A 107,917-nucleotide genomic window follows, 5' to 3' on the forward strand; every position below is an offset into this window, starting at 1 on the left:
GAGGGTCCCTATCCCGGTGCGGGATGCAGGCAGCCATCCCGGTGCAGGACGCGGGTCCCTATCCCGGCGCGGGCAGCCATCCCAGTGCGGGATGCGGGTCCCTATCCCGGTGCGGGACGCGGGTCCCTATCCCAGCACGGGACGCAGGCAGCCATCCCGGTGCGGGACGCGGGTCCCTATCCCGGTGCAGGCAGCCATCCCACTGCGGCATGCGGGTCCCTATCCCGGTGCGGGACGCAGGCAGCCATCCCGGTGCGGGACGTGGGTCCCTATCCCGGCGCAGGTGGCCATCCCGGTGCGGGATGCAGGTCCCTATCGCGGTGCAGGCAGCCACACCGGTGCGGCATGCGGGTCCCTATCCCGGTGCGGGACGCGGGCAGCCATCCCGGTGCGGGACGCGGGTCCCTATCCCAGCACAGGCGGCCATCCCTGCGCGGGATGCGGGTCCCTATCCTGGCACAGGACACGGGCAGCCATCCCGGCACGGGACATGGGTCCGTATCCCGGTGCGGGTGGCCATCCCGGTGCGGGACACGGGTCCCTATGCCAGCATGGGATGCGGGTCCCTATCCGGCTGCGGGACACGGGTCCCTATCCCTGTGTGGGATGCAGGCGGCCATCCCAGTGTGGGACACGGGTCCCTATGCCAGTATGGGATGCGGGTCCCTATCCCAGCACGGGATGCAGGCGGCCATCCCGGCTGCGGGACACGGGTCCCTATCCCTGTGTGGGATGCAGGCGGCCATCCCGGTGTGGGACACGGGTCCCTATGCCGGCATGGGATGCGGGTCCCTATCTGGCTGCGGGACACGGGTCCCCATCCCTGTGCGGGATGCAGGCGGCCATCCCGGTGCGGGACACGGGTCCGTATCCCTATGTGGGATGCAGGCGGCCATCCCGGCGTGGGACACGGGTCCGTATCCCTGTGTGGGATGCAGGCGGCCATCCTGGCGCGGGACACGGGTCCCCATCCCTGTGCGGGATGCAGGCGGCCATCCCGGTGCGGGACACGGGTCCCCATCCCTGTGTGGGATGCAGGCGGCCATCCCGGCGCGGGACACGGGTCCGTATCCCTGTGTGGGATGCAGGCGGCCATCCTGGCGCGGGACACGGGTCCCCATCCCTGTGCGGGATGCAGGGGGCCATCCCGGTGTGGGACACGGGTCCCTAAGCCGGCATGGGATGCGGGTCCCTATCCGGCTGCGGGACACGGGTCCCCATCCCTGTGCAGGATGCAGGCGGCCATCCCGGTGCGGGACACGGGTCCCTATGCCGGCATGGGATGCGGGTCCCTATCCGGCTGCGGGACACGGGTCCCCATCCCTGTGCAGGATGCAGGCGGCCATCCCGGTGTGGGACACGGGTCCGTATCCCTGTGTGGGATGCAGGCGGCCATCCCGGCGCGGGATCGCCAGTCCCCATCCCGGCGCGGGACACGGGTCCCCATCCCTGTGCGGGATGCAGGCGGCCATCCCAGTGTGGGACACGGGTCCCTATCCCTGTGCGGGATGCGGGTCCCTATCCGGCTGCGGGACACGGGTCCCCATCCCTGTGTGGGATGCAGGCGGCCATCCCGGTGCGGGACACGGGTCCCCATCCCTGTGCGGGATGCAGGCGGCCATCCCGGTGCGGGATCGCCGGTCCCCATCCCGGTGCGGGATCGCCGGTCCCCATCCCGGTGCGGGATCGCCGGTCCCCATCCCGGTGCGGGATGCAGGGGGCCATCCCGGTGCGGGATCGCCGGTCCCCATCCCGGTGCGGGATCGCCGGTCCCCATCCCGGTGCGGGATCGCCGGTCCCCATCCCGGCGCGGGATCGCCGGTCCCCATCCCGGCGCGGGATCGCCGGTCCCCATCCCGGCGCGGGTGGCCATCCCGGCGCGGGCCTCGACGCCCAGCCGCTACCGGGGGTCGTGGCCCAGGGACGGGCACCGGGAGCCTGGCGCGGCCCCGCCGAGGAGCAGCGGGGGCGAAGCCGGGCGGGGGGAGCCTCGGCCCCCGGGCTCAGGCCTGCGGAGCAACCGGCTGCCCCATCCCCACCCCCGGCGCAACCGGTGGACAGGGCCGCCGCGGCCCGGGCCCCACGCGCGGGTGGGAGGAAGGCGCACACGGCGCTGCCGCTCCCGCCGCCGCCGTCCCCGTGGCGGCCAAGGCCCGAGCAGGCCCGGGGCTGCCCCGGGGCCCGGCGGCGCCCGCCGCCACGTTACCGCTGCCCCCGACCGGGGCGGCCGGAGCGGGCTGGGCCGCTGCCACCCCCCGGGGGCCGCCCCCGCCGGGCCGCGGGCCCCCTCCCGCCGCCGCCGGCCCCGTCCCTCACCGTCCCCGGGAGCCGCCGCCGCCGCCGCCCGCTCTCCTCGGCCGCTCCGCCGACCGGAAGTCGGCGCCGCGCCACGCCGCACGGCCCGCCCCCGCCGCCCGCTCTCCGCCGCCGCCGCCCAATCGCAGCGCCGCGCCGCCTCCGCCGCCGGCCCGCTGGGCGCTCCCATTGGCCCGCCGCGCCGCCCGTCCGCCCGCGCGCCCGCCCCCCCCTCCCCGCTCCGCCACGCTGCCCGCCGCCTCCCCGCCCCTTCCCGCCCCGCCCCCTCCGCGCGCCGCGGCCCCGCCTCCTCCCGCCGCGCCCACCCCGGCGGCGCGGGCGCCGATTGGCTGGAAAGCGCCACGTCCTCAAGGCGCGCGCCGGCCCGGCGGCCCCGCCCACCCGCCGCGCCCCCGCCCCCCCTCGCCGCGCGGGGCGGTCACGTGCGGGCGGGCGCCGGCTGCTAAAGGGCGGGAAAAGGCGGGCGAGGGTGAGGGGCGGCGGGCGCCATTTTGAGAGGGGGGCGGTGAACGGCGCCGCCCGGCCCCTGCCTTCCCCGGCGCCTTCCCGGGCCCCTTCCCCGGCCCTCCCGGCAGCCAGGGACCTGCGTGCCCGGTGGGACCAGCCCCCCGCCCCCGGCACCTGCCCCTTCTGCAGCCCCGGGGACATCGCCGCCATCCACTGCCGTCTCCTCCCGAAACGCCCCTCGGCGAGGCGAGCCTTTCCCTCAGGGTGGCACCGGCCTGCTGCGCGGGGCGGCCGCCCTGTCGCAGGGGGACGTGTTGCGGTAGGGTCGTTGAGGAGGGGGCTGCTTGACGTGCCGAGGGCCGACGGGGTTGGTTCCCGCGTAATTTCTTCACGGAAAGAGTGGCCAAGCACTGGAACAGGCTGCCCAGAGAGGTGGGGGAGTCCCCAGCCCTGGGGGGGTTCAAAAAACGGGCAGAGGTGGCACTGGGGGCCATGGTTTAGTGGGCATGGGGGTGTTGGGGTGATGGTTGGACTGATGATCTTGGAGATCCTTTCCAGCCTTGGTGATTCCCAGTTTTAACTTTCATTAAAAATAATGCAGCCACCACGCCAGGAAACGTGGAATTATTCCTCTGCCCTTAACTGGTTTAGTGGTGGCCTTGGCAGTGTTGGGTCAACGGTTGGGCTGGGTGATCTTCAAGGTCTTTTCCCACCTAAACGGTTCCATGATTCTGTGATCCAAATCACAGAATCGTTTTGGTTGGAGAAGACCCTCAAGTCCAACCATTAACCAACGCTGCCAAGCCCACCACTAAACCATGTCCCCCAGTGCCACCTCTGCCCGTTTTTTGAACCCCTCCAGGGATGGGGACTTCCCCACCTCTCTGGGCAGCCTCTTCCAATGCTTGGCCACTCTTTCCGTGAAGAAATTTTTCCTAATATCCAACCTAAAACCTTCCCTGGCGCAGCTTGAGGCCGTTTCCTATTGTTCTATCTGACTGCATCAGTGGACGGGGGAAAAGCAATGGATGTCATCTGCCTGGACTGCTGTAAAGCCTTCGGCACAGTCCCCCGCAACACCCTTCTCTCTAAATTGGGGAGATATGGGTTTGATGGGTGGACTGTTCGGTGGAGAAGGAATCGGCTGGATGGTCGCGTCCAGAGGGTCGTGGACAACGGCTCGATGTCCACATGGAGACCGGTGACAAGTGGTGTCCCTCAGGGGTCCGTACTGGGACCAGTGCTGTTTAATATCTTCATCAGTGACATAGACAGTGGGATCAAGTGCACCCTCAGCAGGTTTGCAGATGACACCAAGCTGAGTGGTGCGGCTGACACACCAGGAGGACGAGATGTCACCCAGAGGGACCTGGACAAGCTGGAGAGGTGGGGCTGTGTGACCCTCATGAGGTTCAACGAGGCCAAGTGCAAGGTCCTGCACCTGGGACGGGGCAGCCCCCGATATCAGCACAGGCTGGGGGACGAAGGGATGGAGAGCAGCCCTGCGGAGAAGGACTTGGGGGTGCTGGACATGAGCCGGCAATGTGCGCTGGCAGCCCAGAAAGCCAACCCCATCCTGGGCTGCATCAAAAGCAGTGTGGCCAGCAGCTCGAGGGAGGGGATTCTGCCCCTCTGCTCTGCTCTGGTGAGACCCCACCTGCAGCCCTGCACCCAGCTCTGGAGCCCTCAGCACAAGAAGGACATGGAGCTGCTGGAGCGGGGCCAGAGGAGGCCACAAAAATGCCCCGAGGGCTGGAGCACCTCTGCTGCGGGGCCAGGCTGGGGGAGCTGGGGGTGTCCAGCCTGGAGAAGAGAAGGCTGCGGGGAGACCTGAGTGCGGCCTTTCAGTGCTTAAAGGGGATGATAGGAAGGGTGGGGGCAATCTTTTTAGCAAGGCCTGTTGTGACAGGACAAGGAGTAATGGATTTAAACTCAAGAAGAATAGATTTAGACTGGGTATAAGGAAGAAATTTTTTACAGTGAGGGTGGTGAAGCACTGGAAGGGGGTGCCCAGAGAGGTGGTCGATGCCCCATCCCTGGGAACATCCCAGGCCAGGTTGGATGGGGCTCTGAGCACCCTGGGCTGGTTAAAGCTGTCCCTGGCACTGCAGGGGCTGGGCTGGGTGGGCTCTAAAGGGCCCTTCCCACCCAAAGCATTCTGTGATTTTATGATTTTATCGCTGTTCCTTGGGAGAAGAGCCCGACCCCGCTCCCTGCCCCCTCCTGCCAGGAGCTGCAGAGCGATCAGGTCTCCCCTCAGCCTCCTCTTCTCCAGGCTGAACACCCCCAGTTCCCTCAGCCGCTCCCCGCCAGCCCTGTGCTCCAGACCCTTCCCCAGCTCCGTTGCCCTTCTCCGGACACGCTCCAGCCCCTCAATGTCTTTTTTGTCGTGAGGGTCCCTGCCGTGCTGCCAGACATGCCCCGAGCGAGCGCGTCGTGACCGCATCGATCCAAAAATAACTCGGAGGAGCGCAGGGATCCTATGCCGGTAAGTTGACAGCAAGTTTTATAAATATATTTAAATCTGGGCTTAGAATGCCACGTGGCATTTTAATTACTTACAATTAAAATTACCGCTTTGTAGCAAGACGTGACCCCATCGGGAGGGAACGTCTCGTCCCACCAAAAGCCCGTTTTACTAGCTCGCCCCTGAAGCAGCATCACGTTGCTATTTAATTTCATCCTGCCTCAGCGTACCGTGACACATCAGGTTGCCGCTATATCGCAGCCAAATGGCAGCGTGGCTGAGGTCAAGCCTTAATCGCGTTGGATGCGATTCATCTGATGAGGTGCGCACGTCCACATCTGTGCCGGCTGTCTAGACTCCCCTTATAGTCACTGGAAAGAAATAGGCACTTCCAGGGCATGATTCATCTCATCCTAAAGTAAATGCCTAAATTAGGTCAGATGAATTGTGCCCTAAGAGTTCGTTTCTCTCCGGTCTCTGAAGGGAGCCGAGCTGCGCCATCCATGGCAGATGTTCGCACCAGATATTTACAGTACGCTGAGATAATTCCCACCCTCTGTGTCACGGTAAACAATTTTAAAAGCCGCTTCAGCCAGCTGACATTTTAAAACTCGGCCCAACCATTAAGTCATGAACTGAAAAAACTTACGCGAAAGTTCCTTGAAAAACTAACGCTTCATCTTTCTTTTTTTATCTCTGTAGTTGCTGATACTGGAAGATCTCGAGAAAATAATCACACGTGTAAGGCCACGTCGCTGTCTCAAATGCGGACCCACGCTGGCGATAGATTGTGTGTGGTACAGCTGGCCCCCTATCAGAACATTGTGAGCTGACCTTAAAGTCAGGGGAGGGTTTGGTTTTGGTTTGTTTTTTTTTTTTAAATAAAAGATGGCTTGGGAGGGGTTGTCTTCATGATTTTTAAACTTTAATGTTTGTGTTTTCAAGCTTCTCTTTACACCCAGGGGGACTAGAAGCTTTCTTTTTTTCTTTTTCTTTACAAGGAAGCCCACGTTCTTACAAAACGTGATTTAAGGGCTCGAAGGAAAACTGGGAGCAGCCCGATTTCCCTGGCCGGACTTCTGCCCCCCGGCACCGGGACCCGCCTCCCTTCCCGAGGGGGCTGGTAGCTCATCCCAGGCACGGAAGGATCTGGACGTGGAGGGATCCCACGTGCGGATCTACAGGACGCGGTGTGATCTAGGCAGAGGGCTTGGAGAATGACGGAACGAGGGAGGCGTCGCTGGCCGGCTCACGAAACCAGGGGTCCAGGGGCTGATGCTGCCGCGCAAGCCGGAGTCGGACCGGTGACTCAGTTCAGCTTCTGGCCCGGGCTTCTGACTACGTTTAAAACAAACGTGGATCCAGCAAAGACCACAATAAGCAGGACTCAGTAGTAATTTGAGGCTCTTCTGAGTTATCAGCGACTCATCGGGAGAAGGTTAGCGGTGTGTCCTTCACTCTCTGCCCAGAAAGTTTTACTCGATTAAAATATCTCCACACTTACGGCCTCCTAAATCTAACTCGGCGCTAAATCCTGACCGAGCTGATCAGGCCTGCGAGCTTTAAAATCTCCAAGAAGGACAAGAGCAGAAGTCAGTCAGCCTTCCTCACGGCAGAGGCGGGTGATCTTCACCTCTTCCGCAGCAGCCTGGTCCAGTGGTCCCATCATCCTTGTGAAATCTCAATTCCCATTTGATCCGCCCAGCTTTTCAGGCTGCGGCCATCGTTTCTTATTGCGGCTTCTCATTCTGATACTCTCCGCTGCTTTTAAGATCGTTTTATTACCTTACATTTTCTTGCAGAAGCGCTCAAATGCAGAAACTAAATCATCTCTCCTCCTCCTTTTTGACGAGCTAAAGAAACCCTGAGCTCTAAGTACCTCATCAAAGACCTTTTCTCCAACTGTCAGACCGTTTTCATAGTTCCTTTTTGCGGTTCTTCCAGTTTTCCAGAATCTTTTTAAAACGTTGACGCATCGCAGCTGGATACTCTGCTCGCTCCCCAATATTTCGCATGAGCTAAAATCCTCTCCTGATCCTTATTTTCCTGCTTCAAGGTTCCCAGTCCCTCGGTGCCACTGGTTGGGTTTTGCCAACACTGCTCTGTCTGCTGTGACAGTGCTAACAAAAGATAACTTCCTTTCTGCACAGGTCTTGTCTGGCTCGTAACCTTAGCTAAGAACGGGTACAACCACAGATTGTCTGTAAAATCAGATCTTTGCACAGTCCCCATTTCGTACAGCGCCAAATAAAGCGTCCTGGCTTTTGAAAGTGCTGAGTACGTATTAATTATACCTTCAAACATTACCAAAAGCAGAGAATTAGGAGAACTTATTACTTATTAACTGGCTTTCCAGCTGTAGCCTTGTTTACCTCTTTGTCACATGCCCCGGGCAGCAGAGAAGTTTGGGGGAAGATGACCTTGGTATTTGGACAGGGAAGAGGGAATTTTATTAGTCTGTTGGCGTATCGGTCATCCCACCCACAGCTGCAGCCGCTGCCAAGTCACGGACACTGTTTAGGTGCTGGTTTTAACTTAAAACCTTTGTGAGTCCCTTGAGAAACACCCCTGGAAGAAAAGCCGTGATGGTCTGGAGAGCAACCAACGCCACGAGGGAGCTGGAGAGCAACCAATGCCATGAAGGAGCTGGAGAACAACCGACGCCACGAAGGAGCTGGAGAACAGCCGACACCACGAAGGAGCTGGAGAACAGCCGACGCCATGAAGGAGGTAGAGAACAGCCGACGCCATGAAGGAGCTGGAGAACAGCCGACGCCATGAAGGAGCTGGAGAACAGCCGACGCCATGAAGGAGCTGGAGAACAACTGACGCCATGAAGGAGCTGGAGAACAGCCGACGCCATGAAGGAGCTGGAGAACAGCCGACGCCATGAAGGAGCTGGAGAACAACCAACGCCACGAAGGAGGTAGAGAACAGCCGACGCCATGAAGGAGCTGGAGAAACCAATGCCACGAAGGAGCTGGAGAACAACTGACGCCATGAAGGAGCTGGAGAACAGCCGACGCCATGAAGGAGCTGGAGAACAGCCGATGCCATGAAGGAGGTAGAGAACAGCCGACGCCATGAAGGAGCTGGAGAACAACCGACGCCACGAAGGAGCTGGAGAACAGCCGACACCACGAAGGAGCTGGAGAACAGCCGATGCCATGAAGGAGGTAGAGAACAGCCGACGCCATGAAGGAGCTGGAGAACAGCCGACGCCATGAAGGAGCTGGAGAACAACTGACGCCATGAAGGAGCTGGAGAACAGCCGACGCCATGAAGGAGGTAGAGAACAGCCGACGCCACGAAGGAGCTGGAGAACAACCGACGCCATGAAGGAGCTGGAGAACAGCCGACGCCACGAAGGAGCTGGAGAACAGCCGATGCCACGAAGGAGCTGGAGAACAGCCGATGCCATGAAGGAGCTGGAGAACAGCCAACGCCACGAAGGAGCTGGAGTACTGAAAGACTGGAGGACCCTGTCCTCAAGTCATCTGCCTCATTCAGAGAGGCAAAGTCAGGTGGAAGGAATCTCGCTGGCCAGGACTGCGTGATTTTGCCACAGAATTGGATGTTTTTCCTAGGAGAGGCACTGAAAATATCTGAAGGGAATTCCTAACTCCAGCTTTGCCCCGAGATGCCAGCTTTGTTGTAGGGCAGTCGGATACGGGGCCGCTATCCATGCTATTACGAGTCCTTCTGGGAAAGCTGCTACGGAAAGACAGCGAGACTCAAACAGTCGTTGGGAGCACAACCTGCATCCCACCCGCTTTCCGAAAAGTGGTAACACCACCAGAAAAAAAAAACCCAAAACACCAAAGTGTAAACGCATGAACCCTAATCCTAAGTTCTGCGCTGGGCCGCCTGCAGAAAGCCCAAAGGAGGGCAGTGACAACAACCGGAGGTCTCAGAACCATGGTGTGGGAGGAGAGCACAGCAAAGCTGCGCTTGATTGGTGTGGAAAAAAAGAAAATATGGGAGATTTTTTAACAGTCTCCTGCTGGGAGCGGGGCAGCAGCCTTCCTTTGCACATCTGGGCCATGGATGAGGTTGTGGATGTGCCGGGTCTGGCACACAGACCTACAACGGGGTGATCCGGGCAGGAGGGATGGAGAAGCAGGGATGGAGAAGCAGGGATGGAGAAGCAGGTCAGACAAACCTCTCCCAGGAGCAACGTGAGTGGCAACGACTGCTCTGAGGGAGGACCGTGAGGTGGCCTGAGGTCCCTCGGGTGGAGCAACAGGTCCCGTGGGTGAAATTGGGGAAGCCCTTTGAGGTTGGGCTGCATCCCTGGTGGCATGCCGAAGGGCGGAGGACACGGAGCCGCGTGTGGGAGCGCAGGGAAGAGGGAGGCGCGGCGTCTCCAGCGCGAGGAATGATGTGGGAGGTTGGAAGAGCCCCAGCATGAGCGGCAAGAGCACGACTCCCTTTTTTTATGGGCAAGACGACCAGCCCTGACCTGACCATCGGCAGGCCGCTCTGAAGGTGTGACACTGAGTGTCCCAACGGGAAAGACCGACTCACGCCCTGCCTCAGTTTACCTCTGACCGTGGGAAGATGGCGTCAAGAAACCAGAACACCGAGCCTTTCCAAACTTACTCCAACAGCTCATTCCCGATTTTTTTCAGCGCTTCTGCGCCGTGTTCCGACCCCAGGCCGTGGCCCCGTTGGGACCCAAACGGGGGTACAGCCTGGTGGCTTCCCACACAACCCTGTTCCTACAGCCGCTCTCCCGAGCAGAGCCCCGCGGCAGGGCTGACCCCCCTTCCCGTGACGCCCGTCTGACAAAACCTAAACCCAGAGCCGGGCCCTCGGCTCCTCCTGTGAAACCACGTGGATATAACCGCGCACCGACCGGCCCCCGTCATCGGGCTGGCACGGAGAGTTCGCGAACCATTAGGCAGCAGCTCTTAACCTCGCCGGCCGGCTATAAATACCCTCGTGCTCCGCGAGCGGTGCCAGGAGGTGTCAAAAGGGAAAAAACACAAACCTCCCCTGCAAAAATCTGAGCGGAGCAAACCAAAACCGACTCGGCGCCCGCTCATCCCCGCCGCGTTGGAAAGCGCGGGGCGGAAGGGAGGAGCAGAAATCCCGACACCTGGAGCGAAGGACTTGTGAAGAGCAACCCCCCGTTGTGTGCAGGATTTAATATAGCGATGAGCAACGCGTCCCGGGGTCAGCGGCCGGGGGCAGAGGAATGCCCCCAGCTAATCCTCCAGCTCCGCAGCCGTCTATTTAGGGAAGCGATGGCCGCGCGGAGCCGAAGGAGGCCCTGCGCTCAGCGTCCTGGCATTCCTCCACGTCCCAGCTGGCTGTTTTCCCAGCCCTGCACCCACTCCTTCCCGGCCGCTCCGGGGCAGCCATCGGCAAAATCCCCCCTCCCCGGATTGTGGCGGAAAGGGCTGGGCAGAGCAGCAGGCACAGCACCTGCCCTTGAGGTCCCGTAGGGCTGGCTAAAAAAAAAAAAAAAACCAAAAAACGGGTTGCGAGCCAGGAGAAGCGTCTTGCCGCTCCTCCGCCCTCCCGTGCCGTGCGCGTTGAGCCGTGGGCTCAGCCGCTGCGCTCGGAGCGGAGGGATGAGCCGGAGGGAAAGCATTCGGGCCGGTGATCTAAGGGAGCAGCAATGCGAGGGAGCTGCCAGCCCGGGCTGCTGGCGAGCATAAGCCCCGTGAGCGCTGCCGCCGCCAGCCAACGCGGACGGGGAGAAACGTCCTTGTCCGAGCGCGACGCTGCAAGCGAGCACTGCCGCGAGTGCCCGCCGCCAGCCCGGCGCGGGGGGCACGGGGAAGGCGGATGAGGATGGGACGGCCGCTTCCAGACCCCGTCCCGGGCACGCGCGCGCGTTCCCGGGGGAAAGTGGGTCCGTGCCGGAGGGGCACTGCCCCGCTGCCCCCCAAAAGCAGCTCGTGCTGCCCACCCCTGCCCGTGTTTGGGGCTGCCTGCGGGCACGGTTGGGGAGAAGGCACCGACTGGGTGCGTTAAATGCAAGTAGCTCGGATTGGGGTTGGTTTGCTTGGTTTTTAAGGAAAGAAAGAGGTTTCTGCTCTGGATGAGCAGAGCGGCACCAAGGAGGGGGGCGCGTGGCCAGCAGGCCGGAGCTCCTGTTCACCCCTTTAGGCCCCAAAACTTAAAAAAAAAAAAAAAATCAGTGACTTCCTGCACCTTGGTCTCTTTGAGCTGCTGCTGCCCCAGACCGTGATGGTGTCTCATTTGCAAGACAAACTCCAACCGGCTGTTACGCGCTCGTCTGCGGCACCTGCAGAACTTGCAAATCCCCCACCCCGCAGCGACGGAGGGTCCCTGCCCCGGGGCGAGATGCTGTGCTGACGCCATTTAAAAGCATGACATAAGCTGCCTGTCCTCGCTCCTGGGTGTTGAATTTTCCCAACTCTCTCTGCCTCCTGGATCGCTGCTACTTTGGAAAGCTTTAGTCAAAAAAAAAAAAAAAACAAAACAAAAAACAAACTCAAAAAAACCCAAAGAAAAAAAGGGGAATTCCTGTTCCCGGAGCAGATTGATTTAATTAAAGCCATTTAAATCAGTAAAGCGAATCTTCAGCTAAATCAATGAAGCGAGAAACCTCAAATTAATTCCATCCTCTTAACCGTGGCTTGTGTTTGTTCATTTTAAACATTTCCTTGCAGAAAGCTCTGTTATCGGGGAGCGGTCGCTGGGACGTGCCCGTGCCCCGAGGCCAGGGCCTCGCGCGGGTCAAAACACCCCGAGGACAACCGTGTGTCCCCCCGGCGCGACCCGCGCGGTTAGGGTTAGGGTTAGGGTTAGGGTTAGGGTTAGGGTTAGGGTTAGGGTTAGGGTGGCTGCCCTGGCAGCGGTGGCTTTGCTGCAGGGCATCGCGGACCCATCAAAGCCACGAGGCCGGGTCGTGTCGCAACGCTGTCCTCCGGCTCCGGCGTTTTTAGCTGGGGAACAGCGGCAGAGCTGGTCTGGTCTCCCTCTCCTGGAAAACCAGCGCATTTCCCGCTGCCCGGAAGGTTTGGGCTCTTCTCCGGCTCTCAATCACACGCTGCCCTTGGTCACCCGACCGCGGAGAGCTCTCCTTGGCCTCACTGGCTTCCAGCTCGTCCCTTTGCCATCGCCGACGCCGCTCAGCGGCACCCGGGCAGCACGGCGAGGCCGGGCAAGGAGCGCGCCCGCCGCCGCGGCACGGCCGCCGCGGGGGACCCCTCGTCGCGGAGCTCGTTCGTTAAAGCTGCAGCCGGCCGGCTCAATCCTTCGGATGATCTTACACGCCGGGAAGCTGAAAACAAGCTGCTCCCTGCCCATAAAAAGCAAAGGGCTTTCGGCGTGGCATCATCAAGGCCAGAGGGAGCTCGCAGCGCACGCAAGCGGTGGGAAACGCTCCCGGCAGGACGTGCCGTTGGAGAGGGGAGGCTCACACGTGGCCGGCCTTTGCATCCGGGGTGCAGGCGTGCGCCCCGAAACGTGGCTTGGTCCCGGCCCCGATCCCCTCGAAGGTTTTACGAAATGCAGCCAAAGCGATTCAGACGCGCGCCCTGCGTGCGATTCCGCTCCGCCGGCCTCCCGATCCCTACGGGAATATGCTCTTGCTACCCAGAATGCATCCCACACCTAGTTTGTAGGAAGACAGAAGTGGTGGCATTCACTTTGTCCCCAAATTCCTGGCTATCCCGTGCCACCGGGACCGGCTACGGAGAGCTGCTCCGGTCAAGGCATAGAGCACGGCGAGGGTGCCGGCGAGCCGCTCGGCTCTCCAGAGCGAAGCCATCCCCTCCTGGCAGGGGCTGAGGAAATCAGGCTGCCCACCCCAAAACACCTCTGAAATCGGCAGCGGAGCCAACCAGAGGAGCCCGGCTGGCCCACGGCGAGCGGCTGCACGGGGATGTCCTTCCCAGTGGAAAGCCAAGTCTTCCAGGCAGGAAGAGGAAGACCACTTCGCTAGAGACGCAGTCCGAGATAGGAAATTGTAGTTGAACGGGTTGGTTAAGCTTGGTGTTTGCAAAAATAGGGCACGCAACCCCGATCCCATCGGCGCCGTGTACCCACCGCCCGCACAGAAACGTGCGGCTACACCGTTCTCCTCGCCTCCCTGTGCCGGAGACGGCCCCGCTCTTCCTCAATTTGTGTCGCTTTTGGAGAAATGGACGCTTCTCCCCTCCCCTTCCTCCTTCGCCACCTGCGACGCTGCCGACGTCCCCGAGGTCCGTCCTTCTGTCCGGCTGTAGGTTGATCGCCGCTCATCCGAGGGTCCGTCAGCTCCCGGGTGCCGCAGAGGACCTCGAGCGGGAACAGCAGCAGGGGTTGCAGGACGCTGTTGAACGCCATCGCCGAGAAGGGCTCCAGAAGGCGATCGCCGACGGCTCTCGGCAAACCCACCGCCAGCACCTGGAGGGGGGGAGGTGAATTTGGGTCAAAATGCGTGGTTTTGATGGATATTTGCCAGCACGTGGCATCCTGAGGTGTGGCGGGCGCCCTGTGAAGAGCAAGTTGCTCAGAAGGAACGCCCCGCTCCTCTTAGAGGCACCGAAAACGTGGCCGAGATGCAAAAAACTTCGCTGTGGGCGGAGAAGTTTGAGAGAGCGGAGAACCTGAAGTTTCTCCTCCCAGTACCGAAGAATTTTGATGTGGAAACACGCAGAGGAAGGGAAGCGGAAGGTTTATATTCAGGGTTGCCGGCATGTCTCATCGCCTCCTACAATTCCCTCTCCTTTTGCCTTGTCCCCCTCCAGCGACCGCGGCAGCAAACCCCAGACGGGGCAGGAAGGTTCCTGGTGGTGTATTTGGGGTGCGACCACGGGTTTCAGAGAGCAAACCTTCTGGGTAAGCATCGAACGCTCATATTGCTCATGCCACCCAACCTCCACCGCCAAACATCCAGCGTTTCTGACCTCGGGGCTCTCTTTTCTTTTGGAGGACAAGCCCGGCCTCCCCACAAACGCGTCCACCACTGGGGTGGGACCGGGCTTTAACAATGCAGAGCTCTTCAAGGTAAATGGGGATTGCAAAAAAAAAAAATCAGATGGAAAATTCTCAGAGATGGCTCGTACCATGTCTCCTCTCATAGAATCATAGGGTCATGGAATCGTTGAGGTCGGCAAAGACCTTGAAGATCACCCAGCCCAACCGTTGACCCAACACTGCCAAGGCCACCACTAAACCAATCAAGGGCAGAGTCATCATTTCATCTTGCCTGCCTTGGGGGCTGCATTATTCTTTAATGAAGGTAAGAACTGGGAATCACCAAGGTTGGGAAGGATCTCTAAGGTCATCAGGCCAGCCGTCACCCCAACACCCCCATGCCCACTAACCCATGGCCCCCAGTGCCACCTCTGCCCGTGTTTTGAACCCCTCCAGGGCTGGGGACTCCCCCACCTCTCTGGGCAGCCTGTTCCAGTGCTTGGCCACTCTTGCCATGAAGAAATTTCTCCCAATATCCAACCTAAACCTCCCCTGGCGCAGCTTGAGCCCATTCCCTCTCATCCCATCACTGTTCCTTGGGAGAAGAGCCCGACCCCGCTCCCTGCCCCCTCCTGCCAGGAGCTGCAGAGCGATCAGGTCTCCCCTCAGCCTCCTCTTCTCCAGGCTGAACACCCCCAGCTCCCTCAGCCGCTCCCCACCAGCCCTGTGCTCCAGACCCTGCCCCAGCTCCGCTGCCCTTCTCCGGACACGCTCCAGCACCCCGATGTCCTTCTTGCCGCGAGGGTCGCTGCCGGGGGCGAGCGCTGGAGCATCTCCCACCCGAGCTGGGTTTCGGTGCCGTCCCCGGTGCTGCAGGACTCGGCCGACAGCGGGAAGCCGAGCTGGGCTCCGGCCATGGAGGAAAACCCCTGGAAATGGGACAACCTTGTCCTATCTTTATCCCAGGCTGCCTGGGAGCGGGACGGACGGCTGGGTCCAGCACAGCTCCGGCACGGCTCCGGCACGGCTCCGGCACCCCATCCGGCTCCTCGCCAGCGCATCCCGCTTGTAGCAGAGCTGGCCACCAAATTAGGAAAAAAAAAAAAAGAGCTGGAGGTCCGCCTGCACCATCCAAGGGGCTGCCTTGCCCCGCCGTAATTAATTAATGACAAATAAATACGTGATTTGAGGCGGAGGCTCGGAGGTGGGAGCGCGGGTTGCCTGCCTGCCGTGTTTTCAGGCCGGTTCTCCCTCTACCTGTGGCCAAAACCTGGATGAAGGAGCCCAAAAATACACCAGGCCGGTATCCGGAGCAGGCAGCTGGCCGGGGGCCCGGGAAGCGATGACTCCGCGATGCTGACGGCCCAACTCCGGAAAATCCCGTCCAACATCGCCCCGGGAATCAGCATCGGCAGGGCTGAGTGCTCCCTCTCACGGCCACGGAGATCGAGGCAATCCTGGGGAGTTTTCGCCGGATTTCTCTTCGAGGAATTAAAAAAAAAATATATATATTGGGAGAGGGAAATCGGCGTCGGGGCGGGAACGCGGCGTCCCACCCAGAGAGCCGGCAAGAACGGTTTCGTTTCTCGGTGGAAAAAGCGAGTGGGAAAGTCCCCTCCTCCGCGACTTCATGCGTGATAACCCAAAAAAAACCACTTTTTATTTTAAATTTTTTTTTTTTTACCCCCCGGTTTGTCCTCGTGGGACACGTGGCAGGGAGCGGGGCTGGGGACGGCAAATCCCAAGGCTGCGGCGGAGACGGTGGCTGTTCAACGATGGCAAAAATTAAAATTAAAAATATAAAACAAGAGGCGAAGCCCCAGCGCTTCCCAAAAGCCGGAGGAGGAGGCGGTGGCGGAGGGGGAAGCGCACGGCCGTGCCGCTTCCTTCCCGTTTCCCCGAAATCTCTGCCGAAAAGCTCGACGCCGGCTCAGCGGCGGGGAGAGGATCCCTGAGGAAATATCCATGCGGCATCCCATAAATCGGCATTTTTTTGGGGGTGCCTTTTTCCAGCGTTTTTGCGGCCCAGCCGTGGTTTGCATGCCGGCTGCGGTTCGGGAAGGGAATTTGGATGGGCGGATGGGATGTGTAGGGAAGATGCTCCGAGGCCCGGAGCTCCTCTCCCCACGTCCTGCGGCAGAACCAGGACCGCGATTCCCAGCCCGAATTCACCATTCCCGGCTCGGGGGCCGGGATCGGGCCCCCACCGTGCTGTAGCCGATTCTTGGGATCGGCCGGGATGCTGGGAGGAGGACCGACGAGGCTGCACGGAAAAAACCCGCGCGGCACGGCATGGGAGAGGGGAAGGGAGCTGCTCACTGCCTCCACATCCGTGCAATAGCCGAGCTTTCCGTAGGGAAGCTCCGTAGGGAACTTGGTGAATCCGGACAAGATGCCGGATAGAGGATTCCGGGAGCCCATTCCTCCTTGCCCGGCCATCGGCACGGCACCGCTCGGGTGCCGACATCCCTCTGCCAGCACAGGCCCTCTGCTCCGGGAGCCGGGAATGCCGATCCCCAGGGATTGGTAGGTTGAACCTGAGCTGAAGGATGCGGGAATGGCTCCCACCGGCTCTTCAAAGGCTGCCGGGGTGCAGCGAGGAGCAGGAGACCCCAAAATCCCTCGGGAGGGCGGCCGGACTGGCGGGATGAGCCACGGAGCAGGGATCCTGGGTGGCTGATGCCACTGGGACCTGCTCCTCTCCCGCTGGGAATCCACCGGGAACTGATCCTCTCCTGCTGGGAATCCACCGGGACCTGATCCTCTCCCACAGGGAATTCACTGGGACCTGATAATGTCCCACTGGGAATTCACCGGGACCTGCTCCTCTCCCACGGGGAATTCACTGGGACCTGATAATGTCCCACTGGGAATTCACTGGGACCTGCTCCTCTCCCATGGGGAATCTACCGGGACCTGCTCCTCTCCCACAGGGAATCTACCGGGACCTGCTCCTCTCCCACAGGGAATTCACTGGGACCTGATCCTCTCCCACAGGGAATTCACTGGGACCTGCTCCTCTCCCACGGGGAATTCACTGGGACCTGATAATGTCCCACTGGGAATTCACTGGGACCTGCTCCTCTCCCATGGGGAATCTACCGGGACCTGTTCCTCTCCCACAGGGAATCTACCGGGACCTGCTCCTCTCCCACAGGGAATCTACTGGGACCTGCTCCTCTCCCACGGGGAATTCACTGGGACCCTGATAATGTCCCACTGGGAATTCACTGGGACCTGCTCCTCTCCCATGGGGAATCTACCGGGACCTGCTCCTCTCCCACAGGGAATTCACCGGGACCTGATCCTCTCCCACAGGGAATTCACTGGGACCTGCTCCTCTCCCACGGGGAATTCACTGGGACCTGCTCCTCTCCCACAGGGAATTCACCGGGACCTGATCCTCTCCCACAGGGAATCTACCGGGACCTGCTCCTCTCCCATGGGGAATCTACCGGGACCTGCTCCTCTCCCACAGGGAATCTACCGGGACCTGCTCCTCTCCCACAGGGAATTCATTGGGACCTGATCCTCTCCCACAGGAATTCACTGGGACCTGCTCCTCTCCCACGGGGAATTCACTGGGACCTGATAATGTCCCACTGGGAATTCACTGGGACCTGATCCTCTCCCACTGGGAATTCACTGGGACCTGCTCCTCTCCCATGGGGAATCTACCGGGACCTGTTCCTCTCCCACAGGGAATTCACCGGGACCTGCTCCTCTCCCACAGGGAATCTACTGGGACCTGCTCCTCTCCCACGGGGAATTCACTGGGACCTGATAATGTCCCACAGGGAATTCACTGGGACCTGCTCCTCTCCCACAGGGAATCTACCGGGACCTGCTCCTCTCCCACAGGGAATTCACCGGGACCTGTTCCTCTCCCACAGGGAATTCACCGGGACCTGCTCCTCTCCCACAGGGAATCTACCGGGACCTGCTCCTCTCCCACAGGGAATTCACCCGGGACCTGATCCTCTCCCACAGGGAATTCATTGGGACCTGCTCCTCTCCCATGGGGAATTCACCGGGACCTGATCCTCTCCCACAGGGAATTCACTGGGACCTGCTCCTCTCCCACAGGGAATTCATTGGGACCTGCTCCTCTCCCATGGGGAATTCACCGGGACCTGCTCCTCTCCCACAGGGAATTCACCGGGACCTGCTCCTCTCCCTCCCTCACACTGTGACCCCCGGGACACCCCACAGGAGGGTGACCCCGAGACCCCCAGGACACCCCATGGGAAGGGTCACACCAAGACCCCCCGGGACACCCCACGCACCATGCAGGGTGACACCGAGACCCCCGGGACACCCCACACCCCATGGGAGGGTCACACTGTGACCCCCCGGGACACCCCACGGGAGGGTGACACCAAGACCCCCGGGACACCCCACGGGGTCACACCGAGACCCCCGGGACACCCCACGGGAGGGTGACACCAAGACCCCCGGACACCCCACGGGGTCACCCCGAGACCCTCGGGACACCCCACGGGGTCACCCCGAGACCCCCGGACACCCCACGGCAGGGTGACCCCGAGACCCCCGGGACACCCCCACGGGGTCACCCCGAGACCCCCGGACACCCCACGGCAGGGTGACCCCGAGACCTCTGGGACACCCCCACGGGGTCACCCGAGACCCCCGGGACACCCCACGGCAGGGTGACCCCGAGACCCCCGGGACACCCCACGGGGTCACCCCGAGACCCCCGGACACCCCACGGCAGGGTGACCCCGAGACCCCCGGGACACCCCACGGGGTCACGCCGAGACCCCCGGGACACCCCACGGCAGGGTGACCCCGAGACCCCCGGACACCCCACGGGGTCACCCCCGAGACCCCCGGGACACCCCACGGCAGGGTGACCCCGAGACCCCCGGGACACCCCACGGGGTCACCCCGAGACCCCCGGGACACCCCACGGCAGGGTGACCCCGAGACCCCCGGACACCCCACGGGGTCACCCCGAGACCCTCGGGACACCCCACGGGGTCACCCCGAGACCCCCGGACACCCCACGGCAGGGTGACCCCGAGACCCCCGGGACACCCCACGGGGTCACGCGGAGACCCCCGGACACCCCACGGCAGGGTGACCCCGAGACCCCCGGACACCCCACGGGGGTCACGCGGAGACCCCCGGACACCCCACGGCAGGGTCACCCTGAGGACCCCCCGGACACCCCACGGCAGGGTCACCCTGAGACCCCCGGACACCCCACGGGGTCACCCCGAGACCCCCGGACACCCCACGGCAGGGTGACCCCGAGACCCTCGGGACACCCCCACGAGGTCACGCCGAGACCCCCGGGACACCCCACGGCAGGGTGACCCCGAGACCCCCGGACACCCCACGGGGTCACGCGGAGACCCCCGGACACCCCACGGCAGGGTCACCCCGAGACCCCCGGACACCCCACGGGGTCACCCCGAGACCCCCGGACACCCCACGGCAGGGTGACCCCGAGACCCTCGGGACACCCCACGAGGTCACGCCGAGACCCCCGGGACACCCCACGGCAGGGTGACCCCGAGACCCCCGGGACAACCCCACGGGGTCACCCCGAGACCCCCGGACACCCCACGGCAGGGTGACCCCGAGACCCCCGGGACACCCCACGGGGTCACGCGGAGACCCCCGGACACCCCCACGGCAGGGTGACCCCGAGACCCCCGGGACACCCCACGGGGTCACGCCGAGACCCCCGGGACACCCCACGGGAGGGTGACCCCGAGACCCCCGGGACACCCCACGGGGTCACCCCGAGACCCCCGGGACACCCCACGGAGGGTGACCCCGAGACCCCCCGGACACCCCACGGGGTCACCCCGAGACCCCCGGGACACCCCACGGCAGGGTGACCCCGAGACCCCCGGGACACCCCACGGGGTCACGCGGAGACCCCCGGACACCCCACGGCAGGGTGACCCCGAGACCCCCGGGACACCCCACGGGGTCACGCCGAGACCCCCCGGGACACCCCACGGGAGGGTGACCCCGAGACCCCCGGGACACCCCCACGGGGTCACCCCGAGACCCCGGGACACCCCACGGGAGGGTGACCCGAGACCCCCGGACACCCCACGGGGTCACCCCGAGACCCCCGGGACACCCCACGGGGTCACGAGACCCCCGGGGACACCCCACGGGGCGGGCTGCCAGCTCCCTCCCCCGCCGGTCTCTGATTGGCCGCCTGCCCTGTCACTCACCCGCGGGCCGGGCGTCGCTCCCGCCCCTCACCGCCGCCGTTGCCCGGCAACGCGGGGGCGGGGCCAGAGGGCGTGGCCAGGGGCGTGGAGGGAACGAGTGACAGGGCGGGCGGGCCAATCAGAGCCCGGCGGGGGGGGCGGGCGCCGGCAGCCCACTCCGGGGAAATCCCCCGCGCGTCACGTGGCGTGGGCATGCAAATGTTTGGAAAGCGTATGCTAATGAAGGGGGAGGGGGGGTCTGCTGTGGCTGCGGGTGGGCACCGGGGGGGGCACGGGGAGATGGGGGGGGTGGGACACGCGTGGGGAAACGGGGGGGGGCACGGACACGCGTGGGGGGGGGCACGGGGCGGGGCGGTCCCGGGGGGGGGCGGGCGGCGTGGTGGGTCCCGCCCCACGGCCACGCCCCCACGGCCACGCCCCACGGCCACGCCCCCACGGCCACGCCCACGCCCCACGGCCACGCCCCCACGGCCACGCCCACGCCCCACGGCCACGCCCCACCGTGCGGAAGCGCCGGGCGGCGGCGGCGGCCCCCGGAGCGCGGGTGAGTCCCGGGGGAGCGGTAACCGCGGCCGCCGTGGGGGGGGGGCACCATCGCGAGTGGGTGCTCTGGGTGGGTGCCGGGGGGGGGCGGTGGGCGCCATTGCGAGTGGGTGCCCGTGGGGGGGGGGTGCCCGGGGTGGGTGCCCGTGGGTGGGTGCTCCGCGGGTGGGTGCCCGTGGGGGGGGGGGGGGGGGGTGCCCGGGGTGGGTGCCCGTGGGGGGGTGCCCGTGGGGGGGTTGCCCAGGGTGGGTGCCCCGCGGGTGGGTGCTCCGCGGGTGGGTGCCCGTGGGGGGGGGGGTGGGGGGGGGGTGCCCGGGGTGGGTGCCCGTGGGGGGGTGCTCCGCGGGTGGGTGCCCGTGGGGGGGGGCGGTGGGCACCATTGCGAGTGGGTGCCCAGGGTGGGTGCCCCGCGGGTGGGTGCCCGCGGGGGGGGGGGGGGGGGTGGGGGGGGTGTGGGGGGTTGTGGGGGGGGGGTGTCTCTCCGTGGGCATCCCCGAGTGGGTGGCAGCACCCGGGCTCTGCCAGCACCCACGGCACCCACGGCACCCGGCGCGGAGGGGGCGATTTGAGGAGGTGGGCGGCCCCGCACGCGCACGTGGGCTGGCACACGCGTGGACCCGCCACGGGGGGGGGTGGGGGGGGGTGTGGGGGGGTGTTGTCTGTGACCCCCACCCACCCACGGGGGACCCCGGCCCCGCGGGGACCGTCACGCCGCTGTCCCCACCGGGCGCGGGATCCGGGCCCTGTCCCCGTCCCGGGGGGGCTGGGGGTGCCCCGCTGGGTGCGGCCCCCCCGGTGTCCCCCCCCGTGTGTCCCCCCCCGTGTCCCCCGTGTGTCTCCCCCGTGTGTCCCCCCCCGTGTGTCCCCCCCGTGTCCCCCCCCCCGTGTCCCCCCCGTGTGTCCCCCCCGTGTCCCCCCCCCCCGTGTCCCCCCCGTGTGTCCCCCCCGTGTGTCCCCCCCGTGTGTCCCCCCCCGTGTCCCCCCCCGTGTCCCCCGTGTGTCTCCCCCCGTGTCCCCCCCCGTCCCCGTGCCCCCCCGTGTCCCCCCCGTGTGTGTCCCTCCCTGCCCCCTGTGTGTCCCCCCACCCGTGTCCCCCGTATCCCCACGTCCCCCCTGTGTCCCCCCCGTGCCCCCCCGTGTCCCCCCGTGTCCCCCCGTGTCCCCCCCGTGTCCCCCCGTGTCCCCCCGTGCCCCCCCCCGTGTCCCCCGTGCCCCCCCCCGTGTCCCCCTGTGTCCCTCCCTGGCCCCTGTGTGTCCCCCCCCCCGTGTCCCCCCGTGTCCCCCCCACGCCCCCCCGTGTCCCCCCCATGTCCCCATGCCCCCCCCCGCCCCCCCCCGTGTCCCCCCCACGCCCCCCCCGTGTCCCCCCGTGTCCCCCCCGTGTCCCCATGCCCGCCCACGCCCCCCCGTGTCCCCCCGTGCCCCCCCGTGTCCCCCCGTGCCCCCCCCACGCCCCCCCGTGTCCCCCCGTGCCCCCCCCGTGTCCCCCCCGTGTCTCCCCCACGCCCCCCCATGTCCCCCCCCATGTCCCCATGTCCCCCCCGCCCCTCCCGTGCCCCCCCCGTGTCCCCCCCCGTGTCCCCCCCCACGCCCCCCCCATGTCCCCCCCGTGTCCCCCCCATGTCCCCATGCCCCCCCCGCCCCTCCCGTGCCCCCCCGTGTCCCCCCGTGCCCCCCCGTGTCCCCCCCCGTGTCCCCCCCACGCCCCCCCACGCCCCCCCATGTCCCCCCCGTGTCCCCCCCATGTCCCCATGCCCCCCCGCCCCTCCCGTGCCCCCCCGTGTCCCCCCCCCCCCCCGTGCCCCCCCGTGTCCCCCCCCTCCCGTGCCCCCCCGTGTCCCCCCCCCCCCCGTGCCCCCCCCGTGCCGGTTTTGTTTCCCCAACCCCGCCGCAGCTTCTGCTTTCGGGGCGCGGGGGCCACGCCCCGCACCCACGCAGGGCCGGGGGGGGGGACACGGGGGGGGGGACACGGGGACACCCCCACAGCCCCCCGGGACGGGCAGGGCCCCCCCACCGCCCCCCAGGGCCGGGGGACACCACGGGGGGGGGGGGGGACGACACACGGGTCCTGGTTGGGAGCCGGGGGCACCCATGGGTGCCCGGGCACAGCTGCACACGCGTGTGAGCAGCTGGCCGGGCCTTTGCACACGCGTGTGAGCAGCTGGCCGGACCTCAGGGCCTTCGCACACGCCTGTGACCAGCTGGCTGAGCCTTTGCACACGCGTGTGATGAGCTGACCGGGCCTTTGCACACGCGTGTGAGCCGCTGGCCGGGCCTCAGAGCCTTCACACACGCGTGTGACCAGCTGGACAGGTCTTTGCACACGCGTGTGACCAGCTGGACAGGCCTTCGCACACACGTGTGACCAGCTGGCCGGGCCTCAGGGCCTTCGCACACGCGTGTGACCAGCTGGCTGAGCCTTTGCACACGCGTGTGATGAGCTGGCTGGGCCTCAGCCCCTGTGTACACACAAGTGACCAGCTGGCCGAGCCTTTGCACACGTGTGTGATGAGCTGACCGGGCCTTTACACACGCGTGTGAGCAGCTGGCCGGGCCTCAGAGCCTTCACACATGCGTGTGATGAGCTGGACAGGTCTTTGCACACGCGTGTGACCAGCTGGCTGAGCCTTCACACACACGTGTGATGAGCTGGACAGGTCTTTGCACACGCGTGTGACCAGCTGGCTGAGCCTTCACACACACGTGTGATGAGCTGGACAGGTCTTTGCACACGCGTGTGACCAGCTGGACAGGCCTTCGCACACACGTGTGACCAGCTGGCCGGGCCTCAGGGCCTTCGCACACGCGTGTGACCAGCTGGCTGAGCCTTTGCACACGCGTGTGATGAGCTGGCTGGGCCTCAGCCCCTGTGTACACACAAGTGACCAGCTGGCCGAGCCTTTGCACACGTGTGTGATGAGCTGACCAGGCCTTTGCACACGCGTGTGAGCAGCTGGCCGGGCCTCAGAGCCTTCACACACGCGTGTGATGAGCTGGACAGGTCTTTGCACACGCGTGTGACCAGCTGGCTGAGCCTTCACACACACGTGTGATGAGCTGGACAGGTCTTTGCACACGCGTGTGACCAGCTGGACAGGCCTTCGCACACACGTGTGACCAGCTGGCCGGGCCTCAGGGCCTTCGCACATGCGTGTGACCAGCTGGCTGAGGCTTTGCACACGCGTGTGAAGAGCTGGCTGGGCCTCAGCCCCTGTGCACACACAAGTGACCAGCTGGCCGAGCCTTTGCACACGTGTGTGATGAGCTGACCGGGCCTTTGCACACGCGTGTGAGCAGCTGGCCGGGCCTCAGAGCCTTCACACACGCGTGTGACCAGCTGGACAGGTCTTTGCACACGCGTGTGACCAGCTGGCTGAGCCTTTGCACACGCGTGTGATGAGATGGCCGGGCCTCAGCCCCTGTGCACAGGCATGTGACCCGCTGACTGGGCCTTTGCACACGCATGTGACAAGCTGGCCAGGCCTTGGCCCCTGTGCACACATGTGTGACGAGCTGGCCAGACCTTTGCACACGTGTGTGACCAGCTGGCCAGGCCTCAGGGCCTTCGCACACGCATGTGCCGAGCTGGCCAGGCCCCTCAGCCCCTGAGCACACGCGTGTGATGAGCTGGCTGGGCCTTTGCACATGCGTGTAACGAGCTGGCCGGGCCTCAGCCCTGGCGCACACGCGTGTGACCAGCTGGCCAAGCCTTTGCACATGTGTGTGATGAGCTGGCTGGGCCTCAGGGCCTTTGCACACGCATGTGACGAGCTGGCCGAGCCTTTGCACATGTGTGTGATGAGCTGGCTGGGCCTCAGGGCCTTCGCACACGCATGTGACGAGCTGGCCAGGCCTTGGCCCCTGCACACACGTGTGACGAGCTGGCCAGACCTTTGCACACACGTGTGATGAGCTGGCCAGGCCTTTGCACACATATGTGATGAGCTGGCCAGGCCTCAGGGCCTTCGCACACGCATGTGACAAGCTGGCCGGGCCTTTGCACACACGTGTGAGCAGCTGGACAGGCCTTGGCCCCTGTGCACACTCGTGTGACAAGCTGGCCAGGCCCCTCAGCCCCTGTGCACACACGTGTGATGAGCCGGCCAGGCCTCAGGGCCTTCGCACACACCTGTGAGAAGCTGGCCAGGCCTTTGCACACGCGTGTGACGAGCTGGCCGGGCCTCAGCATGTTTGCACATGTGTGATGAGCTGACCGGGCCTCAGGGCCCTTGCACACGCATGTGACGAGCTGGCCAGGCCTCAGCCGCTTCGCACACATGTCACGAGCCGGCCAGGCCTCAGCCCCATTCCCACACGTGTCATGAGCCGGCCGGGCCTCAGCCCCGTTCCCACACGTGTCACGAGCCGGCCAGGCCTCAGCCCCGTTCCCACACGTGTCACGAGCCGGCCGGGCCTCAGCCCCGTTCCCACATGTGTCACGAGCTGTCCGGGCCTCAGCCCCGTTCCCACACGTGTCATGAGCCGGCCGGGTCTCAGCCCGTCCCCACACGTGTCCCGAGCTGGCCAGGCCTCAGCCCCGTTCCCACACGTGTCCCGAGCCGGCCGGGCCTCAGCCCCGTTCCCACACGTGTCAGGCCTCAGCCCCGTTCCCACACGTGTCCCAAGCCGGCCAGGCCTCAGCCCCGTTCCCACACGTGTCCCGAGCCGGCCAGGCCTCAGCCCCGTTCCCACACGTGTCCCAAGCCGGCCAGGCCTCAGCCCCGTTCCCACACGTGTCCCAAGCCGGCCGGGCCTCAGCCCCGTTCCCACACGTGTCCCGAGCCGGCCAGGCCTCAGCCCCGTTCCCACACATGTCACGAGCCGGCCGGGCCTCAGCCCCGTTCCCACACGTGTCACGAGCTGTCTGGGCCTCAGCCCCGTTCCCACACATGTCACGAGCCGGCCGGGCCTCAGCCCCATTCCCACACGTGTCACGAGCCGGCCCAGGCCTCAGCCCCGTTCCCACATGTGTCCCGAGCCGGCCAGGCCTCAGCCCCGTTCCCACACGTGTCCCGAGCCGGCCGGGCCTCAGCCCCGTTCCCACATGTGTCACGAGCCGGCCAGGCCTCAGCCCCGTTCCCACACGTGTCACGAGCTGTCCGGGCCTCAGCCCCTTTCCCACACGTGTCATGAGCCGGCCGGGTCTCAGCCCGTTCCCACACGTGTCCCGAGCCGGCCAGGCCTCAGCCCCGTTCCCACACGTGTCACGAGCCGGCCAGGCCTCAGCCCCATTCCCACACGTGTCCTGAGCCGGCCGGGCCTCAGCCCCGTTCCCACACGTGTCAGGCCTCAGCCCCGTTCCCACATGTGTCACGAGCCGGCCGGGCCTCAGCCCCGTTCCCACACGTGTCATGAGCCGGCCGGGCCTCAGCCCCGTTCCCACACGTGTCAGGCCTCAGCCCCGTTCCCACACGTGTCCCGAGCCGGCCGGGCCTCAGCCCCGTTCCCACACGTGTCCCGAGCCGGCCAGGCCTCAGCCCCGTTCCCACACGTGTCCCGAGCCGGCCGGGCCTCAGCCCCGTTCCCACACGTGTCCCGAGCCGGCCGGGCCTCAGCCCCGTTCCCACATGTGTCAGGCCTCAGCCCCGTTCCCACATGTGTCACGAGCCGGCCGGGCCTCAGCCCGTCCCCACACGTGTCCCGAGCTGGCCGGGCCTCGTGCGGGCGTCCCCGCCGCCCCATCCCCGCCGTCCCCCCGCAGGCGCCGCCATGAACCCCCCGCCGCGCCGCGTGCGGCTGAAGCCCTGGCTGGTGGCCCAGGTGAGCAGCCAGCGCTACCCCGGCCTGCGCTGGCTGGACCCCGAGCGGCGCCGCTTCGCCATCCCCTGGCGCCACGCCACCCGCCACCCCCCCGCCCCCCAGGACCACGACACCATCTTCAAGGTGACGGCGGTGACGGGGGGGGCACGGGGCGAGGGGGGGGACGAGGGGGACGGGGGTGACAAGAGGGACGCGGGATGGTGGCGATGGGGTGACAGGGGGGACAGTGGATGGGGGGACAGGGGGACAAGGGGGACAGGGTGACAAGAGGGACACGGGATGGAGTGATGGGGTGATGACGGGGACAGCAGATGGGGGGACCGGGTGACAGGGTGACAGGAGGGACACGGGATGCAGGTGATGGGGTGATGAGGGGGACAGCAGATGGGGGGACCGGGGTGACAGGGTGACAGGAGGGACACGGGATGGAGTGATGGGGTGATGAGGGGGACAGCAGATGGGGGGACCGGGTGACAGGGTGACAGGAGGGACACGGGATGGAGTGATGGGGTGATGAGGGGGACAGCAGATGGGGGGACCGGGTGACAGGGTGACAGGAGGGACACGGGATGGAGTGATGGGGTGATGAGGGGGACAGCAGATGGGGGGACCGGGTGACAGGGTGACAGGAGGGACACGGGATGGAGTGATGGGGTGATGAGGGGGACAGCAGATGGGGGGACCAGGTGACAGGGTGACAGGAGGGACACGGGATGCAGGTGATGGGGTGATGAGGGGGACAGCAGATGGGGGGACCGGGTGACAGGGTGACAGGAGGGACACGGGATGGAGTGATGGGGTGACAGGGGATGGGGGGACAAGGGGGACATGGAATGGGGGCGATGGGGTGGCAAGGGGGTCGGGTGATGGGTGGCAAGGGGGACGGGATGGGGCGATGGGGTGACGAGGGGGACGGGGTGACAAGAGGGACACGGGATGGTGGCGATGGGGGTGACGAGGGGCACGGGGTGATTAGGTGACAAGGGGGACAGGGTGACAAGAGGGACATAGAATGGGGGCAATGGGGTGACAAGGGGGACAGCGGATGGGGGGACAGGGTGACGGGGGGACAGGGGACAGGGTGACAAGAGGGACACGGGATGGAGTGATGGGGTGACAGGGGACAGGGGGACAGGGGGACATGGGATGGGGGCGATGGGGTGACGAGGGGGACGGGGGACAAGAGGGACATGGGATGGTGGTGATTGGGTGACAAGGGGGACATGGACGGGGGACAGGGTGACAAGGGTGACAGGGGGACAGGGTGACAAGAGGGACACGGGATGGGGTGATGGGGTGACAGGAGGGACATGGGATGGGGGTGACGGGGTGACGAGGGGGACAGGGTGACAAGGGGGATGGGGACAGGGGACAGGGCGATGGGGTGACAGGAGGGACACAGGATGGGGTGACAAGGGGGAGAGGGGACGGGGGGACAGGGGCGATGGGGTGACAAGGGGGACATGGGTCGGGGGACAGGGTGACAAGGGGGACGGGGCGATGGGGTGACAAGGGAGACATGGGATGGGAGGGACAGGGTGTCAAGGGGGACGGGGGACAGGCAATGGGTGCCCTGAGATGGGGGTGATGGGGTGAGAAAGGGGGCACGGGGGATGGGGGGACAGGGTGCCGGGGGGGCAGGGACGATGGGTGCCAGGGGTCAGGGGGGATGGGTGCCAATTTGGGGGGCAGGGACATTGGGTGCCAAGGGGGATGGGGATGATGGGTGCCAAGGATGATGGGTGCCAAGGATGATGGGTGCCAAGGATGATGGGTGCCAAGGAGGATGAGGTCAATGGGTGCCAAGGATGATGGGTGCCTATGGGGATGGGGACGATGGGTGCCAAGGATGAGGGGTGCCAAGGGGGATGGGGACGATGGGTGCCAGGGATGATGGGTGCCAGGGATGATGGGTGCCAAGGAGGATGAGGTCAATGGGTGCCAAGGATGATGGGTGCCTATGGGGATGGGGACGATGGGTGCCAGGGATGATGGGTGCCAGGGATGATGGGTGCCAAGGGGGATGACGACGATGGGTGCCAAGGATGATGGGTGCCAAGGTGGGGGGCAGGGACAATGGGTGCCAAGGATGATGGGTGCCAAGGGGGATGAGGTCAATGGGTGCCAAGGATGGGTGCCAAGGATGATGGGTGCCAAGGGGGATGAGGTCGATGGGTGCCAAGGATGATGTGTGCCAAGGGGGATGAGGTCAATGGGTGCCAAGGATGGGTGCCAAGGATGATGGGTGCCAAGGGGGATGAGGACAATGGGTGCCAAGGATGATGGGTGCCAAGGGGGATGGGTGCCAAGGGGGATGAGGTCAATGGGTGCCAAGGATGATGGGTGCCAAGGTGGGGGGCAGGGACAATGGGTGCCAAGGATGATGGGTGCCAAGGGGGATGAGGTTGATGGGGGCCAAGGATGATGGGTGCCAAGGGGGATGAGGATGATGGGTGCCAAGGATGATGGGTGCCAAGGGGGATGAGGTCGATGGGTGCTAAGGGGAATGAGGACAATGGGTGCCAAAGATGATGGGTGCCAAGGGGGATGGGGACGATGGGTGCCAAGGATGATGGGTGCCAAGGCGGGGGGCAGGGACAATGGGTGCCAAGGATGATGGGTGCCAAGGGGGATGGGGTCGATGGGTGCCAAGGGGGATGGGGATGCTGGGTTCCAAGGGGGCCGGGGACGATGGGTGCCAGGGGTGCCACAGGGCAGGGGAGGGGTGCCGGGTGCTGACCCCCCACCCCACCCCGGCCCCCAGGCATGGGCGCAGGAGACAGGGAAGTTCACGGAGGGGGTGGACGAGCCGGACCCGGCCAAGTGGAAGGCCAACCTGCGCTGCGCCCTCAACAAGAGCCGGGAGTTCCGCCTGCTCTTCGATGGCACCAAGGCCACCCCACTCCAGCCCTACAAGGTCTACGAGCTCTGCCAGGGCCCCGCCGAGGGCGCAGGTACCGCCGGGCGCCCAGCCGGGCTGGAGAAGGGTGCTGGGGGCACCCCGTGGGGCTCCTGCACCCCAGGGAGCTCCTGCACCCCACAAGGACCCCACACTCCATGAGGTCCCAGCACCCCAGAAGGTCCCAGCACTCCACCAGGTCCCAGCACCCTGTGGAGCTCCAGCACCCCACCAGGTCCCAGCACCCCAGGGAGCTCCTGCACCCCACAAGGACCCCACACTCCATGAGGTCCCAGCACCCCAGAAGGTCCCAGCACTCCACCAGGTCCCAGCACCCTGTGGAGCTCCAGCACCCCACCAGGTCCCAGCACCCCAGGGAGCTCCTGCACCCCACAAGGACCCCACACTCCATGAGGTCCCAGCACCCCACCAAGTCCCAGCGCCCTGTGGAGCTCCAGCACCCCATGGAGCTCCTGCACCCCATGGAGCTCCAGCACCCCACAAGGTCCCAGCACCCCATGAGGTCCCAGCACCCCAGGGAGCTCCTGCACCCCACAAGGACCCCACACTCCATGAGGTCCCAGCACCCAAGAAGGTCCCAGCACCCCACCAGGTCCCAGCACCCCATGGAGCTCCTGCACCCCACAAGGAACCCACACTCCATAAGATCCCAGCGCCCCAGAAGGTCCCAGCACCCCATGGAGCTCCTGCATCCCATGGAGCTCCAGCACCCCACCAGGTCCCAGCACCCCACGAGTCCCCAGCACCTCACAAGGACCCAGCACCCCATGGAGCTCCAGCACCCCACAAGGACCCCACACTCCATAAGGTCCCAGCACCCCACAAGGCCCAAGCAACCCCGTGGAGCTCCAGCACCCCACAAGTCCCCAGCACCCCATGGAGCTCCAGCACCCCGTGAGGTCCCAGCATCCCACTGGGTCCTGGCACCCCATGGAGCTCCAGCACCCCAGGGAGCTCCTGCACCCCACTAGGACCCCACACTCCATCAGGTCCCAGCACCCCATGGAGCTCCAGCACCCCATGAAGTCCCAGCACCCCATCAGGTCCCAGCACCCTGTGGAGCTCCAGCACCCCACAAGTCCCCAGCACCCCATGGAGCTCCAGCACCCCATGAGGTCCCAGCATCCCACTGGGTCCTGGCACCCCATGGAGCTCCAGCACCCCAGGGAGCTCCAGCACCCCACAAGGACCCCACACTCCATGAGGTCCCAGCACCCCACCAGCTCCCAGCACCCCATGGAGCTCCAGCACCCCATGAAGTCCCAGCACCCCACCAGGTCCCAGCACCCCACAAGTCCCCAGCACCCCATGGAGCCCCAGCCCATCTCTCCCTTGCAGATGGGGATGACTATGGCTGCGGCGGGGAGGAGGACGTCAGCCAGGTACCCGGGGGGGGGGGGTCAGGGTGGGGGACCCCCAAACCGGGGACCCCTCATGGGGGCCGGGAGGGGATCCCTGCACCCCAACCCCATAACCGCCCCGCTCTCCTCCCCACAGCTCCAGAAGATGACGTCTCTCAGCATTGAGGGTGAGCGGGGGGTATCAGGCAGATTGGGGTGCGCGGGGTGCACCCACCCGGCATTTTTGGGGGGCGTTTGGGGGTCCTGACCGCCCTCCGACCCCACGCTGTGCCTCCCCAGACCCCCAGCACGGGGGGGGACCTGCTGCCCTCCTACTCCTGGCCCAAGGAGGAGCCCCACTTCGGCAGCGGCTGCCTCCCGGGGCCCTTCATGCCGGGCCCCCCACCACTGCTCCCCGGGGAGGTGGGGGGCACCCATGGGACCCCCGAGCTGCCCCCCGCCACCCTCGCCGAGACAGGGCCCCCCTTGGGCACCCTGGGGCCCCCGGCTGCCTGCCCGATGGCACCCATGGAGCACGTCATCCCCAACCTGCTCATCAGCCCCCACATGCTGCCGCGTAAGGACGGGGGGCTGTGGGGTGGCCAGAGGTGGCCATGGGTGTGGGGTGGCCATGGGGTGGTGGTGGCCATGGGTGTGGGGTGGCCATGGGGTGGTGGTGGCCATGGGTGTGGGGTGGTCATGGATGGCCATGGGTGTGGGGTGGCCATGGGGTGGTGGTGGCCATGGGTGTGGGGTGGCCATGGGGTGGTGGTGGCCATGGGTGTGGGGTGGCCATGGGGTGGTGGTGGCCATGGGTGTGGGGTGGCCATGGGGTGGTGGTGGCCATGGGTGTGGGGTGGCCATGGGGTGGCCATGGGTGTGGGGTGGCCATGGGGTGGTGGTGGCCATGGGTGTGGGGTGGCCATGGGTGTGGGGTGGCCATGGGGTGGTGGTGGCCATGGGTGTGGGGTGGCCATGGGGTGGTGGTGGCCATGGGTGTGGGGTGGTCATGGATGGCCATGGGTGTGGGGTGGCCATGGGGTGGCCATGGGGTGGTGGTGGCCATGGGTGTGGGGTGGCCATGGGGTGGCCATGGGTGTGGGGTGGCCATGGGGTGGTGGTGGCCATGGGTGTGGGGTGGCCATGGGTGGCTGGATGGGGTGGCCATGGGGTGGGGTGGCCAGACAGGGGTGGCCATGGGTGTGCGGTGTCCTTCAGGTGGCTGGGTGGGGGTGGCCATGGGGTGGGGTGGCCATGAGGTGGTTGGACAGGGATGGCCATGGGGTGGCTGAGTGGTGGTGGCCATGGGTGTGGGTGGCCAGACAGGGCTGGCCATGGGGTGGCCATGGGTGTGGGGTGGCTTTGGGGTGGCGGTGGCCATGGGGTGGTTGGATGTGGTGGCCATGGGTGTGGAGTGGCCAGACAGGGATGGCCATGGGGTGGGGTGGCCATGGGGTGGCTGGGTGGTGGTGGCCATGGGTGTGGGGTGGCCATGAGGTGGTTGGACAGAGGTGGCCATGGGGTGGCTGGCTGGTGGTGGTCATGGAGTGGGGTGGCCATGGGGTGCGGTGGCTGGGTGGTGGTGGCCATGGGATGGCCAGGCAAGGGTGGTTGTGGGGTGGTTGGCTGGTGGTGGCCATGGGTTGGGTGGATGGTGGTGTCCATGGGGTGGCCATGGGGTGGTTGGATGGTGGTGGCCATGGGGTGGGGTGGCCATGGGGTGGGGTGGCCATGGGGTGTTTGGATGGTGGTGGCCATGGGGTGGCCATGGGGTGGTTGGATGGTGGTGGCCATGGGGTGGGGTGGCCATGGGGTGGGGTGGCCATGGGGTGGTTGGATGGTGGTGGCCATGGGGTGGCCATGGGGTGGTTGGATGATAGTGGCCATGGGGTGGTTGGATGATGGTGGCCATGGGGTGGGGTGGCCATGGGGTGGTTGGATGGTGGTGGCCATGGGGTGGCCATGGGGTGGTTGGATGATAGTGGCCATGGGGTGGTTGGATGATGGTGGCCATGGGGTGGGGTGGCCATGGGGTGGCCATGGGGTGGGGTGGCCATGGGGTGGTTGGATGGTGGTGGCCATGGGGTGGGGTGGCCATGGGGTGGCCATGGGGTGGGGTGGCCATGGGGTAGCCATGGGGTGGGGTGGCCATGGGGTGGTTGGATGGTGGTGGCCATGGGGTGGTTGGATGGTGGTGGCCATGGGGTGGCCATGGGGTGGTTGGATGGTGGTGGCCATGGGGTGGCCATGGGGTGGTTGGATGGTGGTGGCCATGGGGTGGCCATGGGGTGGTTGGATGATAGTGGCCATGGGGTGGTTGGATGATGGTGGCCATGGGGTGGGGTGGCCATGGGGTGGCCATGGGGTGGGGTGGCCATGGGGTGGTTGGATGGTGGTGGCCATGGGGTGGTTGGATGGTGGTGGCCATGGGGCAGGGTGGCCATGGGGTAGCCATGGGGTGGGGTGGCCATGGGGTGGTTGGCCGGTGGTGGCCATGGGGTGGCCATGGGGTGGCTGGGTGGTGGTGGCCATGGGTTGGTTGGCTGGTGGTGGCCATGGGGTGTTCCCCGGCGGGCAGCTCACATCCGCATCCCTTCGGCAGTGACCGACCTGGAGATCAAGTTCCAGTACCGGGGCCGTCAGGTCTGCGTCCTCACCATCAGCAACCCCCACGGCTGCCGCCTCTTCCACAGCAGCCTGGAGCCCACGCAGGAGCAGGTGGAGCTCTTCGGGCCGCTGACGCTGGAGCAGGTCCGCTTCCCCGCCACCGACGCCATCCCCAACGAGAAGCAACGTTTCTACACCCACCAGCTCCTGGACGTGCTGGACCGCGGGCTCATCCTGGAGCTGCAGGGCCAGGACATCTACGCCATCCGCCTCTGCCAGTGCAAGGTCTTCTGGACGGGGCCCTGCGCCGCCCACCACGTCGGCCCCAACCCCATCGAGAGGGAGAAGAAGACCAAGCTCTTCAGCCTCGAGGGCTTTCTCAACGGTGAGAGGAGGGTGGGGTGGTTGTCCCCACTGGAGGGGACGGAGGGGTCAGCTGGGATGGGGGGGACACCAGGCGGCACGTGGGGACCTGATGGCATGGGGGGACCAAGCTGGGACATGGAGATGAGCTGGGATGGGGGGACACCAGGCAGCCCATGGGGACCTGGTGGCATGGGGGGACCGAGCTGGGACAGGTGGGACAAGCTGGAATGAAGAGATCCAAGCTGGGATGGGGGGACACCAGGGAGCCCATGGGGCAACCAAGCTGGGATGGGGGGACCGAGCTGGGACACGGAGATGAGCTGGGATGGGGGGACACCAGGCAGCCCATGGGGACCTGGTGGCATAGGGGGGACCAAGCTGGGATGAAGACATCCAAGCTGGCATGGGGGGACACCAGGGGGTATACAGGGACCTGGTGGCATGGGGGAACCAAGCTGGGATGGGGGGACACCAGGCAGCCCATGGGGACCTGGTGGCATGGGGGGACCAAGCTGGGACATGGAGATGAGCTGGGATGGGGGGACACCAGGCAGCCCATGGGGACCTGGTGGCATGGGGGGACCGAGCTGGGACGGGTGGGACAAGCTGGAATGAAGAGATCCAAGCTGGGATGGGGGGACACCAGGCAGCCCATGGGGACCTGGTGGCATGGGGCAACCAAGCTGGGACGCGGAGATGAGCCGGGATGGGGGGACACCAGGCAGTCCACGCGCTCCCACCTGGTGTGGGGGACACCAGCTGGGCCCCATCCTGCCCCTCACCGCGGCATCCGGCCCCGCAGGCCTCATCCTGTTCCAAAAGGGTCAAACCACCACCCCCCCGCCCTTCGAAATCTTCTTCTGCTTCGGCGAGGAGTGGCCGGACCAGAAGCCCAAGGAGAAAAAGCTCATCACGGTGCAGGTGAGGGGGCTGCCGGGGCCGGGGACCCCGGGGCTGGGCATCCCGGTGCCGTGGCGGCTGACGCGGTGGGAAGAGGGGGCTGAGGGGAGACCTTATGGCTCTACAACCACCTGACAGGAGGGGGCAGGGAGCGGGGTCGGGCTCTTCTCCCAAGGAAGAAGTGATGGGACAAGAGGGAATGGGCTCAAGCTGCGCCAGGGGAGGTTTAGGTTGGATATTGGGAGAAATTTCTTCATGGAAAGAGTGGCCAAGCGTTGGAACAGGCTGCCCAGAGAGGTGGGGGAGTCCCCAGCCCTGGAGGGGTTCAAAAAATGGGCAGAGGTGGCACTGGGGGCCATGGTTTAGCGGGCATGGGGGTGTTGGGGTGATGGTTGGACTGATGATCTTAGAGATCCTTCCCAACCTCAGTGATTCCCAGTTTTTACTTTCATTAAAAATAATGCAGCCCCCAAGCCAGGAAAGATGAAATGATGACTCTGCCCTTGACTGGTTTGGAGGTGGCCTTGGCAGCGTTGGGTCAATGGTTGGGCTGGGTGATCTTCAAGGGCTTGGCCAACCTCAACACCTCCATGATTCTACGGCTTTGGCAGGTGGTGCCGGTAGCGGCACGGTTGCTGCTGGAGATGTTTTCGGGAGAGTTGTCTTGGTCGGCCGACAGCATCCCCCTGCAGATCTCCCACCCCGACCTGAAGGACAAGATGGTGGAACAGTTCAAGGAGCTTCACCAGCTCTGGCAGAACCAGCAGCGGTTGCCGCCACCGGAGCCCGGCCCCGACGCCGGAGCCTGGGTGCTGCCGCCGGGCTCCCTGCCCCAGTGAGGAGGGGACGCGGGGGAGACCCCCGGCACTGCCACCCCCGAACGCGGCGGGGTGACCCCCACGCCGGCGCCCAAGGCTTTAACGGGGCTGGACCGGAGGAGAAGCCGCACCCAGCTCCCCGGAGCACCTGTGATGCCAAATGCTCAATTTTTAGGGGGAAAACGGGAAGAAAATGGGGTGAGAAATGCGCCGGACCCCCCACCCAGGGATGGGGGCACCCCGCAGCGCCGGGGCCGACCGTGGCACCCAAAATACAACGCGGGGGAAGAAGCAGGCTGGGACTTGGGTGGGTTTTGGTTTTTTTTTTTTTTTAATTTATTTTTTCAGGTTTTTTCTTTTTTTTTCTTGTTTTTATTGTTCTCGAGATGGCTACACACCCCTCCCCGGAAGGGAACAGCATGCGCTCCAGCCGTGCCCGCGGGCCCCGCGCCGGCCTTCTCCCAGCCCCGTCCCCTGCAAATCGCTCGAGCCGTCTCCTTCCCCGCGCGGTGCGACCCTAAAAGAAATCAAATAAAACCGAACGGAAAAAAAAAAAAAAACAACCCACAAAACAAAAAAAAAAACCCAAAAAACCAACCAAAACCAACCAACGCCCAAACAAAAAAACAAACTAAAAAAGAAGAAGGAAAAAAAAAAAAAAAAATGTATTTTAAAGAGTCCGTCCCGCCTGCGCCTTCGCCGGGAGGTCGTCACCAGGCAGGACGCGGTGGGCTCGGGGAGGGCCGAGCCCCGGCGTTCCCCCCAATCCTGCCCGGGACAGACCCTGCAGCCACTGTTTTTTACTAAATCTATTTTAAACCCCCATCTTTTCTGACATAATTTTTATTGTTTGTGGTTTGGTTTGTTTTTTTTTTTTTTTTCCTTTTTTTATTTTTTCTTCCATTTCACAGAAAGTTTTCTACTTCGCGCTCTGATAGTTTTGCTGCCGGGCAAATCCGTTTTCTTCCGGTGTTCGGTGATGGTTTTCTGGTTTTTGTTTTGGTTTTTGTTTTTTTTTTTTTTTTTTTTTTTTTCCTTCCCCCCGTTGGTTTGTTTTCTTGTTTCGGTAGCCGATGTTCGGGAAGCGAATCCGCCGGGAAAGCGGGATCCTCGAGCCGTCCTCCCGCGCGCGCAGGCGGCGCCGGCTCTCCCGGCTGGCGGGACGCGCTGGAGCGAGTGAAAGCCCTCGGCCACGATGAACTTTGCTGATTGTGGGACACATTCTTGGTTTTCTTCGTTTCCTGTCTTCTAATTCAAAGACATTCCTGGCAGCGGGCAGAGGAGAGCGAGGGGTCAGTTTTATTTCCCGCTTGCCTCTCCCGGGCCGGCGCGGGCGCGGCGCCCGTGGTCCCACCGAAACCGCCGTGGCGCGGGGTCCCGGTCCCGGTGACCGCTCGCGGTCCCACGATGGGTGCTTACCTGGGAGACGGGCGCCGTGCCGGAGCAGGAGCTATCGGAACAAGCGGGTGAAGTCCCTCAGAGCCCAGCAGACTTGTTTACATTCCTCAGCGCTGCAAGACGAGGGGTGACGTTACGGGGTGACGTGACGTTACGGGGTGACGTTACGGGGGTGACGTGACGGGGTGACGTGACGGGGTGACGTTACGGGGTGACGTGACGTGATGGGGTGACGTTACAGGGTGACGTTACGGGGTGACGTGACGTGATGGGGTGACGTTACGGGGTGACGTGACGTTACGGGGTGACGTGACAGGGTGACATTACGGGGTGACGTGACAGGGTGACGTTACGGGGTGACGTGACAGGGTGACGTTACGGGGTGATGTGACAGGGTGATGTTACGGGGTGACGTGACGTTACGGGGTGAGGTGACGTTACGGGGTGAGGTGACAGGGTGAGGGGACATTACGGGGTGACGTGACAGGGTGACGTGACGTGACGTTACGGGGGTGACGTGACGTTACGGGGTGACGTTACGGGGTGACGTTACGTTAAGGGGTGACGTTACGGGGTGACGTGACGTGATGGGGTGACGTTACGGGGTGACGTGACGTTATGGGGTGACGTGACAGGGTGACATTACGGGGTGACGTGACAGGGTGATGTTATGGGGTGACGTTACGGGGTGACGTGACGTTACGGGGTGACGTGACGTTACGGGGTGAGGTGATGGGGTGAGGTGACGTGATGGGGTGAGGTGACGTTACGGGGTGAGGTGACAGGGTGAGGGGACATTACGGGGTGACGTGACGTTACGGGGTGACGTGACGGGGTGACGTGACGTGACGTTACGGGGTGACGTGACGTTACGGGGTGACGTGACGTGACGTTACGGGGTGACGTGACGGGGTGACGTGACGTGACGTTACGGGGTGACGTGACGTTACGGGGTGACGTGACGGGGTGACGTGACGGGACGATGTCCAGGGGATGTTCGGGAAGCGGGGAAAGGCGTCCTCCGCCCAGCGCCGGCGGCAAGCGGGAGGCAGGAGCACGCCAGCTCGGCTCCGAGATTTCGGGGAGGACGTAGCGGCAACCGTCGGAGCAAAACGGGCTCCGGGACCGTCCCCGGAGGGGACCCACGTGCCACGACGGCGGCGGCTGGATGACAGGAGCCAGCCACCCCCAGGGACGAGCCCAGCAGGAGATTTGGGCTCTGGGATTTTTTTTTCCGGGGCTGGCTGCTTGCTGACACGGGGCAGAGGGAGCGTTTTGGGATTGAGCGGCCGAGGGACCCCGCTCCCGGCTGCAGGAGAAGGACCGCGGGCACCGGCTCGCAACCGGCTGCCCGGAGCAGGTGGCAGCTCGCCGGGTTGATCCTGCTCTCGCCGCGGGAGCGGACACAGCCCGCAGCGGCAGGCCCGGGCAGGATGCGGCCGTCGGAGCAGCGCGGCCGGCCGGGAGCCGGTGACTCAGAGGGACGAGGAGATGGAGGGCGGGCGGCAGGGCGGCTTGCGAAAGGGCAAGGGAAGGGATGCCGGCTCCGCAGGGCTCGGGCAAGAGCAGAAAAACCTGTTCCGTGATGGAAAAGGCGACACGTGCCCTCCGAAGCAAGGCTTTCCGCAGCCCGCGTCGTACTGGGAACACGCCGGATGAGATATCCGAGCGGATTCAGGGGCGGGGGGGGTGACGTCCCGCCAGCGCGCTCAGCTTTTGCGGAGCTGCTTTGGGGTTGCCGGGAGGACGAGCCGTGGCGAGCGGCGGGCAGGACCGAGCCTCGTAGGACACCAGGGTGCAAAAAGCCGCGTCCCAGAGGCGAGCTTGCCAGGGAAACGGGCAGAGGTGGCACTTGGGGACATGGTTTAGTCTACTCTACCCTTGACTGGTTTAGTGTGGACTTGGTAGTGTAGGTTAATGGTTGGACTGGGTGATCTTAAACATCTTTTCCAACCTAAACGATTCCATGATTCTATGAAAAGCCGGAGCTGTGGCCGTCCTGCTCGGCATCGCACCCTGCCCCGCTCCGGCACGCTCACCTCGTGACCTGCTTGTGGAAGTCCGTCAGCTGTTTGTGCGTGACTTGGATGGCTCCTCCCGTCGTTTCCTTTGGTAAACCCTTCAGCGAGTTCTCCAGCCAGCGACAAAACGTCTGTGCAGGAAGGAAAGAGAAAAAAAAAAAAGGGAGAAGCTCAGGATGCGGAGCCAAAACCGCGTCCTGGCTTGGGGAAAAGGCTTTGGGATTCGGCTTTGCCCGGCGTGCACGCCGGGACGGCTCAGGGCTGAAGCCCGGCCCGCCCCCCGCGCCGTTTCGGGGTACACCCCGTCCCTCTCACCGGCCGGTCGATCTGCATGATCTCCCAGAGCACCTCGGCGACGTCGGGCAGGGTGTACGGCGGCAGGCAGAAGCAGCATGTGTGCAGCAGCTGGTTGACGAGCTGCTGGCCCAGTTGGTTCATCACCTGGCTGATGAGCTCCTTCCGCACTTCAAAGTCTTCCTCGTGCTGCGGGAGGAAGAAGAGCGAGGGGTGAGCGGGGCCCTAGGGAGGGGGACGCGCGGCTCCTCGCCTCCGGGAGCGACTCTGGCAGCGGTGGGAGTAACCGCAGCGGTTTGGCTACGGCAGCGGGACAGCCCTCAACGGGAGACCACGGCGACAAACGCCGATGAGGATGGAGTCCCCCAACTCGGTGGAGGAAGATTAGGTTGGATATTAGGAAAAACTTCTTCACGGAAAGGGTGGTCAAGCATTGGAACAGGCTGCCCAGAGAGGTGGGGGAGTCCCCATCCCTGAAAGCGTTCAAAAAACAGGCAGAGGTGGCACTTGGGGACATGGTTTAGTCTACTCTACCCTTAACTGGTTTAGTGTGGACTTGGTAGTGTTGGGTTAATGGTTGGACTGGATGATCTTCAAGGTCTTTTCCAACCTCAACGATTCCATGATTCCATGATTCTAAGATTCCCCCCCGTGACGAGGAACGGCCCCGCGGGTCACTCACGTCGTTGGCCACGCCGGTGTGGATGAGATCGCGCAGGAACTTCATGACGCTGCAGTTGGCGTCCCGGTGATCCAGGGTGGTGGCGGCGATGGCCCATTGCAGGATGGGGATCATCACTTGGCTGCGTAGCAAGGTGACGGGGCTGCGCTGGATAAACCTGGCCAGGCAGAGGACGGGCAGACATTACCGGTGCTTGTCTGGCTTCCCCACACCCTGCCTCCTCCCACCCGCCCGCAGGGACAGGAGCAGCTCCCACGGGCACGCGGGGACCCCTCCACGAGGAGAGAGGGGTTGGGGTGTCCTCGCGCAGCAGGAGAAGGCGGTGTGTTCAAAAAACGGGCAGAGGTGGCACTTGGGGCCATGGTTTAGTGGGCATGGGGGTGTTGGGGTGATGGTTGATCTGATGATCTTGGAGATCCCTTCCAACCTTAACGATTCCTAGTTTTTACTTTCATTAAAAAATAATCCAGACACCAAGCCAGGAAAAATGAAATTACAACTCAACCCTTAACTGGTTTAGTGGTGGGCTTGGCAATGTTGGGTTAATGGTTGGACTGGATGACCTTAAAGGTCTTTTCCAACCTCAACGATTCCACGATTCGATGATTCTGTGAATCTAGGAGAGCGTGGGTACCTGGCTGCTAGTCGGAAGAGGTCGTCCACGGTGTCCGGGTGGTTCTGAAGGCCACTGGGCTGCTCTAGGAGTTGGAAGGTGGGTATGCATAGTGCCTAGGAGAAAAGGCGTGAGGATCCGTTAGCAATTAGCTCTGATTACACCTCAAATTGCCCTTCTCTCTGCGGGGAGATTTCCAGCACGGACCCCACGGGAGTGGATCAGAGCCTGGCTTCTCCTCCCGACAGCCACGGTCACAGCCGAAAGGGCAGGTTAGGATCTCTCCTCCCCGAGGCAGCAACGCCTTCCTCACCACATCGGCTCCTCCAACGAGAAGCCACTCACCAGGTTCTGCTTTAACCAAAAGCTTCTCATCCTTGGTTTTGCTCACCCAGCCACCAACTTAAGGTGAGAGCAGAGAGGGGCTGGGACCAGCCCAGGTTTGCGTGGGACCTGCTCTGCTTCATGGAAACCCTCCCGGCGCCCGAAGCCTTCCCCATGGGCACAGAGGGGTGGTTACTGCGCCGGCACGTGGAAATAAGAAAAGCAACGGAGCTGGGGAAGGGTCTGGAGCACAGGGCTGGTGGGGAGCGGCTGAGGGAGCTGGGGGTGTTCAGCCTGGAGAAGAGGAGGCTGAGGGGAGACCTGATCGCTCTCTGCAGCTGCCTGACACGAGGGTGTAGTGAGGTGGGTGTTGGTCTCTTCTCCCAAGTAGTTAGCGATAGGACGAGAGGAAATGGGCTCAAGCTGCGCCAGGGGAGGTTTAGGTTGGAAATTAGGAGAAATTTCTTTACGGAAAGGGTGGTCAAGCATTGGAACAGGCTGCCCAGAGAGGTGGTGGAGTCACCATCCCTGGAAGCGTTCAAAAAACGGGCAGAGGTGGCACTTTGGGACATGGTTTAGTGGGCACGGGGGTGTTGGGTTGATGGTTGGGCTGATGACCTTAGAGATCCTTCCCAACCTTAGTGATTCCCAGTTTTTACTTTCATTAAAAAATAATCCAGCCACCAAGTCAGGAAAGATGAAATTATTTCTCTCCCCTTAACTGGTTTAGTGGTGGACTTGGTAGTGTTAGGTTAATGGTTGGACTGGGTGATCTTGAAGGGCTTGGCCAACCCCAACGACCCGACAATTTAGACACGTGGGAACCGAACCCGTCGGCTCTCGGCACCCACCTGCAGCATGTCGAGCAGTCCCTGCCGGCAGCCCTCCTCCATGCCGTACTCATCCACCAAGATGCTGCCCAGGTAGAGGAAGCAGGAGTGCTGGTGTGCCCGGTAGACGTTCACCATCTGCGGGGAGACACGCGCTGCCTGGCACCGCCAACGCCGCAGGCACCGGGCGGGTCCGGCACAGAAACCGGCTTTTTCCATCAGAGAAATCCCCGCGTGCTGCTCGCTGCAGGATCCGGCTGGGAATTTGGCAGCTCCCCGGATTTTCTCAGCCAGCCCCACGCTTTCCCCAAGCGCCGGACCTCCCGCAGAGACCCCCAACCAGCTGCGCCCCACGGGCACGGGTCTCCCGGCTTCCTGACGGCGAGGGGCTGTAGCCCCCAGCTCCGATCGGCGGGCGAGCCGTGGAAGGGTGAAGCCGTACGCTCGTTACCTCCCGTCATCCCGGCCAGGGACGCTGCCCACCGGATCTGCCGGGCAGTCCCACCTTCTCCCTAAGAAAGGGCCGCTCTCGTTGCATGCCGAGACGACGTCCCAGCCTGCTAGACCTTCCCCCAGCCCCATGGCGGGCTTAAAGTACTCGCTCGAGCCTGATCTTGCTCCTCGGAGCATTTCCGTGCCCGCGGCTTGCAGAGCCAACGCGGTTTCCATCCTTCCGTAGCCCAGCGGAAGCACCGTGCAGAGCAGGGGAAGCATCGGGCTGAGGGTTACCTCTTCAAGGAACAGCAGGACGCGGAGTTTTGCGCGTGCTTTTCGAATTACAGATACAACTGCAGGGCTCCCACGGCCTACAGAGCATCCATCGGGAAGAGCTTAGCTCTTCCCTGCAGTTCCAACCCCTCGCTCTGCTCCCCACGGGCTTACGCAGGAACTCCCGAAACTGCCCGGCGTTCACCGCAGCGCTTCCCAGCGCCGGTCGCTGCCCGCTGGCGAGACGCGCCCGCCCGCCGACGCGAAGCGAGGCGTTTTCCGACGCCGGCTCCGAGCCCCGGGATCGCGGCGTCCCCAAGAAAATCGCCGAGCGCGGGGTTTTTTCGGCGGCGGCCTCCGTACCTGGGTGACGAGCGGTTGCAGCAGGGCGGCGGAGCCTTTGCCCACGCAGCGGACGGCGAAGCGCAGGCACCGGCAGCACCGCTCCACGATGCGGTTATCGGCACTGTGTTTGTTCAGGGTCTCCGACAGCACGGGCCAGATCTGAGCGCGGAAAGAGAGAGGGGTTTAAAGCTGAAGCCGGGACGCGGCGTCCCCCGCCGCGACGCTGCCCTTCTAGCCGAAAAACACCCGAATCCTTGTAGGGTCAGGCAAACACCGCTCAGGTCCCAAAAACGAGAGGCGCCTGCATTACGGGGTGGGTAAATCGGCTTTACGTGGGCTGAACACCTCCGGCGCAGCGCTGCGAACGTGAAGTGGCGGGGGAAATGAAAGCGCCTGCGACGTTTCCAAAGCCGGGGCCCCTTCCAAAGGGTTTGAAGACCCAAATCTCACCCCCGGCACCCGATCCCTGCTTCCAGGAGGGAAGGAAACAGTTGGATCTGCCTCGGGGCAACCGGCGATTGCGACCGAACCGCCTGGTACGACCCCCCCACCAACCCGCCCCCGCAGAAATTCCTTCCCCGAATCCGGCACGTACTTCCTGAATGACTTTTTGGCACGGATGGATCTGTCCATTTTCTACAATGGGGTTGGTGTGTCTGTGAAAAGCAGCAAAGGGTTAATTTTTTTTTTTTCTTCCCCCCTTAAACTGGCGTTTAAAAGCCAAGAAAAATGGGTCGGAGCCTCAAGCACTCGCCGAGGCTGCGGGAAGAGGATCGGAAACGGGCTTAGAGGGGCTGGGGAGCCTTGAACTTGGTGAAGAAGCAGCTTCCAGGCCGTTCCTCTTGCGGCCAGGGGGAGAGGAACCGTCACGAATTTGGTTTTAAGGTGAGCAGCTTGGACTCGCGTGCTCATGAACCCCCCGCACGGGGCGGCCCCGGCCCCTCCTTCCTTACCTAAATATGACGGCGAGTCGATCCAGGGGCACGGTAGGGTCTGAGGAGAGGCCGTTGCTTGGCTCCTGAGAGAGCAGCTAAGAAAACAAGGGAAAACGATGGGATTTCAGGAGCGCGGGCAGCCCCGTTTCCCTGCCAAGACTGAATAAACACCGCCTGGACACCAGACCCCCCCACCAGCAAACGCTTTCGCATCCCCTCCGGGCCAAAGCAGAGAAGACATCTCCTCAAACCTTGCCTAGGACCCCAGGCAGCTCCTAGCCTCAGGAGGGTTCCTCGGAAACACGTAGGGTTCCTCGGGAAGCTCAGAGCGGCTTCGCTTTTTGTCTCCTCCGCACTCAGAGCCCGCTCAAAGGGGTCTCTGAAGGAGAAGGGAGCAGGGTCAGGGGTGGAAGAGACGCCTGCCAACGGGTGAGAGCTGCTAGGAGCTCTCGAGAACCGCTCTTGGGCAGCTGGAGCTCATCCCGAAGAGACAAGAGGACGTGCACGTCCCTTTCTCGAGGCTTCCCTCCCTCTTCCTGCCATCCTCTGAGATTTCTGCTCTCCGTTATCCCGCATCTGCATGGAAAAGGTCACTAGGGCCACCAGGTTTTTGGGACGGCCAGAACGTGACCTTCCGGGGCCACGTGCCCCACAGGGAAGACAAGTTCCCACGTTCTCCATCCCGGAGACGCGGGGTGAAAGCTGCCTGCTGCATCTGAGGTGGGTTCGGGAAGGCTCTTTGGCTCCTGGCACGTAAACTGATTTCTAGGGAATGTTTTCTTCCCCATTTAACCCATTCCACGCTCTACCAGCTCGGTATTTCTCAGCCAGGAGAGACTTAGGGACAAGTAGGGTCTTGGTCCCGGACTCCTCGTACACCTCTGGCTTTGAGGACGCACAATTACGGCAGCGGATCAAGCCACGGCAGCTCGACGGCCTCCGATCCGTCCCATCCAAACCGGTGACGGACAAGGAGGGCGTCAACGCGGCTCCGAGCGGGACGTACCTTCTTCAGCGCCATCACTTGTACGGCACAGAGCTCACTGAGGCATTCTGCTATCTTCTCCAAGGGGAGCCTGGCGAGGACCAAGGCTGTCCCTGCAAGGCGAGAAGGAGACAGGCTCAGGAGCAGGAATGCAGCGTCGGAGCGCGGGGGGTAAAACGCAAACACGAGCCAGGTTCCCAAACAGGCCCTGCCTGCGCGCAGGCAGGGAGCGGGCACGGCTCCGAGGCGAAGGGACTGCTTCCCAAGGCTGGGAGACGGTTCTCCGCAGCTTGAACCCGACTCCTTTGGTTAAACCAGACACCACAATAACTTTCTGCGGGGCGGGAAGGGGGAAGGAATGCCGGCATGCGGGAGCACGGGGAGGATCCGAAGGCGGAGGGCCGTCACGAGGAGACCCGGGCACGCCGGCGCGTCCTCGCCCGCGCCCGGCAGCATCACGAGGCTCCGAGGAAAGCTTCTTTCGGCCCGCGGCTCAGGCGTTTCAGGGCTGCCACAAAAACGACGCAGGAGGGCGAGCGCTCGAGCCGCTGCCCCACCGCCACATCGCGGCACCCGGCTCAAAGGCAGGAGAGCAACCAGCCCGCGTCGGCCGTGCCGGGAGGGAACCCGGGAGGGAAAAAAAAAAAAATTTCTCCCCAGCTCACGTATTCGTCGCGTCGTTGCAAAGGAGGAGGAGAAATACTTTGCGGCAGGGAGAGGAGCTGCTCAGAAGCGGGGCTAACGCTGCCTGCGTCGATACGCGAGCGCAAACAAGTGAAAAACCGTGAGTTTTGCCTCTTGCGTCGCGCGGCGCGGCCGCAGGAAGGCTCCCTTTGCGCAAGCTCCAGAGCTGCTCCTTTTTTTAAAGGTTTCGGAAGCGCTCGAATCCGTCGGGAATCCCTGAGGCCCGGCCAGGAGTCCTGCACCTCCCCGAAACCAGCCGTGGTTGAAGAGGCACACGGTGCCCGACAGCCGAAGGCCTGGCGAGAAGCGAGCGCCCCGACCACAGGCTGGAGTTGAAAAACTACATTCTTGTGCCCAAACTGCCTCTAAAATGACAAATACTCGCGATTTTTCCCTCCCCGTGCGTACAGCAGCCGATTTCCAAGCGTTCGGATGTAGCTGTAACCCACTGCTAGCTTGGCTGCGGGCATTTCAAATGTTTTTCTTCCCGCATTTCAAGTCCAGAGCAGGGACGGAGATAGTTTATAAACCCAGAAAGGATCTCTTTCTACCTCCCGCCCCAAGCGAGCTCTCGAGACGACTCGAAACGCGGACACGGGGAGCGCCTCGGGGCAAAGCGAGACGCTCTCGCCTAAGAAAAACCACGCGAAAATGGGGTTGGCGGCATCCGCGGTGAGGGACGTCCCCCCAGAAAAAAACCAAACCCAAAAACGCCGACAGGTTTTCCGTACGCACCCTTCAGGAGCCCCACAGCAGCCTCTGGAGAGAGCGTGAAGGAGTCGAGGGAACGGGCTATCTCCAGCAGCCCGTTAAAGTGCTGAGCCATGTGGTCCCGGCATACCGAGCAGATATTGTGGATGGCCTTGGCCGCCGCCGAGGCCAGCCGCCTGTCGCACAGACCCTTCATCAAATAACCCAGCACGGGATCTGCGGAGGAGAAAGACGTGGGGTGAGGAAGGGGTCCTGGGCTCGCCGCAGGGCAGAGCGCTGGCGTGTCCCGCGCCGGCGCGGCAGGAAGGACTCCTGACGGGAGGGGGTAGGGAGGGGGGTGTTGGGCTCTTCTCCCAAGGAACAGCGATGGGACGAGAGGGAATGGGCTCAAGCTGTGCCACGGGAGGTTTAGGTTGGATATTGGGAGAAATTTCTTCATGGAAAGAGTGGCCAAGCGTTGGAACAGGCTGCCCAGAGAGGTGGGGGAGTCACCAGCCCTGGAAATGTTCAACAAACGGGCAGAGGTGGCACTGGGGGCCATGGTTTAGTGGGCATGGGGGTGTTGGGGTGATGGTTGGGCTGATGATCTTAGAGATCCTTCCCAACCTTAGTGATTCCCAGTTTTAACTTTCATTAAAAATAATGCAGCCACCACGCCAGGAAACGTGGAATTACTCCTCTCCCCTGAACTGGTTTGGTGGTGGCCTTGGCAGTGTTGGGTCAATGGTTGGACTGGGTGATCTTCAAGGTCTTTTCCAACCTCAGCGATTCCAGGATTCGATGACTCACCCAGGAACTGCGGGTTTCTGTCCACCACCTCGCTCATCTCTCCCACCAGCTCGATGCTCGTGTAGCGGACGGCGGTGTGCACCGTTTCAGGGAGGCGAACCACCCCCTCCAGCACCTCTACCAGGGTTGGGTTGTTCTCCCTGCGGGGAAAAAAGCAGCCAAGCTTAGCCCCGAGGCAGCTCCCAGAGCGTTTCTACGGAGCAGCCGGTTTTACTGAAGCTGGTCGACTCCCATCTCGCTGAGAATCGGCCTGGCAAAGCCTGCAGCCGTGGCGTGCTGGATTATCCGAGATGTGGGCTCGCAGGGGGCTCAGGGCTCTTGGGGCTGGGACGCGGATGCACAGCAGCCTCCAGCTTTACCAAACGCAGCGGAAGAAACTAAATACCTCCCAGTAAGAGCGCTGGTGGCACAAGAACAAAGCTAATTAATCCTCCGGGGAGCGTAGAAAGCCAGAGGAGCCTGTTCCCAGTGTGGCAGGGTGCTACCGGGCGAGTCCCGGGCTCCCCGCAGCCCACGTCGGTGGCAGAGCTCCGGCTCGCGCGCCCGGCACCGTCTGCTCTCTCGTGGCAAGAGCGGAGCCGAGCTCGGTGAAGCCACGGGGCGAGCAAGAACGTCGAGGGGCACGCCGGTGCGGAGCGGACTCCGTGCTCCGGCAGTGCAAGGCCACGAGAGGCTGGCGCTCTCGGAAACAAAGCAGAAATCAAAAGTGAAGATGAAAAGCAGCAAGAGCAGCCTCGACGTCGGTAACGGGAGCCAAGGGAGCGTACAGCGAAGGCGGCGACCGCCGCAGCCTCCCGGGGAAGGGAGGCACGGCGCTCCCAGCCCGGCGGAGGCCGGCCGGGCTGTCCCACCGCACCAGGAGGACTCACCGCCTTCTCACCGCCCTGGACATTAGCTGTCGACGCTTCCGCTGCTAACCGGGCAGGGAAAGCGATTCCAGAAAGTGATTTAACCTTCCCTAAAGGTATTTGGGACAATTCACTACCTGGAAGTGGCTCTCCTGGCTCTGGATGCGGAAGGAACCCAACCAACCAACCCAGGCAAAAATCCTTTGCTTTCAAGAGAGAAACTACGGGGAAAGAAACCCGTATCCTATTTTCCCAGGGCTGAACTCAAGCGTGTGGCATTAAAGTCCCCAGGCAGGCAGAGAGGAGACCTGAGAAGGTCCGACCGCTTCACGCGGTCCCAGCTCCGTCCTGGACCCGTATTCCTGGCCAGGAAGCGGAGACCTCAATCCTTGGGCTACAGGACTGCTCTACCAGCAAGGGAAAGCACGTTCCCGGGAGAACCTTCGGGGTATTCGCGGCATCTCTGCGACACTCACTTGGAGGCAACTCCTGACCCCACAGCCCTTTACAGACGCGAGCAGGATGGTCAACACTCACTGGTCAACGCTCTTAGCTATGGAGGCCATGATGAAGAGGACAGCTTCTGTCACCTCCCAGGGCGGATTCCCGTCCTTCAGAGTCGCATAAAGCTGCAAGAAAGAAAACCAGTCGCAAAAGGAGCTACAAACACAGCTCGTGGGCACGGGGTCACGAATCCCACCCTGTGAGATCGATCGCCAGCCGCTCCTCGCCTCCTCCCGCCCACCTGAAACATCAGGCTCCGGGCGTGGACCTGCATGAACCCTCATCCTCCACACATCACCCTGCTATTTTGGGACCAGAGTACCGTTCCGCTTCTCCCAGAACGGTCCCCACCACTTACTTCGAGACGCGGTCGCTTCCTCGTGCACGAGGAGATAACGCGCGCGACCTCCTCCCCACCCCGCAGAGCGGTGGATGCAAGCGTGCCTCATGAGGTTCATGCAAGCCCACCTGAGCAAAACATTCCACCGATCCCACCAGGAAGATCAGGTCTTTCACTAGGTCCGAGACTCGCATCCGGAACTCCCCAAAATCATCGGTCTCCTCTGGGACACCCTCCTAAGAGAGATGAGGGAGAGCAAAAGGGTGAGAGCAGCGCAGAGAAATCGGGGTTCCCGTTCGCCCACAGCTAGAACGAGACGAGCGATTCCGTTTTAGAGGAGATATCCATGGTTTCTGCCCTCCTCTCTCCGGTAGATGAAGCTACCGAAGGGGATCTGAAGGAGAACCGCACGCAAAGAAAACGCCCACAGCCTGAGCACGCGTTGCGTGTTCCTGCTCTGACACGGGGGTGGAGGGATGGAAATCAAGGGGCTGAGGAGCACAGGCAGAGATGGAAGAAGGATAAAGCACCCCAGACTTCAAGGAGGAAGACGACAGCGCTGCGGCGAGCGAGCTGTGCGAGCTTTATTCCAACAAAAACGCCCCCGAGCAGGGGACAACGCATCTCGCCGCAGCTCTCAAACCGGGAACCACCCGGGGGAAAGGCGGGAGAGGGTTATCCCGCAGCGACTCGACGCCAGAAAGCTCTGTTAGAACACGAACCGACTTAACGAAAAGAGCTTTAATGCGGCAATTTGAATTACTCTCAGCCCTCTCTGCAATTACCGCAGCTGCAGAACTAGTACCTGCAGAGCCCGATAGCTACGGAGAGCCATCGGCATGCAGCAGCGAGGACGGACGCATCCTACCACCCCGCCGCCTCCAGACGAAAGCAAGCAAACGCAGCCTTACGTGGTCGGAGTCGAGCTGGCAGTGTCTGGCCAGAGCGTGGAGAAGGCGCTGGATGTAGGCTTTGAAGATGCTGTGGATGACCGCATCGTCCGTCTTGTACAGGTGCTCCCCCAGTCTGTACCAGAAGTTAAATGAAATTTCTACCACCTGTTTAGAAAGACAAAAACAAAAAAAAATTCAGCGCGTCTTGGTATCAACAGAACTTTTTTTTTTTTTTTTCTCTCCGCTCTGCTGGTGCTCCCGACAAGAGAAATCTGGGGGTGCCTGCAGCGTGGTGGGGTACCAGAGATTTCCATCGCCGCTGCTTCACCACGCGAGGATGAAACGTGGGCTGCCTCCTCCAGCTTCACCGATCTCCTCCGCTGCTTGTCGCTTCGTAAGGGATTTTAAACCCACTGAGTTAAGCTGAACACCTGTCAGCAGCCCTCAGAAGCCAAGCCTCTTCTCCGCAAAATCACCGCCGAAGCCTAAGAACTGCCTCTCGCTTCAAAGCCTGGACATTGCCTCGTTTCCCATCAAACCGCCCGCGATACATTTCTACCTCCCCGACGCTGACACGATTCGTGCGCGTGCTCTGGCCCTGCCGACGCAGCAGGAGCTGCGTTAACACCCAGCCGGCCCCAACAAGCTCGGGGAGATTTTGCTGCTTGCCGGTAACGCCGTCGTTACCAGAGAGCCACAGCGGTGGAAGGGTTTGCCCACCTAGAGCCGATCCTCGCCGCCTGTGCCCGGGTTTTTAATGGCCTAACCATCCTGATGGCCAAGCACACGGGCTTGGGCTAAGGCTCAGGCTGGAAGGGGACGGTGCTTCAAAGCCTACAGCTTCTTTATAAGCGCGGTTATTGCAGAAAAAAACAAGAAAAATGAGCGCAGGTTGTTCTTCAGGAGCAGCTGCAGAGCTTCAATTCCTCCTAAGCGTTGCTAGCACAGGACAAGGTCGTGCCTCGAAGGAGACTGAGCTTCACGCACCTGGAAAGGGGACTGAAAGAGGCACCGAGCCCCAAGCGAGCACCGCAGAGACCCGATGCCGCTCCGACGCTCCGCGATTTCCACGGCAAACAAGCCCCGAAGGGTCGCGTCGCCGCTACCTCACTGCTTAGCTCACTCGCCTGCCGGCTCTCAGGTCCGAATTTTTTCAGGCTGTGAAAACTTCTGGAAAACCCAGGCCTGGAGAGGGCACCAGCTCATTCCATACCCACCTCCCATCCGTCGCTTCAGCCCTCCCCGAGTGTTTAGACACGGAGGAAAGGGTGGGAGCGCAGCCCAGCAAATCCCAGCCGGCACCTCCCTGCTCCCCGCGTCCCATTTAGCAGGGCAATCCCTCTGCGAAAGGACCTCTGCCCGCCGAACACAGCGGGCGATCGGCTACTGGGATTTCATTGACGGGTTTGGAAGAATAAAAAGCGGGGCTAAAAGGAGAGCGCCCGCGTCTTAAATACAGCGTTCTGTGTTTAAGGGAGGACGGTCGGGGAGCTTTCACGCTAAACAGTGGGTAACTTACTTGGAGGACAAAGTTACCGCGAGCGGCACTGCAATCCCCGCAAAGCTTAACTGAAGTCAAAGGCGTGGAAAGAAAATAACGGGAGGTTTTCGGAGCCGGACTCGCAGTCCTGCTCACCCAGGCGGCTGGGAAAGGGAAGCTAAGCCAGATTTCTGCACCACGAGCGCAGAGCGGGCGTTTCAAGGCCAGCGGCTCGCAGGAACCGAAGCCTCCCAACCACGCGGCAATATTAAGAGAAAGGTTTTTCCGCTGATTCTACGCTGGATGAGTGGGATTTGGCAAGAGGGGCGAGGGGAGGATGACGGGGAAAACCTCACTCACCTCGTACTGCGGGTGACCTGCACATATCAGCAGCAGCTCCAGCGTCCGCAGGTCACCCAGCCCTTGGCCTGGCGTACAAACGATTTTATCTAGGAACGTCTCGCACAGCTCGGTGAACACACGGCAATAATTGAGCACCCTGGCGAAGGAAAAACAGGACACAAGTCAGAAAGATCTTCCGCACGGGACCAGGTACCCCAGCACAGGAGGGATGCGCAGGTACCGTGCCTCGGAGCCTTATCTCAGACCAAGAAATACCCGCTTCTGCTTTAGCTTTCCATCAGCAGTTGGGAAACGCTTAAATAGGGGAACTTGGCTTCGTTCAGAAGTAGGTGAAAACGCTGGGTTCCAATAAGCAAATGTGACGAAATTTTCGTGTTGCCCGCAACATCTGAGAAAACGTCTCCAAAACCACAGCAGCGGGCGACAAGGCACAGGACATCTGCTACAAAACAGCTGGAGTCTTAATCCAGCAGCCGGAAAGCGCCGCATTTCAGAAGACAAATATACAAACCGAGGTTAAAAATAAACCCGTCGCCTAACAGAGGGGACGGCGCTGCGTAAAAACGCAGCTGCTCTTGAGACGGCAGCCGAGCGGCTGAGTGGAACCGACAGCTTTAAGATGGCAGAACCGCGGAGAGGAGAGGGAACAGCCTGGAGCCGCAGCGCGGTGCGACGGAGCAAGCACGGCATCAAACCAAGGAGCGCTCCTCACCCAGAACATGAGGAGAACGTGAGCCAGCAGCGTGCCCAGGTGGCCAAGAAGGCCAACAGCATCCTGGCTTGTGTCAGGAACAGTGTGGCCAGCAGGAGCAGGGAGGTGATTGTGCCCCCGTGCTCGGCGCTGGTGGGGCTGCACCTGGAATGCTGTGTCCAGTTTTGGGCCCCTCAGCACAAGAAGGACATTGGGGTGCTGGAGTGTGTCCAGAGAAGGGCAACGGAGCTGGGGAAGGGTCTGGAGCACAGGGCTGGTGGGGAGCGGCTGAGGGAGCTGGGGGTGTTCAGCCTGGAGAAGAGGAGGCTGAGGGGAGACCTCATTGCTCTGCAGCTCCTGTAGTAGTGTAGTGAGGTGGGTGTTGGTCTTTTCTCCCAAGGAACAAGCGATAGGATGAGAGGAAATGGGCTCAAGCTGCACCAAGGGAGGTTTAGGTTGGATATTGGGAGAAATTTCTTCACGGAAAGGGCAGTCAAGCATTGGAACAGGCTGCCCAGAGAGGTGGGGGAGTCCCCATCCCTGGAAACGTTCAAAAAACGGGCAGAGGTGGCACTTGGGGACATGGTTCAGTCTGGTCTACCCTTGACTGGTTTAGTGTGGACTTGGTAGGGTTAGGTTAATGGCTGGACTGGATGATCTTAAAGGTCTTTTCCAACCTAAATGATTCTATGAAGTTTGAGGATTAACTCCTCATTTCGCTTGTGGCAATCTCATTTAACATGGCAGAGGCTTGTAATTTCCTTAAGTCAAAGGCACAGACGTTATCTGGGCATCAGCACCCCAAGCTGAAACGAGGGGAGGGGGATGCTGATTGAGTTTTTGCGCCTAAGTCATCGGAAAAGCCTCAGCGGTGAACCAAGGGCCTCCAAGCAGCTGAAGGGCTGTCAGGGAGGAGGACCGAAAAGCAGACAGCTGGATTCCGGAATGGCGAGATGAGCAGAGAGCAAGCGAGAATTGCCAGAAGCCAAACCAGTTGCCAGAACCTGCCAAGGATAGTCACAAAAAAGAACAAAAAAAAAGCACAGGGTTTTTCAGCTGTAATAAACAGCCAGTGGAATTGCTGGTGGAATTGCGGTGAAGAATTGCTGGTGGAATTGTGTTGAAGACGCTGGCACAATGAAAGATTTATGGCACAGCTAAAATTATGTGAATACGCATCCGTTTTCTATACTGTGGCTGAACAGGAGGGACGAAGGCAGGAGGAGCGAGGAGGCTCTTGAGACACAAGGATCTGCATACTTCCAGGTGGAAGGAGTAGGGGACTGGCTAACCGCCATCCCAGGAGTCAAAAATCAGACACCAGACATCCGTCCTACAGCTTCACTGCTGGTCTTGAGGTTTCCGTCAGTGGCAACAGCTTGCGCAGCCACGAAACGCGCTTGTAGGTGGCAATGGGGACAGAGGGTCTGGCAACTATGGGCCAATTAATCTGCCCTCAGTAGCATGAGCAAGTTATAGAGTCATAGAATCATAGAATCGTTGAGGTTGGAAAAGACCTTGAAGATCATCCAGTCCAACCATTAACCCAACACTGCCAAGGCCACCACTAAACCAATCAAGGGCAGAGTCATCATTTCATCTTTCCTGGCTTGGGGGCTGCATTATTCTTTAATGCAAGTAAAACTGGGAATCACTGAGGTTGGGAAGGATCTCTAAGATCATCAGCCCAACTGTCACCCCAACACCCCCATGCCCACTAAACCATGTCCCCCAGTGCCACCTCTGCCCGTGTTTTGAAGCCCTCCAGGGCTGGGGACTCCCCCACCTCTCTGGGCAGCCCGTCCCAACGCTTGAAGTTCCTACATAATTTTCCAAATACGTGGAAGTTGGAGGGAAATGGGCTAAACGCAACAGGGGTTTACCAAAAATCGGTTGGACCCACCTTATTCTTAGAATCATAGAATCGTTTAGGTTGGAAAAGACCTTTAAGATCATCCAGTCCAACCATTAACGTACAATTACCAAGTCTGCACTAAACCAGTTAAGGGTAGACTAGACTAAACCATGTCCCACTGTTTTAAAAACAGGAGAAATGGAGCAGAGGGCCAGATCGCGGTGTCACACAGAAGCTGGTTAAACTGGATAAAAGCACAGTCGAGGGAAGAGGTGAGCAGTTGGCTAGCGGGGTGGTTAGCAGGCTGCGCTGAAGAGGAAATACCAGTTTGGTGCTAGGGAGGTTCCAGATCAATCTCCCAACTGATCTTGTCTGTGTTCATTAGCGACAGCCACAGAAAAAAGGAAGAGCGAGCGCTAATGGTGTTCGCCGATAAAGCTGAGATGTATCTGTGCACAAGGAGAAGGAAAACCAGCTGAATTTGAGCAAGGAAAGTTGTCCGCTTCCGACAACTTGTGGATGGACTCATCCGTCACAGGATGACCAAAAACACCGACACCACAAAGTCACGAAAAAAGGCAAGAGACGCTAGGCAAGGCGTTGCCTGCACACGGGGCTGCCACGATGCCAATGCGCGGGAGCGAGATCCCTCCTGGTGCGGCGCGTACCTCTCAGGCCCCTGTGCTCAAGGAAGCCGAATTCGGAATGGGAGCACTGAAGATGACGCAGGGAAAAGAAAGGCATCTCACAGGACTGAAAGAGCTGGGCTCGTTTACACAAACTCGAGGCTGGTTGCTTCCTACCTACAAATGCGTCCGGGAGTAAGCCCCAGCTCGGGAGCTATTCGAGTTAAGAGAACGTTGGCAAAGAGGATAGGCACGAACTGGCCTAGGATCAACTGAAGCTGGAGATCAGAGGGGTTTCCAGTCAGAGCAGCAACGTTTCGTAGCAGCCGACGTGCGTGAAGCGCTGTTCTCAACGTGCTTGATCAAGGTACAAAGCCTACGGGTTCTTTACGCCAAGAATGAGGGGCTGATGACCCAGCCGGCACATCCAGTCCTCTTTCCATGGGGAACAGCCGAGCCAGGTAGAATCATCGAATCATCAAATCATTTAGGTTGGAAAAGACCTTTAAGATCATCAAGTCCAACCGTTAACCCAGCACTACCAAGTCCCCACTAAACCACGTCCCTAAGCGCCACGTCTACACGTCTTTTAAATACCTCCAGGGATGAACCCTTCACTTCCAGAGCTTCTCAATCTACCAATGAAAATGTCAGGAACCTAGCTGGCGTGGTAAGGCAAACTTCAATTTTAGCGGTAGCGTCTCCAAACGCGCAGACAAACACGTAGACAAGAAGGTACGGACATTTGCAGGCAGCAGGAGCAACAGGTCGCTTGTAAACTCTATTTTAAGGCTGGCAACGCATCAGCCGCACCTCAGGATACTTCCCTCGCGCTTTGCCCGCCGCAAGGAATACCAAGCATCCCAGCAAGCCGAGTCTGGCGGGAGTCTGGCGGCAGTCTAGCTCTCGGCCAAAGCCTGAGCCGAGCGCACACGCCTGGAGCACAAACCGGTTGCACCAAGGGCGAGGAAGTCATTTGCTCAGTCGTCTTTGTTCAATAAATACTTATTTGCATAAGAGACTTCAGAGCGCCGCACGCAAACGCCACGGATTCCAAAAATAACCGCGGACAGACACCGTGACGCTTAATTACCGTACCTCTCCTTCCTTTCCGGCCACGGCCACGGCTGCAAGTTGACTTACTTGTCTAGGTCCTCGCGTGCTACAGCCATGTGATAGGCGCTCTCAAGAGTGAGGACGCCCTGGAAAAGCTGCAAGGCCAGGGGAAGGTTCGTCTCCACGTTCTCGATGGCGTAGAGGGCTGAGCACACGCAGTCCGAAGCGGCTTCGTGGAGGTTTGACGACGTCTTGTCTTGTTGCTGCAAGAAACAAGAAGTGGAAGAGCCCGGTGATTATACATGAAATGAGACGCTAATGGAAAAACTAGTCTTTCGTTGTTCCCGAAATACTTTGTAGAGCTTCTGCGCAGCCACAGCTCCCCACAACCCGCTCCGAGCAGCCCTGCAAAGCCTGTGCTGCTTTATCACCCCAAACGCTTGAGGTCAAAACTGACCCTCCCCGACGGGACCCCACCGAGTCTCCCTTGGGAGAGGCAAACACAGGAGGAAAGAATCATAGAATCATCGAATCGTTGAGGTTGGAAAAGACCTTGAAGATCATCCAGTCCAACCATTAACCCAACACTGCCAAGGCCACACTAAACCAGTTAAGGGGAGAGCAGCAATTTCATGTTTCCTGGCTTGGTGGCTGGATTATTTTTTAATGAAAGTAAAAACTGGGAATCACTGAGGTTGGGAAGGATCTCTAAGATCATCAGCCCAACCATCACCCCAACACCCCCATGCCCACTAAACCATGGCCCCCAGTGCCACCTCTGCCCGTTTGTTGAACACTTCCAGGGATGGGGACTCCCCCACCTCTCTGGGCAGCCTGTTCCAATGCTTGGCCACTCTTTCCATGAAGAAATTTTTCCTAATATCCAACCTAAACCTCCCCTGGCGCAGCTTGAGCCCAAAAACGCCAACCGAAATCCCTGGCAGTTCAGAAGGACATAAAACACTGCGCTGCTCATTACCCCGGGTCAGAGCATCACAGAATATCTCAAGTTGGAAGGGACCCGTAAGAATCATCGAGTCCTCGGTGAGGATGGAGATGAGGTTTCTCGCAAACACGTGTGAAATATTTATCATTGTGATGTTCCAGGGGGGAACGAGTGGATTTCAGGCCCCGGCTGGTAGATGTTTATCATGGTTGCGCGAGGCTGATTTAACGGGTGTTTTAATGGCTCCCGCGGAGCCCTGAGCAATTAAGGAGGGAGACGAAGCCGACATACTAAGGAGGAGAGAGCAAACAAAGGAGCAGTAACTCTGCCCGCGCCTCCGTTGTGTCCTTTCACACGAGATCCCAACACATTTGGAAAACAATTCGCGCTCCCACGTGAAGGTGGAAGAGGGGCGGGGAGGAGAAATGCCTGATTTAAAAGTGATCTTAACACGATAAAAAGGCCGGCGAGCCAAACGCCCTGTCCTGGAGGAGACGGGTTTCCGCCGCAGCACGGCTCGGGAGCTGGGTCCCTGCACGAATATTGAGTAATCAATATTGAATATTGACTATTCCTTCTCCCGCTACATGGGAGCCCTCCCCTGCATTTGTCATTAATTGAATCGGCACCTCGGAACAGATGCAAACGAGGGCTCCTGTTTAACAACAGGACGAGGAATAGGCAATTCCTGCGCTGGGTCGCAGGTCCGGGCAGCGCGGCAGCAGAAATCTCTGTCCTCTGGGATTTCCTCCTTTCTGTTTGTTCAGTTCATTGCCCCTCCCTGTGGCAGCGATGCGGGATTCTCCTCACCTCCCTGTGTCACTGGCCTCTTCAGCTCTCCCACGTTCAGATAAGACCAAAAAAAAAAAAAAACAAAAAAACAAAAAAACAAACCAACCCCAAACACCTTCAGTTGTTAATTTTAATTTTCCAAGGCCAAAGTGTCAGAAAAGGGATAAAATATTATTTTATTGAAAATCTGGAAACAAAACAAAACAAAACAAAAAAAATACTGATTTTTAGTCTTAAGCAAATGCAGTTCCTTGAACAACAGGCAACTTTTAAAGCCAAAACGAATCAATGCTTAAACCCACGAGGATGGCAAGCTTACTTCAACAACGCACCGAACAAACGTATGCTGCTCAGAGCCCCATAAGACAATTTGGCTTGGAGCGAGGACCAACCGCAATGTGTTTCAGACCAAAATTATCTCTTTTTTTAAGGTCTAAGTGTGCTCAAAAGTACACCTGGCACCTACTTCGGCAGCAGTGGCAACCCACAGTAATGGCTAGAAACGGCCATTTCTCAGATGTTAAATCTTTGATTCTGCTCGGAATGTTTTGCAGCCATCACAGAAAAATGGAACCTGGCTCCCGCTTGAGCTAGACGAGCTATCCGCTTAATACAGGCTCCAAAACTGATGATTAGTACAGTGGGAATAAGGAGAATGGAGAGAAATAGAAGATTAAATCGTCTCAGAACGTTTTTGTCTGCCGGCGGGTGTAGCGATGAGTTTAAGGAGATGAAAGGATCACTCACGGCAACGCAGCAGGAAGGTTCCTGCGACCCAACACCTCGCTCTGCGGCAGCCCGGCCGTAGCCCGACACGCTGCAGAGAGCAGCGACCTCCGCTTTGCCCCACTGCCGTCTGTCCGGCCAGCTCCTCGGGGAAGAGCGGCTGGAAGCTGCCCGGGGGAACAGGACCTGGGGGTGTTGGTAGACAGCCGGCTGAACATGAGCCAGCAGTGTGCCCAGGTGGCCAAGAAGGCCAACAGCATCCTGGCTTGTGTCAGGAACAGTGTGGCCAGCAGGAGCAGGGAGGTGATTGTGCCCCCGTGCTCGGCGCTGGTGAGGCCGCACCTGGAATGCTGTGTCCAGTTTTGGGCCCCTCACTACAAGGAGGACATCGGGGTGCTGGAGCGTGTCCAGAGAAGGGCAACGGAGCTGGGGCAGGGTCTGGAGCACAGGGCTGGTGGGGAGCGGCTGAGGGAGCTGGGGGTGTTCAGCCTGGAGAAGAGGAGGCTGAGGGGAGACCTGATCGCTCTGCAGCTCCTGGCAGGAGGGGGCAGGGAGCAGGGTCGGGCTCTTCTCCCAAGGAACAGCGATGGGACGAGAAGGAATGGGCTCAAGCTGCGCCAGGGGAGGTTTAGGTTGGATATTGGGAGAAATTTCTTCATGGGAAGAGTGGCCAAGCGTTGGAACAGGCTGCCCAGAGAGGTGGGGGAGTCCCCAGCCCTGGAGGGGTTCAAAAAATGGGCAGAGGTGGCACTGGGGGCCATGGTTTAGTGGGCGTGGGGGTGTTGGGGTGATGGTTGGACTGATGATCTTAGAGATCCTTCCCAACCTTAGTGATTGTATTCTAGTTTTACTTTCATTAAAAAATAATCCAGCCACCAAGCCAGGAAACACAAAATTAATTATGACCCTCCCCTTAATTGGTTTAGTGTGGACTTGGTAGTGTTAGGTTAACGGTTGGACTGGGTGATCTTAAAGGTCTTTTCCAACTTCAACGATTCGATGATTCTATGAAAAGCCGTGATTCCCAAGCGGTGTGGGGAGAAGGCGCGTCACAGGCACCACTTAGCAGGAACGCTCTCGTGGGGGTGGCTGAGAAGGGCTTCAGTAAAACAGGGCAAGGGCACCTGCTCAGGAGAGATTTTGGGGTCTTTCATGCCTGCCCAAGAAGAGGGAATGGTGCTCAGCTCCGAACACGTATTCTCTGGGTCAAAACAGAAGGTGGGCAGGAAAGAATAACCCTGAAGGAGATGCAGTCTCTGTCCTCCACGCAAAAAGCCAAACACACACACGTGCTTTTTCCTTTGCGTCTCAAGGCGCTGCCAATACTTTCTGTCCATCGGTCTTGCCCCCACATCACAAATCCTGAACTACGGACCAAGCACGCAGGCAGAGGAAACCCTTAAGCGTACTTCTGGTTTCACCCTTGAGAGATTAGCCCATATTAGGTGTTACTTATGCGCCGTCTTCTAAGCCTCCCAGGGCTAACAGGAGGCGGGGAAGACATGTAGGAGCTCGCAGTGGCAGCCAGAAGAGGACTTTTGCTCCGTGCTGCTGCTCTCAGACTGTCCTCCAAGGTGGACAACCCGTATGAAAGGAAGATCATCATTTTGGGCAACACAGATCTGTTACTAGGCACAGAGAGCTTGCTCGTCCTCGCCTGCCAGCAGAGAGGGACGGCCCGCTCTAAGGAGCTGATCAAGGTAAAGACCAGAGGGTTCCTACTCAAGGCAGGAGGGACGAAACTCACCTTCCGCACCCGCACAGCGCACGTGGAAAAGCAGCGTCACTTCTCAGACGCTCTTGGATTTAAAAGTGACGCCATCCTGGTACCCAAGGCCCACCACCACCTCATTTCCCAAAAGAAATACTCACCAGCACCTCGAAGAGGAGTGACAGTAACTTGCTGTTTGCCATGAAGGTGCTGTCCAGGACACCCAGGTTGAACCAGCTCCCCAAGCACCGGAAGATTTTGATGAGCATCTTCTCATCATTGCCTGCTTTCTCCACGCACGTCATCTATGGCAGGACAAGGAAGAACTGATTAGGACTCCAACGCCAACATGTTATTTCACAAAGAAAGTAGTAAATAATTTTTGGAAAGCCATCCTGGAGTCTCCACAGTGAGCATCCAGAAGTCCCTCATGAATCTTAGCAAGATACAGAGGGCCCGGGCCAGTCAGCAGCGATCCCTCCAAGAGGCGCGCGCAACTTTCCGCAATCAAGCGGCAGCGTTGTACCTACGTGGAAGCAGCGCTCTGACCAGAACCACCTGAGGATGCCCACGCCAGCGGAGAGGACTTCTGCATCTACCTAGGGTGACCATGTCCCCATGCTGGTTTTGTATTCGGGAACGTGACGGTTCTGCAAACGTCCTCTCAAGGGCATGCGGACTTTGAGCGTCCTCTCGAAGCCCGCATGAAGCGCGTTCAAGAAAGCAGGCTGCTTCCAACATCCCCGTCCCCGAGTAAAGTAGCCCTGGGCTCGGTGAGGCGTAGGGGCAGAGCCAAAAACCTTTCAGCCAACTTCAGCTGCTGTTACAGAAGCAAGAAAAGCAGTTTGAGCGTTTTCATTCTGTCCTGGTTTCAGCTGGGATAGAGTTAATTTTCTTCCTAGGAGCAGGCACAGTGCTGTGTTTTGGATTTAGCAGGAGAAGAATGTTGATAACACGCTGATGGTTTAGTTGTTGCTGAGTACTGCTCATGCCAGGCAAGGACTTTTCAGCTTCCCATGCTCTGCCAGGGGCACAAGAAACTGGGAGGGGGCACAGCCAGAACAGTTGATCCCAACTGCCCCAAGGGCCATTCCATACCATACGGCGTCATGGGCAGTATGGAAACTGGGGGGGTTGGCTGGGGAGCAGCGATTGCTGCTCGGGAACTGGCTGGGCATCGGTCGGCGGGTGGTGAGCAACTGCATTGGGCACCACTTGCTTTGTATATTATTATTATTATTATTATTATTATTATTATTATTATTATTATTATTATTATTATTTTATTGTTACTATTATCATTACTATTTTACTTTATTTCAATTATTAAACTGTTCTTATCTCAACCCAGGAGTGTTTCTCACTCTTACTCCTCCGATTCTCTCCCCCATCCCATCGGGGCAGGGGGAATGAGCGAGCGGCTGCGTGGTGCTGAGCTGGGGCTGGGGCTAAACCACGACACATTCATTCCCAGCCCATCAGTTTTCTGCAGGATCCCGTCTCAGACTGGCGGAGCACAAACACGAATGAGTTTCATACGAGAGAAATCCCCAAACTCACTCAAATCTCAATTTAATATTCCTCACCACAAAACAACGGCTGCCATAGAGAGGATCGGTCCTGAGGGTCAGTCCTACCCCAAAGGCCCACCCGAGGACGGCCTGAACACCATCGCAGCGTCAGAGACGGGATGCGGGTCCAGACCCTCGTTTCCAGCGATGGCCAACACTTCTGCCGCATGACAGCACCTAACAGCAACCCTTAACAGAACCTAACACCAAAGGAAGCCCTGACCTCGCCAGGCTGAGGGAAAGGAAGAATAGGTGGACAGGCAAACCTGGAGAAGGATCCCCGATTCCCTTCTCCCCAGAAGAGAGCCTAGACTGGCCGAGCAATCCTGCACGTGAGATCTTCCAGAGATCCTCACTCCTCGCTTGACGCTTCAATCCTGAAGGCGGAATGTCGTACTTCATCGCAGGCCCCGTACAATTTTTTAAAACCCCATTTTCTAACTCAAGAAAGTGAATTTAGCATTTAAATCCTAGGCAGAAAATCTAATTTTGCCCTTCAGACGGGTGGTTGAAATGCCTGTGCTGGGATTTACCACGAAAGCTCCAGGCAGATGCAGGGGAAGTCTGAACAGAAAGTCTTCCGACAGGGCTACGACCCTTGGCGATCCAACACCGGCGCCTCGCATCGTCTCCGGTAAGGCTGCGAGGAGCCGGAGCGAGGTGATGTTGCCGGTCTCACCGATGTGACAGCCAGGCTTCTCCCAAATGTCCTAGGAGGAGAGCCGAGGGCTGGAGATGGCTCAGAGGGACGGCACGGCGCAGGGATTTAAGGAAGGCAAAAAGAGTTTCAGAACTGAGTGAGGACTCGTTAAAGACAACTAAGCCGACGGAAGAAGTGGAAGTGGGCTCCCCTAATGGCTGTGGTGGTAATGGCAGGGACCTCTGCTGTGATAAATACAGCTCACGCGGGGAAGAGAGTCTTCTCAAGCAAGACCCGAGCTGCTCTTGAGCAGAGGACATAGCTCAACTCTGTGTCCTGATACATAGGATGAGAAGAAACGGCCTCAAGTTGCGCCAAGGGAGGTTTAGAATGGGTAGTAGAAAAAATTTCTTCACAGAAAGGGTCATCAAGCATTGGAAGAGGCTGTCCAGGGAAGTGGTGGAGTCCCCATCCCTGCAGGTATTTAAAAGCCATGTAGACGTGGTGCTTAGGGACATGGTTTAGCGGTGGGCTTGGCAGTGTTAGGTTAACGGTTGGACTGGATGATCTTAAAGGTCTTTTCCAACCTCAACGATTCGATGATCCTTGATCATCACGATCCCCCTTCCTTCGGAGTTACTGGAGTAACTCCGGAAAATGAATCCTCCTTCCCAGGCCTCCATGGGAAGAGCCAAAGCCAGACGTTGCACAAACATGAAACATCCCCCCGAAGCATCTGCCACGCTTGCATCTCTATTCCAGATACTCTCTGTGGCTTTCTTAACCACAGACCCACAAAAAGCAGTGTGGAAACAGAACGGGGACCTTCTGCAAAGGTTTCAGGCCAGGTGCAAATTTAAACCGAGCCCTCCGTACCTCTCTGCTCCACCCTTTTCTCCAAATTAAGCAAAAGGAAAACTGCTGGGGGTTGAGTTTGTGTCGGGTCCCATCAGAGAAGGGGATTCAGAGAGGGAAGGGATATCGGGGAGGGAGCACAGGTAACATCTGAGGGGCAGGAGGGGATAACGAAATGGCAGGTTATGGGAGTCTGGAGGAAGATGAAGAGGTGCACTGCAAGAGGCTTCTCTGGGCAGAAAATCAAATCCCAGGGAGGGCATCCCCCTTCTTTCTGGCTCCTGAGAGCAAGCCCAGAGCTCTCCGCCTATTTCTGTGTGGCACCGTACTGGGGACGTGCAAAGACGCTGCACACTAGAGCAAGAGAAGAAGTATTAATTGAGGAGAAGAGAGCGTGGTTGCACGTAAAACTAAAGCCCTACCGTTTTGCTCATCAACGAGAAGGACATCTAAACGACAGGCTCACAGCAAAGGGTAGGCACGTATCAAAGGGAGACCAAAATGCTGTCATTTGGAGAAATGGTGTAAAAATAAAAAAAAAAAGCCTGGCAAACCACGTGTCGTTTCACATGGATAAAGTATTGGGGATCCTACGGTTCCTTCAACAGCTACAATTCCATTAACGAGGGAACACGGACCAGCAGGCTAGCAGGGCAAGAGGGAAGCGGCTCGGAGACAGGGAGACCACAGACCCCCGGGCAGCCAAGCGCGGAAAGACGGGGCTGCAGAGCAGAGAGACGGCTGCTGACGAGGCACCGCGATTAACGCGCCAAACCTCGGCTCCGTCCGGAGCGCGGTGACATTAACCGGCTGCTTGGTGGAATTACAGGCTTGACAGGCGCTGCCGAGAGTACGTTATCCTTCCTTCTCTAGATAAGCACCGTGAAATGGTAGACGTTTACGGGAAGCTCTAGAGGCTCCGTTCGAAGCCCGAGTCAGGGATCATGTTGGCTACTCATTCACCGAGCTCAAACAACGCTGGAGACCATGAGAAGTCTCTCTGGAAAGGAAGGAGCCAGCAAAGAGCATTTCTTTTCAGTCCCTGAAGCAATTCACCTCAACGCTTATTCACCGCTCTCCAAACTCGCCATTTTGGGGCCCACAACAGTCTCGCTCTCGGACAGCGTGAATGCTCCCTGGATGAGGAAACCTTTGAAGAAGAACCAGGAGATTCAGCTCCAGTCTCCTGTTTGGCTGATACTAAATGTGACCTGCAGCTCAATGCATAACCTCAGCTTATGATGCGATGGTCAGAAATCGGGCATTTGCAGACGGCACCAAGCTGAGGGGTGCCGTTGACACGCCAGAAGGATGAGATGACGTCCCAAGGGACCTGGGCAAGCTGGAGAGGTGGGCCTGTGTGAACCTCATGAGGTTCAACAAGGCCAAGTGCAAGGTCCTGCACCTGGGACAGGGCAACCCCCGGTATCAGCACAGGCTGGGGGATGAAGGGATGGAGAGCAGCCCTGCGGAGAAGGACTTGGGGGTGCTGGTAGATGAAAAGCTGGACATGAGCCGGCAATGTGCGCTTGCAGCCCAGAAAGCCAACCCCATCCTGGGCTGCATCCCCAGCAGCGTGGGCAGCGGGGCGAGGGAGGGGATTCTGCCCCTCTGCTCTGCTCTGGTGAGACCCCACCTGCAGCCCTGCGCCCAGCTCTGGGCCCTCAGCACCAGAAGGACATGGAGCTGCTGGAGCGGGGCCAGAGGAGGCTACAAAAATGATCCGAGGGCTGGAGCACCTCTGCTGCGGGGCCAGGCTGGGGGAGCTGGGGGTGCTCAGCCTGGAGAGGAGGGGGCTGCGGGGAGACCTGAGTGCGGCCTTTCAGTACTGAAAGGGGGCCTACAGGAAGGGTGGGGCAATCTTTTTAGCAAGGCCTGTTGTGACAGGACAAGGAGTAATGGATTTAAACTCAAGAATAGATTTAGACTAGACATAAGGAAGAAATGTTTTACAGTGAGGGTGGTGAAGCACCGGCACAGGTTGCCCAGAGAGGCGGTGGAGGCCCCATCCCTGGCAACATCCCAGGCCAGGCTGGACGGGGCTCTGAGCACCCTGGGCTGGTTAAAGCTGTCCCTGGCACTGCAGGGGGTTGGGCTGGGTGGGCTCTAAAGGGCCCTTCCCACCCAAAGCATTCTGTGATTCTGCGTACTTATGTTTGAAAGGAACATGAGAAGAGAGAGAAAGCAGAGTTCTAAGTACCTAAATGACCCTCTTCTAACACATAGAGAGAGACGTGTGTGGGTCTAGAGAGGCTCTAGAGAGGATCTAGAGAGGGTCTAGAGATCTACATACAAGCACCCGCAATGGGCTGAAGTAATTTCTTGCTTAACCATCAAATAACCCAAAACTACCACAGCCTGCAGAGGAATCCAGTCCTAGCCAACTGCTAAACTGATGGTCCAGGAGACCAAAGACCTTTTCCTGAACTTAGAGTGCCAGAAGACACACCACATTCCATACCGCCAGCTAAAACAACGCAGTCCTCACACGGAGAGTCCAGCTGAGAGGGTGAGAAAGTGATTAGGTTTGCATAACTAGCTCCATTTGCAATCCAGTGCTGACAACAGAAACCGGACTGTGATTTTGATCCAGTTGGGACATGGTTTAGCGGACATGGGGGTGTTGGGTTGATGGTTGGACTGATGATCTTTGAGGTCCTTTCCAACCTTAATGATTCCCAGTTTTTACTTTCATTAAAAAGTAATCCAGCCACCAAGCCAGGATACACAAAATTGCTACTCTCCCCTTAACTGGTTTAGTGGTGGACTTGGTAATGTTAGGTTAATGGTTGGACTGGGTGATCTTCAAGGTCTTTTCCAACCTCAACGATTTGATGATTCTACATAAAATCAGCTTGTTTCACCCAGACAAGCTTTTTGATCCCATCCAACCTGGAATAATCTGGATCAGTGATGCGGACAGGGAGAAGAAGCCGTATGAATTTCTTTAGCAGTTGACCAGCGCTCGGCCGCTGCTCGGTCTCCTTACCAGCAGAGAGATGACCGTGCTGGAATAGTACGCCAGATCTTCTATAATTTCGGTACGGCGGTTGGCTCCGATGCGCAAGGATCGGCTGTGAACCTCTTCTGGCAGCACCGTGAGGATTTCCAGCAGGAAGGGCAGCGATGTAACATCATTGCTGTACCTGAAACGACGGGGAGGAAGGACAGCGCGTGAAGGCAGGCGAGAGCCAAGTGCACGCAGAAAACCGAAATACCGGCAAGTAGGTTAACAGCACGCTGAGAGGAGGGGCATTTCAAAGTTTCTGGGGCATTTCAAAGAGTTTTGGGGGCATTTCAAAGAGTTTTGGGGGCATTTCAAAGAGTTTCAGGGCCAGCATTATGGCAAACACACTCCAATGTCCAGCTGTGAGGGCAGAGCGCTGTTGAGCGGAGTCTCTGTCAGTGGTTTAAGCTCCAGATTTTCAACAGGAAAATGGCAAAAGCCCAGCCCACGAGCACATCATGTCCAAGTGCCCAGGCAAATCAAGTTCCCTCCCACTACAGAAATACCATGGGACCACCTCAGCATGGTGATCTGCCCCAACAAGACCATCTCAGCACATGGCATCCCACGTTGGCGAACGGCGAAAAGCGCCGTCAGACAGAAATTGGGCGTTACTGCACCAGCCGAGCGAGCGCCTCGGGACACCCAACAGCAGCAGCGAACGATTCGACCTCCCCGTTCAATCCCGCGCTACGGCTGAAGCTGGGAGGGGAGGAGGGTTCATCACGTAACAAAAACAGGGAGGAAGAAAATCGCTGAGGAAGCGCGCACGGCCTCCCCGTTACGTGGGGAATCGCTGAAAATCCACGGAAGCGCGCACGGCCTCCCTGTTACACGGGGCCACAGACGGACCCACCTCTCCCTCCAGCCCATCTCCCTGCCACGATCCAAAAATCTTTAAATTATTAATCAAGAAAGAAAAACTTTCCTATTGTCGGGCCGTTTGCTGCTGTGTTGCTTTTTTGGACCATGCAGGTCCACCCACTCAACATTTACTCAAGGAACCATTTTAGAGTTTAACGATATAAACAATTACTTACTTTTCAACCAGTGTTTGTACACAGCCTTTCCAAGAAGCCATTTGCAGGGCAAGGTCTGCTATTGCTAAAGCAAGCTGAAAGGGCAAGAGGAAAAAAAGAAAAAAAAAACAAAAACACAGCTAAGTGTGGGGACTGATGAAATCTGCCCAACAGCACGGGAGAAAGGGTGCTGTGACCATCAGACCCGAGCTCGGCAGGGCTGGCAGGTAACTCCGAGCCTTAATTTATTCACAATATCCCCGTCGTGTGCGCAATCCCTGCGGTTAACTGCAGAACGCCCACCGCAGAGCCGTGTCGATAAGGTGTAGGGATAACGGGAATGTCACATAGAGAGCAAAGGGATTTCTAAAAACGTGCCGCTGCCTCGGGAGAAATCCCCCCCGGTCACCCAGGGCGCTGCTGGGCAGATCAACGTTTTGTCTCCATTGCAGAGCAGAGGGAAAAGCCCAGGAAAAGCTGTTCCTCCTCCTCTCACCCTCTCCAAACAGCAAACAACAGGATTAAGTAATTGATTTAACTAAAGGAACCAAAAAATGAAGGATGGCAAACAATCCTGTGCTGGGAGGCACGAGCGGGCTGGCTGCAGGCATCGACCGTCTCTGTTCTCCGTGCCGGAGCAAAAGCAACCGAGGGAGACCAAGGGCATGGTGACCAAGGGCGTTGTCTCAGAAAAAGTGAGAATTGACAAAAAACGGAGCTGGCCACCGTCGGTGTGACCTGCGGCAAGCAATTACCGTACGGAAGGGCTCTAGCAGGGCTGTGACACAAGCCCGGCTACCAGTCTGCTCTCAACAGCAAGTTAGGACTGACCGGTGCAGGTTTTCCTGCCAAAAGCAGCCTCAGACCTCTCTCGCTCCCGGGTATTTACAGAGCAGCTCCTTCCACCCCTCTGCTCAGCACCTACCTGGGTTACGATGACCGGTGACAGGTCTTTCAAGTTCTGGATGTGGGACAGCAAAGAATCCCGTAACGAAGCGTGGGAGTCCGTGGGGAGTTCGTAGAAGGACGTCTGTATCTTCATCTTCATGGTCTGCGCCGCGAAGTAGCACGACTCCACATCCTGACGGATCTGCAGCAACTGGTCGGAGATCTCCCAGGCGTGGACCTGGAGGTAAAGCACGGCATCGTCAGCGAGCAGGCAGGGCAACGCGGAGCGAACGGAGCGAGTACCAGCAGGCCTGAGGTGGGCTTCAGAGAAAGCCCAAAAAACGCATCCTCTCCATCACAAGAACCCCATCATTTTCACCAGGAGAGCCTACACCGCGTTGCTGTCACAAGCTCAGGCCCTGGCTAACGAAGGTGCCGGCTAACAAGGGTGCCGGGGCAGGGACACGCACCGGATGAGCTGAACGAGCAGATCGGCTTCCAGCGCACACCCCACATCGGCGGAGACGCTCACGGCCTCAGCTACCACAATCCCTCCGGGAGGGCAGCTTAAAAAGCAGATTTGATGCCCGTCCTTGCGGTAAAGAGCAACAAAAAGAGGCTTTTTTCAGGCTAAGGCGGGTAATCGCTGCATCTATTACACGGCAATAAAACCGGAGAGAGCCTGGCAAGAGACAAATGGGAAGAAGAGGCTTGGATAAAGGTCTCCCCACATCAAAATAATGATACGTAACGGCAAGACTGAAGCCTCCGGGCCCATCTAAGAGCACGCGCTGGGACCGGCGACTCCGCAGCAGACTACGGCTGCGCTGAAGGGCTTGGAGGAGAGGCAGCAACGAGGGAAATCATCGTCTGCCCGGCCTCAGAGAGGCGACGAACGGCCGCCTGGTTGGCACGAGACCGAAGGCTTTGCCCCTTGCGCGGGTCCAGAAGCTCCTCGCTGAGGTGGGGGAACGGGCGGCCACGGGGACAAGCCCTTCACACCCCCGGCACCGTTTAGACCTGCTGAAGCATCTGCCACATGGCATTTGGTGGGAAAACGAAGCTAGTCAGGGAAGGAAAGCTTGGCTGGGCCATCAACATCACCAAACCCCACCAAGGGACAGCGGGGCCACCACCAGAGCACGTCGGCACAGCTTGGGAAGAAACCCTTGGATCTGGGGCCTCCTCTTAAGGAAGAAGATCTTCAAAGGACTCGGACGGTCAGTAGAATACTCTTCCTTTCCCGAAACATAGAATCGTTGAGGTTGGAAAAGACCTTGAAGATCACCCAGCCCAACCATTAACCCAACACTGCCAAGGCCACCACTAAACCAGTTAAGGGGAGAGGAATAATTCCATGTTTCCTGGCTTGGGGGCTGCATTATTTTTAATGAAAGTAAAAACTGGGAATCACTAAGGTTGGGAAGGATCTCTAAGGTCATCAGCCCAACCATCACCCCAACACCCCCATGCCCACTAAACCATGGCCCCCAGTGCCACCTCTGCCCATTGTTTGAACCCCTCCAGGGCTGGGGACTCCCCCACCTCTCTGGGCAGCCTGTTCCAACGCTTGGCCACTCTTCCCATGAAGAAATTTCTCCTAATTTCCAACCTAAACCTCCCCTGGCGCAGCTTGAGCCCATTCCCTCTCGTCCTATCGCTGTTCCTTGGGAGAAGAGACCAACACCCACCTCCCTGCCCCCTCCTGCCAGGAGCTGCAGAGCGATCAGGTCTCCCCTCAGCCTCCTCTTCTCCAGGCTGAACACCCCCAGCTCCCTCAGCCGCTCCCCACCAGCCCTGTGCTCCAGACCCTGCCCCAGCTCCGCTGCCCTTCCCTGGACACGCTCCAGCACCCCAATGTCCTTCTTGTGCTGAGGGGCCCAAAACTGGGCACAGCATTCCAGGTGCAGCCCCACCAATCTGCCTCAGATTTTAGTTTTGGTAAGATCACTTGTTTTTTCTTAAAAATTAATGTTTTATTTTTCCAAAACACTCGGAAGCTGAACTTCTGTGGATCCTTAAGCTCGAACTAATCAATTCACGCGATTCACCCCACACGTGCGACGACCGTAACTGCCCCACCCCGCTCCGACCTGCACCCCAAAAGCTGCTACACGCCAGCCACGGGCACTCGGAAGGAACAGGCTGACCACATCCAACAGACTCTATTTTCTAGCACTATAATCACTACAAAACAAAAAAATCACTCTATCGAGTCTCCAAAAGAGATCTCCGATAGAAAATAAGGTGAACGGGTCATGAGACTGGAGGATGGTGGATATTTCTAATTTTTTTTTTTTTTGCTTTGGGGGAGATAAAAGATAGTTCCAACCAACATTACAGATGCACAAATATCGCAGCCCAAAAGGAGGAGTTCCCTAAAAGCTTCGTGTTAACTGCCAGCAAGGCAGGACCCCACAACCACCACAGAAGAGGACTTTATGGGGTTTTTTTTAATATATATATATATATATATATATATATATATATATAAAGTCTATCCAGGTCCAACAGCAGTGAAGGGAACAATTAAATAAATTAAATACATTAAAATCGTCTACGGTACAAAGGATTCTGACTGTTTGCCTTTTAAAAAACACTTTAGAAGCAAAAATCCAGGTGGTGGTTGATACCGGCCGCTGCTGGACGTAGACGTTCCCATTCTTCATGCGCTTGAAGCTGCCAGGATGAAGAGAAATCCAAGGGGAAAAAGCCATTCCCTTAACTCTACCTGGAGGAAACATCCACGTGGAAAAGCAGATCCCGGCTGTCGCCTTCCCTAGTCCTTCACAGTCACAAACTTCTCCTCCTAAGCTCACTTTTAGGCATTCTGGGGAAGGAAAAAAAAAGCTTTTTGGGATGCGCCCGCTGCTCACCCCCGGTGATCTACAAGGGAAGCAGAGCGTTGCATCGCATCGGGCTGCCCAGCACAGCAGGAGTCGGCGATTCAGCCAAGCAACAACAGCAGCTGATACCCTGTTATGGAAATAAGGGTTGGTTTTTTTTTTGTTGAAAATCCGATTCAGGTTCATGAGGTCCAGGAGATTATGCAGGTTACCTGCATGAAAATCCCTGGAAATCAAAGGAGAGCTCGGTCAGGCATCCCCGGTGCGTCAGGGCTGACACAAAACCCACAGCGTGGTCTCGGATATTTTTATTTTTCAATCTTCAAGCACCCTCCGCACCAGGGCACCTGGGCATTACCCTCGCCCCATCCCCAGCCGGAGCACCGAAAGATAAAATGAGAGAGGATGACGTCTTATTTTACTGAACTTAAACACCGAGAATTTTTTGCACTTCAGGAACCTAAGGCGGCGTTAGAAACGAGCTGACGTCTATATAACGGAGCAGGATTACCGCTCTTAAGGTTTAGTCGAAAAATGCAAAATTCAACGGACGTAGAAACCTGGAAGCAGACTTGGTATGAGCGTTTCTGAGCCTGAACCGTGCGATGAGGCCACGGCTTCGCAGCCCTCATCTCCCACATCTTTTAAGCCACAGGAATCCAGCATGCAATAAAACCTCTGTATTTTTTAAAAACAACCCTTCTAGTCCTCGTTTCAGCCTTGTTAGCAAAGGAGATTCGATCACGACCTTTAGCCGCTTGTTCCAATGGCTAAATACCCTTTTTTTTTTTTTAAAATGCAGCCTGTCTAGCCTTGTCTTCCCACTTAACATCTTCAAAGAGCCATGTCTGTTATTGAGAATTCCATCCTGCATCGGCAAAAACGGGTACGGAACACACAGCCAAAAAGAAATAACAGGCGCAGCGGTTACGCCGATAAATCCCAACTCGGTGGTTCAGCGAGCTCCCCCCGCGAGCGCTCCCGTGCCCCAGCTTATTGGATTCAGTAATTCAAACCCTTCGGTTTCTTTCACGCCTTCACTATTACGCCAGATAGAATTGCGTTACGCGACTTTATTGCCTGGATTTTCCCAAATGTAAGAGGAATTTGGCGCTTCTCTTCCTCCCCGGGGCAGGAGCACGCATCCCACCGTCCCCATCCGGAGAGCAACACCAGCATTCAAATTTTTGCTTTTAATACGCTTGAGAAGCCTCCTTGCGTTTCCCCCATCAATCTTCTGCCGTCCGGAGACCGAACGAATTCATCTTGATAGTAAAAATAATCATGTTTCCCAATTTATCTGTCCCTTGCAGGAAGGTGAGTGCCCAAAACCAGCGGTGGTCACCAGCCGATGCCGGAGAAACCAGATGTCCTGGGTCAGCGACCGGGCACGTGCCCAGCATCACGCGGCGGGGGAAGAGACGGGGCCACGAGCGGTTTGCCAGGTTGTTCCAAGACTTCAGGTCAAGGTCAGGACGATCCCAGTCTTATTCCCAGTGAAAAACCAGTCTTTTTTGCATACGGCGAAGTAAAACGCCGATTTCTTTATAGTCAATATTAGCATGGGGGCTCAGCTCCTGAATGAACGCCCTGAAATTTTGTTGGAAGATATTTCTACAGCCATTTTAGCCCGTACCACATTACCCGAGCTGACTGTCAAATCCAAGAGTACGCAGACACGGGACTAAGGTACGTCAGGGACCCTCAGACCACCCCAAGACGCTCAGCACTCCGGGGTTCTCCCGTCTGCTCTCCCCTTCTCCATTTAGAATCATAGAATCATCGAATCGTTGAGGTTGGCAAAGATCTTGAAGATCATCCAGTCCAACCATTGACCCAACGCTGCCAAGGCCACCTCCAAACCAATTAAGGGCAGAGTCATCATTTCATCTTTCCTGCCTTGGGGGCTGCATTATTTTTAATGAAAGTAAAAACCGGGAATCACTAAGGTTGGAAAGGATCTCTAAGCTCATCAGCCCAACCATCACCCCAACACCCCCACGCCCACTAAACCATGGCCCCCAGTGCCACCTCTGCCCGTTGTTTGAACCCCTCCAGGGATGGGGACTCCCCCACCTCTCTGGGCAGCCTGTTCCAATGCTTAGCCACTCTTCCCATGAAGAAATTTCTCCCAATATCCAACCTAAACCTCCCCTGGCGCAGCTTGAGCCCATTTCCTCTCGTCCCGTCGCTGTTCCTTGGGAGAAGAGCCCGACCCCGCTCCCTGCCCCCTCCTGCCAGGAGCTGCAGAGCGATCAGGTCTCCCCTCAGCCTCCTCTTCTCCAGGCTGAACACCCCCAGCTCCCTCAGCCGCTCCCCACCAGCCCTGTGCTCCAGACCCTTCCCCAGCTCCGCTGCCCTTCTCTGGACACGCTCCAGCACCCCAATGTCCTTCTTGCATTGAGGGGCCCAAAACTGGACACAGCATTCCAGGTGCGGCCTCACCAGCGCCGAGCACAGGGGCACAATCACCTCCCTGCTCCTGCTGGCCGCACTGTTCCTGATACAGGCCAGGATGCTGTTGGCCTTCTTGGCCACCTGGGCACACTGCTGGCTCACGTTCAGCCGCTGTCGACTCAACTCAGCAAAAATTCTAGCAAACAACTGCATCCAAACACCACGGCAAGAGCCCAAAAAGACGCGTCATAATCGCCTTAACGCTCCACCTCAGCGGCGGGAGGATCCGTCCCGGCCACAATCTGCTGCCACATCCAGACGGGAGCAGGAGAGCTTCGCTCTTCGCAGCTTTCAGCGGGACACAGCACATTTTCTCCGCGGGACCATAACCTCACTGTAAATGCCGGTCCCCGTCACGTCCCGGCCACGCGTGAGGTTGTGTCCTCATCTCCAACCTCAAGCTGCTGCTGATGCTGTGAATCACTTCTACCTTTGAATTTTGCTGCGGCAACAGGCTGGGGGGTGGATGGACGAGACTGCCCACGGACACACGGCCGGCCGGGCTCGCTTCAGCGGGTGCTCACCAGCCTTTGAAGCCATCGCTCGCGACGTTCAAGGAGAGAGTCTTTCCGGAGCTGCCTCCTTTCAGACGAGTTCCTTTGCTGTTACCAGGCTTTGATCCTTCCTTTCCAGCTGCCTCTGTGACCACGGTCTGTTAAATAAGCTTTCTCCAATAACTCCAGCTATTACTGGTGTATAACTCGCCTGTAAAAACTTCAAAACGGGTAGTAAGAAAAATTTGGACGTGTTTCTGAGGGAAACGTCCCTACGGATTTATTTATACTCACCAGGTAACCCCCAAGCTAGTAATAAATAAAAAGCCCTTCTGAAGAAACTAAATAACTACAACAGCTAGAATCACACCAGACCCTCCGCGACTCGTATTAAAAAGTTTCTCCACTGCATTAATGGGCACATATTTTCCACGGCGTTTAGAACTGAACAACTGACGGACACGGCGGCAGAAAGGGGGACTCGGCAGTAAGCGTGTAAGGAGATCCTACCAAAAAGCACGCAGAAATCAAAGCCAGAGCGCCCCAGCTCTGCTATACCAGCGACAATCTAACCGTCTGGAAGTCACCGGTTCAACAGAGACGGCAAAATTATTAATGAGCTTGTGATCACTGACGACTGAGGGTGGTAAAAGCAGCTATTTGCACGCCCAAAATTTACCGCAGTGTATTCAGAAATTACAGAAACCCTTCAAGAGCTGAAATCAGTTGGCTTGTGCGCCCGCAGACAGCCCCAGCGATGACTACTTGGACCGTCAATCAATATATAGGGAAAAAAAACCCAAACCTGAAGTAGTTATTTAGCAAGAATAGATGTATGCGGCAGCAGAACAGGTGAGGAAGACCTTAAAGAAATGTCAGGTTGGGAAATAAATAAATTCTTAGTCTTTGGCTGCAGCTATCAAATACCCAACCTGTATCTCACCGTGAAGAAGAACGCATCTCGCCGACAACCAGAGAGCAGCAGAGTACTTCAGGAGATTAACGTTATCTGGGGAATTTTTTCTGGGCACGTGACAACAAAGTCTTTCCAAGATGTTGGAAGAGAATGATTTTAGATTCTAGCGTTGACCAGCAGATCGCTAAAAAAAAAAAAAAGGGGGGGGGGGGGGGTAAAGAGCATCCTCCAGATTACAAATGCTTGTGGGAAGGAAGACAACGTACCATCGCCATCAGATTGCGCAAGGAAGATGCTCGCAAACCACCCCGACTCGGATCAAACTAAAACAGTCTTCGCTTTCCAACCCCAACTATTTCTCATTTTTTGTTGCGCGACGCCTCCTACGTCCTACCATGTAGAGTACGCCTTCTAGAGCAAAGGCATTTGCCTGTGGACTGCTGTACTTGAGGGCTAAGACCAATCTTATTATAAACGGCTCATAAATGATGTTGCCATTACTTTATGGAAGGATTTTTATATAAAAACAAGGCTGCCTTACAGTCAGAAGCAAAGGTGCTCTTGCAGAGACGTACCAGGGCTCCCGGGGAGGAAGGAGCCGAGTGCCGTTGCGATGTTATAAAGAAATCACGAGCTGCCATTCCCATCCATACGTAATCCGCAGGCTTAAAGTTCAGCTTCTTCCAGTCCCCTAAGATCTGTCTGCGCATAGTCTTGCTCGCATGAGAAAGATTTTCTTTTACCGTCTATCTCACTTCCTACCGGGGTTCAAAATTTACTTTTGACGTAAAAAAATCGAGCCATAAAAGAACGAGCATGAAGCAGGAAGACAGCTCAAGCCCTTACCACCGAGCTCTGAAGATCACCACCCAAAGGGCTTCGCCTTGAGGCACCCGGCTTCTAGAGGCGGATAAAACCCAAAACCCTACGCTAAAGAGCGGAACATTTGCAGCCTGACATTTAATGCTGGGATGAAATATGAGCCGGGTATTTACACGGCTGTAACAGCAAGAGACAAAGATGTAAACAAGGTGAGCCTAGGGACTTTCTTCACACAAAGAAAAAAAAACTCCTCACAAAAAAAAGCAGTATTTCTTTCCGTTTTAACCAACGGGTAGATGAGAAGGCATTCGTTTAGAGACGACTTGCAGCGTTAGAACCCCCGAAAATTATAATTGAAAACATTTGCCAAAAAAAACCCCAACCCAACCGCAAATGTATTTTTCATCATTTTACTGTTCACTTTCTGCAGTTCCATCACTTTTCTGCAAGGAAAGAGAATCTCAGAATGCTTTGGGTTGGAAGGGCCCTTCAGAGCCCCCCCAGCCCAGCCCCTGCAGTGCCAGGGACAGCTTTAACCAGCCCAGGGTGCTCAGAGCCCCGTCCAACCTGGCCTGGGATGGTGCCAGGGATGGGGCATCTACCACCTCTTTGGGCAACCCCTTCCAGTGCTTCACCACCCTCACTGTAAAAAATTTCTTCCTTATATCCAGTCTAAATCTATTCTTGTTTAGTTTAAATCCATTATTCCTTGTCTTGTCACAACAGGTCTTGCTAAAAAGATTCTCCCCATCTTTCCTATAGGCCCCCTTTCAGCACCGAAAGGCCACAATAAGGTCTGCCCGCAACCTTCTCTTCTCCAGGCTGGACAACCCCAGCTCTCTCAGCCTGGCCTCATAGCAGAGGGGCTCCAGCCCTCGGATCAGCGAGTTTCACCGTGCTGGTGGCATCCAGAGGGCAGAAATCATCACCTGGAGGACAGGAGCCTGCTACAGAAGCATTCAGATTCACAAAGCATCAGACCAGCAAGTTTTAAATAAATAAAAACCTTCTACCAAAGGAGGGGCGAGAAAAATGCAGTTGAGCAGAACGAGTACTCCACGCTCAAACCACCCACACCTACATCAAGCCTCCCAGCCCCATCCTCACAAAGCCTGTCCACAAAAGCAGCCACATGCCCCGGCGTTAAGGCTGCTCTTCGGCAGTCACGATGATGTCAGCCAAGCTCTTACACAAACGCAGCCTTGATGCAAGAACCTTGATGCAAAGAGCCTCAGCCCTGGAGTTGGGCGGAAACGGAGCTGGCAAGGTGTGTTGCTCCTGGAGAGAAGAGCTGGGCGGTTTGCAGCTAGAAGGAAATTCAAGAAGGACCTCAAATGGGAGGTTGGAAACCATAAGCGGCTCTCAAAGCTGAGTAACGTTGCCTCCTCTGCTCCGAAGAAGATGCACCGCCCGAGAGGCAGAAGGATTTTACGTAGGAGGACACGTCTACCAGCCTTGACGCAGAACCGCCTCCCCAGCTCCAGTCACGGGCCTGGTGTGCCCACACCAGAAATCTCCAGGAGAAAAGGGACCATCACCTTCCCCATGGATACCTTGGCCGCTCTCCAGCCCACACAGAAGGACCTCTTGCTGGCACCGCATCACCTTCTGGCCCCAGTACTATCAAGCGACCGTCAATGAGGGAATGACCTTACGGCAGCAACGTTACGGCTCCCGAGGGACGTTCCCACCACCTACTCCTCCAGGCCCACCAACCACCAGAAGCGACTTCAGTTCATCTGATGAGACCCTGGAGACAGCGGAGATGGAGCGAGGGCAGCGAAATGGGCGCCACGTATTTTGAAGGATGATGGCTGGACAAAGAGGCAAAGAATTGCGTAGATGTCTCAAGAGCTGCCGTCGTTCGATGGAGCGTGGCAGGAAGCATCCCTGAAAATCTGCACTTGGCTTTGACCAGCCCGAGCCTGAAGACAGACGAGCATCCTGCAGAAACACTCATTGCATCCCTTTGGTGCAGAACGTCAGGCATCAAAAGACTCGAGATGTGAATTTAAGAAAATTCATGGAGTTTGGCTATGCACGTCTAACCAAAGGACGTGCAAAGGGCTCTAGGCAGCTGTGGAGGCCCTAGCTGCTCCCTCAGCCCCAAAGCCAGTTTAGAACTAGATGGTGACCAGAAACAAGCAAGTTCCACCTGAATTTAATCTCCTAGTAGAGAGCAGGAGACCATGAGTAAGATGGAGGGATTCACTGCTGTACCACATTAGGTGCTAACGTCGGAGAGAGCTTATATCGGCTCAGCTTCGCTCATTCCAGCCAGAAATCTTCAATGACAAGTAAGTCCTTCTGGAGAAGCCAACTTGGGAAAAAGGAGCATCCAGTCCGTTTGATCCCAGCGAGCAGAAGAGTTACTCGCAGAACAAATCTCCCGGCTATACGGGAGCTGAAACACCAGCCAGAGGAGCTCCTAACCCGGCCTTAAATTTTAGGGATCCTTTTTAGACAAAGGCTGGCTTGAGCCATAAAGCTGTGAAAACAGGGGAGGCTTCATGCTTGAAAGGCAGCCACAAAGTGTTTTTCTTACACCCCGGCCTTCCGACAAAGAGCTGTCTGTTTCCATTCTTCGGTCAAGTGGTACCTCCAAAGTATGATATGCCCAAGGTCGTCATTGCCAAGCCAAGCCAAGCCAGCTGGCAAACCCTCTCAGCTATCGAGCAGCCTCTCCCCAGGGTCTCGTCCAGGCTTTTGAAGGACGGCTCTAATGGGCATCACCACACGGAGCTCAAGCAAGCTTTGGGCAAAGACAGTGCATTCAAAGTCAAGTCTTCCGCTCGACAAGACTTTGGAAGTGACTTAAGAGGGCCAGTAAGGGTAGGCATCTTCCAGTGGACAGCCTGCCAGCCAGACTTACGTTTGTTAATGCAGAAAACAGACGGCAGCGTGTGTGCTGGAGACGTGGTTTCACCACGAGGCCGGGATTGGTGACGGAAGCCCAGCAAAGATCCCTGAAATTTCTCTCCTTTCCACACACCAAATGGAAGGAAGGAACGGGCCTGTTCAATGCCAGTCTAAGAGACAGATACCAAAACAGCACAAAGACGAATTATGAGTTGGAGGTGCTGTGAGAAGCAAGAGCTTCCAGCTCAAAAGGAAAGTAGGTGGTGGACCTTTTGGTAAAACCTTGCCACAGAGGCAGCATTTCCTTCTGAACTTCCACCAACATGTTTAACTTGCATTTTTTTTTTCTTTTCCCCAAATTACAACCTCACGCCCCTTCCTTGAAAGGATTCAACTGCTACCGTAGGCAATCTTTACTGCAGATGATTTACATCGTAGCAAGGAAGACTTGGAGAAGACAGCAGAAAAAACTAAAAGTTAGAACCACAGAATAACTGGGGTTGGAAGCAGCAGACCTGGAGGGCTCAGGTCAAACCCTCTGCTCAAAGCAGAAGCAACTTAAGTCAAGCTCATTCAGGGCAGTTGTGAATGTCTCCAAGGACGGAGACCTCCTCAACCCCGGTCTTTGTTCCAGCATTTATCCATCCCAATGGGGCAACTTGGTCTCCTAAACCCCAAACCACAACCTTGCTTTCCAGCTGGTTGTCCCAGGCTGACCTGCTGCACGAGGTTTTCGCATCCTGGGGAAAGGGCTTTGAATCAGCCTTTGCTGAACTGCCCGAGGTCCCTGTGAGCCCGTTCCTCCACCCATCGAGGTCTCTCGGAAAAGCAGCCCTGCCTCCAGAGCATCAACCGCTTCTCCAACTTGGTATCGTCCGTGAACGTGCCGACGGTGCGTCTGTCTTATCATCCAGGTGATTAACGAAGACGTTCGGCAGTATCCACGCAACTAGCGACCCCTGAGGAATGCCACTCATAACTGGCCACTAGCTGGACTTCAGGTCGAAGACCACTACTGCTTAAGCCCAGTGATTGGGAGAGTTTCCCAACCATCAGGTCCATCTCTCTCCAGCTGGGTTACAGAAACACCGTAGGACATTGCGTTGAAAGCCTTGTTAAATGTCAAGGAACAGGACATCAATTGCTCTCCCCATCCACCATGCTGGCCATCTTATCATAGGAGGCCACTCAGTTGGTCAGGAAACTTGTTGTCTTCACTGATAGTCCAGAATATACATCGTCCTCTCTTTCGCAGCCTTTTCTACCCATTGTTTTTGGCCACATATGGGCAAATTTCTTGGTATATAGCATTTCATGCTTCAAAAACCCAAGATGTAGATGTAGAGGACTTGGGCTGAATACCACCCTGCAGTCTGGAGCATCTCAGTGACCGGGGAATGAACACAGCCCCTCGTACAGAGGGTCAGGAAGGTCTCCTCCCCGCATGCTGGCACGCAGACCCTCTTCCAAAGCTCTGTCAAGACGCCATCCCCTCTCAAAAATCCATCGAGGGCTCAGCAGCCTGCAGGAGGCAAGGTTATCTCCAGCTCTGGCGAGGGCGGCCACGCTGTAAGCAATCCTAAATGAGCAGCTCACCTCCAGAAACGGCGCTTTTAATCCCGTGCTTCCTTCGGATGTGCCAAAACAGACCTCTGGACGTCCCTCCGCAGCATCTACTCATGCGTTTGTGCCTGGTACAACCGGCCAAGTGCCCCAATAGACAAAAAAACCCACCAGATTAAGGCCAGTAACCCCATCCTTGGGTATTTGGTTATTGAGGTAATCAGCGACAAGCATTCTTGTGAATCTGGGGATTTCTCATTTATACCGCTTTGCTGGTAACCTGAATCGTGCATTTTGGGTCAACCTTGTTGACCAGGACGGTTCAAGCGATGGCCCCACCATTATTGCCACAAGACCAGATCTAAGCTCAAAGCCAGCCCTGCTCCGAGCAGCGGGGTGGACTGGAGACCCTCAAAGGTGCCTTTTCCCGTGATGCTGTGATGTTATTTCAGGTAGGGAAGGGGGAAAATTACTCTGACATTAAGAAGAGCGACGAGCTTGACGCACGTGGCCTGCGAGCGGCAAAAACGCATCTCCCACACCGTGCCCGTGCCACACAGCAGCAGGAGGGAGCGCGGAGCAGGGCAAAGCGGTGCAGGACTGCCAGGGCCACAGGCAGGTTTTGGCAGGCAGCGCTCTGATTTGGGATGAAGGGTCCCTGCGGGTCGGACAACCCCAACCCACGCCAGCCTCAAAGCGACAGGCAGCACCAAGCCACAAGCATATACAAAGGAAGAGCGATGCGACACCATCAAACAAATTTAAGCTGTCGGAGACGCTAAAATGAATCTGTAACACCCGCTTTTACACCTTTGAGGAACTCAGGAGGAGATGGTAAGAGCTGGCCGTGTCGGATGCCACAGCCGACCGGCACCCAAAGGCTCCCTCGACCACGCGGCTGCAGGCGACACGGGGATTTTACATTGACTTCTCTCAACATCGCCCTAAAATGAAAAAGCTTTCAACAGTGTTTGTAAAGAAGAGAGAAGCCCACGAGTGCCCGCCTTTGTTCGCCTCCCGGGTTCTCCTCGCAGAGACGATCTGTTTCTCACGCGTTTCGCGGGCCCTCTCCACACACGCACCGATGGCGGGGTGCAAGGGCAGTGAGATTTTATTTCCCTTGAAATCGTTTGGGAAAGGATTCCAAAATCATTCCCAGCAGGCTTCAATTGGTAAAAGTTTGTTGTTTCAGTTCTGTTTTGGTTTTCTTTTTTTTAAATTTAATTAGGGGTTATACTTCTACCCAATATTATCAATAAATTAATTTTACAGACAGATCAAAGGAAACCCATATCAGAATTAGTCACTTCCACGAACCCCGTCTGGCTACGAGCCACGTACAATTTCCGCCTCCTAGAAAGCACTTTATGAATCAACATTAAATCACAAACCAACCTACACTTAACCCACACCAAAAAAAAAAAAACCCAACACACCAGCTCGCAGCTGCTTATCTGCGCCGCACATTTTACGCACGCTCCGCTCTGACGACAAGCTAACGAAGAAAACACTTGAGAAATCGGGATCAGAAAGCTGAGCACATCTGAAACAAGTTTAATCCCTACATTTGGCACGCCTCTTCCGCATTAAACTCCAACTAGTCTGGAATTAGCCTTTTACGAAACTCCAAACGTACAGCGTAGTTTTGCTGGTTGAATGACCCTCCAATTCCATGGTTTAGGTGAACTTGTACCTACAGCCGACCTCTTCAGCGCCACGCGAGACGCAGGCAAGCTCACAACCGCTCTTCGAGATACTCCGTCATGGCACGCCTCGTTCTTCTGAAATAATTAGCAGTTAAAAGGCAAGAAACGATGTCGCAGGGGGAGCAGATGGACAAACTGGAGCCACCCAAGCCGATCACCACCAGCGACCTTACCGGCGCCTCTCAGCAGCGCCCCGTCAGCGCCACGGAGCGATACAGGCGCACGCAAACTAACGTTTAAGCTTTAGCTTCTGGCCCCTACGACGATGACCATCCCGGCAAACAGCGAGATCTTAAGACAATATCACGACTACGGAAATGAAAAAAAAAAAGAAATAGCAGCAACCCGATCCCAACAGACCATCCGAGCTGAGGCAAATGGTACAGAAGCAACCAAGACGGAACCGCTCAAATATCAAATGGGCAACAAATTGCTCACGTGCATCTAATCAAGCACTATCGCAGCTGATAGTAATCAAGCTGATAATGAATATTTAAGAACTAATCAACGTGGGCGTCGTTTGCACAGAGATGGTTCGTCAGAAGAGAGTCCAAAGAAAGGACCTTCAGGTTGTTAAATCCAAGTGACTCGATCCAGCTCGAGATACAAGGAGGCCTTATTTACGAAGCAGTAATGATACGCAGACGTGGCACTTTGGGACATGGTTTAGTCTAGTCTACCCTTGATTGGTTTAGTGTGGACTTGGTAGAGTAGGTTAATGGTTGGACTGGGTGATCTTAAAGGTCTTTTCCAACCTCAATGATTCCATGATTCTATTCCATGATTCTATAAGTGAGCGCTTGGTCAGCGCAGCCACTGCTTTGAGGCTCAGTAGATGATGTTCCCCACCTTCAGCTCGTCACTGTTGACGGTCAGCAAAGAGTTTATAGAATCATCGAATCGTTTAGGTTGGAAAAGACCTTTAAGATCATCCAGTCCAACCATTAGCCTAACACTGCCAAGTCTACACTACAAGTTGAAGTGGAGAATCAATTATTTTCCCTGTTGACCCACCTAGAGAAGTCGGGCACCAAAACCCACCGCACTCTCTGCTTTTACATTTTTACGTCAACCACCGGACACAAAATCCTCCCTTGAAGCTCGTCACCCGAGGTCCTACCTCCAACAAAGCCGATGCCCTGCACACCGCACCTCAGGAACACGTTGTGAAAGAGAGAGAAGAAGGGATGGACGGGACAGAAAGACAGCAAAGGCGTTTTGATTTTCAACCTTCCCCGAAAAGCTACAGCCCGACGCGCGCGTCCCACGAGCGGGCTTCTCCCCCACCACGGGCAGGACGCTTGCCCGCTGCTGCCTCAGCTCAGGGAGGGAGGACACGGAGCTCTAAGGATGGAGGGTGGCAGAATCACCTCCGTATTACACATTTATAAACTCTACCTGTGTAGAAACGTATAAAATAGAGGTATCGTAAGAGTACTTGCATCTTCAATGGTGCCTGCTGCAAGGGCTAAGGAGTTGTGTCAGGAGGAAAGGCCTTGACTTCAGGAATGGCCTTCCAACCTGAAAGCAAGCCGAGAGGTTCCTGCTGCAGCTAAGGCTGCAATTTACGTTTGCCTTCATGAGTACAGAGGAACACAGCTATTTAAAAATCTAAGTTTTGTCTCTCTGCACACAAAAAAAAAAGCAGCAGCAAAGACCTTTACTTCATGGAATCATGGAATCGTTGAGGTTGGAAAAGACCTTGAAGATCACCCAGTCCAACCATTGACCTAACACTACCAAGGCCACCACTAAACCAGTTAAGGGCAGAGTCATCATTTCATCTTTCCTGCCTTGGGGGCTGCATTATTTTTAATGAAAGTAAAACTGGGAATCATTAAGGTTGGAAAGGATCTCTAAGATCATCAGCCCAACCATCACCCCAACACCCCCACGCCCACTAAACCATGGCCCCCAGTGCCACCTCTGCCCGTTTTTTGAACCCCTCCAGGGCTGGGGACTCCCCCACCTCTCTGGGCAGCCTGGTCCAGTGCTTGGCCACTCTTCCCATGAAGAAATTTCTCCCAATATCCAACCTAAACCTCCCCTGCAACAGCTTGAGCCCATTCCCTCTCGTCCCGTCGCTGTTCCTTGGGAGAAGAGCCCGACCCCGCTCCCTGCCCCCTCCTGCCAGGAGCTGCAGAGCGATCAGGTCTCCCCTCAGCCTCCTCTTCTCCAGGCTGAACACCCCCAGCTCCCTCAGCTGCTCCCCATCAGACTTGTGCTCTAGACCCCAAAAATAAAAAAGAAAATACAAAAAAATTCCTCGACACTCTTGCCTGTTCCTCTCCACAGAAATCTTTAGCAAAAGGCGAAAGATTTATAAGATCTGAAGAGAAACCAGGGTTTCCCAACATAGCTCCCAGGCACTCACTCCAGCGAATGTCCTGCGACCATCAATCAGCAAACTTCTCGCCGGCGCGTCCCAAATCCCCTTGCCATACCCCACAACGCGTGCAAGAGGAGTTCTTTGCTTTCAAACTCTGCCTCGCCACAGGCAGCACTAACCCCACAGCACGGCGCCGGCGACGGGCACGGAGCTAGCACCGCTGGTTAAGCACAACTCCCGCAGCCCGGCTCGTAAAGAAGCAGCCGACGGCTGTGTTATCTTCTTCTTTAGGAAAAAATTTATGTGAGAGACCTAGCCATCAGCTACCTGCAGCTTTACACCCTCGGTTACGCACAATACTTGTATCACGAGCTTGCATTTAGGTACAGGGATCAAACAACCTCGTCCCTGCGGGGAGAAGTCGCTAAGAAGCAGCACATCATCATCCTCGGTACCCAGGCGGTTTTACCACGGCCGGGACGTGCTCGTACCCCGCGGCGGCTGCGGGTTCCCACTTACCACGGGGTTAAGATCACGCACGCCGGCGCCGAGCGGCGGCATCGGCTCGCTCCAAGCCGCCTCGTTAACCATCGCCGCGGAGCTCGCAACGTCACCTCTCCGAAGGAGTCGTTATCTTCTCGTAAACGAGAAACGGGGGAGCCGGGCAGCCCCCAGGCCTCGGGCAAGTCAAATGTTATCCGTTATGACGTTAACGCTATCAAAAGCGCTCACCTTCCTCCGGCTTGCGCCTGAAAGTTGAAATAAACTCAGTAAAGAGTTGTTTAAACAAGCTGAACGCGCTGAATGAAATCAAGCTGCGCCCCGGAGCACCCAAAGGTCTGGAAAATAACCGGAATCAATCCTTAGAACCGGCAAAGAAATCTCGGGAAGGATCAGGCCAAATAAGCACAAATAAAAAGCGAGCAGGAGAAATGCTGTTAACCCGGAGTCAAGCTAGCTCGCCGCTTGTGTTCAAACACCGTTGTACATACGACGGAGTCAGCCCGGGGCTGGAAAGGGATTTCTGAAGGCGTTTCTCTTGAGAAGAGACAGCAGAGAGATTCCTCGCTGAAAAGCAAAGGGATCCCCTCTGTTTTCGGGTACAAAAGCCGAGGTGCTTTGCGCACGCTTATCTGCGGGGCAGGACAAAAGGAGCCGCGCAGAGAAAGCGCCTGTTCGGCCACGGGAGACTGCGTGCACGGCAGCCGGGCGAGAGGAGCGGCGCGGAGAGACACCTCGAAGGAACGCGAAGGCTAAAACCACGTAAGGGAACCTGTGACAGGTACAAAAAACAACCGGACGACGCAGATAAGAGCCCAAAGAAACCACAGCGCAGCTGAACAAACCCCAAGATTTTCCGTAGGCAGAGAGATTCCCCTCTTTACGGGTGGCTGGGGTATTAAAAAATAAAAATAAGCCCCGAATACTCGAAGCTCTCCTTTTGCTGGGGCAGTTCGCGCCAAGCGCAGGCAGCCAGAGCGCAGCCCGCAGATCTCCAACGTAGAGGAACTACCTTCGGCCTCCCGTCCCGTCTCGGGGTATGCGTAAATTCCATCTTCTTCATCCCGTTGCATCCCTCGCCCATCCCTGATTCTCCACTCTGCCCCAAAAGCTGACCGGGAAGTCCTCCAAGGACATCGCAAAGCGGTTCTCTGCCCCGCGAACGGATCCGCGTTAATTGTGGCGGTGTTAACTCGCCATGTACTCTACCGCAGCACCGAAGTCGGGGTCCTCGGACTGCTCTTGGCCCCCTCAAGCAGGGCCTCGGCATTCCAACAAACGCCGAGTGCCCGCTGCTGAGACCACAGATTTGGGTTGTTTCTGGAATGGGAATCATTGCTGAAATAATAATCTCGCTCTTTCAACTAAAAGGAGATCTTCGTACGGGCATAACCGCGGCCAGTGGTGCTCAGACCCACCGGAGAACCGCTGCCGATCGGCGTCGAGCCCCTTCCCAGAACCCAAATTCTCCCCAAACGCTTTCTGAACAGTGAAGCCGCCTTCCCAGGTGGTAGCAAAGGAGGGAAGTGGCCGTCTAAATACGCGCACACCCGACCGCCGGGTTTTTCCTCGCGATAGCTGCGGAAACAAACGCCGCTGCAAACTCTCATGGTAACCGGGGATGTAACTCTGCACACTCGTGTGAATTTAAAAAAAATAACCAAAAGGCAGGGGGGAAGAGGATTTTGGGGTAACAAATGGTTTAAAGATTTACCAGCCGGTGGGAAGTTGATGGAGCTGAAACGGAGCCCGCTCGGGAGGGCACCGAGGAGGGGAACTCTCTGCTCCGCGGGATTCAGGCTTTGAGATAAAAAGAGTAACGAGGGGGACGGGAGATTCGCTCCTCCAAAAGTCACGGCGGGCGAGATAAAACTAATTCGATTTCTCCTAGGAAAGCATCGGCAGCTACGGAAGATTTTGAGGGAAGAGCGGAGGAGGGGAAAAAAAACCACGGAGCCGCGCAGGGAGCGACGCACCGGATGGCGAGGGAGAAAGAAGAGGGTTTGGAGAGGGGAGAAAACGAAGTCGCCTCTGGTTTTATGACGGGGAGGGGTCAAGTTTGGTTCTGCCGGGGCAACGTGAGGCCTGAAGAGACAGGTCGACTCGTGAATTTAGTCGGAAGGGTGGAGTTTGGGGAGAAAAAGCGCGCCGTAGGCCGCTTACGGACTTCGGAAAGGAGGAACGGGGCTTCAGCCCCGTTCCTCCTTTCCGAAGTCCGTAAGTGGCGTGCCCCATTCCTTCTTTTTGAAGTGTGTAAGCGGCGTACGGCGTGGTTTTTCTCTTTTCCTACGATGCTTTCGGCCTCTCCCACCAGCACCAGGCCGGGGTGAGACCCCCCAAATTCTTCCCGCAGCCCTCACCTCCCTCCTCAGGCAGCGTGAGGGCCGTGCCAAACACGTCAGCCCGTCTTTCCTGTTATTAAAAAGGGAAAAAAATATAAAAAAAGCCGCCGAAGGAGCTGGTAAAAGGCCTCTCCGGAGCTTTGGAGGGTGGTGTTACCGGATAAACCCCCTTCTCCGCTCCGGATGGAACCCCGGGGAGCGGCCCGCGGTGCAGCCAGGCCGGTCACCGGGCACCGAGGGAGGCCTGACCGGATTCCCAGCGAGCAGCGTGCCGCGGAAAAGGGGGAAAAATAAAAAAAAAAAAAAAACCCGCCACCCGGCGTTGCGGCAAGCCCCGAGGGCCGCCTCCCCAGCCCGGCCCCGCCGCCCAGCAGGCCTCACCGATCGCTGGAGCTCGCCCAGCCAGCAGCTCGCCCGCTCCTTGCCGCTGGGGTCGGGGTCGTGGTAAAGCGCCTGCACGGCCTGGTAAACCACCTGCAAGCTGGGTTTGCCCCCGCCGCCCTCCATGGCCGCTCCGCCGCCGTCCCTCAGAGCCGCCCCGCAGAGCCGCCCGCCGCCATCTCCTCTCCCTGCGCCCTCCGGTACCGGGACGGGGCGGTGCAACCGCTCAGCGCGTCCCCCTCCGGAAACACGCGCCCGCCGCCACGCACGTTCCGCTTCCTTCCGTTCCGCTTCCTTCCCTTCCGCTTCCTTCCCTTCCGCTTCCTTCCCTTCCGCTTCTTTCCCTTCTTCTTCCTTCCCCTCCCCGTCCCGCCCCGGTTCGGCTCCGTCCCCGCCGCCCGGAGCCAAGCGCTCCCCGCCCGGAACGGTCCCGCCGGGTGTCCCCCCCCCCCCACCCGCCGGGCTGCCGGGGTCCGTCGGGGAAAGGGGTCCGGGTGCGCCCGGCCCCACGCGGAAGGGACGCGCCCGCCGCGGCGGGAAGGAGCCCGGGGGGGCCCGCGGAGACAGCGGCCGGGGGGCATCGCCCCGGGCCCGGCAGCCCCCGCCCACGGGAGCCCCCCCGCCCCGCCCACGGGGGTCCCATCGCCCACGGGGGTCCCAGTGCCTCCCACGGGGGTCCCATCGCCCCCCCAGCCCCTCCCACGGGGGTCCCATTGCCCCCCCCCCAGTGCCTCCCACGGGGGTCCCATCGCCCCCCCCAGTGCCTCCCACGGGGGTCCCATTGCTCCGCCAGGGCCTCCCACGGGGGTCCCATTGCCCCCCAGTTCCCCCAGCCCCTCCCACGGGGGTTCCATCGCCCCCCCAGCCCCTCCCACGGGGGTCCCATCGCCCCCCAGTGCCTCCCACGGGGGTCCCATCGCCCCCCCAGTGCCTCCCACGGGGGTCCCATTGCCCCCCAGTCCCTCCCACGGGGGTCCCATCGCCCCCCCCAGTGCCTCCCACGGGGGTCCCATCGCCCCCCCCCCAGTGCCCCCAGCCCCTCCCACGGGGGTCCCATCGCCCCCCCCAGTGCCCCCAGCCCCTCCCACGGGGGTCCCATCGCCCCCCCCAGTGCCTCCCACGGGGGTCCCATTGCTCCGCCAGTGCCTCCCACGGGGGTCCCATTGCCCCCCAGTTCCCCCAGTCCCTCCCACGGGGGTCCCATCGCCCCCCCCAGTGCCCCCAGCCCCTCCCACGGGGGTTCCATCGCCCCCCCAGCCCCTCCCACGGGGGTCCCATTGCCCCCCAGTTCCCCCAGTGCCTCCCACGGGGGTCCCATCGCCCCCCCCAGTGCCTCCCACGGGGGTCCCATCGCCCCCCAGTCCCTCCCACGGGGGTCCCATTGCCCCCCAGTTCCCCCAGTCCCTCCCACGGGGGTCCCATCGCCCCCCCAGTTCCCCCAGTCCCTCCCACGGGGGTCCCATCGCCCCCCAGTGCCCCCAGCCCCTCCCACGGGGGTCCCATCGCCTCCCAGTGCCTCCCACGGGGGTCCCAGTGCCCCCAGTGCCTCCCACGGGTGTCCCATCGCCCCCCAGCCCCTCCCACGGGGGTCCCATTGCCCCCCCAGTGTCCCCACTCCCTCCCACGGGGGTCCCATTGCCCCCCCAGTGCCCCCAGCCCCTCCGACGGGGGTCCCATTGCCCCCCCAGTGTCCCCAGCCCCTCCCACGGGGGTCCCTCCACCCCCCAGTGCCTCCCACGGGGGTCCCATTGCCCCCCACTGCCATCACCCTGCCCTACTGGAGTCCCATCGCCCCCCCAGTCCCCCCAGTCCCACCAGCCTCCTGCCACTGGGGTCCCATCACCCCCAGTCCCACCAGCCTCCCACCACTGCGGTCCCATTGCCCCCCCCCCCAGTGCCTCCCACGGGGTCCCATTGCCCCCCAGGCCACCAGTTCCTCCCACTGGGGTCCCATCACCCCCTCCCACAGGGGTCCCATTGCCCCCCAGTCCCACCAGCCCCTCCCACTGGGGTCCCATCGCCCCCTCCCATGGGGGTCCCATCGCTCCCCCAGTGCCATCACCCTGCCCCACTGGGGTCCCATTGCCCCCCAGTCCCCCCAGGTCCCTCCCACGGGGGTCCCACTGCCCCCCCAGCCCCTCCCACTGGGGTCCCATTGCCCCCCAGTCCCCCCAGGTCCCTCCCACAGGGGTCCCATCGCCCCCCCAGCCCCTCCCACTGGGGTCCCATTGCCCCCCAGTCCCTCCAGTTCTTCCCACAGGGGTCCCATCGCCCCCCCAATCCCATTGCCCCCTCCCACTGGGGTTCTGTTGCTGCCCCGGTCCCCCCAGTCCCTCCCATGGGGGTCCCATCGCCCCCCCAGTCCCTCCCACTGGGGTCCCACCACCCCCCAGTCCCCTTACCCCCCCTGCCCAGCATGCTCCCATTATTCCCGCTGCTCCCGCAGCCCAGCCCAGGGGGTCCCCGTCCCCCTTCCCTCCTTCATCCCCAGCCCTGGGGTCTCCCCGTGCCCCCTCTCCCCCGGGATAATTCCGGCACCGACCCCCCCAGCGTCCCACGAGCCACCTGGGGCTGCCCCAATCCCCCTTCCCCATGGCCTCAGCCCCACGGAATCTTCTCTCTTTTTTTAATTTAATTTTATTTTATTTTATTTTATTTTATGTTATTTTATTTTATTTTATTTTATTTTACTTTATTTTATTTTATTTTATTTTATTTTATTTTATTTTTAGGAAATGGATCTCCCCCCCAGCTCCCGGAGCCCTCACCCCACCAAAAATTGGGGGGAGATAACAAGACCTGGGGGGGGGGGGGGGGGGGGGGGGGAGTGCAGAAGCAGACGGCTCGGGCGGTGCCGAGCGCTTCTAGGGATCTCTCCCACCCGTATCCAAAGCTCCGGCACCTTCCGTGGTCGGAAAACCGGCATCTTCCATCGGATGGGGGCACTTTGAGTTAATCCCAAATCCTTTTTTTGACCCCTCGCCCAACACCCGGCGTTGGGGGGGTCACCAAACCTGCGGATCGGCGGGAAAGGAGCCCCCCGGGAACGGCTTCGGCTCCGGTTTCTCCCCCCCGCCCGCCGGGACGAGGCGTCGGCTCGAGGGACGGGGAGCAAGCGGAAGCCCCAAATTTGGGGCGATGCTCCTTTTTTTTTGCCTTCCTCCTGTGTCCCCCCCATCCCGGCACAAACCTCCACGGGGTCGCCGGGGCCGGGTATTTCCGCAGCGCTGATTTTGCTCTCCGGTGCAGAGCAGCCGGCACACGGGGTTTAATCCTCCGGCGCTGCCGCTGTCGGCATTTTTTTTTTTGGCTGGCTGCGTTGATGGGAAAGGGTCAAATCCCGATATCCCACCGGGGACACGCCGTGAGCCAGTCCCTTTCCCGGGACGGAGCTGCAACTCCAAACACGGACGCGGGGCTGATCCAGACCCAAATTTGGTACACATTTGGTACAAACGCCAAGTCTGGTAGGAGACCGGAGGCCCCCCCCCGTTAAAACGAAGGGATCTGGCGCAGAAAGACCCCGAAAGAGAGGAGCGAGACCCAAAACGGAGCCGTTTATGGGGTCTCCTGGAGGAAAAGGGTTTGGGAGAGGCCGCTCCGACGGGCTCCCCGCACCCAGAAGCTACGAGATCGGCGCCAATTACCGTATAATATAAATATATTAAGCACGGAGGTATTAAAATCCCAGACGATAAGTTCTTTGGGTGCTCGGGGGGCAAACCCTCGGCTTCAAAACCCCGCGGTCTCTCCGGATCAAACACCGGCCGAGGGGTCTACCGCCTTTCCGTCGTGGGCTGTACCCAACAGCGACTGACGTAGGACACCGTCGGCCACGGCTCGCTTCCAGGACGGAGAACGACGCGGGTGTTGCTTGGCAAATTCCGTCCCGGTGTAATTCCTCTGTCCGGAAGCCCAACGCATCCCACCGGAGCTGGGGGAGGTGATGGTGGGTCAACATCTAGAGGACGTTTCGGGCCGTACGGATGTATCGGGGTCGCGGGGCAAGGTTTTGGGAGCCGGGGGGCTGCAGGGGTGGCTTCTGTCAGAAGCTGCCGGAAGCTTCCCCTGTGTCCGATGGAGCTCCAAGGCGGAGCCAACGCTGGCCAAGGCCGAGCCCATCAGCGACGCTGGGAGCACCTCTGGGGTGATGCAGTTGTGTTCAAAACACAGGCAGAGGTGGCACTGGGGGACACGGTTTGGTGGGCATGGGGGTGTTGGGTCAATGGTTGGGCTGATGATCTTGGAGATCCTTTCCAACCTCAGCGATTCCCAGTTTTTACTGTCATTAAAGAATAATCCAGCCCCCAAGCCAGGAAAGATGAAATTACAACTCAACCCTTGACTGGTTTGGTGGTGGCCTTGGCAGTGTTGGGTCAATGGTTGGGCTGATGATCTTGGAGATCCTTCCCAACCTCAGCGATTCCCAGTTTTTACTTTCATTAAAGAATAATCCAGCCCCCAAGCCAGGAAACATGAAATTACAACTCAACCCTTGACTGGTTTGGTGGTGGCCTTGGCAGTGTTGGGTCAATGGTTGGGCTGATGATCTTGGAGATCCTTTCCAACCTCAGCGATTCCCAGTTTTTACTTTCATTAAAGAATAATCCAGCCCCCAAGCCAGGAAACATGAAATTACAACTCAACCCTTGACTGGTTTAGTGGTGGCCTTGGCAGTGTTGGGTCAATGGTTGGGCTGGGTGATCTTGAAGGGCTTGGCCAACCTCAACGATTCCATGATTCAACGATTCGATGACTCCATGAATCCATGACTCCATGATCATCCTGGGAATGACCCCGGCCAGCCCGGCTCCTGCAGCGGCTCGGCCAGCGCCGTGCCCCGGCCACCTCCCGCCGTGGTTTGATGTATTTCTGCTTGTAGGAACAGATATTTATGTATCGCGCATGGGTCAGCGTTCGTAAGCGCGCGCTTCCGTCGCCGGCTGGAATGCTGTAATCGCTTGCAGTACTGAGGTAGCTGCTTTATTCTCAGGTTATGTATCGATCTATTTATATACCTACGTATTTATATACCTATGTATTTATATATCTACGTATTTATGTATATACACTTTCCTACTGGTAATTCTGCAGCCACTTGTAGTAGATAGATATAATAGTGTTCTATTCTAATTCCATTATATTATATTACATTACATTATATATTATATTATATTATATTATATTATATTATATTATATTATATTATATTATATTATGTTACATTACATTACGTTATATTGTGTTATGTTACATTATATTATGTTATATTATGTCATGTTATGTTATATTCACATTCTATATTTTGTCCAGAATATAAAAATATAAACATTATCTATTTGCATGTAATATAAAGTATATTATTCTTGTATATTTTTGTAAGTATTGTATATACATACGTCACTAGCTGGAGTTCTGTAATCAGTTGCAATATACATATATTTGCTTTATTCTTGGGGTTTTTTTTATATATATATATATATACACTTGCTTTCCTACTGCTAATTTTGTAGTTACTTGTAGTAGAGAGAGATATTATTTTTCTATTCTATTCTGATTCCATCATATTATATTATATCATATTATATTATATCATGTGATGTTATATTGTGTTACTTTATATTACACTATTTTATATTATGTTGTGTTATATGATATTAACATCCTATTTTTTTGTCCAGAATATAAAAATATAATCTATTTTGCATGTAATATAAAATATATTAGTCTTTTATATTTTTGTAAGTATTGTATATAAGTATGTCACTAGCTGGAATTCCGCAATCACTTGCAAAATACATATATTTGCTTTATTCTCTTTTTTTTGTATATATATATATACACACACTTTATATATATAATTACATGTATATATTTATATATATATGATTAGCTTTCCTAGTGTTAATTTTGTAGTGACTTGGAGTAGATAGATAGAGATATAATATTACTCTACCCTATCCTATTTTATTCTATTTCCATTATATTGTATGATATGATATGATATGATATGATATGATATGATATGATATGATATTATATTATATTATATTATATTATATTATATTATATTATATTATATTATATTATATTATATTATATTATATTATATTATATTATATTATATTTCCATATTATATTTCCATTATATTACATTTCCATTCTATTCTATTCTATTCTATTCTATTCTATTCTATTCTATTCTATTCTATTCTATTCTATTCTACTCTATTCTATTCTATTCTATTCTATTCTATTCTATTTCCATATTATATTTCCATTATATTACATTTCCATTCTATTACATTTCCATTCTATTCTGTCCTATTCTATTCTGTCAAGTTATGCTATTTTATGTTATACGATGTGAATATTATCTATTCTGTATATCAAATAAATATTATACGGTTTGCATGTAACATAAAATACATGCTGGCTGTACATTCTGTATATAATCTAAAATCACAGAAATATTCCGTGTATAACATGAAATCCATAAAACATTACCCCTCTTTTTAATACATTTGCTTTTCCCCCCAGAGCACGTTGGCAGCCGCGGGTGCCCAGGGACCCCCAGCCCCCGGCCCCGCGTGTCCCCGTGCGTCACCCACGGGACCCCGGCCCCCACCCACCCGTGTCACCCGCTGCCCCCGGCCCCCTGAGCGCTGGCGAGGAGCCCGCGCTGGGACCCTGCGGCTGCCCCACAGTGGGGCGGGGAGGCAGGCACAGCTGGGCACAGCTGGACGGGGCACAGCTGGAAGGGGCAGGCGCACAACTGGATGGGCTACAGCTGGACGGGACACAGCTGGACGGGGCAGGGGGCACAGCTGGACAAGGCACAGCTGGCTGGTGCACAGCTGGATGGGGCACGAGCACAGCTGGGTTTGGTCACAACTAGGTTGTGCACAGCTGGACAAGGCACAGCTGGACAGGGCAGGGACACAGCTGGGTGGGGAAAGGCTGCATGGGACAGGTAAACGGCTGGGTGGGACACAGCTGGACGGGACACAGCTGGACGGGGCACAGCTGGACGGGGCGGGGGCACAGCTGGACAGGGCACAGCTAGGTGCGGCACAGCTGAAGGGACAGGGGCACAGCTGGACATGGCACAGCTGGCCGGCTCACAGCTAGATGGGACACAGATGGAAGGGGCACAGCTGCCTGGGACAGGGAAACAGCTGTATGGAAGCAGCTGGACGGAGCACACCTCATTAGGGCGGGGCACTGCTGGACGGGGTGGGGGCACAACTGGATGGTGCACAGCTGGACGGGGTGGGGGCACAGCTCGACGGGGCAAGGGCACAGCTGGCTGGGGCACAGCTGGACGGGGCGGGGGCACAGCTGGACGGGGCACAGCTGGACGGGGCGGGCGCACAGCTGGATGGGGTACAGCCAGGTGCGGCACAGCTGAAGGGACAGGGGCACAGCTGGACGGGGCACAGCTGAAGGGACAGGGGCACAGCTGGACGGGGCACAGCTGGACGGGGCACAGCTGAAGGGGGCAGGGGCACAGCTGGACGGGGCACAGCTAGGTGGGGCACAGCTGGAAGGGGTAGGGTCATATCTGGCTGGGTCACAGCTGGATTGGGCACAGCTGGACAGGGCAGGGGCACAGCTAGGTGGGGCACAGCTGGATGGGGCACAGCTGGACAGGGCAGGGGCACAGCTAGGTGGGGCACAGCTGGAAGGGGCAGGGTCACAGCTGGATGGGTCACAGCTGGATGGGGCACAGCTGGACAGGGCATGGGCCCCGGTTCACCCCCGGCCTCAGAGCTGCGGGGGGGGGGGGGGAGGAGGAGGAGGAGGAGGAGGAGGAGTGGTGGCGTGGGGTGCTGGGGGTGGCAGGGTGGGTGCACGGTGCGGTGGCGTGGGGGCGGCTCAGGGACCCCCCACCCATCGGGGACAGCCAAACCCCGGGGGGCTGCGGAGCGGAGGGCGGCCCCCTCCTTCCCCCTGCACCCCCTGCGGGGATGGGGACGGGGGTGCCGGGGGGGGGTCCCCGTCTCGGGGGTCCCGGAGTGGGGGGTCCCAGCCGGGGATGGGGTGTGGGGTCCCGGAGTGTGGGGGTCCCGGGTTGTGGGGGATTCCGGGGTGGGGGTCCGGTCTCAGGGGTCCCGGGTTGGGGGGGTTCCGGGATGGGGGTCCCAGTCTCTGGGGTCCCGGGGTGGGGGGGTCCCGGGTTGGGGGGGTCCCGGGGACGGGGGGGTCCCGGTCTCGGGGGTCCCGGGCTGTGGGGGGTCCCGGGGCGGGGGGTCCTGGGGTGGGGGTCCCGGTCTCGGAGGTCCCCGTGTGCGGGGTCCCGGGTTGTGGGGGGTCCGGTCTCGGGGGTCCCGGGTTGGGGGGTTCCGGAATGGGGGTCCCAGTCTCTGGAGTCCCGGGCTGGGGGGTCCCGGGATGGGGGTCCCGGGCTGGGGGGGTCCCGGGTTGGGGGGTCCCGGGATGGGGGTCCCGGGGCGGGGGGTCCCGGGGTGATGGGGATCCCGGTCTCTGGTGTCCCGGGAAGGGGGCGGTCCCGGGCTGGGAGGGGTCCCGGGGTGGGGGTCCCGGTCTCGGGGTCCCGTGTTGGGGGTCCCGGGATGTGGGTCCCGGGGTGGGGGTCCCGGCGTGGGGGGGTCCCGGGGTGGGGGGGGGTCCCGGGGTGGGGGCTCCCCGCACCCGCTGCGCGGCGCTGCCGGCGGCTGGGAGGGGCTGGCCCCGCCCCCAGACACGCCCATCCCCTCGCCCCGCCCCCAGACACGCCCCCTCTCTTATGGCCACGCCCCTCGGTCACGCGTGGTTCCCGTGTCTCGCAGCGCGGAGCGGCTGGGGGGGCTGTCGCCTCCCGCCCCATCCCGGTCCCCTCCCGCTCCATCCCTGTCCCCATCCCGGTCCCCTCCGGCCCCATCCCGGTCCCCTCCGGCCCCATCCCGGTCCCCTCCCGCTCCATCCCTGTCCCCTCCCGCCCCATCCCTGTCCCCTCCCGCTCCATCCCTGTCCCCTCCCGCCCCATCCCTGTCCCCTCCCGCTCCATCCCTGTCCCCTCCCGCTCCATCCCGGTCCCCTCCCGGCCCATCCCGGTCCCCTCCCGGCCCCATCCCGTTCCCCTCCCGCCCCATCCCTGTCCCCTCCCGCTCCATCCCTGTCCCCTCCCGCTCCATCCCTGTCCCCATCCCGGTCCCCTCCCGCCCCATCCCGGTCCCCTCCCGCCCCATCCCTGTCCCCTCCCGGCCCCATCCCTGTCCCCTCCCGCTCCATCCCTGTCCCCATCCCGGTCCCCTCCCGCTCCATCCCGGTCCCCTCCCGCCCCATCCCTGTCCCCTCCCGCTCCATCCCTGTCCCCATCCCGGTCCCCTCCCGCCCCATCCCTGTCCCCTCCCGCTCCATCCCGGTCCCCTCCCTGCCCCATCCCGGTTCCCTCCCGCCCCCATCCCGGTCCCCTCCCGCTCCATCCCTGTCCCCATCCCTGTCCCCTCCCGTCCCCATCCCGGTCCCCTCCCGCTCCATCCCGGTCCCCTCCCGTCCCCATCCCGGTCCCCTCCCGCTCCGCGCACACGCGTGGGCCCCACTCGCTCCCCGCTGTCCCGGTCCCGGGTGTGGCTCCTCAGCGGGGTGGGGTTGGGCCCAGCTCAGGACCCCCCGCAGCATCTCCAGCCCCTGGGACTGATGATCCTCGTCGTCGTCGTCCTCCTCCTCCTCCTCCTCCTCCTCCTCCTCCTCCTCCCGCGGCCACCCCGATGAAGAACCAAGGAGCTGCTGCCACCTGCCACCCCCCGCTTGCACACACCCTCATGTCCCCTCCCGTCCTGTCCCGTCCCATCCCCATCCCATCCCATCCCATCCCATCCCATCCCATCCCATCCCATCCCATCCTATCCCATCCTATCCCATCCCCATCCCATCCCCATCCCAAACCATCCCCATCCCCATCCCATCCCCATCCCAAACCATCCCCATCCCCATCCCATCCCATTCCCATCCCAAACCATCCCCATCCCCATCCCTGTTCCCCTCCCATCCCCATCCCATCCCATCCCATCCCATCCCATCCCATCCCATCCTCGTCCCCATCCCAACCCATCCCTATCCCATCCCCATCCCATCCCTGTCCTCATCCCATCCCCATCCCTGAACCCATCCCATCCCCATCCCTGTTCCCAACCCATCCCATCTCATCCCATCCCATCCCATCCCATCCCCATCCCAACCCATCCCCATCCCATCTCCATCCCATCCCATCCCCATCCCTGTTCCCATCCCATCCCCATCCCATCCCCATCCCTGTTCCCATCCCATCCCCATCCCATCCCCATCCCATCCTACCCTGTCTGTCAGGGGGCACAGATCTCCATTGGGTGGACGCACGGATCTGATGGTGGACACCGATCTCACACAGGGATGCATGGATCTAATGGCTGGACACGTAATTCCGATGGGTGGGCGTATGGATCTAATGGCTGGACACATAGATCCGATGGGTGGGTGTACAGATCTGATGGGTGGATGTATGGACCTAATGGCTGGACACATAGATCCGATGGGTGGGCGTATGGATCTAATGGCTGGACACATAGATCTGATGGATGGATGTATGGATCTAATGGCTGGACACGTAGATCCGATGGGTGGGTGTATGGATCTAATGGCTGGACACATAGATCTGATGGGTGGACGTACAGATCCGATGGGTGGATGTATGGATCTAATGGCTGGCACGTAGATCCGATGGGTGGACACGTAGATCTGATGGGTGGGCGTATGGATCTAATGGCTGGACACGTCCATCTGATGGATGGATGTATGGATCTGATGGCTGGACACGTAGATCCGATGGGTGGACACGTAGATCTGATGGGTGGGCGTATGGATCTAATGGCTGGACACGTAGATCTGATGGATGGATGTATGGATCTAATGGCTGGACACGTAGATCCGATGGGTGGACACGTAGATCTGATGGGTGGGCGTATGGATCTAATGGCTGGACATGTCCATCTGATGAGGGACACAGATCTGGTGGGTGGACACATAGATCTAAGGGGTGGATGTATGGATCTGGGGGGTGGACACATAGATCCGATGAGGGACACTTAGATCTGGTGGTTGGATGTGTAGATCTGATGGGTGGACATACAGATCTGGGGGGTGGACACGTAGATCAGATGGGTGGATGTGTAGATCTGAGGGGTGTATGTATGGATCTAGTGGTTGGACATGTAGATCTGATGGGTGGGCGTATGGATCTGGTGGGTGGACATGCAGATCTGGTGGGTGAATGTATGGATGTGGTACGTGGACACATAGATCTGATGGGTGGACACGTAGATCTGATGGGTGGATGTATTGATTGGATGGGTGGACACATAGATCTGATGGGTGGACACGTACATCTGATGGGTGGATGTATTGATTGGATGGGTGGACATGTGGATCTGGTGGGTGGACACGTAGATCTGATGAGGGACACAGATCTGGCGGGTGGACATACAGATCTGATGGGTGGACGTATGGATCTGGTGGGTGGACACGTAGATCTGATGGGTGGATGTGTAGATCTGATGGGTGGACACATAGATCTGATGGGTGGACATATGGATGTGGTGGGTGGACATGTAGATCTGATGAGGGACATAGATCTGGTGGGTGGACGTACAGATCTGATGGGTGGACGTATGGATCTGATGGGTGGACACGTAGATCTGATGGGTGGATGTGTAGATCTGATGGGTGGACACGTAGATCTGGTGGGTGGACGTATGGATGTGGTGGGTGGACACGCAGATCTGATGAGGGACACAGATCTGATGGGTGGACGTACAGATCTGGTGGGTGGACACGTAGAACTAGCGGGTGGACGTATAGATCTGGTGGGTGGACACGTAGATCTGATGAGGGTCACAGATCTGATGGGTAGATGTATGGATCTGGTGGGTGGATGTATGGATGTGGTGGGTGGACATGCAGATCTGATGGGTGGATGTATGGATGTGGTGGGTGGACACGTAGATCTGATGAGGGACATAGATCTGGCGGGTGGACGTACAGATGTGATGGGTGGACGTATGGATCTGGTGGGTAGACACGTAGATCTGGTGGGTGGATGTGTAAATCTGATGGGTGGACACGTAGATCTGGTGGGTGGACATATGGATGTGGTGGGTGGGCACGTAGATCTGATGAGGGACATAGATCTGGTGGGTGGACGTACAGATCTGGTGGGTGGACGTATGGATCTGGTGGGTGGACATGTAGAACTAGCGGGTGGACATGTAGATCTGGTGGGTGGACATGTAGATCTGATGAGGGACACAGATCTGGTGGGTGGATGTACAGGTCTGGTGGGTGGATGTATGGATCTGGTGGGTGGACACGTAGATCTAGTGGGTGGACACGTAGAACTAGCAGGTGGACGTATGGATCTGGTGGGTGGACACGTCAATCTGATGAGGGTCACAGATCTGATGGGTGGACGTATGGATCTGGTGGGTGGACGTATGGATGTGGTGGGTGGACATGCAGATCTGATGGGTGGATGTATGGATGTGGTGGGTGGACACGTAGATCTGATGAGGGACACAGATCTGATGGGTGGACGTACAGATGTGATGGGTGGACGTATGGATCTGGTGGGTGGACACGTAGATCTGATGGGTGGACACGTACATCTGATGGGTGGACACGTAGATCTGGTGGGTGGACATATGGATGTGGTGGGTGGACATGTAGATCTGATGAGGGACACAGATCTGGCGGGTGGACGTACAGATCTGGTGGGTGGACGTATGGATCTGGTGGGTGGACACGTAGATCTGATGGGTGGACATATGGATGTGGTGGGTGGACACGTAGATCTGGTGGGTGGACATGTAGATCTGGTGGGTGGACATGTAGATCTGATGAGGGACACAGATCTGGTGGGTGGACGTACAGGTCTGGTGGGTGGATGTATGGATCTGGTGGGTGGACACGTAGATCTAGTGGGTGGACACGTAGAACTAGCAGGTGGACGTATGGATCTGGTGGGTGGACACGTCAATCTGATGAGGGTCACAGATCTGATGGGTGGACGTATGGATCTGGTGGGTGGATGTATGGATGTGGTGGGTGGACATGCAGATCTGATGGGTGGATGTATGGATGTGGTGGGTGGACATGTAGATCTGATGAGGGACACAGATCTGATGGGTGGACGTACAGATGTGATGGGTGGATGTATGGATCTGGTGGGTGGACACGTAGATCTGATGGGTGGATGTGTAGATCTGATGGGTGGACACGTAGATCTGGTGGGTGGACGTATGGATGTGGTGGGTGGACACGCAGATCTGATGAGGGACACAGGTCTGGTGGGTGGATGTACGGATCTGGTGGGTGGACACGCAGATCTAGTGGGTGGACACGTAGAACTAGCAGGTGGACATATGGATCTGGTGGGTGGACACGTCAATCTGATGAGGGTCACAGATCTGATGGGTGGACGTATGGATCTGGTGGGTGGATGTATGGATGTGGTGGGTGGACACGCAGATCTGATGAGGGACACAGATCTGGTGGGTGGACGTACAGGTCTGACAGACGGACGTGTAGATCCAACAGATGGACCAGGTGCCATCGCTGCTGCGGCACCTCGGTGGCCTTAAAAGCACGAAGGGGAGTTTTGGTTTCGGTTCCTCTGCCCCGAGTTCTCATCTTCCTCCGGGAAGGGCTGTGCTGGCGCCGGCAGCTGCTCCCCGGGGCTTCCCAGCCTCGATGAACCCTGGCGTCGTGGATAAAAAATAATAAATATAAGAATAAATATAATAATAACCGGGGGGGGGGACGGTGCTCCCCCAAGCCAAGGGGATGCGTCCCCGCGACGGCACAGCCACGCCACGGCGACGGGACAAGGCGACGGCTCGTGCCTCCGCTCACACCCGCCACGAAAAGCGAAAGCGCGATGGAAAAAAAAATAGGTGCAAAAATTCAGGGGCAAAAAAATGGGATTTGAGGCTCGGATGCGGTTGGGGAAGGGACCCGCGGCTTCCTGGCGGGTTGAGGCTGTAATTAACACAAATGAGGCGAGGCAACGGAGCGTGGAAGGGATGGGGTGGAGCGCTGTGAGGGAGGAAGGATCCATCCATCCTCCTCCTCCTCCCCGCCAGCTTTGGGGAGGGGGTCCCGCAGGACACCCGAAAATAAAGGCGAATATGAAGAAATCCACCCAAGTGTCCCATTTTTTAGGCAGCTCGCAGGTTTTTGCAGCGGAGAGGGGAATTGCCAGGGTTTCGGTTCCGCTTCGCGGTGTCGGCGAGGTTGCCGGGGACGGGACGTGGGTGCTGCCCGGTTTGGGGTGACTTCTGCAAATTTGGGGTCAGAGATTCGGCCGTGCCTTTCCAGGGAAACTCTGAATCTCCCCAGCCGGGCCTGTTTTAGGAAGAAGGGCTCTCCTGCGTCCCCGCCATGGTCCCAGCCGTCCCCTCGCGTCCCTCCCGAGGGCTGTCACCCAGGACAGAGATCAATTATAAATTGTAATTATAAAATGCGATCCCCACCCCAGGGCTGGGGGTCTCTGGGGCAGGGACAGCAGGATTCGGGCAGTTTTGGGGAAGGCGGGGCAGCGGGGTCAGCCGGGAGGGACTGGGGAGCGACCTGGCTCATCACGTGATTGCAAAAGGGGGTGCGCTGGCCCTTTAAGGCGGAGGGGGCGCTGGCCCTTTAAGCCGCGAACAGGTGCGGCGGCGACACACCGCGCTCGGGGGGAGGAAACGGCGGCGGCCGAGCGACGTGGCGAAGCACCAATGGGAAAGCAGAGTGGGCCAGACGGACCAATGAGCGGGCGGCGAAAGGAGGGGGCGGGCGGCTGCCCGGCTCAGCTGCGGTCGCGGCGGCGGTGCGAAGCGGGGTCTGTCGGCTCGGCTCGGCTCGGCTCGGCTCGGCTCGGCTCGGCTCGGCTCGGCTCGGCTCGGCTCCTTTCCTTTCGGCCCGCTTGGGTCGGGCTCGGCTCCGCCATGGCGAGGCGGGCGGCGCGCGGCGGCGGGCCCCACGGGGACGATTTCTCCTTCGTCAGCCCGGTGGTGAAGTACGTGCTCTTCTTCTTCAACATGCTCTTCTGGGTGAGTGCCAGCCCGGGGGGCCCCGGGGACCCCCCTCCATCCCCGGGACCCCGCCGGGGACCCCCCCTCCATCCCCCGGGGACCCCCCTCCATCCCCCGGGGACCCCACCAGGGACCCCCCTCCATCCCCGGGACCCCACCGGGGACCCCCCCCTCCATCCCCCGGGAACCCCCTCCATCCCCCGGGACCCCGCCGGGGATCCCCTCTCCATCCCCCGGGACCCCGCCAGGGACCCCCCTCCATCCCCCGGGACCCCGCCGGGGACCCCCCCTCCATCCCCCGGGACCCCCCTCCATCCCCGGGACCCCGCCGGGGATCCCCTCTCCATCCCCCGGGACCCCCCTCCATCCCCCGGGACCCCCGCCGGGGATCCCCCCTCCATCCCCCGGGACCCCGCCGGGGACCCCCCCTCCATCCCCCGGGACCCCCCTCCATCCCCGGGACCCTGCCGGGGACCCCCCCCTCCATCCCCCCGGGAACCCCCTCCATCCCCCGGGACCCCCGCCGGGGACCCCTCCTCCATCCCCCGGGAACCCCCTCCATCCCCGGGACCCCCGCCGGGGACCCCCCTCCATCCCCCGGGACCCCCCTCCATCCCCCGGGACCCCCGCCGGGGACCCCCCTCCATCCCCCGGGAACCCCCTCCATCCCCCAGGGACCCCACCCGGGACCCCCATCCCTGGGGCTCACCGGGAACCCCCCGACCCTGGGACCGTCCCCATCCCGGGACCCTGGGACCCCTCATCTCGGGACCCCTCCATCCCTGGGGGCTCACCGGGACCCCCCCGTCCCCGAGCCCCTCCGGGGAAGCCACATGGTTTTTCCATGTTTTGGGGTCTTTTTGGATTTTTTTAAAATGTTTTTGGGGAATTTCTTTCACGTTTTGGGGGTTTCTTTCACGTTTTGGGGGGGGGGGGTTTAATGCTTTGGGGAATTTATTTACACTTTTTTTTGTTTTTTTAAATGCGTCAGGGGGGGATGTTATGTTTTTGGGTCTTTCTTGGTTTTGAGGGCCGGAATTTTTTTGGGGGGGACGTTTCCGTGGTTTAAAAATCCCATTTTTGAGGAAGTTTCTCGCTTCCGACAAACGACGTCCCCTGGGCGTCCAGCCGGGGCCGGTGGGGCCGGAGGTGACCTCCCGGGGAGGGGGGGGACGCGGCGGGCTCCGTCCCACCCCGTGATGGATCCGTAATGGGGGTGACGAGGGGAAGCCGAGGCAGCGGCTCCGGTTCCCCCTTCGCAGCCCCGACCCCACGGGGGGCTGCAGTCCGGGACCCCCGGCGCGGGAGGGCGGCGGTGCCGGGGCGGGTGGGCTCACCCGGCGCGCTCCGCAGATGATCTCCATGGTGATGGTGGCGGTGGGGGGTCTACGCCCGGCTGCTGAAGCACGCAGGTGAGCTCGGGGGGTGACGGCCAGGGGCTGCCCCGGCCCCGGGGGGGACGCGGGACGCCGGGGTGGGGGTCTGCGGCGCCGGCGGGGGGGCTGCCGGTGACGGCTCGCTGCGGCAGAAGCGGCGATGGCCTGCCTGGCGGTGGACCCCCGCCATCCTGCTCGTGGTGGTCGGCGTCCTCACCTTCCTCATCACCTTCTGCGGCTGCGTCGGCTCCTTGCGGGAGAACATTTGCCTGCTGCAGACGGTGAGTGGCCGGGGGACGGCGGGGGCCCCCACCCCGTGGGGGTCTCCCATGGCCCCGCCGCCGTCGTCACCTTCCTCTCGCCCGCAGTTCTCCGTCTGCCTGACCGTCGTCTTCCTCCTGCACGCTGGCGGCCGGCGTGCTGGGCTTCGTTTTCTCCGATAAGGTACGGGCGGCGTGGGGGGCGGCGTGGCGGGGGGCTGGATGACCCCGAGCCCCCGTCGACGTCGGGGTGGACGTCCTTGCCGATGTCGCCACCCCCGCAGGCGCGCGGGAAAGGTCAGCGAGATCATCAACGGCGCCATCGTGCATTACCGGGATGACCTGGACCTGCAGAACCTCATCGACTTCGGGCAGAAGGAGGTGCGTGGTGGCGGGGGGGGGGACACGCCAGCTCCCTGCGACGGCCGAGGACACCGTCCCCGCTCCTGGGTCAGGCTTCAACCCGCGGGGTCCCCCAGGGTGGGGACGTCGGGTGGTTCCTCCGCGAGGATTTGATGTTCGTGGTGAAGCCCTGCCGGGGCAGGTAGAGGCTGGGGAGAGCTGGATGAAAAAGGAGGCGGGGGTGAGAAAAGAAACACCCCTCGGTGTCGCTGCTGCAGCCGGTGTTTGTGTAGGGCCTAGTGAAACTGCTGGGAGCGACTGCTCGCCCCTAAGGGTGGCGGTGATGGGGCGGGGTGGATGTAGGTGGGCTTGGGAGGGCCGTCACCTGCTGCCCGTGAAGGCCTGCTGTCAGGGTCAGCGAGTCGTTGAGGTTGGCCAAGCCCTTCAAGATCACCCAGTCCAACCATTGACCCAACGCTGCCAAGGCCACCTCCAAACCAATTAAGGGCAGAGTCATAATTAATTTCATCTTTCCTGGCTTGGTGGCTGGATTATTTTTTATTGAAAGTAAAAACTGGGAATCACCAAGGTTGGAAAGGATCTCTAAGATCATCAGTCCAACATCAACCCAACACCCCCCACCGCCCACTAAACCATGTCCCCCAGTGCCACCTCTGCCCGTTGTTTGAACCCCCCCAGGGCTGGGGGACTCCCCCACCCTCTCTGGGCAGCCTGTTCCAATGCTTGGCCACTCTTTCCATGAAGAAATTTCTCCCAATTTCCAACCTAAACCTCCCCTGGTGCAGCTTGAGCCCATTTCCTCTTGTCCTATCGCTGTTCCTTGGGAGAAGAGCCCGACCCCGCTCCCTGCCCCCTCCTGCCAGGAGCTGCAGAGCGATCAGGTCTCCCCCTCAGCCTCCTCTTCTCCAGGCTGAACACCCCCAGCTCCCTCAGCCGCTCCCCACCAGCCCTGTGCTCCAGACCCTGCCCCAGCTCCGCTGCCCTTCTCTGGACACGCTCCAGCACCCCAATGTCCTCCTTGTAGTGAGGGGCCCAAAACTGGCACAGCATTCCAGGTGCGGCCTCACCAGCGCCGAGCATGGGGCACGATCCCTGCCCTGCTCCTGCTGGCCGCACTGTTCCCGACACAAGCTGGGACGCTGTCCCACCGCTCCCGTCCCCCGTCCCCCGGGGTCCCCTCCCCGCTGAGCGCCGCGCTGCCATTCCCCGCAGTTCAGCTGCTGCGGGGGCGTCTCCTACAAGGACTGGTCCCAAAACATCTACTTCAACTGCACTGCCGCCAACCCCAGCCGCGAGCGCTGCTCCGTGCCCTTCTCCTGCTGCCTGCGGGACGCCAACGAGGTGAGGATGGGCACCCTGGGGTATCCACGGGGGACCCCCGCTCCGCACCTCCTCTCCCATCCCTCGGGGCTGTGCTGGGCCCCCCGGGAGAGAAACCCACCACCGGCAACGGACGGGACCCCACACCGCCCTCCGGGTTTGGGGACCCCCGGGTGGGGACACTGCAGTGGGGATGGGGTGAATTGGAGGGGGCAGCAGGGGGGGCTTTTTGGAGGGAGGCAGGGACCCTGCCCCCCCCCCCCCCGCCAGGTGTTGTCCCTTTTGGGGTACGTTTAGGGAGCGCAGCGCTGGAGGGACGGGGCTGGGGGACGCCGAGGGCGGGCTGGCCCAGAGGAGGGGGGACACCCCGAGCGGCACCGCGCCGCCGGCCGCCCCCCCCGCAAGAGGCGGGGACCCCCCGCCCTGTGTCCCCAGCCCCTCCATGCGCTGTCCCCGTCGCAGGCCGTCGTCAACACCATGTGCGGGCAGGGCATGCAGGCCAGGAGCTACCTGGAGGCCAGCACCTTCATCTACACCAACGGCTGCATCGACAAGCTGGTCAACTGGATCCACAGCAACCTCTTCCTGCTGGGGGGCATCGCCCTGGGGCTGGCCGTCCCCCAGGTACCGGGGAGGAGGCACCGGCACGCAGCGCCGCTGGGCGCTCGGCGGAGTCGCTTTAAACCGCGAGCCTGGGGAGTCGGGGTGGGATTTGGGGCGAGGGGAGCGGTGCCGACGTCGGGCGCGTCCTCACCTGGAGCCGCGGAACGCGCTGGGAGGGCGGCGGGGTGACGCTGAGCGGCGTCCCTCAGCGCCCTCCTCTTCCTCTCCTCCTCTTCCTCTCCTCCTCTTCCTCTCCTCCTCTCTTCCTCGCTGCCTTCCTCGCTGCCTTCCTCGCTGCCTTCCTCTCGTCCTCTTCCTCTCGTCCTCTTCCTCGCTGCCTTCCTCTCGTCCTCTTCCTCGCTGCCTTCCTCTCGTCCTCTCCCTCTACTTCTCGTCCTCTTCCTCTACTTCTCGTCCTCGTCCTCTTCCTCTACTTCTCGTCCTCGTCCTCTTCCTCTACTTCTCGTCCTCGTCCTCTTCCTCTACTTCTCGTCCTCGTCCTCTCCCTCTACTTCTCGTCCTCTCCCTCTCCCTCTCTCCCTCTCCCCTTCTCCCTCTCCCTTCTCCCTCTCCCTTCTCCCTCTCCCTTCTCCCTCTCCCTTCTCCCTCTCCTCCTCTCCCTCTCCTCCTCTCCTCTCCTCCTCTCCCTCCTCCTCCTCCCTCTCCTCCTCTCCCTCTCCCCTCTCCTCCTCTCCCTCTCCCTCTCCTCCTCTCCCTCTCGCCCCCCTCTCCCTCTCCCGCAGCTGGTTGGCATCCTGCTGGCTCAGATCCTCATCAACCAGGTCAGGGACCAGATCAAGCTGCAGCTCTACAACCAGCAGCACCGGGCTGACCCCTGGTACTGAGCCCCGGCGCAGCGCGGGCAACAGCCGGCATCCGTCCCCGCGGCACAGCGGCGGCTCGTGGCACCGGGACCTCAGCGGTGATTTTCCAAACCCTGGACCGGTAGGAAGAGCTGAAGGGGCTTTGCCGGAGAAGAGGGAAGTTGGCGCGAGCTGCGGACGCCCGGATCCGTGCGCGGCGGCCGCTGTGCTGCGGAGAGGGACGCGCGGGGACGCTGGGGACTCCGTGGCTTTGGCAGCCGGTGCGAGAGCAGGCGCCGCCGGCTGGGCCGGGACGTGCCGCGCTGCTGCGCCCTGTTTGGGGGACTGAACCAGCCCTGCTGAACTGCTGCGTCCGTCTGTCCGTCCGTCCGTCCGTCTTGGGGGGCTGAGAGTTGGTGCGCAGTTTGTGCACGAAGCAGGTTTGCGCTCGGATGTGCTTCCCATCTCCTCCTGTGCTGGAGATGGGCGTTTGTCTGTCTGTCTGCCCATGCACCAAGAGTTGCCTTTGCCCGGGGCAAGGCTGGTTCCGGAATTGGGGATGTTCCCCCCATCGCTGAGTGCCACAAACCCCATCGGCTCCGTCACGGTGCCCCGTGGGGAGGACAGCCGAGGGCTTCGCTTGCCAGCCGGGAGCGGGAGCCATCGCCTGCGCGTCCGGCCTGGAAGAAGAGGAAGAGGAGTGCTTCGTTAGCCGAGGCCGGGGGTCCCGTCTCTGCCCCGGGGGGCTCGAACCCCTCCGCGGGGTGCTGAGCCCCGTGCAGAGGCGCGGACAGGCGTGGGCCCGCGTCCCCTCTCGTGTGGGGCCAGTGTGGGGCTGCGCCGTCGCCCTTTGCTTCCGCCGAGAATAAAGAGACGAGGCCTGGACCCCGGGGTCTCTGCCGCGCCGTGCCGGGGGCTGCTCCATCACCGGGGGGGAACCCAAAACAAGGGGGGTGAAGGTGGCGAGGGGCAGCGCAGCAGAGAATCCCCCAGCAAGGAAAATTCGGAGAGGTGCTCGCTGCCCTGCTCCGAGGGGGTTGATTTGGGGGGGACACACACACACACACACACACTCATCCGAATTCCCCCCTCCTCTGCTCCAGGGAAGAGCCTGCAAAAACTTTGCAGGCCCCAGCCTCGCTTTTCGGAGCCGTCGCAAAGCGTGGGTGGAGTTTTTTGGTTTGGTTGAGTTTGTTTAATTTTTTTTTTTTTTT

The 107,917-nt window shown here is 59.3% G+C and overlaps 4 protein-coding genes and 1 non-coding gene across 5 annotated transcripts in view; 3 read left to right on the top strand and 2 right to left on the bottom strand.

Moving 5' to 3' along the window:
• Positions 1–26,571: 26,571 nt before the first annotated feature.
• Positions 26,572–35,603, top strand: IRF5 (interferon regulatory factor 5). Its single transcript, XM_075719966.1, has 8 exons — positions 26,572–26,754; positions 29,396–29,585; positions 30,890–30,933; positions 31,049–31,090; positions 31,192–31,468; positions 33,494–33,883; positions 34,667–34,785; positions 35,376–35,603. The coding sequence occupies exons 1-8, from the start codon at positions 26,581–26,583 to the stop codon at positions 35,601–35,603; spliced, it is 1,464 nt and encodes a 487-aa protein (XP_075576081.1). The 5' UTR covers positions 26,572–26,580.
• Positions 35,604–36,764: 1,161 nt separating this feature from the next.
• Positions 36,765–87,054, bottom strand: TNPO3 (transportin 3). The gene is made up of 23 exons (XM_075718836.1): positions 86,929–87,054; positions 67,750–67,950; positions 66,846–66,919; positions 65,788–65,944; positions 59,894–60,037; positions 55,645–55,820; positions 51,327–51,465; positions 49,505–49,651; positions 48,722–48,829; positions 48,287–48,378; positions 46,902–47,041; positions 46,137–46,328; positions 44,739–44,830; positions 43,751–43,827; positions 43,393–43,453; positions 42,816–42,956; positions 41,766–41,882; positions 40,612–40,706; positions 39,978–40,134; positions 39,317–39,484; positions 39,020–39,132; positions 37,002–37,093; positions 36,765–36,847 (listed from the first exon to the last, which is right to left on the bottom strand). The coding sequence occupies exons 1-22, from the start codon at positions 87,052–87,054 to the stop codon at positions 37,033–37,035; spliced, it is 2,778 nt and encodes a 925-aa protein (XP_075574951.1). The 3' UTR covers positions 36,765–36,847; positions 37,002–37,032.
• LOC142597198 (U5 spliceosomal RNA) lies at positions 83,606–83,724 on the bottom strand. The gene has a single exon (XR_012832015.1). It is a non-coding gene; the product is annotated as a U5 spliceosomal RNA (small nuclear RNA).
• Positions 87,055–101,891: 14,837 nt separating the features above from the next.
• Positions 101,892–106,745, top strand: LOC142597130 (tetraspanin-33-like). Its single transcript, XM_075727565.1, is given in 11 exon segments — positions 101,892–101,996; positions 103,332–103,358; positions 103,360–103,390; positions 103,507–103,535; positions 103,537–103,635; positions 103,723–103,758; positions 103,760–103,809; positions 103,899–103,995; positions 105,190–105,318; positions 105,760–105,921; positions 106,644–106,745. Coding segments are annotated over 11 exon segments (867 nt in total).
• A 517-nt stretch (positions 106,746–107,262) lies between these two features.
• LOC142597004 (tetraspanin-33-like) overlaps positions 107,263–107,917 on the top strand; it is a 2,970-nt gene continuing 2,315 nt past the window's right edge. Inside the window, 1 exon segment of the mRNA XM_075727453.1 lies at positions 107,263–107,310. Within this exon segment, the coding sequence (XP_075583568.1) occupies positions 107,263–107,310 (48 nt within the window).

Source organism: Pelecanus crispus, chromosome 1 (genome assembly GCF_030463565.1).
Source record: "Pelecanus crispus isolate bPelCri1 chromosome 1, bPelCri1.pri, whole genome shotgun sequence".
Lineage (NCBI taxonomy): Eukaryota > Metazoa > Chordata > Aves > Pelecaniformes > Pelecanidae > Pelecanus > Pelecanus crispus.

Bases quoted from the DNA above. Each gene is read 5' to 3' on its own strand.
- IRF5 (XM_075719966.1), top strand. From the start codon at position 26,581: ATGAACCCCCCGCCGCGCCGCGTGCGGCTGAAGCCCTGGCTGGTGGCC. The intron at 33,884-34,666 runs GTGAGAGGAGGG...CCGGCCCCGCAG, and splicing joins CCTCGAGGGCTTTCTCAACG to GCCTCATCCTGTTCCAAAAG. The intron at 34,786-35,375 runs GTGAGGGGGCTG...CGGCTTTGGCAG, and splicing joins AAAAGCTCATCACGGTGCAG to GTGGTGCCGGTAGCGGCACG.
- TNPO3 (XM_075718836.1), bottom strand. From the start codon at position 87,054: ATGGAGGGCGGCGGGGGCAAACCCAGCTTGCAGGTGGTTTACCAGGCC. The intron at 65,945-66,845 runs GTAAGTAATTGT...CCGTCGTTTCAG, and splicing joins GTACAAACACTGGTTGAAAA to GTACAGCAATGATGTTACAT. The intron at 40,707-41,765 runs GTGGGTGCCGAG...CTTTTCTCCTAG, and splicing joins GACTGCTCGACATGCTGCAG to GCACTATGCATACCCACCTT.